General features: G+C 45.6%; 1 protein-coding gene across 2 annotated transcripts; it reads left to right on the top strand.

Annotated features, from left to right (window-relative positions):
- The first annotated feature begins 78,311 nt into the window (after positions 1-78,311).
- GLRA1 (glycine receptor alpha 1) lies at positions 78,312-138,744 on the top strand. Of its 2 annotated transcripts, none has more exons than XM_008152242.3 (9): positions 78,312-78,367; positions 108,098-108,225; positions 114,083-114,150; positions 125,481-125,704; positions 128,772-128,854; positions 130,026-130,163; positions 131,022-131,236; positions 135,002-135,148; positions 138,454-138,744. In XM_008152242.3, exons 1-9 carry the CDS (start codon positions 78,312-78,314, stop codon positions 138,742-138,744), a joined length of 1,350 nt encoding a protein of 449 aa, XP_008150464.1. The 2 variants fall into 2 exon arrangements, with proteins under 2 accessions (XP_008150464.1, XP_008150463.1); XM_008152241.3 differs by having other exon boundaries at positions 138,430-138,744.
- The last annotated feature ends 5,435 nt before the right edge of the window (positions 138,745-144,179 follow it).

The raw sequence follows: 144,179 nt of genomic DNA, 5'->3' as shown, positions 1-144,179 counted from the left end.
CATGCACTGTCCTTACTGTGAAGGGAGACGGATCGCTGTTGTTGAGTGGGCTGGAGCCACAGAGCCGGCTGGAAGTCAGGAGACCCGGGCTCCCATCCAGCTCAGACAGCCTCGGGTTAAAGGCACTTTCCGAAGCTGATCCTCAGTTTTATCATCCATCAAATGGGGATAATAAAAATACCAAACATGAGTACTTAATATATGCCAGGCACTGTGATTTGTATTATGTTATTTAAACGCTCCAAGTTATACTGGTAGGTACTGTTATATCTAATTTACACATGAGAAAACCAAAACCTGAAGTGGTTTAATACCATGGCAAGGCCCTAGAACAAGCGGGTCCTCTGGACTCCAAACTTGTGCTCACATTCCCAGCACTAGACCACCCCTGCGTGTCCTGTATCCCTCACAGAACTGCTGTAAGATTTGAAGACTCTTACGCAGATACCTGAGTTGCATACACGTTGCTGTGCTTGTTAAGCTAAATCAGTGAATGGCTGATTTAGGGGGTACATTTCAGGCGCCGGAGCCAGTGGGTCTATGCAGGGAGGACTTGGGGTCCTTAGAAAGTCCTGGACCTAACCGGCTCTGCACCCCACTCCACTTGGCCTGACTGTGATACCCATCTCCTTCCTTTCAGAGACACCACCACTCAAACAAGACAGCCTCCACGTGTCTACTGACCCCCCACCCTTTAGGAATTCCCTGGGTCACTCGGGGCTCACCCTACTCCACATTTTAACCTTTGGACTTGGTTCTTCTCACAGGTGGATACTAAGAGGTGGAAGGGAGGGGGAGCTGGAGTTTCCCCCTTTGTAGAGCGAGCTGCCTTTTAATCCAATTCTCCTGTCACCCATTCTTTCATTATAGTTATGGATTTGGGCAGCCTCTTGCCACGGTTACACAATCTTCTGATTAAATTCTGCCAGCCAGCCAGCTCCAGTTTCAGAAAGTGAATGAATAAATAAACTGCTGTTCTGAACTTGTGAGAAGACACAAGCCTTGGGTACAGGGAGAGTTCTCTGAAAGCTAAGACACTCAGGGCCATATTAAAAGAATTATAGAGGCCTGAATCAAGGAGGAAGGAGGAGAGGCTTTATTCTAGTTGGACTGCAATTAAAACATAAGCACCGATAAAAAGAGAATGTGCCTAGAAGTTGAAAGAAGAGCCGAGAGTAAGTGTGGGACTGGGTAAGTCCCTTCTCTTCTCTGAGACTCAGCTGTCTTAGCTGTCAAACAGCATAATCGTATTGACTTTCAATTGTTAGGCACTTACTGTGCCAGGCTCCGTGCCAAGCACTTCAATAGTTAATATGTCACACGCAGATTAGGTGAAAGAACTGAAAATGTCTAGCCCTAGGAAGGCAGCTTGGGAAGGAAAAGTAAACTGAACTTTAAATATACGCTATAATGTAAAAGTAATACTAACTATCTGTTTTCCTTTGGGCTTTTGAATAAAAAGAGTGTTTCATGTCAGACCTCAGGGTGGGTACTGGATCTGCCAGTGCCTCGCTCTTTGACATTGGAAGATTTACTGAGCCTCTCAGCCTCAGTTCTCTGGCCTGCAAAGTGGGAACAATGCCACCTATCTCATACATTCCAAGGAGGGTTTAAGTAATATAGGTAAGAGGTATAAAAATATATAATACACACTAAGGGCAATGTTAAGATATGTACACATATAATACCTTAATAAAAAAATTTGAAAAAAAAAATACACACTAAGAGCTCAATAAGTTTTTGTTCCTTCTTTATCCCATCAATCAGACTGTCAAACCTCAGAGGGAAGGTAGGGGAGGGTGAGGGTAAGGGGGAGCGATCAAGGACTTGTATGCATGCATATAAGCCTAGCCAATGGACACAGACAACAGGGGAGTGAGGGCATGAGTGCAGGGGGGGCAATGGAGCAATAAGGACACATGTATGTAATACCTTAATCAAAAAAAAAAGAAATAAATAAAGGACAATTACTCTGTGCCTTCACCATGACCCAAGAGACACCTGGACAGCTCAGGGGGTTCATCCCAATCCTTGAGTATATAACCTACATCCTGGCTCCAATCGCTGCATATCCACATGCATCTATGCAGAGGTGCATTTTGGACACACTCAAACTTAGTTAGCATGCCCTGGCCAGTTTAGCTCTGTGGATAGAGCATTTGCCCTCAGACTGAAGGGTCCCAGGTTCGATTCCAGTCAAGAGCACATACCTCAGTTGCAGGCTTGATCCCCAGCCCTGGTCGGGGCACATGCAGGAGGCAACCAATTGATGTGTCTCTCTCACATAGATATTTCTCTCTGTGTCTCTCCCCCTCCCTTCCACCCTCTCCAAAAGTCAGTGGGGAAATATCCTCAGGTGGTGATTAACAAAAAATAAATAAAATAAAATAAACAAACTCAATTATCAGTATTGGTTAACCTAGAAGGGTGTGAAGAAAAACCATTAATTCTGTCAAAATAAATAATAGAGCCTTCTTACTCCTCTACCCTGACAGCTCTTGAACTAGGAGTAAGCAGACTAATTTATAGCCCACAAGTTTCCTGCGGGCCTTCCCGCACTATTGTCTGTGTCCATGGGTTATGCAAATAGGCTTCTAAATTCTTTGGTTAATTTCTTCCCGCCCCCACCCCACCCTGCCTTCCCTCTGAGATTCGCCAATCTGTTCCCTGCTTCTATGTCTCTGGATCTATTTTGTTCATCAGTTTATTTTGTTCATTAGATCCCACATTTAAGTGAGATCTGACTGGCTTATTCTGAGACACTGATGGCCAGCTTCCTTGGGTTTCTGTGTTCTCCACGGCCTTTCTATCGGTTCTTTGACCTAATTTCTACCTTCTAATATCTGTATAGACCTCTTCTATCCTTGTGTTCCAGTAAGAACATTTTCCAGAGAATCAGCCCTAGAGAAAGATGCCTAAAAGACAGTGACTCACATGGGTAGATGAGGAGGAGGGTGGGGTGGTGACAGTATCTAACGCTAGTGACACATTTTTGCCAGGCACAGCACTCAGCACTAAGCATTGCCTCATTTAATCCTCACAAGTCTACTGATATAGGCGTTGCTAAAACTCTCACTTCACAAATGAAGAACTTGAGACCTAGACAAGTTAAAGTCACTTACCTAAGGTCATTAAGTGTATGGCTGGGATCCAAACCCATGTCTAAACCCAGACACCAGTCTTTTGCTTGCCATGCTACATTTTTGGAAGAGCCTCAGAGAATTTAGTTAGACCAACTCCCTCATTTTATAGAAATGATAACTGAGCCCCAGAAAATGGCCTATCATTCATTCATTCGCCCATCAAATACTTACTGAGCACCCCTCTATGCCAGGCACTACATAGGTGCCAGGGAAACAGCAAGTTGGAAAATGCAGTCCCTGCCCTAACCAAACTGGATAATGGCAAAACGCAGCACAACTGCAATTTCCCAGCACTGTTTTAGAAACTTTGCTTGGCAAGTATCAGTCAGGGCTCTGGGAGAGGGAAAGGGAGGGGGAGGGAGAGGGGGAGGGAAAAAGGGAGGGGGATTCACTTTAAGGAATTGGCTCTCACAATTGTTAAGGCTAGTGGGCCCTAAATCTGTACCGAAGATCAGCAAGCTGGAAACTCAGGCAGGAGTTGAGTTGCAGTCTTGAGGCAGAGTTTGTTCCTCTCCTGGAAACCTCAGTTTCTGCTCTTCAGGCCTTCGAGTGATTAGATGAGGCCCATCCACATTGTTGATGATAATCGCCTTTACTTAAAGTCAACTGATTGTAGATGTTAACTGCATCCACAAAATACCTTCATAGCAACACCTAAATTAGTATTTGACTAAATAACTGAGTATTTAGCCTAGCCAAGTAGACACAAAGCATTCACAGCAAATCAAGCCACCTTCCTTCCCATAATTAATTAGAGCTATACCCAGGCTACCCCCAAGATAGCTCCTCTTCTGTGGCCTGCTTCAGTTGCAAAATGAGAAAATTATTTATCAAGTTTCTTCTATTAAAGGTAAGCCTGATTTCTCTCCTTCTAATCTGCTGAAACCTAAAAATAGATAAACTAGAAATATTGCGACGTAAGTTTGCATACTTTAGGTTTCTCTCTTTTACGAGAGAACTATCATGTTTTAATGAATATCATGAAGAAAGGCAACATCTCAATCTCCACAGAACTCTGTGCTCCTAAATCTTATCCCCTGCTTTACAACATGAAGGGGGGAGGGGAGAATAAATATGGATCCTATCAAATGATACTGTTAGTATTGTAACTTTCAAATAATTAATCAATCTTTATATGTGTGTAGGCATGTATGCATGTGTGTATGTGTATGTATGTGTCTGCAAAAAGAAAGAGTAAGAAAGAATTAAGTGACTCCAATTATAACTTTAAAGATAAACTGGAATTAGATCCCAAGAAAATATACGAGTAAATGAAGTCTATATCTATTACAGATAAGTACAGAGAATCAACAAAGTTAATTGTAGGATGGTGAGATGATAACTTAATGCTTGATTAATGAAAATAAAAACAATGCTGTCAGACAAGGAGAAATATAATGCATGTTCTTGTCCTGGCTTGACTGCTACATAACCTTTCCTATCCCTGGTTTCCTCCCCTGAGGAACTAGGAGTGTAACTGGAAGATTAGGACCTTTCCAACTTCAGATGTCAGTCATTCTACATCCTGTGAGATAGGTAAAAAGAGGCACAAACTCTGCCAGTGGGCAGGCGGCAGAGAGAAACCTACCCAATCTCATTACTTTGCCAAAAGGCCAACTAATCTCCTTCAAGCAGGCAGCTGAGTACCTGCACCGAACAATACTTATCAAGGCTGGGTGGGTTGGTTGGTTGGCTGGTTGGTTGGTTGGTTGGTGGGTGGGTGGGTTGGTTGGATGAACCGTAAGTGTACAGAATTAGATCAATCATAATTCCTGGTCTCACAATTGGCCCTAGCATGACCTGCTTCTGTGCATTTGGTAATTTCTATGAAATAGACTCTTTTTTACGATTCCACTTATAGACAATACCACATAGTATTTGTCTTTCCTTGTCTGGTTTGTTACACTGAGCATAATACCCTCCAGGTTCCCTCACTCTATCACAAATGGCAGGATTTACACTTTTATGCCTGAATAATATTCCATTGAGTGTGTATAGTGTTTACTTCATCCATCAACAAACACTTAAGTTGTTTCCATATTGTAGCTATTGTGAATAATGCAATGGGCATGCAGACACATCTGCAAGATACTGGTATTATTTCCTCTGACTATAAACAGGAGTGGAACTGCTGGATCAAATAGCAGTTTTAATTTTTTTTTTTTTTTGAGGAGTCTCCATACTGTTTTCCACAGTGGCTGCACCAAGTTACACCCCCACCAACAACGCAGAAGGGTTTCCTTTTCTCCACATCCTCATCAACATGGGCTGTCTCTTGTCGTTTGGATAATGGCCATTCTAACAGGTGCAAGGGGCTATCTCATTCTGGTTTTGATTTGCATTTTCCTGATGATTACTGATGCTGAATAGTATCTGTTTGTATACCTATTGGTCATTGTACACCTTCTTTGGGAAAACTTCGACTCAGGAGTGGCGAGAAAATATTTGCAAACCATATACCTGGTAAGGGGTTAATATCCAAAATATATAAGGAACTATTAGAACTTAATAGTAAAATGACAACAATTTAATTTTTAAATGAACTGTACTTGGTTATTTTTAACAATGTATTTAGTATCCCCAAATCAAAAGATACAGCCTTAGCAATAACTTACATCTAATCATATAAGCACCCTTCTTATCCTGCCTGCTGTCTTCTTCTGAAATAAGCACCAACCTAAATCTTGTGTTCCTAAGTCTCTTGATATATCATATAGATACATCTATATGACTTCATTTAAATTAGTTTTATTATAGTTATTTTTATTTTATAAAGTGGTTACCTAGTTGGATGAAAATGTGAGCACTTGCTTTTCAGACCCTTTCTATTAAGTTGCTATGATTCGCCTACCTGGTTGCATGACTCTGCATTTCATTGCTTTGCCTACGTAGAAGATTAAACTGGGTGACTATTTATTCATACACATTACTTCAAATGGGCATTTGGGCCACTTCCAGGTTTTTGCCAACCTGAACAATATGGCTGTGAACATTGTTGAACAAATCTTTCTGCTCTTCTTCTACAGAAATGTCCTGGCCATTGTCATCCCTTCACTGTTTCATATAAACTTTAGAATTATCTTAATCAACTTCTGTGGGGAAGAAGGAAAAAACACGTTGTAATTTTCACTGGAAATCCATTTAATCTCCAGAACAAATTTAGGAGAATTGACTGTATGATACAATAGTGCCCCCCTGCACAGCCGGAATGGCTCAGTGGTTGAGCATCAACCTATGAACCAGGAGGTCACTGTTCGATTCCTTGTCAGGGCACATGCCCTGGTTGTGGGCTTGATCCCCAGTGGGGGGCATGCAGGAGACAGCCGATCAATGATTCTCTCATCTTTGATGTGTCTGTCTCTCTCTCCCTCTCCCTCTCCGAAATCAATAAAAAAAATTTTTTTAAAAAAACACAATAATGCGCTCCCCCCCCCCCCAATATGGGCTTTTGCTTTCCAGTTTCAGTAATTTGCATCGATTGCAGTCCAAAAATATTAAATAGAAAATTCCAGGAACAAAACAATCATACGTTTTAAATAGTGCACCGTTCTTAGTAGTACGATGAAATCTCAAGACCTCCCACTCCATCCCGCCTGGGAAAGTCATCACCCCTTTGTCCACATGTCCGCATTGGCATGCTCCCACCCACTGGTCACTTAGTAGCCCTCCTGCTTATCCGATTGGCTATAGGTAGTGGTATTGCAGTGCTGGTGTTCAAGTAACCCTTATTTAACTGAGTAATGGCCCTAAAGCACAAGAGTGAGGATGCTGACAATTCGGATATGCCAAAGAGAAGCTATAAAGTGCTTCCTGTAAGGTAAAGGTTCTCAACTATAAGGAAAGAAAAAGATCAAATGCTGAGGTTGTTAAGACCTACAGTAAAAACGAATCTTCTATCCGCAAAGTTGCAAAGGAGGAAAAAGAAATGTATACTAGTTTGCTGAGCAAGAGACCACATTCACATAACTTTTATTACAGTACTAGAGGCCCGATGCATGAAATTCATGCAAGAGTAGGCCTTCCTTTCCCCAGCCGGCACTGGCATCCCTCTGGCACCTGGGATCCGGGCTTCCCTCACAGCCCAGGCTTCGTCTGGAATGACGTCTGGTCTAATTAGCATATGATGCTTTTATTATTATAGATATTTTTATAATTGTTCCATTTTATTATTAGTTGTAATCTCTTACTGTGCCTAATTTATAAATTACACTTTATCATAGGTATGTATAGAAAAAAACATAATACATATAGAACTTGGTATTATATGAGGTTTCAGGTACCCACTAGGGGTCTTGGAACTTATCCCCTGCAAATAAGGGAGGACTAGTGTATTAAGAATCTATATCCATGAATGTGGTATATCTCTCCTAAATAAATATCTCATTTATGTAGGCATTCTTCAATTAATTTTATAGCTTCTTTTTATAAGCCTTACACATACAGAGTGGAGCAAAAGTAGGTTTATATTTGTTCATATAGAAAATAATACAATAATGAATAAATAATAATACAAGAATAAACTCTGTTTCATATACAACTGTAAACCTACTTTTGCCCCACCCTATATTTTGTTAGATTTCTAATCCCTTGATATTATCTAATACAATAATAGTTTCTTCTCTTTACCTATCAATTTATGTACCTTATAACTTTAAAAAATCTAAATTCATGCCAATTATAATGACTTTATAAATACAAAGCCTTCCTTATCTACAATAAGTAGGGAATGTTTTTAATTTTCAGGATTGGGTGGAAGGATTTTAAACTGAAACTGACTCAGAATGTAGATTTCATTTTTTATGATTTTGGCTCCAATCCTCACTCTGCCATTGTGGGCTCTGTGGTTTTGTGTTAAATCTTTGCCTTCTCTGGGCTTAATGTTACTTGTGGTAGATTGTCTCAAAATTAATATCTTCCCTCCATATACACAAGTTATTTCCCCACAGAGATGGAATCTATTCCTTCACCCCTTGAATCTGGATTTGTCTGTTGTTTCTTTTACAAATAGAAATGGTGAAATTGTTATTGTGTCATTTCCAAAGAGAGGGCATTGTAGCTTCTGTCTGAGTTTTTTGTAATGTTCACTCTTGGGAGGATCCAGCTACCATGTAATATGAGACCACCATGCTGTGGAGTAGCCCAATCTAGTCATATGGAGAAGCCAGGTTAAAAGAGAGATATTCATGCAGAGTATGTGGAGAAAAGGGAACCCTTGTGTACTATTGGTGGGGATGCATATTGGTGCAGCCACTAATTAAAAAGTAAAAATTAAGCTGCCTTATGTCCCAGCAATTCCACTTCTGGGAATATGTCTGAAGAAATCCAAAACACTAATTCAAAAAGATACATGCACACCTATGTTCACTGCAGCATTATTTACAATAGCCAAGATATGGAGGCCACCCAAGTGCCCAATAGTAGATGAGTGGATAGGAAAGCTGTGGTGCATATATACAACGGAATATTACTCAGCCATAAAAAAATAATGAAATCTTACCATTTGTAACAGCATGGATGGATCTAGATGGTATTATGCTAAGCAAAATAGGTCAGAGAAAGACAAATACCATGTGATTTCACTAATATGTAGAATCTAAAAAACAAAATAAACAAAACAGAAACAGATTCATAGATACAGAGAACAAACTGATAGTTGCCAGAGGATAGGAGGTTAAGGGTCTGGGTAAAGGAATTAAGAACTACCAATTGGTAGTTAAAAAACAGTCATCTGACCATATGTTTTGTATAACATTTCAGTGAGAGTGAGAATTCCCTTCTCCAACCTACAGAGATGATCTTTGAATACAGAATCTATTTATGCTTGTGTTTACAAACTATTTGTTGGGTTTGGGTTTTGTTACTTTCTTTTGTGTATCTTTTTGTTGTTGTTGGCATTTTTCAGGTCACTTTGCTTTAATAACAAAGGTGATTATTTTCAAATAATTTGTTTTTACCTTTTCCTGTATTTGTACATTGTGGTTCAGTAGTACAGAAAAGCGCATTGTGGGTCATATTTCCAATCTGTGTTGGTACTCATTTGAGAAAATAAAGTTTTCAAATATTTAAAAAAAACCAGTCATGGTGTTGTACAGTACAGCATAGGAAATATAGTCAATATATTGTAGTAACTATATATGGTGCCAGCTGGCTACTTGAAATATCATGGGAAATCACTTTGTAAAGTATATGATTGTCTAACCACTATGCTATTCACCTGAAACTAATATAAAGTAATATTGAGTGTCAAAAAAAGAGAGATACCCAATCAACCCTTAGCTCCTCCAGCCATCCCAGCTCAACCAGGAGATATGAGAGTGGAGAAGTTTCCCAGTGTCTAGCCCCAGATGCCATCTGAGTGCAACTTTATGAGAGACCTCAAAAAAGAACTACTCAGCTAAATCTAGTCAACATATAAAAACATGAGCGATAATAATCAACTGTTTTTCTGAAGCCACTCAAAATTAGATGGCTTACTACCAATCCAAAACAAAAAGCAATAGATAACTGAAAATAATGTTTTTCAAACTGTTTAGTAGAATTGTAAAATTTTCAGGAAAACCTCTGTTGGAAAATAGATTGGCTTAGAAGACTCTATGCGTTCCTCATAACCCCTTCAGCCAGAGGAGTTCTTATCTATATTTTAAAAGGCCAGCGGCCATAACACTGTAATGACCAAATGACCGGTCACCAGGAGGTGCATTAATGGATCTCGCAGCGCAGTGGGTCTGGGTCTCGCGTGATTTCACGTGCTAGGCCTCTAGTCTCTTATAAATGCAGTCCTACAAAGGAAAGGAAGATCAGAAAAGGAGTTCTAGTGCTATGTCTGATAAATCCCAGACCAGATGATCTTTAAGTATCCACCTATCATTATCTTTCTATGATAATATCACTAGATATTATCCAAAGAAAAAGCAATTAAGACCGTGTCAAGTGAGAAAATGTAGCGAGAATTAAGAATGTTTGACTAAGGCGGGGGGGGGGGGGGGGGGGGGAGGAAAAGCACAACTTAGATGCTCTTACAAGGACTGAACTTGTCTAATAATGAGGTGACCTATGTGGTAGGGAGGTGAGCTCCCACCCATCCACCCCACCTCACTCCCTGCTGAACATCTTCCTCCATTGTGTATGATTTTGATCTAGGTCATATTTCTGACAGTTAATGCAAGACCCACTTTTAAATTTCTGCCAGGACTATTGTTTTTTCAATACTTTCTTTACATTAGACTACTTTTTCATATAAATAAGTTTGGAGTTGATTTCCCCCAATATACTCCAAAATATATGCCCAATTATTAAAATGATATTCAACTGTAGACTAATCAAAATCACCACATTTGTCAAAACACTGACTAGATGACCCTTTCAACTATATGGTCAAATAGTCTTCAAAATATATTAGATTATTCAAAATTGCATTCATTCCAGAGGCCTTGGTCAGCTTTCCCCATTTACTTCAAGGTCTTCCTCAGGTCCTCTTCCTCATCCCTAAAACTTCCCTTTGCTTTCTAGATTAACAAATCCCCTTGGGTGAGACCGTCCTATCCCTTTACACACGTATATGGGCCCATACAAAAGCACTTTACATGAAGCCTAGCTATTAACTTTTTAAAAGGCAAAATATAAGGAAACACCAATTTAGCCTAGCTTTGTGGGCTTCTTTAGTTCCCATGTCTGGTTCCTTTTAGCTCTTGGTCATATCATTACAAAGGATGATAAATGAGATGCCTGGTTTGGAAAAATGTCAAGCCCATCTTGCCAAAAGCCAGCCACGTGGCAGCCTCAGAATAAGTAAAGGAAGAAAGGTTCCCAGCGTAGCTTTCCAGAGTGAAATTAATTGTGAGAATTCAACTCTTTCTAAGTCTCTGGGCACTCCTGCCTTTCCCCCTGAGAGTTAGTTATAAATGAGCTTGCACTTTCTGTGCTGAGTCATGTGGAGAGGAAGGAGAGCACTGAAATATGGCTCACCCTATCCCAGATCCCAGGGACTCTTTCAGCGCCACTGGGCTGGCTCCTCTTGCTCTAAAAACCATTGATATTCTCTGTGCCCATGATTTCTCAGCCTTGACCACGCATTGAGCTTAGCTTTGTTATTTTATGTGCCTGTACCACTGAGAAGCTGTTAAAATTTCCTATGCAAGCATCTTCTCAGCCAAACAGGCCTGAAATTTTAACCTGCTTAAGAGGCTCTTAAGCATTGTTTTTCCACATGGCAGTTAATAAAACATTCATTTTGAATTCATTAATTCAACAGACGTTTATCAATTCCTGTTGTTGCTGTACACTGTCTGAGACCGGCGATATACCAGTGCATAAAATACTCCAACTTCAATAAGCTGTAGTGTGTACAACCAAACAGTTAAACAGATGACAGGTCAGTGCCCGCTTCACCACCTCCCATCACTGAGATGGTAGGGTCCCGAGACAGAAATTGCTTTTTACGTATTATATTCCAATTGAGATAATAGAACATGAATACAATAGAATAATACATGGAAAATGAGGCTATAATAAATGAGAGCATACATACACATGGTAAGATTCAAAATGTGTAAAACAATGTATATGAATATAAAGATAATGGAAAAATACATACTCATTTTTCTGGGTTGTGGTTTTAAAATAATTATTTTTACTTAAAAAATCATTATGATGAAATATAGTAAAAACAAATTAGAGAACAAAAGTTACCTAAACTCCATAATTCCAATACATTTATTATTGTTAACATTAGATGAACCTCATTTATTTCTGTGGGTATATGACTTTGTGTGTGTATAATGTATATAATAATTAAAATAATTATAATGTAAATCTACCTTTAAAATTAAAAATAATAAGTATAATTATACTCAACTTTAACAGAGAAAATAAGCAATTAGAAGTGACTATTGGACTATAGAAAACAGGTTTTTTTTTACTCCAAGAAATGGTATCTCTTAAAATATTTCTCTTAAAAAAAAATATGGCCCTAGCTGGTTTGGCTCAATGGATAGAGCATCGGCCTGTGGAGTGAAGGGTCCTGGGTTCAATTCCAGTCCAGGGCATATGCCTGGGTTGCAGGCTCGATCCCCAGTAGGGGGCGTGCAGGAGGCAGCTGATCAATGATTCTCATCATTCATGTTCTATCTTTCTCTCCCTTTCTCTCTGAAATCAATAAAAATATATTTTAAAAAATATATGAAAGATAATTAAGAATCTGTAGTTACCCTAGCCAGTTTGGTTCAGTGGATAGTGTGTCGGACTGAAGGGTTCTGGGTTTGATTCTGCTCAAGGTCATGCACCTCTGCTGCAGGCTCAATCCCCTTGCCTGGTCGGACCTGTGTGCGAGGCAACCAGCTGATGTGTCTTCTCATATTGATGTTTCTCTCTCCCTGTCTCTCCCCCTCCCTTCCACTCTCTCTAAAAATCAATGGAAGAATATCCTCAGGTGAGGATTAACAACAACAAAAGCTGTGGTCTTTATTTTTTCTTTCCTACCATGTTTTAATTGTGGATCGTATCATCTGAGTCTCTGTGATAAAAAAAAACATCATAATTCACACTCTTATACTTTATTCTCCCCTCTCTACATTCAGGTTTTTTGTTAGTTTCACTATTTCACATTGTCACAGTGTGTAACATCTCATTCCAATTTGTAATTACAATTCCTAGTTACTTAGTGTTCCTTCTATATTTATGCTCATCACCTGTCCTTTAACTGGACCCTCTCTATAGCCAATATCCTTTATTTTGACTCATCACTTCATGGGCTAGATTTTTTGTCCAACAAGCACTGGAAAACCTTGATTTCTTTCATTCTTACATATTTGAGATAATGAGATGATTTGTATGTATACCCAGAGGACAACTCGATTGGGTACTCACTTGCTTTCATTGAGTTGTACTGCTGTGACCTTAAGCCTAAGTAGTCTTCTCCCCTCCCTAAGATTCCCATCCACAGCTAAACTTTTCCACCTATTAATTTCAGAATTTATCAAATGAGAATTTCGTTCTCTGGATTTCGCCTTGGGAGGGGGCCGTATTTTAGGTCCTGGGAATACAGTAGTAACTGAAATAGACACAGTCCCTTTGCTCACAGAGCACGCATGGTGAATGAGAAAATGAAAGGGACAAAAATAAAAAGGTCTGTGAGGAGGGTGCTGCATGGCTATGCCCTGAAGCAGGAATCGCGAGAGCTGGCTTCTAGCGTTAACTTACTGCTTGTTCATGAGGAACACTTACTCTCTCTGGGCCTTGGTTCATCCCTAAACTGAACATGTTAAACTAAGTTATACCTGAGATCATTCCACCTTCCCCCAAATCTCCTCCCATAACTTACTCACTTACAAACATAATAGTCATCAAATACTAAATATATTTTTAAGTTTAAAAGGTCCATATCTGATCCCTAGTCCCAACTATTTGTGGACTTTGAATTCCAGTTCCTTTCCCTATGGAATAAATAGAACTACAGATAATCTCTAACGCACATGGTTCAAACTTGCATGCCTAGGTTGTGGACATGGATGGAGTTTTATTGCAATGAAATCTTAAGTTATATTTTTTTCAACACAAATTTAATATTTGTTCTTCATTTCCACAAATAATGCATATTCTCCCATTTTTTCTGGAAAATTAAAGACCCTCCCAGTCCATCATTCATTTTCCCACTTTGATAAAGAAGTGTAAGTAAGAAATACAGTATTTTCTTTTTAACTCGACTACAAAAAACAAAGCACATGAACAATGATCCATGTCAATGTCACTCGGCCTTAACATTGGCAAGACCAAAATGAAGACCGAGGCCAACTGAGCCCCTCCCTAACCCACCAAAGGGCACCTGCTCCTTCCTGCCAGTGACGTGTTTTCTGGAAACATCTGTTTTTGCAGAGAAGCTCTATATCTGTACTTTTGTGTAGAATCGCCCCATTTTAAAACATTAGCAACTACTTACAATGTTTTAAAATACTATACATTGTATGAAGATGGTCAAAAGGTATAAACTTTCTATGACAAGTTAATTACTGGGAGTGTACTGTACAACACAATGACTGCAGTTAACAATGCTGTATGGCGTATTTGTAAGTTGCTAAGAGAGTGGATTCTCATCACAGTGAAAAAAAAACATGTAACAATGTGAAGTGATGGATGCCAACTAAACTTATTGTGGTAGTCAATTTCCACTGTATGCTGTACACCTTAACTTTATAGTGTTGCATATCAATTACATCTTAATAAAATAGGAAGAGAAAAATAAAGTAAAATGAAAATTTCTGATAAAAAATAAACTAAACTATAAAAATGTCTATAAATACATGGCCCACAAACTATAAGTCTGTAATTTCTTTTCTAAAACTCCTCCAACTCTGAGATGTAATGATTTCTTTACTCAGGGTAAAGACAGAGGATGGATGCAATACAGGGTTATTCTGCTATTGGCAGTGCTGAAATTTCTATTCTTACACAGCAATGTACTGTGCAGATGAGCCTCTTGGGTCCTTCACTGAAGAAATGTGCTGTGTGCAAAGCTCATCTGGATACAGGGGCGGGATTTAAAGATGATTTATGTGGGTTGCACCCTTCTCAGCAGATTGTGCCTTTTGGCTTTATTATGCAAGTAGAATGCACTTGGATTTCTGATTTTGATAATAGCATAACCCTAGTGGCTTATGGTAAACAAATCACTTGCATATCCCTTGTCTCACAGGATGCTCATATCAACTGAGAATTACAGAAGCTGAGATTAGTATTCCCATTGCATAAATAAGCAAGCAGTTTGGCAATGATAAGGTACTCACCTAAGGTCATAGAGCTGGTAAGTCGGAGAGTTGGGACTCAAAATCATGTCTTCTGGCTCACAATTCTTTGATTTGCTCTTTTCTAATATACCATACTGATTCACCCTAATTCAATCAATTGTACATATAGGCAGCTAGAATCAGGTTTACAGTCCACTTCCATGGAAAGAGAAAAGTAAATATGCCAGATGGGACTTCAATTCATAACCTTATTCACTTACACCTCATGCCCAAACCACCAAGTAAATTGGCTATTGATATTGCTGCTATAAATCTAAGATCTATGCTGTCACGTTCAACATCCTTGTGCCATCAGTAGGTCTTTGATCTGGAATTACTGCAACCCATTTTTGTTTTTTTGTTTTTAAGAAATCCTCTTTCTTAAGAGTCTGGTGCAGTGACAAGGTCCTAGACACCTTGACACTCACTCAAGATATAATTACTACTGATAGGAAAGTGGTACCAGTTGCTACTTTGATTCAATATGGAGTAACATCTCCTGGATTTACTTACCCTCCTGAACTAAAATACAGGACATTTTGCCTTAGGCAGTGAAGGAAACAATCCTCGAGAGATGGGAAACACACAAGATGAGCTCTACAATGATCCCTGCTTATTGCCTTGAAGAATTTCTAGGCCATGTCACAGGCCATGCAGACTGAGACCGGGGTACTCACTGACTGAGGAAACTTAGTAGAGAAATTGGGAAGACCAGAGTGGCTACAGTTCACAGGTCAGAGAACAAGAAAGGAGAGTGCTGAAGAGAGGGAACTTCAGAGATGGGCAGAGGGTCCTCAAGTATTCAGCAGAGTGCTGAGCAACACGTGAGTGTGATGAGACCATGGGAGGCCAGGGAAGCACCTGTAAAATTAAAGATGTACACCATAACCCCGAGAGCATCCTACCTAATAAAATAGTAATATGCAAATTGACCACACCTTCGCTATGCCCAAGCCACACCCACCAGCCAATCAGGGTGAGTATGCAAATTACCCAACAAATATGGTGGCTAATTTGCATACACTGAGAGAGGGAGGAATGAAGACTGAAGACAACTTAGAAGGAAGAGGGAGGAAAAGCGGAAAGCAAGGTGGCTGCCAGAGGGAAAGCCTGGGCGGGGCGGAGCGGGGTGGAACGGGGCGGAGCGGGGCGGGCAGCAGTGGCGAGCGGGTGCAGGCGCAGTGGCCGCAAAGGCGGCGGCAGCGCATGCGGCCGCAACAGCCGCTTGCAGGATTTTCCTGCAAATGGGCTACTAGTAACAAAATAAAGAGTTATGGCTTATAAACTAAGAAAGATTTCATAAAAAAAAATTAACCTAAAAGAAGGCAGAAAAAGAAAGAATAACCAGTGAAATAAATAAAAAAACAAATAGTAAGAAAGTAGATTTAAATCTAACCATATCAATAATCATATTAAGTATAAATAATTTAGATCCCCAATGAAAAGACAGAGATTGTTAGACTGAATAAAAAATAAAAATCCTATATAATAAAAGCCTAATATGCTAAGTATCTGGTCATCAGGTGACAGGTCGACTATTCAACCAATCAAAGCATAATATGCTAATGATATGCTAAGGCCGCTCAACCACTCACTATAACATGCACTGACCACCAGGGAGCAGTCAACCAATCAACCAGTCACCATGACATGCACTGACCACCAGGGGGCAGATGCTCCGACGGGTAGGTTAGCTTGCTGCTGTGGTCTGGCTGATCTGGACTGGGTGAGATGGGGCCGGACATGCCCTGGAGCCTTCCCGTGGTCCCTCCCCAGCCCTGATCGTGCACCGGTGAGGTCCCTCAGCCTGGCCTGCACCCTTTCGCAATCCAGGACCCCTCGAGGGATGTCGGAGAGCCAGTTTTGGCCCAATCCTGCAGGCCACTCTCCTCAGGAGGGCACCAGATGCAGGGCTCACAGCTGGTGAGTGCTGCTGTGGTGGCAAGAGTCTCTCCCGATCAGGGCTGATTGGGCACGAGCCCACATCAGGCACAGTGGGGCTGGGATGAGTGGGGACAGCAGGTAGGAGCCGCAGGTGGCATTGGACTGCGGGTTTCAGCCTGATCCCTGCAGGCCACCCCAAGGGACCTCACCATGCACAAATTTGTGCACCGGGCCTCTAGTTAAAAATAAAATAAAATAAAAAACAAGACCTGACTATATTCTGCCTACAAGAAATATTTTAAAATACAAAGATTTAAGGGGATTAAAAGTGAAAAAAATGGACCCTAGCTGGTTTGGCTCAGTAGATAGAGCGTCGGCCAGTGGACTAAAGGGTCCCAGGTTCGATTCTGGTCAAGGCACATGCCCAGGTTGTGGGCTCAATCCCCAGTAGGAGATATGCAGGTGGCAGCCAATCAATGATTCTCTCTCATCATTGATGTTTCTATCTCTCTCCCTCTCCCTTCCTCTCTGAAAGCCATAAAAATATATATTTTTAAAAAGAATGGATAAACATATATCATGCTAATATGAATCAAAAGAAATCTGGAGTTATTACTATCTGGTAATTACTATCATACATAATATATTCTAGGGCAAAGAATATTACCAGAGATAAAAACAAAAGTCACTTCAAGATGATTAGATTTTGAATGGATAGATTCTTTAAGAGAACAAAACAATCCTAACTGTCTATGTACTTAGTAGCAGAGCTTCAAAATGCACAAAGCAAAAACTGATAAAACTTCAAGGAGAAATAGATAAATGCACAATTATAGTCAGAGATCTCAGTACCCTTATTGAAATGACACAATAATTCATGGAACAAGTAGGCTAAAATCCTGTAAGGATATAGAAGACTTGAACAAAACTGTCAACCAATTTGACCTAATTGACATTTATAGAACATCCCACCCCAAACAGCAGAACACAGTCTATTCAGATGGACATGAAACATTTTTCAAGACAGAGCATATTCTGGGCCATAAAAAGGTCACAATAAATTTTAAAGGATTCAAGTCATATAATGAAATCAAATTATAAATCAATAACAGAAATATATCTGAAAAATACTTAGTGGTCTGGGAAATAATTAATATGCTTCTAACTAACTCATTGGTCAAAGGAAAAATCAAAATGGAAATTAGGTGTTACATATATAAAGTTGCCATGAATATTTGACCAGGATAAGGTTAAAAACATCAAAATGTATAGAATGCCACTGAAGCAATACTTAGAGGGAAATGGATTGCATTAAATAACTATTAAATGGAAAAAGAGAACATCAATGACCTATTCCATTAGATAAGAAATAATAAAATAGAAAACAAGAAAAAAAAACAGAAAATTAATAAAACCAAAAGCTGCTCCTTTTAAAAAGATCAATAAAATTGATAAACTTCTAGCCAGACTGATTGATCAACAGGTAAAGAGAGAACTCACAAATTACCAAAATTATGAGTGAGAGAAGTGAAACCATTATAGATTTATTCTACAGATATTAAAAAGAAAAGCAGGGAATTCTGTAACAGCATTGTGCCAATAAATTTGGTCATTTAGATGAAAGAGGCAAACTATGAAAGTTTATTCAAGAAGAAATAAATGACCTACACTGTCATATATCTATTAAACAAATTGAATTTATAATTAAAACCTTCCCCCCCACACACACACACACACACAAACAACCTCCAGCACAGATGACTTCACTGGTAAATTCTACCAAACATTTAAAAAATAATGACCATTCTACACAAACTCCTTCAGAAAACTGAAGAAGAGGGAATACTGTCTATTTTCTGTCAGCATTATCCAATACCAAAACCAGATAAAAACATAGCAGGAAAGAAAACAACCAACATCCCTTAAGAATATGAATGCCAAACTTCTTAAGACATTTTTAGCAAATGTAATCCAGTAATATATAAAAAGGATAACACATTATGAAATGTCCCAGAAATACAGTCATACATTTACATAAAGACTTGTACACAGCCCTTCCCTGTTTGGCTCAGTGGATATAGCATCAGCCCATGGACTGAAGAGTCTCAGGTTCAATTCCAGTGAAGGGCACAGACCTTGATTGTAGGTTTAATCCCTGGCCCCAGGTTGGGGTGCATGCAGGAGCCAACCAATAGATGTGTCTCTCTCACATCAATATTTCTCTCTGTGTGTCTCTCCCCTTCCTTTCCACTCTCTCTAAAAATCAACAGAAAAATATCCTCAGGGAAGAATTAACAACAGCAATAAAAGACTTGTGCACAATTATTCATGGCAGTTTTATGTGTGACAGCTAAACACTGAAATAATCCAAATGTCCACCAACAGGTGACTGAATAAACAAATTCTGTATAAGGGAATACTACACAGCAATAAAAAAGAATAAATTATTGATGCATACACCAGCGTGGATGAATCTCAAAACAATTATGCTGAAAGAAGCCAGGCCCAAAGATAAGAACACACTTTATAATTGTATTTACACAAAACTCTAGAAAATGCAAACTACTCCATAGTGACAGAAAGCACCCAAAGTGTGTGGCTGGGGGTGGGGAGAGAGCATAAGAATGGAGGGAACAGAAAGAAGATATTTAAAAAGGGCATGAGGAACCTGTTTGAGTGGCAGATAGATTCATTATCTTGACGGAGGTGATGGTTTTACAGATATGTATATGTATGCCAAAAAGTATCAAACTGTACTCTTTAAATATGTGCAGTTTATTATATGTCAGTTACACCTCAATGAAGAGATTGTAAACAATACATCCATTTATGACCACACTCCAGTAAGGGCCCATCTTAAATGGGATAAACTCTACATATCAGGATTATTAAAACACACACACACACACACACACACACACACACACACACACACAAGACCTGGAGGACCAGGTTGGTTTGATCATTAGTTGTTGCCAGTTCCCCCTGGTAACATCAAGGCTTCCCAAAGTAAGTTCTGAATAACACTAAGTCTACAGGGGTAAGTGTTATGCAAAAAAAAGGGGGGGGGAGCGGTTTGTGATCAAAAGGATGGGAAAGTCTAAACTCAATCTGTATTCTTTATTACAGGCCTTTGCCAGACTTTTCCCAGTCCGTTTCCCTAGACCTTTTCCCAGGAGCAGTGCCCCGTCTCGCATTTGAGGGCATCCTTTGAGAGCATTACCAGGCTCCCCCCTGTCCTCTGGCTCCTGGCTGGATAGTCTGAATGAAGGGAGATCAAAGGTAGACATCACACAAGAGGTGATCGCATGCATATAGAATGCTCACAATCGTTCAAGCAAAACATGAGAATTCTGGAGCCAAAAATAAACTGCTTTTGCCATTTCCATTGCTTCATTGTTTCAGGACACTACATGAAAGATTTCTTCTCAGCATGATGACACTCCTCTTCAGGAACACAGATAATCAATCAGTAGTTGGCTCTGCTCAAAACAGAGTGACAGACTCAGCAGAGGAACAAAGAATGCCCATCGGGAGAGAGCGAAAGGAGGGGCTTGGGAACCATCTCTGTTAGGAGAGGTGACCCCCACCACCAACAGCTCCATCTCCACAGGCCCCATTTATCACCATAACCTCCCACTTCAAACACGGAGTTCACAGTCTGGGTACCTCCATCCATCTTTCAGTTGAAAAACGGCATCATAAATCTTCCTTTCACCTCTCCAAAGGCCACAGCTGAGCTAGAAGACCCTCCCCCAGGCTCTCTCCGCCTCCTGCCTCTTCGACCTGGGCTCCATTCTTCTTGAGGAGTTCAACAAAACCAAGCTGTTCCACCCGCAGCCAAAGAGCCTGACCTTCTCCCAGAGGAGCTGGGGCCTCAGACCCAGGAGACAAGCCGGCTGGGAAGACTGCACAATGCAGGGGGGTGGGGGGGGGAGTGGCCAGGAGAAAGCACATGAATATTCAAGCATGTTCAGGGAGACTGAGTCACCCCAAAGGGAAGCGTGAGTACTCCCTCCCGCTACATAATGAGCTTAGGGAACCAGCCAGATAGCACCGAGCCCTTCAGATTTCCAGCATTAACCGGACAGACCTTCAGTGCTCAGAGGCTGCTCAGGTTCAGGAATGACTAGTGGGACATCCTCCACCCCAGTTCCTTCTCCCTGGGCCTCTCTGAAGGTGAGGGTGTGAACAGCCCTGGACACAGCATCTTGGGTCATCCCCCTGAGGCTGTCAATAGAAAGTTTCATGCACAGAGATGAGACTTCCCCAAAAGCACATCCTGGATAACCGGTAAAAACCAGGGCTAGGACCTAACCCCTAACTCCGCATTCATCATACATTCCCCTAGAATCCATATACAAGAGGCTTCTAACCTTAAGGCCAGGGACCTCTGCATCACTAGGTAAAACTCCAGAGATGTGTGCGTACTTCTCAGAAGAGGTTCCACAGTTTATAGTATCAACTCAGGGGAGTTCATAAAAATTAAGAATCACTGCCTGCAACTGGGACTAATTCCGTTCCCAGAGCAGAAGGAATGGCAGGGAAAAAGTTGGACTGAAATAGCAGGTGCGAGTATTAGAGACAGAAAGAGAAACAAATGCACAAAAGTGTTTGGGGCGGGGCACTGGCAGGGCCGCCCTAAGGGAACTGAAGGGGATGTCGGGTTACCGGCCCATCTCCTCTTTTAGCTCGCTATCCTGAATCTAGTCTTCCATCCCTTTCTTCACTCATCCCGGTGCCATAGCCCATGCCCGCAGGCTTCACATTCTTTTGAAAACCAGTTCATGCTAAAGTATTAATGGCTTCCTGAGGTTTTTCTTCACCTGAGTCCTCCTTGCCTTAAATAAGTGAGTAATGATGGGCTGTCAGGCACCGCTGCAGTCTGGCGTACGAGCCATTTGGGCAGCAGAGAAAGCCTTTTCAGGGATGCTCAAAGACGGAATTAACGTCTGAAGTCAGAGCAGAGTGAAAATAATGCCTGATCGGAATTATCTTTGAAAAGCCCACACGTCTCTCATGATTAAAATATAGTAAACATGACTTTGCCAACCTTTTGTTGGCATGACTTGTCAACCTGTATCCACACAGGATCGCATTATGTACAGACAGTAGCCATGCTCTACACAAACATTCAAATCTTCAAACGCTGCGCACCCAGTGTGGCAAGATGTTCACACTGAGAGAAGCCATGATATCCAGGGCAGCTGAACCCATGTCTTCCCCCATCTCCCAATTCTGGAGCATTCCATCCTGAAGGGAACGGCAGGCAGGGCTGCCTTTACTATTCAAATTGTCATTGTGTCTTGCATGCCCTCTTTGTTCTTGTTGCTATTATTCTAGTTGTTTTGTTTTGTTTAGGCAAGTTCCTTCGTCTGTAGGATGGGTCTCTAATGCAATTCCACATCCATAGTGTGGGTTGCAGGTTTCTGTTCACATAATGACCATAGGCCCAATGACTCGCCTATTTTTAAAATTCACCTTCAGCCCTGGCCTGGTGGCTCAATTGGTTGGAGTATCATCCTGTACATCAAAGGGTTGCAGGTTCAATCCCCAGTCAAGCCACTTACCAGAGACAACTGATCCATGTTTCTCTGTTCCTCTCTCTCTCTCTCCTCTCTCATCTCTCTTCTATCTAGCTCTCTCATCTCTCTTCCTTAAAAAAAATCAATAAAAACATATCCTTGGGTGAGGATTTTTTTTAAAAGTCACCTTCATAAGAGGTCTCCTATGGGTCCTTAGAGGAGAGAGATTTCAGTTCTCTTTTCCTCTCTAGGTTCTTGGAGAAAGAACCATGAGTAATGAAGTCACTGAATCTGCACTCACCTGGACACGGGGAGCCTAAGTAAGAGAAAGGGCATTGGCCTTGTTAGGAGACCTGACTTAGCATCCCAGTCTGCCAGTAGCTCACACGGAACTCCAGGGAAGCCTTGCCCTCTATATCTCAGCATCTTCAGCTACACACGGAGATCAATGCTGAGGAACCCTCCATTTCTTCCCAGTGCCGCTGGCCCAGCTCTGCCACTGGCTGGAAACCTTGGCCACAGCGTCCCTACCTGGACTCAAATTCTGGCTCTTCCATTTCTAGCTGTGTGACCTTGGACCCTACTTAACCTCTTTATGACTCAAATTCCCCACCTGACTGCACAGAACTCCATGAGGTAGTCCCCCTAAAGAATACAAACAGCACAAGCACATAGTGAGTGATAAATAAACAGCAGCCAGTTTGACAAGAAAGTAGGGGGTTCGGCCAGCTGACCCTTGAGTCTGCTTCAGCTCCACTCTTCCCTACGTCGGCTGCCCATGTTCTGGTCAATCATGTTTGTCGATTGCCGGTTAGCATCCAGTGTCATTGAGCTGACTGCACCAGGGCAGCATGGAAATATTTGCCCTGATCTAGAAAATCCTCCTGTAACTCAAAGAGCTTAGGATGACCATATCCGTCCTAACTGGAGGCTGGGCTTCTAATCACTGCCCATCACCAGGTGGGATGTGGGCAACTCACCCTGGCTCTGTGGGCTACAGGTCCAGACATCCCATGAAATGCCTCTGAGGGGCACAGGTGAGTCCCAAGTTGGGGAGATAGGAATTTCCCTGAGCCCAGGCCTCCCAGTAAGTCAGGCCACAGCTCTCTACGGGGAGCGGGCCTGGGATTTGCCGTGACTGTGCTATTACAGCAAATCTCTGTTTGCGATGAGCTTTGCTTGATCCTTGTGTCAACCCCGTGAGGGAAGCAGAGCAGCAGGCGTCCCCCTCACACACGGCCCCGGGATGTGACACGATTCACAGGTCACAGAGCAAATCAGTGCAGCGGCAAGAAGGCAAACCCCATCCTCCCAACTGCAAATTTAATTCTTGGGCACTTATTTTATTGTCCCAGCCACTGAACAGAAAGGATCCTCGTCCCCCTCCCTCACCCTTCAGTCCAAAATACCTCGGCGTCTCTATGGTGACTGGAAATTGCCCTAATAACTCAAGTCATAGAGGTCACCCACTCTGGACATCCTAGCTCTTACCTGACCTCTGACCTCTGCCTCATTCTGAATCATACCAGATCTCTGGGAAGGAAGCTCGGACACCCCCCACCCACCTCCTACCCCATAAAAGAAAATGGGTTGAATGTTTGCCCTTGCTGACCAGGCGCCTAGCTCCTGAAAGGTCTCCCACCCTCTCAGATCTGCCTTCCCCCGCCCCCGGGCTGAGAGCCCCGAGGACCGTGGGAGCTGCCTCTGCATTGCGGTGTCCTCTCGCCTTCTCCCAATCCAGGCATCGCGCGGAGAGCAGCGCCCAGGACTCTCTAATTCATGGACCCAGAGCTACAGGGCTGCCAGGCAAAGCTGGGGCTGGCGGATGGAAGCTGAGGGGCCTCGGCTCTCCATTCAGCCCCAACCCCAGCCCAGCAACCTCCATCTGACGCACCCCTGCGGCCACCCAACCCACGCATGCCCCCCGGCGCACATGCACGGCTGCCTGGGCTTGGAGATGGGGTTGGGGCGGCTCCTCTGCCCTCAAGGAGATGGACTGAGATGCAACCCCCTCCCCCTTCTCCGGGCGGAAACTGCACTCTTGGCAACGAGGCTGGATTGGAAATGTATCTGTGCTGCAGGAAACCCACGTTCGCCGAGAGAAATTGATTTGATGCCGAAAAGATGCGCATTCCATGAAGCCAGTGCCCAGTTAACACTGCGCAGGGCAGGTGTGACGTCAGCCACCTCAGCCTCCGCCTTCTCCGCAATCCATCATGCCTCTCCTCCCACCAGACGCGCTGTCTTCACATCGCCCTCCTCTCCCTTTGTCAAAGCCCGCCTCCACCAAAGGTAGCTCACGTCTGTCCTCTCCGGCCGAGCGAGAACCGCAGTTCCCGTGCTTTCGCTACTAAGAATATTTTCATGTCTAGTCCCCTCTCTCAGGGTGGATGGAGGGCGGTCCTTCTCTGGGGCCATGGGATGAGTTATGGATGAATGAAACTGGAGAAGGAAGCAGGGAGTCCTGGGTAACCTTGAGCAAGAGACTTCACTTCTCTGAGCCTCAAGTCGTGACCAGTGGGCATGACAAAATCAGACAGAGCTCTCTCGGGGGTGTTTCATCAGAGGAGAATTTGTTGACAAAATCCAGTAATTAGAAAGCTGGGCTTAAAGTCACTCGTACCTGAGTTAAATCCTAGCTCTAACTGTGTGGCCTAAAGCAAGTTACCTCCTCCCTCTAAGGCTCAGCTTGTCTGTCGATAACACAGGGCAATTAAATGTTAAGTATTCCACAGGGTTGAGAAAACTAAAAAAGACAATGGAGCCTGCATAATGTAGTGGATAAAGCAGGCCCTCTGTAGTCAGATTATATGGGTGTAAACCCAGCTCTACTATTTAATAGCTGTGTGACCTTGGAAAAGTCACTTAACTTCTCTGTGCCTCTGTGTTATTAGAGGATAATAACAGTACCCAAAACGATCGCTAGTTATGAGGATTGAGTGATTTAATATATATGTAAAATATTTACAACAGCATCTGGCACTAGCATATAATAAGTGTTAATAAGCACTGGACATTATTAGTGTTGGCTATTTAAGTAAAGCCCTTGGTACCAGTCCTGACAGAATAAGTACTAAATAAATGATGGCCATTACTATAATGTCATTATTATAATATAATGGTGTCATCCTTGTTATCTTTATAATGGTGACTGCTCCTGTTACCCCACCATGTGAGGATGACTTGGGCACTTAAAAATCAAAGTGACAGGGTGGGCATGGCAGCATACTTAGGATTTTCGGTGTTGCAGGGCAGTGCTGAAGTGTGCAGGGTGCTGGGGGTAGCGGAAGGAAGGGGTTGAAAAGAGAGAGAGCAAGAGAAGCAGCTTTGCTATCATACAGGGGTTCCGCAGGGGGTTGGCCCTCTGCTTGCATCCACTTAGCAGTGTAACAAAGCTCTCAACAGCCTGCCAAGTTGCTGACCAAAAACTCATTTCTGCACAATGACAGAAAATGCCTATCCATGTCACAGAGAATTTTGTGGATTCTCCATCCAATCTCCCTACTTACACATGATGCAATTGAGGACCAGAGAGGGAAAGGCTTTTGCCAGAGCTCACACACCTGATGAGTGGCAGTCGGGACTAGAGCCAGGATTTCTGAACCCAAGTCCAAGATCACATCCACAAGGGCAAGTACTTAGAAATGGAAATTATGGCCCAGGCAGTGACCCCCGTGTCCTTAAACAGGTCCTCTGAGAGGGAAATGCACAGGAAAGTGGAGTTTGGAATAAGCAGGTATGCTCTCTCCCCCACCCCAAATCAAGGTAAGAGAGGCTTATCTGCCCTTCACCCTCCCTGCTGTCTTTCCTCAGCTTCCGTGCCTGAGTGCTTTGCAGACATGCCCTAAAGATTGTCTAGCCCACTGAATTCTACAATGTCCCAATGCCATGCTTCCCTGAGGGGCTCCAGATGCACATGCCATTGGTATCCTTGCTGCAGGGCTCCCCGGGAAGCAAGGGAACTTCAGACACAGCCAAGAGAGAAGGAAAAGGTTATTCTTTGGCTATCTAAAGATGATCTAGCCCCATGTTTATGGTGAATGCCTTGGCTTCTTCTTATTGGCCAGATGGTCTTGGAGTTAATACGTGTCTAGCCAATAAAATACAAAAAAGGAAGCAGCTACAACTGCTGCTGATGCTGCTGGCCCTCATACGGGCTTTTTTGCAGATGATGTTGGGAAAGCAGCCTAAAATATTCTGCAGAGATGACGGTCAAAATGCCCATCTTAGATCCACAGGCAACACTGCCCAGGTTTTCTACAAACCCCATCTGTAGACCAAGTCACTCACCCTCACCTCAGCTACACTATAAATTCCAAAGAGAAATGTGGAAAGTCCTCTCTGGTCCTTATGTTATGAATGCAGATAAAGCCCAGCCAGTTGTGGCTCAGTGGTTGAACATCGACATATGAACCAAGAGGTTATGGGTTCTATTCCTGGTCAGGGTACAGTGGACTCGATCCCCAGTAGGGGGAATGCAGGAGGCAGCTGATACATGTTTCTCTCTCATCTATGTTTCTATCTCTCTCTCTCTCTCTCCCTCTCCCTTCTTCTCTCTCTAAAATCAATAAAAACATATTTTAAAAACGAATGCAGATAAACTCTAATCACTGAACAAGCAGTTGCCAAGCATCACTATGCACAGGACTCCATGAGGGTTACAAAGACAGATAAAATGTAGTTCCTTCTTTCAAGGAGCTGAGAGTTTGGTAGGAGAGACACAATATGTACTTAATAAAAATCAAACAACTCTAAGATGCATCTGCTTACTAGCCCTTGTCAACTCCCCACTAAAATATCCAGGAGACAGAGGAAACACACAGAAATTCATAATGAAAAACAAAAAGAACTCCGGCTGGTTTGGCTCAGGGGATGGAGTGTCAGCCTGCAGACCAAGGGGTCCCGGGCTTGATTCTGGTCAAGGGCATGTACCATGGTTGTAGGGTCCTCCCCAGCCCACAGGGCCCTGGTCGGGACAAGTGCAGGGGGCAATCAATCGATGTGCTTGTTTCACATCAATGTCTGTCTTTCCCTCTCTCTTCCATTTTCTCTAAAAATCAATGGAAAAAATATCCTTGGGTGAAGATTAACGAGAGAGAGAGAGAGAGAGAGAGAGAGAGAGAGAGAGAGAGAGAGAGAGAATCCAGTCAGAATGTTTACTAATAGTAAGGCAGTTGATGCTGCTAGAGCAAGCATGTCAAACTCAAAGGCTAACACAGGCCAAATAAACCAGGCATGTAGCCCGAGGGCCACGAGTTTGACATGCTTGTGCTAGAGAATTGTCTACCAAAGCCTTGCCTCAAGATAGCCAGGCTGCATCTCAGGCTACCCTGTGAAGGACCCTCCATTGTCTTCCCTATTTGGGACTCAGGCCAACCACCAAACAGCTGTCCCGCTATCACACGGACGCTGCTCTGGGAGGAGCTGGAGCACGGTGCCTGGGACATGGTGCTTGGTACTTGGTCAGTAACCAAATCTCTGCTAAATGGCCAACACCCCTCTGGTCACACTGCTGCTCCTAATGCCCTCACTCTCCATCCTTGGTGAGACAGCCACTCTGTGGGCAGGGAGCAGGGAGAGCTGGCAACGGTCAACTGCACCCTGGAACGTGTCCTTATATAGAAAGTCATTCAATCTGAAAAGAACAAAAGCATTGCTGGTAGCAATACAGGGGTGGGCAAAAGTCAGTTTACAGTTGTAATACAAATAAATAATACAAGAATTAATGAATAATACAAGAATAAACTGTTCTATGTACTCACAATTGTAAACTGACTTTTGCCCACCCCATATGTGCTAAAAATTGAATTTTACGTGTGTTCTGTTGCTTCAGAGTGTGAGAAAGAAAGGTGGAGAGACTAGGATGAAATGCCTTCTTAGCAGAACACAGTGTCATGGGTCAGAGTTGCTCAGTGTTGGCCCTATTAACCGTGGAGCCACATCCTCCTCTTTGTTTGGAGTATCTCATGCTGTAGGGTATTCAGCAGCATTCCTGGCCTCTCTCCACTAGATACCAGTGTCACACACACCCATTCCCACTCTGTACCAACTAAAAATGTCCCCAGTCATTCTTCAATGTCCCTTGGAGGACAAAACCACCCTCACTTGAGGTTTGTGAAAGATGAAGGTTTACAAAACTAGAAACCATAGAGGCAGCTACTCAGGTCGGATAGCCCCTGGTTGTGACCTTCACCCATCCCCACACAGATCCACCTGGATGAGAGCCAGGGAAGGCCACGCCCTCGGATATTGACAAACTGAAGGTCCTGAGATACTTAGAAGGATAACTAGTGGGAAAAAAAAAGTTACAGGCTTTAGGAGGGGGGAAAACAATGCAGAACAAAGGAAAAGGAAGGTTTTCCTAAAGACCCCAGAAATAATCTACTGCAAGATACAGAAGAAAATTTCAAAAAACTGTGTGTTGGTTTTTTTTTGGTTCTCAACAGAGATCTGGCATCCGTGAAATAAGCAGGAACCCAAGAGGCTGCTTGGCCAGAGAGGAGAGATAGCGAGTGCAATATGACCTGATGAGATAAAGGGTAGAGCAAAATAGAAATGGATGAGACTTTTTAAAAGATTTAACAGAAACTAAAAATATCATCACAGAATCAACATACACAGGAGAGGCGGTAAAAGAGTGGACTTGATAAAGCAGGAAATCACGACAGTAATGCGAGGTGCTCTCCCGACGGCACAGGAAAGGGAAAGATAAAAACCGTGAGGAAATTAGAAGACAGAAACTAAAAGGCTACTGTGTGGACAGCATTTCTGAACATGGCATTAGAACAAAAGAAATCGAGGCAATAATCAAAGATAAAATAGAAATTAAATGCGCTCAGATGGAACAGACTCCTGAATACAGAGCTTGAAAAGGTTCACCGGTTTCCAGATCAATTCAATTAGAAGCCACCCTCACATTAAAAAAACAAAACAGTATGATCATTTTAGAAATTATATGAATAGAGGGTTTAATGTTACATACATGCAGTGATTTTTTTAATGAAACTTCTATGAAGGAACAAGCATCAGACAGTTTTCATATTTCTACTCTGAGTGAATTATAACCCTCAGCCAATTTGTACTAGATAGGCAAGAGCTTAGAAAACCATGTTACCACCTTCCCTTCCTTAAAAAAAAATTAAAAATATACCCCAAAAAGAACAGAAAACAAGTAGGAAGATCTCCCTCAGAAATGGAGGACTAATGGTATAAAAAGATTGACAGTAAACACTGAAAGGTAACAAGAAATGAATCTCAATAATATAATTCTAGCTAAAATAATGTGAGAAGTATTGTTGTATGGTGTCATATGGGCACTAGACTTACCAGGGTGGTCACTCCGTAAGGTATATCAATGTCGAATCACGATGTTGTATACCTGAAATGAGTTTAATATTTTATGTCAACTGCAATTGAAAAGAAAATTATTACTGAAATAGAATATGAAAGTACTAATTTAGCATAAATAATCTAGACCTAAAGCCCAAGATCACATTAACAGAGAGTGAGATGTGCATGCAGGAGGTCAGAAGTTTACTGAAAGTAAACTAAATGGCCTTAACCGGTTTGGCTCAGTGGATAGAGCGTCAGCCCATGGGCTGAAGGGTCCCAGATATCATTCTGGTCAAGGGCACGGACCTCAGTTGCAGGCTTGATCCCCAGCCCTGGTTGAGGCGTGTGCAGGAGGTAACCAATCAGTGTGTCTCTCTCCCATAGATGTTTCTCTCTCTCTGTCTCTCCCCCTGCCTCCCACTCTAATAAATCAATGGAAAAATATCCTCAGGTGAGGATTTTTTTAAAAGTATACTAAATGTCTTAAAGTAAATGCAATTTTGCTCTTGACAAAATTAGGTAAAGATAGATAAAATAATACCCTCAAAACACTAAGAGTAGTCATAAATAGAATATAACTATTCAACATCACCAGGCAAAAAATAACAACATATACTTCATAAAACACAGAAAATAATAAAACAACAAGGAAGTAAAAAACAGCATAAAAGACTATGGAGTGGACATTAAAAAATAAATACAAATGTGTTCAATAACTGTCTTCCATGACAAAAACTCTCAACGAGAGCAAACCCGTCGGCCTAAAACTATTTATAACATTGTATGTCAACTGTACTAGTAATTGAAAAAAATTTCAAATCATCTTTATGAGTGAGGCTACATTTTGCAAAGCCCTTCCCTAAACAGCATCTTATTTTGGTAGTTGCCAGAGAAACCCAAGGCCTGGATCCCTGTCCCCTTTGATAGGTGAAGGTAAAAATAAGCCAGTCAGAGAAAGACAAATATCTCACTTATATGTGGAATCTAAGAAACAAAATAAACTGGCAGACAAGATAGAACTACAGACATGGAAGCATAAAACAGACCGACAGACCTCAGAGGAAGGTGGGAAGGAGGGCGGGAGGAGATGAACCAAAGAACATATAAGCATATATGCATAGCCCATGGACACAGACAATAGACAGGTGAAGGCCTGGAGTGGAAGGGAGACAGATGGAGGGGGGGCCAAGGGGGAAAAATGGGGGACATCTGTAATACTCTCAACAATAAAATATATTTCTTTTAAATCCCTGGTAGGATTGTTTAAGGGGTGAATAAAGTCCAATGATGAGGCACTTAGCGCAGACGTGGCACAAGAGAAAGGCTCCCTGAGGGGTGGTCAGGGTCAAGGTGGCTTTCGCCCTGGCAAACCCAATCTCCAGGAGTACATGGACTGTGCTCTGTCCAGAACACCATTAACTTTTACCTGCTCAACTACAGCAGCCCCTAACCAGTTGCCCTACCTTCAGACTTACCCCATGAATGCATTCTCCACACTAGCAATCTTTTTTAATATATATAATTGATTTCAGAGAGGAAAGAGAGATAGAAACATCAATGATGAGAGAGAATCGTTGATTGTCTGCCTCCTACACGCTCTCCACTGGAGAATGAGCCTGCAACCTGGGCATGTGCCCTGACCGGGAATCAAACTGTGAGCTCCTGGTTCATAGGTTGATGCTCAAGCACTGAGCCACGCTGGCCAGGCCACACTAGCAATCTTACCAATACTCAAGTCTGATCATGCCACTCCTCAGTTTAAAACCCTTCATTAGCTCCCCATTTGCCCAGGATCAAGTCCAAACAACTTAGAGCGGCTTATTGAGTCCTGCGTGGTGAGGGCACTGCCTCAGCCCAGCACCCCCACACCCATCTCTCCCAGCTCCCTGCATCACAGCCACTGCTGCTCTTCTCTCGGCTCCCCAACATGCTGTGCTTCCCCCTGCTTCTGGGCCTTTGCACGCGCTGTGTCCTGCCTGGAACTCTCCCACCACTCTGCCCCCGCTTCCCTCTCCTTCCTTCCCCTAACTGACCTCAAATTTTGACTCTTCCTCTAAATGTATTCATCCCTCAGCTCTCAACTGACATGTCACTTCCTCCAGGAGCTTTTCCTGACTCTAGACTGTCAGACACTCCCAGAGAGACGGCCCTTCCCACCAGAGCACAGGTCACCATTCGCTGCAGTTGCTTATCTGTGCGCTTCATTACGCAGGAAGCGCTGTGTGGAGATGGACAATACTGCACCCTGAGAACCTAACAAAAGAGAGGAAAGGAAGGAAGGACAGGAAAGCAGGCAGGAAGGAAGAAACCACCTCAGCTATCCAAGGTTTCCCTTCCTCGGGCCCTTGCTCTGTCGTTCCATTTGGGTGTCTTCTTCATCTGACCCCTAGGAGGAGAGGGAGCCCACCCCCAATGAACTGAAATACGGGAGCATTGGAAAGAGAAGTTGAAGCGTAACAATTTATTCTTTAAAAATCAATACCTGTACCTGAGACATTTTCCCATGGAAATTAAGAAGAATTCAGAATCAGGACTCAGAATGTCCTCAGCCAAGAGTTACCTCAGAGAAAGCTCCTTGGAACGGCCAATTCCTCATAGAAAGAGGAACAGAGGGGCCCAGAGCCCTGCCTGAGATATTAACAAATCATCTCAGGTACAAGGTACTGTCCCTCGGGCCTCCCCCACCCCCGCTTCTTCCTGTGTGTCATACTGGCTTCCTTCTGTACCTCAGGGCTTAATGTCCATCTCTGCCTGCTAGGCTGTGAGCAACTGCAGTCAGGACCCAGGCCTGAGCCATGTGTCCTCAGGACTCCATATACTGCCAGGCACCTAGTAGATGCTCAATAAATGGTTTCTGCATGAATGAATGAAGGACCTTTACTCATACTCCTCTTTGAGTAAGCTACCTATGGCACTCCTTGTTTGCATATTCACTGTGTGCCTCTTCAGGAAACAAGACAGACATGATTCTCACCTGCTGGAGTTTGCAATCTCTTGGGGAAGGTCAACAGATATTGAGCACATGATTCCAGGTGTGCCCAGTGCTAGGAAAGAGACATTCACTGTGACCTGGGCACCTGCAAGAGGAATAACTAAAGCTGAGAGATCTGAAGGCTGTCTGGGATTTAGCCAGGCAACGGGAGGGGGAGAGACAGTTCCAGGAAACAGGAAGAGTATATGAAAAGGTCGCAGATGGGAAGATGTGGTCACGGAGGCCGGCTCTGCCGGGAGATCAGACCCTCCCGGCCTGGAAGCTGGCACAGCGTGGTGCAGCCTTTACATGAGACCTGCAGGGGAGCCCTTCCTTCCAGCGAAGTTCTCTGTGGAATCTATTAACAGACACATGAAAGGAGAGGTGCTCTGGTGAGAGCGCTGCTGTGTTTGCCAAAGAAGGCAAATAATTTAGCCCAGAGCTCCTGAAATTTCAGCATGCATACAAATCACCTGGGGGGGCGCGGGGGTAATTAAAAGGCAGATTCTGCCCAGCAGCATAGCTCAGGGGTTGAGCATCGACCTATGAACCAGGGGGTCGAGGTTCGATTCCCAGTCAGGGCATTTGCCCAGGTTGTGGGCTCAATCTCCAGTTGAGGTGTGCAGAAGGCAACCAATCAATGATCCTCTCTCATCATTGATGTTTCTCGCTCTCCCCCTCCTTTCCTCTATGAAATCAATAAAAAATATTTTTTTTAGAGGCAGACTCTGACCCAGAGGCCTGGGGTGGTGCCCACCCTGCTGGTCCACCAAGATCCTAAGCACTTAGCAGGCAGTTGGCCAAGACCCAAGGGAGAGCAGGAGATGGCCAAATGGCCCCTGCAGATCTGAAGGCAGCGTGGGCAGGGTGTGGTCAGTGCAGGGGGTCTGTAGGTAAAGCGGAGACAGTGTGGTTTCAGGGCTGCACGGGTACTGAGATGAAGGTGGTTCATGTGCACACACCCATACCCGCTTCCATTTGAGTGTGTGTGTTCCTTGGAGCAGTGTGCATGTGTGCATGTGTGCATGTGTGCACACCTCAACAAATGCTCGAGACTAGAACAAGACTGACGGGCCCTAAGAATAGTTCCTGGGAGTTACAGCAACATAATCCGGATTTAGAAGAAAATACATTATTTGATCTGTCACTCTGATGTTAGCAGGTCACTTACACTCTACCCGACTCTTGCCCTGTTATTCCAGTACCACTGACAAAAGGAGGAAGAGATGCTCCGAGCAGGCCTTCAGCTTCTTGGAAAGGGATGAGAGCAAGGTGCTCACAAAAGGCTTGTCTCTCCACAAGGCTCGGTTCAAAGGTCTCCCTCTATTCTGTGGGCATCCCCAAATAGCACGGAATGGCAGGTGTCCACGCCTGGATAGCAGAGGGCTAGGACTGCCTCAGGGTTCCAGGACAGAGTGACCATCCCCCTGCCCAGAGCTATCACCCTCACCACCTGCTACAATGCCTGAACCCAAATTACTGGGATGTGGGCTTTTGTCATCTAAAGATCTCCAGCCTGCAGGGTCCTCAGCACCTAAATGGGATAATGCTTGAAGCTTTACGACTGCTGACATTTTATCATGTAATTCTTTAAGGAGTTTGAAGACCAGTAAGAGAAAAACTGGAAGGAGACCCTGGAGATGAGCCACTGTTTTTATAAAACCGCCCGAAGAGCAAATGTGATGTTTGGCTTTTTATACTAAAGAATAGAGGGTACAATTAAAAGAGATGAAGATCCCAAAGAATTACATGCACTCAGACACAGCAGCCAGAGTAATCTTAAAAGGCAAATCTTTGTCATGCTTCTCCACCACTTGAAGCCCGTTCATGGCTGGCCATTGCTCTTGGAAGACCCAAGTCCCTCAAATGACCTGTGAAGCCTGCACCACGCAGCCCTCATCACCACTCGAGCCCCATCCCTCCCTCTGCTCTCTCCCTCAGCACAGGAAAAGGGAAAGATCTAGAATGAGTAGCTTAAATCTCTCCCAGCCCAAAACTAGTCCCTATATCTGCTATGAAGTGAAGAAAAAAAATAAGGACATGTTTAAAGATGTTTGTATGTCTGCAAAGATGCCTTTCCTGAGAAAGATCTTCCTTTAATCTGAGACCGTGTTCTTCCTTCTTTAATAAAGTGGTGGTGGCAGTAGATGGTACTTGGTTCGGGTATTGTTTTAATATTCTTACAAGCAGAATGAAAGTTGACAGCAAAGTTAAAAACCTTGTATTAGAGTATCCCAAATTTGGGCAAGTTTTAGAAATCTATGAAATCTGGAAACTACAGACTTCTTTTTTTTTTTTTTTTAATACCTGAGGGACCAGAAGACCCTGAAAAAAAGTAAAATGTTTCCATGTTCTCATAGCTGATTACAAACCAAATCCAAAGCCTGAGCATACCTAAAACTATCCCCACTCAGCACAGAAGTTGCTGTGTGATCCTGAGCAAGTGGCTTAACTGTAGGCCTCGAATTCTCCATCTGGAAAATGGGCACAATAATCCCTGCCCTGACTTCCTCACCAGTAGCGAAGGTCAACATATGTGAAAATGTGTTGAATATAAACCTCATTATAATCAGTCCTGTGCCAACAGCTATGAACTCCTGTGCCTGCAGGGCAGGGGCAATGGAAACAAGGAAGCAGGCCAAGTGTGAGTGAATAGCTGACAGCTGCCCCTCAGTCTCAGTGCTGAGAATACATTGAGGCCTGGTGGGGAGTGGGGCGAATTAGCAAGTCTGGCATCTGAAGGGAGGAGAGTGGCTACCCTAGGCAATTTTTGCCAATTCAGTCATGTGAGCTTGGAGACACTGAGACTTAACATTTTTATTTGCTATCTTTCTATTTGTAAATGTTGACCACAAATTTGAAATTGAAAAATTGTGAGAGACAAGCAAAAGAATGCCACACGTGGGCTGCCTCTGTGTAGGCCTCCCTTTCCCAGCAGCCCATGGGCAGGTCAGTGCTGCGGTGCCCTTTATTGACTGATGACAAGAACACGGTTCAGACCAGTCTGAACAATGAAAAGGAGCAATAAAGAGCAGTCCCTGGGGATCTGTGCACACGTCTGAGTTGGGCAAAGGGTAGCGCTGGTTGACAAAGTGTTTCGTGACTTAGGATGGCTCTCCTCTGCATTGAACACCGTGAACCTGTTCTCTGAACTCTAACCAGTGGGAAGCACAATCTCCTCATCCCGAAAATGGGACCGCTCACACGTCAGACCTACGTTAATAGGCTACAGTATACAATGTGAAAAGAACAAAGGTGGCCGATACGTGGCAAGTGTATGCCCCTAATAGTGAGGAGGAGAAGGACGGTAACTAACAGGGTACCAGGCACTGTTGTATATTAGGTAGATTCATTCATTTAATCCTCCCAATCCAATGAACTAGATACTATTATCATTAGCATTTTATAAATATGAAAACCAATGCACAGAAAGGTTATAAGCAATTGCCCAATGCTACACGATCAAAGGGGATGGGGCTGAGGGCCAAGTGCATGCAGCCTTCCTTCCTACGGAGCCTCAGAACCCTTGTCCATAGCCGGTTCCAAGAAGCTCCTACAAACGGGTCAAGTTGGCAAGCAGATTGAAATCCATTTCCCCAACTTTGTCCTAATTCAATGCCTGGCACAAAAGAGGCCGATCCCATTATCTTTATTAAATATTAGCTCCCTTCCTCCAGTTTCACAATTTGTTATGAAGATCAAATCATAGGATGGGCCTGAGGCAGGACAACTGAACGTTGGCACTATTGACATTTTGGGTCAGAACATTCTTTGCTGCGGGAGCAGTTCTGTGCATTTTAGGATATTTAGCAGCATCCCTAGTCTCAAACCACAAGATGCCAATAGCTCACGGGTGCACACACATGCACGCGCACGCACGCACACACACACACACACACCCTATCCCAGTTGTGACAATCAAAAATGTCTTTGGACATTGCCAAATGTCCCTGGGGGAGGGGGAATAAATCTGTCCCTGGCTGAGATCCACTGGTTTAAGGTCTGATTAGCCAAATTCCTCCTCCTGGGCCACCATGATTGTTCCTACTCGGCTTCTCACAGCTGCCAAGCCCCACCTCCGCCCCTGACTCTGCACTCAAAGGCATCTCCCCAGGAACCACCTCCCTGCTGTCCTGAAACAGATCCCCAAAACCTTTCCATTTTAAAGGCTTCACTGTTAATTGATGAAATGGATGAGGTCTGGGGGCAATGATCCAGGAAGAAATGGGGAAATGACCGCAGTTCGGAGTTCTCCTAACAGTAGGCACATGATGCCTGCCGCAGAGGGCAGTTGGGAGGACTTGCACATGGGAGACACTGGGTAAATAACAACTATGAAGAGTAACAACCTTATTCTCCCTTCATGCAACAGATACTCTATCCCTTCTAGTCGCAGCGATGTTGTAGTAGCTTCACATGTATTTTCCTGTCCCTAATACTTATAAGGAAGAAACTACTGCCACGTGGGCAGTTATAGATGGTAGCACTAGGCTTCGGTGAAGTTAGAAACTTGCCAAGTGCAGGCTGGACGGTGGAGGAACGGGTTCAGCCTGCTGCCCCCACAGCAGTGAGACGCAGCTTGGACCAGGGAGAAGAGAGTCACACCCAGGAGCGTGCCATTTCCTCTGGGGGCCCGGAACGCATACCTCAGCCTCCCCCTGAGGCCCACATTCCTCATCTACAGGATGAGGGGCTGGACGAGGGTCCGTCCGACTCCAGAACTCCATGTCCTGCATCTATTATCCCTTCCCAAATGTTCCTCCAGGACAAGTGATGGTTTAGAATATTTTTTTTAAGAAGGAAAAGAGACCTAGCTGGTTTGGCTCAGTGGATAGAGCATCAGACTGTGGACTGAAGGGTCCCAGGTTCGATTCCGGTCAAGGGCACATGCCTGGATTGCGGGCTTAATCCCCAGTAGGGGGCATGCAGGAGTCAGTCAATCAATGCTTCTCTCTCATCAGTGATGTTTCTATCTCTCTCTCCCTCTCCCTTCCTTTCTGAAATCAATAAAAATATATTTAAAATAAAATAAAATAAAATGAAAAAAGAAGGAAAAGAGAAGATTAACTCTCAAACTGAGTGTTTCCCATTATAAAACTATTTTCTCACTAAACACAGGCTTGGTGTTGTTTAAATTGCGTTGCTGGAATGAGTGGCGGGGGGCGGGGGGGGGAGCAGTAATGAACTTCTTCGAAGCAGAAACGTTCATCAGTTGGGGAAGAAGATCTAAATTAATGAGGAAGAAACGCTAAAAACAATCACATCGGGCCAGCTTTCTCTAGAATTATATTATTAACAAAATGCAATGAAACAGCAATTGGTTCAAAGTGGAGAACAATGGAGGAGGAAAGCAGAGGCCTGTTTATTCCTTGGAGCTCAGAGATGTGGCGGGAAGGGACCCCTGGGGAGCACCAGCCACTGCGAGGGGCTTTGCATATATTATCTCATTTAATCCTCGCGATCTGGACAGATAAGCACGATGGCCATTGTGCTGCTACAAAAACGACATCTAGGGAGGCCGGCTTCCTGGCCCACACAGCTCGTAACTAAATGACAGCCAGGACGTGAACCAGATCTGACGCTAAATCTTGTTCTCACAAACCTCCAAACCACGCCACCTCCCTTGGCTGGCTTCCGGCTCAGTGTCTCTATTGCCAGGGTGCACATTACCCAGAAGGTGGCCCAGTGCCAGCGGAGAGGGCCCTTTGCTACAAGGCAGCTTCCTAAATTGAGCTGAATGTGCCTCCTTCTGATTCTGTGCTCCCCCCACCCCATCCCTGGGACCTCGGAGTCCCACAGAACCAAGCAGCTCCCTGTTCCTCCTGACAGCCCTCTGGAGACTTAAAGCCATTTATCGCCCCAACCCGTCTCTGCTCCAGGATCAAAATCTCTTTCTTTTTCTTGTTCCCCGTTTGGCAAGTTTTCTGGAACCTTCCTATCTCAATCACCTTCTCCAGGACCCACTCAGGTTTGACAATGGGACTCTTAGAGAACGGAACCCAGATGTCTCAGTGTATCCCAGCCGGAGGAGGGTGAAGAAGGGCATCGCCTCCCTCACTCTAGGCTTACTACCTCTGCTAATGCACTCCCAACAGCCCGTGCTCTTACCGGCAGCCAGGTCACATACTGGCTCATGATGAGCTGGCTCCCGAACAACTAAGACCTCTCTGCGTCTTTTCAAAGTGGCCTTTTCCAGCCAGTGCGTGACTCAGCTCCGCCGTTCAACCATTCCTTGGTTCATAGAATGCAACCGAACAGATCCCACCAGACAAAACCACCAAGGAAAGTCGCATGCTCCATCCCATTTAAAATCCTCTTTTCTTTTCTTTTTTTTAAATATATATTTTATTGAGTTCAGAGAGGAAGGGAGAGAGACAGATAGAATCATCAATGATGAGAATCATTGATCAGCTGCCTCCTACATGCACCCCACTGGGGGTTGAGCCCACAACCCAGGGCATGTGCCCTGACCAGAAATTGAACCATGACCTCCTGGTTCATAGGTCAACACTCAACCACTGAGCCACGCCAGTCAGGCAAAATCCTCTTTTCTTTTGACATGACTCACTGTTATCAGTTGGTCCAGCAGGAACAGACATCTTGTTAACCAATAAAATAATCACCACCTCTCATAAGCCCTTAGGTCTTTATTTTAGCAAACATGTTCATGTCAATAACAAAAACTCCCTTTTGAGCACCTACTAGAAGATAGGCACCGGCCAGGGGACCACCCTCACCCTGGTGACCATCCTGCGAGGCTGGCGTGATCATTTCCTTTTCCCAAATGAAGAAACCGAGGCCCAGAGGGGTGCATCACCTGCCCCAGGCCTCTCCGCTGCTTCACACTTTCTCTCCTGCAGGCACCAGGGCTGGGATCCCAGGCCAGGTCCACCGGCCCCAAAGTCCACACGGTTCCACCACAGCACGATGGCCTTAGAGCCAAAACGTCCCACACTGGCCCTGAGTCTCTGCCTACGTATCTAACCTCATGTGGTGGTCAGAAACATCCTAGGATCCTGGGACAAGAGAGACCAAAGGGACGTGTCCAAGGTCCCAAAGACTGGGCTTCCGAGTCCTCATCAGCTATTCTCTCCTCGTCCCGGATCCAGGCACAGAGGCCCTCCCACCCCCCGACCCCATCCTGCTGGGTTAATCCATGCCCTTGCTTCGGGCTGAGGCTCTCGGAGCTCAGAGGACAGAAGCTGGAGGGGGCCAAGTCACATCCCCTGCAGAGAAAACCAATCAATCTCCTGTCGACCCACCTGCTCTCAAAAAGAGCCGCAGATCAGCCAGAGCCGTGAGGAGGGGTGACTTAAAGGTCAGACGAAGGCGGGATGTCTCTCTGCCCTTCTTTCATGACACTTGTGTCTGATAGGTGAGCACAGGGAGATGGGTATGTTTTCAGATGGGATGCTTATCGGGGACACTGAATTCACCCGCCTGTGGCAGCTCCGTTTTATAAAATGCAGTGTCCATGAGTTATAAAAGGCAGAGCAATGGAGACATGTGGGCACCGGAAGGCAGCGAACCCAGTATGCACAGTGAGCAGAAGGGTCAGGTGCTGGGCCTTGGACCTTGTTGTTAAAACATCTTCAGTCGCCCTTTGCTTATCTTTAAAATGAGGAGTCCTGGCCGGTGGTTACAGCATCGGCCCCACACTGAAGGGTTGCAGGTTAAGGGCATGTACCTGGGTTGCAGGTTCGCTCCCCACAACCCCACTGGGGCAAGTGTGGGAGGCAAAGAGTCAATGTGTGTCTCATATCGATGTTTCTCTCTCTCCTGTTCTCTCTTCCTCTCTCCCTCCCTCCTTTCCATTCTCTCTGAAAAGCAATGGAAAAAATATCCTCAGGTGAGGATTAACAAAATAAATAAAACAAAGTGAGGAGATGGTGTGAGCCACTGCCGTGACGATGCTGTGATAAGAACATGGAACTGCCCCTTGGATTTCTCATCGCATTTCCTCCAGGGCTAGAGCTGCAGGAACCCTGAGAAAGCAAGCGGCAGGGCAGGGCAGGGTGGACCCTATTCTCAGCCGGAACCTTATGTAGAACCTCAACATGTCAAACGGAGCACATCTGAGCTGCTGCTCTGGTTGCCATAGTTGGAACAGGAAGCCCCCACCCTGACCCCAGCAATCACCAGCACCTTTGGAATCTGAGTGCACCAGCCAGCGAAGAGCCCATTTTACAAATGGGGAAACTGAGACGTGAAGTAACTCAAAGTCTCCAAGTGAACTTCAGGACAGAATCCAGACTAGCGCGCAGGGCTCACAAGGTCTGACTGAGTGACTTCCTACTACAGCATGCTGGCTGCCCATTCTTTCTCCTTCGTGGAACTGTATGTGGATGATATAAAATACAGTGTTCTGGAAAGCGGCTTTCCAACGATGCTCCTTAGAGTCTGACGGTTCAGCAGAGGTGGAGAGATGGGCCGAGTACAGGGCGAAGCAGGACTCTCCTCTGCTCCAATCAGGGTGAGGCTGCACTGAGCTCTACTGCCTGTTAATAGCATCATAATATTTCCTGCCAGACACTATGCTAAGCATTTTTAAGTGCATTATCTCATTTAATACCCCAATGAGCCTGCAAGGGAGATGTTAGTATTTTGGTTTTGTTTTTAATATATTTTTATTGATTTCAGAGGGAGAAAGGGAGAGGGAGAGAGAGAGAGAGAGAAACATCAATGATGAGATAGAATCATTGATTGGCTGCCTCTTGCACACCCCCTACTGGGGATCGAGCCTGCAACCCAGGCATGTGCCCTGACCAGGAATTGAATCTGCGACCTCCTGGTTCACAGGTTGATGCTCAACCACTGAGCCACACAGGCCGGGCGGGAGATGTTAGTTTTATTCCCATTTTAGATATGAGGAAACTGAGGGTTAGAAAGATTAAGTAACTTGCTCAAAGCCATACAGCCAGCAAGAAGTAGGGCCGGGGTCAAATCCACAGGGCCTGCCCCAACAGCCCCATGCTCTCCTGGCCAAGGGCAGTTTATTTTGAACAAAGGGACCCACAGCCCACCTACCATTTTTTCCCTCTTTGTTTGTTTGTTTCCGTTTGAAAGGCTCTGCTCTGAGATGGGGCGGCAGCAGCCAGCTTCTCCTCTCCAAGCTCCTTGCCTGTGTCTCAGGCATCAGCCAGCCAACACATCAGTCTTCCCCAGGAGGAAAGTGGGTGGCCTTCTGCCTGGCCACCAGGTAAGGGTCTCACCAAACTGTGCCCTCCACCGGCCTGACCCAGGCTAGTGACCAGACTGGCCTTCCACTGCCACCAAGGCACTGTCACCATGGCCACCACAGCGTCCAGTCTGGGCAGCTCAGAGCCCAAAGCAAGCGGCAGTTATTTCACCTCCTCCGTGTTTCCCTCTCCTCACCCATTTCACCAGTTCTGCAAGGTGGATGAGACAACTGGACCCTCGGCGTGCGACGCCTGCTCTGCAGTCACCCTGTCATTGCCAAGCCCAAACCCAACCCTCAGCTTGGGAACAACCTGTTTCCAAGAGCTGCAGAAACAACCTACTTTCCAGTTCCTGCAGCTCTTACTCGTCCCTGATCTCTTCTGCCTTGACCCCAAAAACGCCACACTGCACAAGGCTGCTGGGACAAAGGCTATATATATAAATGCCTGGGCCTGAGGTTCCTACTTCAGCAGTCGTCAATACATCCCTGCCTAAGTGTCCCCAAGCTTGCATGGGACCTGAGTGGCTGGGTCTCAGTGGAAAAGAAGATGCTAGGTAGACATCCTCTGACCTGGAATGCAGGTGAGCGGGCACAGCGGGGACTGCAGATCCCAATGCCAGCTCTCAGTGCCGCCCAGCTCCCCTAAAGGGACTCAGGTATCAGCCGAATCATTCTACAGCCATATAACGAATACAACCCCAAGAAGGATAGTGCAGGGGGATTATGGCAAAGAATGGCGTTCATAACTCAAGTGGGAAAAGCCTGTACAAAAAAGAAAATAGCACATTTCTTTTGATACTTTCAAAGCACATATATTTGTGCGTATACAAATAGACTACACATAATTCTTAAAACATGAAAGTGGGATGTTAGTGTATGCACTGTGTTCTATCCGTGTGTTGGTTGGTTTTGTTTTGTGTGGGTTTTTTTCACTTGAAGTACCATAACATTCTCCTGCATAGGCGCGTGTGTGCGTGATGCTAGGTTGCCAGTGATTTGCTCGTTCCTATTCCATAGTTAGGGGGCAGCTGTTGCTTTTGCATGCCTACTTCTCCTTGGGGAACAGCCATCCTGCCCAAACTGTTGTGTCAGGGCAGTCATAGTGCTCTTGTGCCCACTCCCATCGCCTCCACCCCCACAGACACTGTCACATGGCTCAGCCTAGCCTAGCCGAGTGCCCCTTCCCCTACAGACAATGGCTCATGCAGAAGCTCGTGGCCCAGTCTCAGCCTCTAAGACATATTATCTTAAAAGAGAGGGCCCTGATCTCCCCCTGGAGTTTCAAGCTGAAAAAGACCACAATAAGTCAATAATCGCTGGGAGGCTTGTTATGCCGCTTCTACTTAGAGAAATCCTGCCTTAGAATGAGGGCAAGACAGAGCAGGAAGTGGACTCAGGAAATGGAGAAAGAGCCCTAAGGACATCGTTTGAGCTCCTGGGTCCAGTCATGCCTGAAGCTGGAGTCAGCCCTGAAGCTCCTAGACACACGGTCTAATAGTTCCCTTCTTAAACTGCAGTGAATTGGATTTCTATAAAAGACCTAACACATGTTTTCTAATAAGCAACTATCTGGGTATGTATACTAGTTGTTATGAACAACAGTAAATAAACCCAATCATTTTCAAGCTACCAGTGTAGTCCTCATCGCTCGCTTCTCTCTCGTTAGCACCAATTTTGTACCCCATACTCCCACATATTGTTTATTAGTTCATTTCTCATATGTCAGGACCTCGCCAAATAAAAGGAAAGTTCATTGAAAGAAGGAGCTATGTCTACCTTATTCCATGATGCCCAATACCATGCACTGTTTAAAGTAGGAACTCAAGCCCTTTCCTGTTTGGCTCAATTGATTGAGCATCATCCCATGTACCCAGAGGCCACAGATTGGATTCCTGGTTAGGGCACATGCTTGGCTTGCAGGCTTGATCCCCAGTGTGGGGCATGCAGAAGGCAGCGGATCCATGTTTCTCTGTCCCGTTGATCTTTCTCTTTTTCTCTCTCTCCCTGTCCCTTCCTCTCTCTCTCTCCAAAATCAATAAAAGCGTTTTTTAAAATTAAAGCAGGAATTCAGAAAGCCCTGCTGAGTTCATCCCCACACACACCATCACCAGCAGACATTCATTTAGGTTAGATTTCTACTGGGGGCTACTGGTAAGTTGCCTCACAGCAGTCTCACTCCCTCGTTAGGTTCATGCAAAGAGCACTGCCTGGGATTTGGATCTGTGTGCGTGCACAGGGTTAAAACAGAACCACTGACTGTTAGCATGAGAAGCAGCTTCAGCCATCACCCAGTCCAGCGGTCTTCAAACTGACTCTACAAAGCTCTAGGGCTGTGTGGCTGTCAGGAGGCAGGCGCCCCAAAGTCCAATGGGAGAAGCAAGTGGTTATGCTGAGTGAGCTAACTTCATGCCCCTGTGACCACTTCAGCAGCCCCAAATCATCCATTTAAATATTGAGAGTGCAGAAGCAGTCTATTGCTTTGAAAAATTAAATCACAGATCCAACCAATCTCCTTGTTTTACACAAGGATGAGTGAGGCCTGGGGAGGAGAAGCTCTTGCCAGGATCCCTTGGGGGTCACCGACAGACCTAGGTTAGGACCTGGTATCCCAGTTCCTAGGTCAGTACATACTCCACAACCATCTCTGCTTTTCCAGATGCCTTCGAGTCCCCATCTCCAAAGGGTTTTGAGGGCCTATCATAATGACTCTCTAAGGTCCATGAGCCTCACACATCAAAATCACCTAGGACCGTGGTGGCGGCTCTTTAGCCCCTTGAGTGTGGCTCTTCCACAAAATACCATGGCCTGGGCGAGTCTATTTTGAAGAAGTGGCATTAGAAGAAGTTTAAGTTTAAAAAATTTGGTTCTCAAAAGAAATTTCAATCGTTGTACTGTTGATATTTGGCTCTGTTGACTAATGAGTTTGCCGACCACTGACCTAGGAGCTTGCTCAAAATGCTAACTCCTGGGCTCCATCCCTACAAAATCCCACTGACAAGGGTGGGGTTCTGGGATTTGCTCTTTAACAAGCTGACACTAAAGTTTAGGCAGCACTCCTCAAGTGTCTCTCCGGAAACTAAGCCCCTTGCCATTCTCATCTGCAAATGCTATCCGTCTCTCCCAGCTAACCCCTGCCCGCCTGGGGAGTGGTAATTGAATGTCACATGTTGAGCATAATCCTAGAAAATCCTCTGTCATCATGTGCAAGTCTCAACAGCTCAGAGTAATTAGACCTAGACCAGGGAGAGGCACAAAGGAATAATATATTAATGCAATTTAAAGTTTCTGAGGTTCATGCAATGAGGGAGATCAGGACCAGCAAAGGGGCATCATGGGGAAGCCACAAGATCCCTGGAACATCCCCAATTCATTCCAGCTTCTCTCACCCTGGCTGTCCCCAGTTGGGTATCCCATCAAACAAGGACATCTGTACATGGCTGCCAGTTTCATCCTTTGCTGTCTTAAGTGGTGATGGGTTTAAAACCTCCCCTTCCCTGGACTGGCTGCATTTTAGCAACTTCTTTTAAAAACTGAAAACAGCTCTAGCTGGTTTGGCTCAGTGGATAGAGCATCGGTCTGCAGACTGAAGGGTTCCAGGTTCGATTCTGGTCAAGGGCACATGCCTGGTTTGCTGGCTTGATCCCCACTAGCGGGCATGCAGGAGGCAGCCAATCAATGATTCCCTCTCATCATTGATGTTTCTATCTCTCTCTCTCTCCCTCCCTCTCTGAAATCAATAAAATATATTTTTTTAAAAACTGAAAACATTTCCTCACCTTCTGAGTGAGAAATCACAGGAGTAGAAAAACCCTGGCATCTGTATTGTTATAAAGATCCCCATTGATATTTACAAAACCAGCCCAACTCTGATCCATGAGCTACATTTGGGAACCCCTATGTGTGTTCACATTTGAAGATTGCTGGGTATTACCAAAAAAAGATCAGGGTAGGACAAGGAGACAAAAGAGGGCTTGGAAGGAAGGAAAGACTTAGAAGGCACCATTTGCAAGCACTAAGAGAAGGTGAATGTGAACGAGATGATCAGTGAATCCTAAACCCACAGGTGAAAGCTGATGGAGAGCTTTGCCAAGGTGGGACCGGGTTGACATCACAGGACCCAAGACAGCCTGACATAACATGCCTAAGACCTCGAAGAAAAGGAAGAACACACTCACTACAAGGTCACCTAGCCCCGTGGTCGGCAAACTGCGGCTCTTGAGCCACATGCGGCTCTTTGGCCCCTTGAGTGTGGCTCTTCCACAAAATACCATGGCCTGGGCGAGTCTACTTTGAAGAAGTGGCGTTAGAAGAAGTTTAAATTTTAAAAATTTGGCTCTCAAAAGAAATTTCAATCGTTGTACTGTTGATATTTGACTCTATTGACTAATGAATTTGCCGACCACTGACCTAGCCTAAACAATTGAGCCTGAAGATAATCACATTCTAGACTAATACCATTCTACAAAAGACACGGGGTCCGAAAGAACAATTTAAGCACCATCAGGAAGAAGTAATCACCTAAACCCATAATATGGGATGGTCTACAAAAGACCCAATTTCTCCAACAGGTCGATGGTATTAAAAACTGGAGAGAAGCGGACACTATTAGAAAATAAAAGAGACTTAGGACAGATAATTACCAAATGTGAGAATCGCGTTTAAATCCTAATTTCAACAAATCAACGATTCAAAAGCAATGTTTGAGATAATCTGGGGAATTTAAGTATGACTGGTTATAGATGATATTAAGGGATTATTATAAATGCCACAAGGCACAATAATTTTTGTCTTTATCAGGTAAATCTAGATATGAAATATTTGCAACTAAAATGGCATGATTCTAGTGTTTAAAATGCTTCAGTTTAAAAAAAAGTAGAGGGACAGTTAATATAAGATCAGCAAAACGTCAATAATTGCTAAAACTGGGTGATGAGCTTATTACACCATTCTCTATAAATTTTTTGTACCTTCTTTGTACTCTATTACAAAAAAAAATTTTGTACTATCTTTTTATTGATTTCATAGAGAAAGGGAAAGATAGAAACATCAATGATGAGAGAGAATCATTGATTGGATGCCTCATGCACGTACCCCCACAACCTGGACATGTGTCCTGACCAGGAATCAAACTGTGACCTCCTGGTTCATGGGTTGATGCTCAACCACTGAGCCATGCTGGCTATGCTCAAAAAAAAAAAATTAAGTCCTAACACCACTACTTGTCTTTAGTAGGAATTGAGTCAATGATTGGTGAGTGTGTGGGTAAGAGTGAAAAAATGAACAAGTAAACACAAACATAACTGATTGAAGCTCAGGAGGCCAACGGTTAACTAAGCTACTGCTGAGCATTGTCCAACATAAATACAAAAACATCTCTTTACTAGACATCCATTCATTTTTGCCTCATGCTGTGTTTTGGGCCTGGTATTATGTTGTGGGAGGTAAGAAGTACCATACGAAGATTAGAGTCTAATACGGCAATCAAAATTAAAGTCAAATATAATATACAGAATAATAATTAAGAAAAGCTAACTTGTTTGAGCTCTTACTCTAGAAATGGCCCACTTAGTATTATCTTATTTAATCCTCACAACACCTTAGAAGGCAGTGTCTATTATCCCTGTGCAGGTAGTACCTGGGGAGCCAGGCAGTCTGAGGGTCATCACAGGCAAAGGGAGAAAGTGGGCCCAGGAAGGTGGAATCATTCCTTGCTTGTTCTTCCATAGGAACAAGCTTAACCATGCAAAAGTCAATGTCCTCGTAGGGGGCATTTGGAAGGTTACATTGGTATCAGTTTCCTTTCCATCTTTGGAATAGAAAGGAAGCTTGAAATACTTAGGAAATTCCAACCTCTGAAGATGCCCAACCCAGGAGAAGCTTGCTTCCTGGGCCCTGCCTGGTCGTCAATGTCCAGCTCACTTCCCACCAGAATGAGCTGGGGCCTTGGGGGATCGAGGCCTTAGGGTCAAATAGATGTGGGGCTCAACCTCAGCCCCGACACCCACCAGCTGGTGACCTGGGGAGGGGGGGGGGACATCCTTAGACTCTCTCATCCTGGAGTCCATCTGTAAAGTGGGATGGTGGCTGTCCCACCCTCTCAAGGTGATAATGAGGTTTCCACATGCTGTGAGTGACGCCCAGCCAGTGATGAATAAGTATCAGTAACTATAAGGATGATGAAAATGTGCACCCTGCAGCGATGTCTCCTTCCTCCAGACCCCTGGAGCTCACTGACCAGTGAACTTCCACGCCAATAATCCAATAAACCACACACAGTAGGCAGTCAATAACACTTAATATGTGGGTTAACATGCTACCTGGTGATGTCTCTCCTGTAGGTTTACAACATTACAACTCTTGCACATGCTCCTCAAATAGAATGTAAGTACAGAAGGTCAGGACCTATCTTTCCATTCTGTGTCCCCCCATTTCATGCAGCATGAGATTAGAGGCTCAACAAACGCTTGCTGAGATCCCTGAATGAACAGCAAAGCACTGGCTGTGCCTGTGGGACAGTGGCCGGGACACCAGGCATGGCCACAGCACAGCCCCAGGTTGAATCCATTCCAACAAGAAACACTGCGAAATCTAAGGAGTCCCAGCGGGGGGAGGGGAGGTAACTCTAGCCCCAGGTCAATTTCTCCCGACTCTGCAACACCCACCTCTTCTCTCTGCTCTGCCAAGCCGGGCAGTGGACACGTCCCTCTCGGTGATTTGTGACGCCTGCATTAGGACGGAGGCAATGCAGCAGCAGCGACAATGTCTACGCTGGGACGCATGCAGCAGGCGAGCCCGCGGGGGAGATACAGGCTGGCCAAGGAGCCGGGGGTGGCTCCCCTGGGCACTGCGGGCTGCCGCGCTGACCACGCAATTCATCATGTTTAAAAACATGCGGGCGGGAGGGGCCCAGGACGGAGGCAGGGGAGCCGAAGCCGCAGGTTCTCGGGGAAATTCAGGCTTGTGGTCCTTTTTTTTTTTCTTTCTTTCTTTCTCAGCAAGCCTAAAAGGATGGTGAGAAGCATCCAATCCGCAGGATGCTGTGAACATGATCCAAAGAGGAACATTCTGGACTGAACTGTCCAAACAATCTAAGAAAAATCGACCTCACCTCTAAGACAAATTCCCCTTCTCCTGCCAGGTATCTCCTCCCATCCCAGCCCTGTCCTATCGTTTAGACATCACTCTTGGGGCAAGAGAAAGTGCTCAGATTTGAGAGCCCAACCACTGTGACCTTGGGCAGGTAACTTCCGACCTCTTGACCTCAGCTTCCTCAGCATTAAGAAGAAAAAGGTGAATCAGACCAGGGTGCACAAATGTAAATGGCGGGGGGGGGGGCAGTTTACATACATGCATATATACATACATAAAAGGGTAAGCAGATAGTACTAGCGCTAAGCTGCTTATACTGGCACCTGACTAAAATCCCAGAGGGGTAAACAAAAGATACAGCGAAACAAACACTCTGTTCACCTGTCTGTGACTCTCACTGAAGAGCCAGTGAGGATCTTTCCAATTCTATGGATCCCTTCTCCGTGTTTCAGTGGTGTCTACAGTTCTCTCCCAGGGCACCACCTCCTGGGCACCCTGCCAGCACTGGCAAGCAGGTGTGCTCATGGGAGCCAGCCCTGGAGCAGTCCCATGGACTGCCTTCCCCAAAGGGTGACGGGGAGAGGCGAGGATGAGGAAGGTGAAGATTAGGGTAGGGATAGAGAAAAGGAGATCTCTTCATTGTGCGAAAGCTGAGACTCAAGGAGGTTAAATAACTTAGCTCAAGGTCCCTCTGCCAGGGAGGAGCAGAGGATTCAAACCCAGATCTGTCTGAATGAGAAGCCCTTGCTCTCTTGCTCCTCCTCATGCCCCGCCCCAAACGGGGTCAGTGACAGCCTGACCCTGAGGGAGCAAAACAAACAAGCACCCCCACCCACTGGCCGGAAGAAAAGACACAATCAGCAATTTAGCATTTTACAGCTAGGTTTCCCGAAGGGCCTCTTTTCCATTTCGGGCCTTTGCCTTCATCCTTCCCTTTGCTTAGACTTTCCCAGGCTCCAAGGGCCAGGGAAAGCCTCCCTCCTCCAGGAAGTCCTGCTGATTCATCCCTCTCTGCCCAGACTTGAAATTCCCTCTCTACACAATTCAGAGCCCACACTAATGGTAATAAAAATATGAATACAGTCACAGCAATCACAGCTTTTATTGACTTCCAAGTCGGTGTCAGGCTCTGTTCTCATTGCTTAATAGACGTAAAAGGTCATCCTTACAACAGCCCTGTGGCAGGAGAGGAGGTCCGGGGGAACGAACGCTGACATCCCATTTGCGCCAGTGGAAGGAGTGGGCTGCCGTGCTCAGCCCAGGGAGCCACATTCCAGGTGTGTGTTTCTCTTTTCCGGGGACTGTATGATCTGGGAGAGCCAGGGACGCCATTGCCTTCTTAGAGAAAATGAAACCAAGGCCCAGGGAGAACAAGGTCTTGACCAAGACCACAGAGTAAATTAGCACAAAGAACCAAATGCAGGGCTCCTCCCTCTGGCCTTTCTTCATCAGACACGTCCTCCGAAGCACCCAGAAGGCCCAGATGGGGACCGTCACTCGCTGGACAGGCAGCCTGGGAAATCCCCGCCCTCTGGCCTCTGTCCCAGCGCGTCCCCAGCCTCTGCCCACAACCCCGCACGTGCAAGAGGGCTGGGTGCCACTGTCTGCACGGATCCCTAACAAGAGGTCCGTGGCTCCCTGGTGTCGTGGCCAGGCTGCCAGTCCCAGCAAGTGATCACCTCTGGCCTAACCTAACATAGTCCTTTAGCCCCTGTATGGCCCGAATAATCACCTTGGACTCCTCTCATCTGCTCTGTAATAAATAGCTTCCTTGGTCAGAGAAATACTTTTACAAAATCCTGGCAGCAGGAAAACATACAGAGAGAGAGAGAGAGAGAGACAGAGAGAGAGAGAGAGAGAGAGAGAGAGAGAGAGAGATATCCTGGAGTGTTTATTGATTTGGAAAGAAAAAAAACAATCCTATCTTGGTCTGCCTTTATACAACACTATATTCTTTTTTCTTTCTTTCTTTCTTTTCTTTTTTAATCTTCACCCAAGGATATTTTTCGATTGATTTTTAGAGAGAGTGGAAGAGAGAGGGAAAGCCAGAGAGAAATATCAATGTGAGAGAAACACATTGATTGGTTGCCTCCTGCACACGCCCTGACCAGGGTCTGGGATGAGGAGGAGCTTGCAACCAAGGTACCTGCCCTTGACTGGAATCGAACCCAGGACCCTTCAGTCCTCAGGCCGACGCTCTATGCACTAAGCCAAACCAGCTAGGGCGCAACACTATATTCTTAAATGCCCAGTCTCCTGGTGTGCCTTTGCTGTGGAGACTGGGGATGGTAACCCCACTTCGGGGACCGTTGATGCGATGTCAGTGGAGAATACGGAGGCCTTTGGGGAAGGCAGAGAAAGGTGAATCTCATTCACTGAAAGCCTGCTAACAATTAAGGTCCTTGGTCACTGGGGTGGGTTGGCTCCATAGGACAAAGAGTCAAAGGGATGCTGAATCCTTTGGGTAGAACCTTAGTCAGAGGCCTCGAAGGCCCTTCCAAATCTTGGGTTCTAGCCCCGTGATCTCTGGAGGGCAGCAGTGTAAGCAGCAGAGGTCTCAGAATCCGGATAACGCGGTTGAGTCCTGCTATTATGACCTTAGGTGATGTGTCCTGATGGGTAAAAGGGGCTGGCTCTCCCTCCACCCTCTGGATTGTGCTGGATGAGATGACAATGGGGGTGAACCCTGCACCCTGCAGGCACCAGGAGCTCAGTGAGCACCGGTTCCCTCTGTCCTTCGAAGGGAGCATGCAGAAGCCTAGGGTCCCCTGACCCTAAGACTGGTAAAACTGTTTAGGTCTGTGATTCCGATGCAAACAGGGCAAACCAAACATGGACACAGAAACCTCCTTCGCTGCCTCTCAGGAACACCAAGGCAATCTTCTCCCCAACCTTGGAGATAACGCCCGTGTTGGTTTTTATTTTCCAACTTGCAACTTGGCAACGTTCTCTTGGCTCTTCCCCCTCTTGCTTCAAGTGACAGGTTGAGCTGTTGCTTGAGCCAAAAACAAAACAAAACAAAAAACCCAGGCTGAAATCTGCACCCTTCCCTCCAGAAGATAAATTATGTTGGTTTGTGCAGTGAGTGAATTGGAGCAGGAGAGAGAGATTTCACTAGAATAAAATGTTCTGAGCTGAAGAGGTGACTTGAAGTAGGTCTGCTGTGGTTGCAGAGGTTCCCAGACCTCCTCGATTTCTGGGGCTGCAGCTCATCTCCCGGCTCCCGGCGTGGCCTGGCTTAGCCCCTGAGGCCTCGGAGTGGAGGTGGCTGTGGGCGGAAGGGCCCTGACCATTGGCAGCTCGCCCTCTGTCCCCCTGCCTCCCTCGGGAAGAGAGTTGTAAATGGAGACAGGAAGAAACAAACTGTCCTGTTTCTTTTCAGGAGGAAGATAGCTTTTAGCAGAATTGTCTAAGATATCACAAGAGGAGAGAGAAAGCCTGCTCCAGATTCAGCATTTTCCGATCAGCGTACCATTCCCTTTCCACGGACCAGGAGCCGGTTTGGGGTAGGATGGCGGACGCGACATTAAATCGCGCTGAGTCACTTAGTGAGGAAGTTATTTCCTTCGCTCTCTTTAAATTCTTCTCCTTACAAGAGAGCAAGCCTCGGCTTGGTACTAGCATGTCCTTAACACTGTGCGACCGCTTCTTAATCATCCTTTTCAACAGAGGAGCAGGTCCTTCCTTTCAGCAGGCGACAGCATCTGCTGGAATGTAATTACTTTTTATTTTTGTTTTATTTATTTTCACATCACCTACTTGCTAAAGCAAGTGGCAATGGCTTTCCCATTTATTGTAGTGTTATTAAAATTCTTTCAAAATAAATATACACATGTTTTTTAAGTGGTATGATTTTTTAAAATTAATAATATTCTAGCTGGTTCACAGATACAGCAACAATCATAAAGACAGACTACAAAGACGAAAATTGGAGAAACACTGCATTATTCGGAAAGAAATTTATAGCATGAAATATTTTTCTTACTTCTTCAAGTTAAATAACATGTCTCATGGCCCTGTTTCTCAGCTGAAGTGAAAACAGGCTCCCCCGATTCCTTGTCCCTTTCCCTCCCAGGATTGCCTGAGCAGAAGTCTGTGGCTGGCAGGAAGTATGACTATTCCTTTTCTTCCCCTTAGATTCTAGGACTAGGCGAATGCTTTGAGCTGTATAAGTGCTCCTTATGCTCATTTAGCCGTTCATCATCCATTTAGTAAACATTAGCGGGCGTCCACCCTGTGCCAGTTCTGCGCCAGGTGTCACAATGCAGCAATGAACAGGAAAGACCAGGTAGCCACCTTCCTCAGGCTTACAGGCCAGTCAGGGGGATGGAGGACTACAGGGGCAACTGCTGTGTAGTGTCACTAAGCCTGGGGGAGGAGGGACGGCACGCCACTGAGAGCACACGGGGAGTCGGGAAAGCCTGCCGGGCACAGGCAGCAGTCTGCCTGCTAAGCTAACCAGCTCTAGTGTAGCCAGACAGAAGATGATCCCAGCACCAGCCCTTTCCTGCAAGGAGACCAGGGCAAGTGACTTCAATCCTCTGTCCATTAAGTAGGCATCATAACTCTCTCTCCCTCGTGACAGTATTGAGAGGATTAAACAAGGCGATGAGGTAGCACCCATGGTGGTTTTTATTTTCAAACTAGAGGCCCAGTGCATGAATTCATGCACAGGTGGGGTCCAGCTGGATCCGGGCTGGGCCTGTTGGGAGGAGGAGATGGCGGGAGGTTGGCCAGCCGGCCTGCCCCGATCAGGCCGATCAGGGCCGGGCCACTGGGGGAAGTGGCCATGGGTGACTGGCTGGCGGGCTCCACCCCTGATTGGGGTTGGGGGGCTGATTGGGGGCTAATGGCCTGGGGGAGAGGCCATGGGTGGTTGGCCACCAGCCCGGCCTCTGATTGGGGTGGGAGGGGGTGCAAATCTGGGGTGGGGTTGGGTGGGAGGAGGGGCTGCAGAAGTTTAGCTGGCTGGCCCTGCCCCCTATTGGGGTAGAGGGGTGTAATCAGGGGTGGGACAACCAGGGGGAGGGGCTGCAGGCCTATTGTGGTGGGGTGGGCTGATCGGGGGCGGGGCTAGCTAGGGGGAAGGGAGGGGGCGTTTGGCCAGCAGCCCACTGTTGATCATGGTGGGAGAGTCTGATCAGGAGCAGGCTGGCATGGGGGAGGGGCCATGAGGTTGGCCGGCTGGCCCCACCCTCTGATCAGGCTGGTTCACTGGCCACAGTATGTGTCATAGCAACTGGTTGTTAGGGTCATTATGGCCATTATGGTTGCTGACTTTTTATATATAAAGATGCTTTAGTACAGTGCCAAGCATATAGTAAATGCTCAATAAATGCTAAATAATTTCTTTCAGCATCTTTCATTCAAGTACTATCACACACCTGCATGCACACGCGCACACACACACACACAAGTTCATCCAAATACCCCTGCCTGAGCAAATTCTGTTTGAAAAGGCAAAGAGAGGTTAAGTATGTTCTTCTTACAGCACTCAGCAGATCTAAGACAGCACTGAATAGAAATACTTTATTTCTGATCTGATATTTCCTTAAGTAAAATTTGGTCTGGAGGAGGAATTCTGGGTTGGGGTCCAGCTGATTACAATGGCCAAGAGGAAGAAGTTCAAAAGAAAAGGGGCGGGGGGAGGGAGTACTTTCTTAATTTCCAGTGAGGAAATAATGAAACAGTAGAATATAGCAAGACAATGAATATTAGAAGCAGAAAAAGGGAGCACATAATCTCTCCTTAGCTTAAAAATAGACCTCCAGATTCCACTGAAAACATGAGGAGCTTGAGCTGGTATTTATGAGTATGCACTGTGTTTATAAAGCATCTTTATAAACAAAAGTTATAACTACTGAGGGGAATAAAAATATCTCAAATTTGTATAATGCGTTCACATTTGTGAAGTGGATTCACACGTATCCAATCTCATAATAGCCCTATGAGGTAGGCACTATTATTAGCTTCACTTTATAAATGGAAAAACGGAAGCCTGAGATAGGACTTGATTCAACCAAGGTCACCCAGTGACTAAGTGGGAGTGGCCAGGGTCAACCCCAGGCCTCCTGACCCCAAGCCTGGCAACCCTCCAGAACAGGGATCAGCAAACGTTTTCTGCAAAGGCCAGACAGTCACCACTGCAGGCTCGTGGGCTGCGCAGTCTCTGCACGCTGCCACTGTGGCACGAAAGCAGCCGTAGACGACACAGGAACAGGAGTGGTTGGCGTGTTTACAAAAGAACTGAAATTTGAATTTCATGTAATTTTCACGTGTCATAAAATATTATTCCTTTACTTTTTTATAAACTTTGAAAAAAATGCAAGAACTCGGGGGAGGGGGGTATGGGGGGATAAGGACACATGTAATACCTTAATCAATAAAGAAAAAAAAATGTAAGAACTATTCCTAGCTTGTGGGACACTCAGAAACAGACAGTGGGCCAGATTTGGCCTCCAGGTGGAAGTTGGCCAACCCTGTGCTGGAATATCTCAGAGATGTACAAGGAGGAGTCCCGGCCCTCAGAGACTCGAGAGGAGAGGAGGCATAACCAATTCTGCTCTGAGAGAATTTTAGTTCAATTTCAGTCACTGTGTTACAACTTCCACGCACTTGCCCTAATTTTGGGAAACTTCTGCTATGATTTCATCCTTTTTTTCCCTACCAACTCACCTTTTTTAAAAATATGTTTTTATTGATTTCAGAGAGAGGAAGGGAGAGGGAGAGAGATAGAAACATCAATGATGAGAGAGACTCATCCATCCGCTGCCTCCTGCATGCTCCCTATGGGGGATAGAGCCTGCAACCCAGACATGTGCCCTGACCTGGAATAGAACCATTGACCTCCTCGTTCATGGATTAGCCCTCAACCACTGAGCCACACCAGCTGGGCCCAACTCACTTTTTTACTTAAGTTTCTTTTTTCATGTTATAATACCTTTATTAATGAAAAACCCATGTTACTTGCCAAAACAGAAGATGAACATAAATAAAAACAATACAATTCAATGGTTGCTATTAAGTTCCAGCTAATGCCTAAGACTCTGAGCCTGAGGTCTGCTCTGCCCTTTGCCTTTATTTGAAAAAAAAAAAGAAACTGACAAGTGACAAAAAGGCGTTGAAGTCACAGCGGTGGCAACATGAGACCTGCTCCTGGCTGTAGTCAGAAACACTGAAGAGGAAACAACTTTCTCACCACGTGCCTCAATTCCATGTCTTTGTCTTTGTCGATATAAAACCGCCTTCCCAGCCACCAGGCTCATGAAGCCCACATTCCGGGAACCGCACAAGCAAAGAGCCATAGGTGCGTACAAGCAGGAGAGAAGCATCTGGACTGAGTGGAGGAGAAGACTTCAGGGAGGGCGTGGCCTTTCAGCCGGGCTTTGGGTAGCATCTAGGGCTTCATTTGACATAAAACTCAGGAAGAACACTCCAGGCTGACTGAACAAAAGTGACTGGAGATGAGACTAAAAAGAGGTGTGGCTTCTAAATTGAGAGTGGCCCGGACTGCCATGAACAGGTTTGAGACACAACCTTTCTGCTTTCTCAAGTGTCCCCATGTCGGGGGGGGGGGGGGGGGGGGCTCAAGGTTATATTTCTAGGTTCTTCTATGTGAGGGAGAGCAGGAGATGTGGACCAGGGTCTCTAGAGAAGACCCAGGGAACAGACGGGATGACTAGGACTGGTGGCTCTTGTCTTGTGTACCATGAGGACCCATTTGCATTCCTGGCTTAAACATATTTCAAATACCAAACTGAAAGTTTAAGTCTTGATGACTGTCTTTCTGTTTCTTAACCAATGACAAGCATCCTCCCCAGTCACCACAAGAGACTGGCATTGACCATACTGAGTTGCTCTAATTTCAGGAGAGAATTGGGGTGGTCTCATTCGTGTGACTGTAGGGAGGAACCTTGGTTCCAAATCAAGTGCTCTCAACGCTAGGCCCCACTGCCCTGCTCTGGCCTCGCACACAGAATATAAATTCAGGGCCAGTTTTCCAGGGCCACCAACTATATTATCCTGCACAGAACTGGCAAAGGAATGGAAATGGAATGGCCTTGAAGGTAATTTTTTAAAAGAAAACAGAGCATCATATGCTCAACTGCTTGCTTTCGTCTTCATTTGGAAACCCATACATAAATATGGGATCTGTTCCTCCTTTATAGACTGCAATGAAATCACAGAGAAGCAAACGAAGTTTGCAGAGCTGCCTCCCACCTGCAATGCTCCCGGAGTGTTCGATAACTCGATAACTCGATAACCTCACGATTGGTCGGAGGAATAACAGTGTAAGGCAATGTGGCTGCAGAGCAGCTGCAGAAAATGCCCAGCAGGGCCACTCCAAGGAGCTCCACGGACCAGCAGGACAGCCACTGGCCCAATCAAATCATGGGAGAAACAAGGCCCATCCTTGCACCTCCTTAGCTGACCCCCACACCCATACCCCCGGGAACAGAGGGCTTTGAAGCTTGCAGAGGGCTCTCCTTATCTCATTCCATGCTCACAGTCTCCTGGGAGAGAAGTGGGACTAGACCACTGAGACCCAGTGTCTGATGTGAGATAACCCCACAACTCCCATTGCCTCAAATGACCTCTCCTGATCCTGCCCACCTGCTGAAATTCACAGCTTTTGCCTTTGGTGTGGAAGATTGTCTGCTAAAAAAAAAAAAAAAAATGTGACAAAGTCACCATTACTTTTCCATGTTCTGGTGCCCACTCTGAGTGTGTAAGCGCCCACATGCCCGAGTCTGTGTTAATCTCGACCTCGACTTTGCCCACCCTACTTCACCCCCTAACCTGCTCTACAGCACTCCCACAGTTCGGTCCTCACTTTTCTCCCCAGCTTCATTCCTCGTTGTTCGCCTCCATGCCCTCTTCTGAGACCCACAGGCTATATTTACTCCCTAGTATGCCTTCTCATTGATCTACCATTGACTCATATCCAAAGATTGAAGTCTGTCTCCACCAGGAGGCAAGGCCCTCTGAGTGTGCCTAGGGCCCCCACACTCCCCTCCCCATGGCATTCATCCTCCCATCCCCATGTTATAGGAGTCCGCTTCCCAGACGATGAATTCCTTATGGGCAGGGATTATGCCATCTTCCCCACTGCATTAAACCCAGCACCTACGCCAGTGGAGATTCTCAAAGAATGTCACCTGAATGGATAAACCACTCACTGAATAAGCAAGTGAGCCTGGGAGTCAGACATAACTGGCTTCAAGCCCTGGCCCTACTGGTGTGTAGTCTCTCAAGTGGCCCATGTGACCATGAGTGACTCAAACTTTCCAATCCTCAACTTCATGGTCTGTAGTGTATAAGAGAGCCCAAAGACTCTCCTCAGGGGTTGTTGGGAGGGTTAAATAACATCACGCATGCTCAACTCTTAGCAGGTGCCTAGAGCAAGAAAAGCATTTAATAGGTGGTCCCCATCGCTGTAGACCTAGAACCTCAACTTTATGCCAGGTACCTACCTAGGCACTGAGGATTTGGCCGTCATTAAGATACAGCCCCTGCTTTGTATTTGAATTACTGTATTTATGTAGGTCTTATCTGCCCTATTAATGGTGCTACCATTTATTTAGCATTTACTACAGTAATAAAAGGCTCACTACGTGCCAAAAGAGCACATGGCTTTTGCTAAACAGTTTATATCATTATCTCCTGTGATCTTCACAATAACACTACAAATTAGGCACATTTGGTGGGTTAGAAAACAAGGCTGAGTTACTTAACTTGCCTAAGGTCACAAGGCTGACAAGGGGCCAGACTCTTGCACACACAGGGTTCCAAAGACTGATCCCTTAGTCTCAAATCAAGCTCTCTTCTTGTCTCTATGAACTTGTCTTTGACCTTTTCCCACCCTTGGCTGACCTGTTACACTAGGGTCATTAGTCAACAGAGCCAAATATCAACAGTACAATGATTGAAATTTCTTTTGAGAGCCAAATTTTTAAACTTAAACTTCTTCTAATGCCATTTGTTCAAAATAGACTCGCTCAGGCCGTGGTATTTTGTGGAAGAGCCACACTCAAGGGTCCAAAGAGCCGCATGTGGCTCGTGAGCCACAGTTTGCAGACCACGGCACTAGGTTAACACTTTAAGTTATCCTAAAATCTATAAAACACAATTTGTTTATGAACTCTGAGGTCCCTGGGGGTAAGATGGGTACCAGTAAATGGGGCTGGGGAGAGAGCTAAGAAGTGGGGAAGTGAGGAGTAATGCAGGATAACTGGTTTTTCAGGCAAACTCTTCCCTAGGCAACCACCTGGCATGCAAGGTGTTGACTGAATGGATGACTGGGAAGAAGAGACACAAGGAGTCACCAGGTTGGAGAACTCAATGGTCAAAAGAAACAACAACTCAAGGAACTGGCAAGGTGAGCATGACCCAAAAAAAAAAAAAAGAAAGAAAGAAAGAAGTAGAGAAGAATCAAAGCTGAGCCTCATGTTAGTGAGAACGGTTGGCCCTACCTAACCTGTCTTGCTCATTGATCTCCTTGTTTGACGTTAGGCAAACCTCCTAGCTTCAGGCCAGTCATCATGAAAACAGAGTGCTGAATGCGCCTGCCAGGCTGGTTGGACCACTGAGAGACTCTGGGACGATTTCTTAAAGTGCTTTGAAAAAAAATTAAAGAAGGTATATTTTGAGGATGATTTTTAAAATGTATTTCTTGTAGGTCTACCACTGTGATGTGATAGAAAATGCATCACCCAGTTGTTCAAGAAGCAGGGTTTGCATCCCAGCTTTGCTTCCTTGGGCTAGTTTGCTCCCTTGGGCAAACTCCTTAACCTCCTCATCCGTACTTCCGACATATAAATCAGGGACGTGAACACTGACCTCTCAGGTGCTAAATGTGAAGACGTCCACATTAGCTCATCGTACATGTATGTCATCATGTCTGAGATTTCCACACTGTTTTGCTAATTTGTTAAATTTATTATCTATAAATAACAAATCTTCTCCTGTAGCCCTACTAACAGAAGACAGCATGATTTACCATAAATGCCCAGGCTTTGGGGTCAGATAGCTCTGCCTCAAGCCCCCACTCTCTCCTTTACTAGCTGAGCAGGGTGAGCTCCTGTGCCTCTCTCTTTATCTTTAAAGCAGAAGTGATCATACTTTTTCATTTATCTTCTTTTAAGTGGAGATGCTATTAAGCAGATAATACATTTTATTAATTACCTACCATGTGTAATAATTTCTTATCAAGGAGCTTATATAAAAGAAGAATTTATATAAGAGAGCCTTCGAGTCCATTTTGTTTCACCCTTATTAAATCTCCAACTTCGCAGGACAGATGACTGGGAGCAACAGTGCTCTCAGCCAAGGGGTGGGCTGAGCACTGGAGGTCTCCTCCTGCTGGTCCCTAAATGAAGGACAACCTGAGTTTTCTATCCGCAGGGCACATGTTTGGTTGAAGCACTAGTAACCCAGGCACTGGAAATTCAGGTCAGGGATTTGCGGGGAAACTGAAGAAAATGCTGTCAGCCTTTTGGGAACCCAATGTTAGACCATAAGCTTTTTTTTTTTAAATATATTTTATTGATTTTTTACAGAGAGGAAGGGAGAGGGATAGAGAGTTAGAAACGTCGATCAGCTGCCTCCTGACACCTCCTACTGGGGATGTGCCCGCAACCAAGGTACATGCCCTTGACTGGAATCGAACCTGGGACTCTTCAGTCCGCAGGCCGATGCTCTATCTACTGAGCCAAACCGGTCAGGGCTAGACCATAAGCTTTTAAAGCAAAGAAAGGACCCCTTGCTTCTGAAATTCAGAGGAAAACTGCCTTTAATGCATGCCCACAGCCAGGAGCCCAGAGGAGGCTGGAGAAACGATCCTGTTTTTCTCTTGCATTGTTGGCTTTGGAAGGTGGCAGTAGCCTCCAAGGGTTACCTCTGCAGTCTCACAGGCAGCTGTCACTCACCCACCACCTGCTCAGAGGCACAACCCGGGGCTCTCGGGGGCCTGCCCTGACCCTTCTGCCTGAGGCCTGAGATGCTGCCAGCAGGGAAGGATTGAGACAGCCCCAGGAAGAGGAAACACACACAGACTAGGGATCGTGGTGAGAGAAGGAAGTGGTGGGAACAACCACAATAACTGGGCGCTTTCTCTGCGCCAGGCTTTGGGCTCTGTGCTCTTTGTGGGTGACTACACAACATATCAACAACACAGGTGTTGTTATCATTATAGATAAGGAAATTGAGGTTCAGAGATGTTAAGTGACTTTGCCACGGCCACACACTAGTAAGTAGGGGAACCAGGATTTGAACCCCAGAGCCCACATTCTTAGTCACTGTGACCACTGCCTGTGTGTATAACAAATGAGTAAGGATTTTCCTCTTGCGTATAAGGTTTGCTCCCAAAAGCCAACTGCACCAGAGATCTCTTGGATACTACTGTGTGCGCAGGAAGGAACCGGAAGCCCAGCTCCTCCTAAGATGCCCGCCTCTCCTCTGCACCATCCTTGCCAAGTGATCACCCAATACTAGCCGCCTTCATACCTTCAACAACACAGGCCTTAACCATCTTATAAGACAGCCCCTTCACCTTTTAAGAGCTTTGGCTATAGGAAATCCTATACTGAGTTAAAATATTTCTCCCTTAAATGTCTATCCATTGGTTATTTCTGCCCTTTGGGATGACAAGAACAAATTCAAGCCTCCTTCCAACTAACAGTCCTCTTTGCAACTTTGGAAACAGTTATACCACCCTTCAGATATACCACCCTTACCTCCCCATACACCCTGCCCACACACACACACACACACACACACACACACACACACACAATTAAGGCATCTGTTTACTTGCTCACACTCTCAGTAAACACTGCCTCAATACTGCCCAACGACCAAACACTGTGCAATCTATGTGCCGACGGGTCTAGGGAGCTAAGTGCTAGGAGCGAAGACAAAAATACACACAAATGATTCGATTACCAGGTATCGCATTTTGAAACACACCTGAAAGACTGCAGTACGGGTGCCGAGGAGAGACCGTGCCCAGCCGGTCACAAGTGAGGACGACAAGAGGGACTCAAGCCTGGCCTTGAAGAAGAACTATCATGGACCATCTGCTGTGGCCAAGAAGTGGGTGGTGAGAGGGCCACGGGGTAGTCAATAGTTACTGCTGGACTTAGAATGGACATGCACACCTGTATCTAACCTTCCTCACCTGGGAACTAGAATGGTAACACCTGTCCTGACCATCCCCACGTTTCCATATGGGATCAGGGGCAGGGGCCTTGAAATAAGATGATAATGGGCAAAAAATGCCCTGGGTGTGCAAGGAATTCTTAAACCCCATTTCCTTCCTGAAGAGTACTCTGGGGCTTCCGCCATTTGCTGAAAGCTGGAGGAATCAGAATGTAACAGGACAACCAAGGGGTCCGGGCTGCCTGTCACTACTTGAGCCAACTAAGCAGAGACAGAGTTGAATCATATATGAGCGTTTATTCCAATATTGCTGGTAGCATGGGAGAGCAGCAGGTCATCCACAAAAATCTGCTCTGCCTCTCCCCGTAAGCCAGCTGCTTATATTGGGTAGGACAAAGATTACATGGGAACCCGGGGACCAGATTATAGGCAATAGGGACTGGGGGTTGTAAAGAGCAGGTGCCTCCAGGACTAGATTGTTTCAGCCACGAGGTTGTAAATCTTTCCATAATGCTAGGCAGTTCTCGGGACAGGAGGCTGGACTGCATTCCGATGTTGGCCCCATGTCCCAGGGCATACAGCTCCCAGCCAGGTTAGAATGTGCTTTCTTTCATCAGAACAAAATAATCATGTTTAACAGAGCATGACTGATATTTCTTATTTTATTTCTTATAATAGCTAGTCCCCAATATTGTGTTTCTGCCCCTAACAAGAAGACACACGCTTTGGCGAGAGCCCACTGAGGGGCTCCTGTCCCAGCACAAGCGGAGGGAGAAGAAAGAAAGCTGAAACGCCAGAGCAAAGCCACGTGGCCTAAGTGTGAGCCAAGGCAACCAAATAACTGCCTGGATTCCTCGGCACCGTCTCATTACAGAATAATCCTATAAGGCGTGATCAAAGAAAGGATCAACAGCTCAAACATGTTGTCAGCCACCGAAGCCTTTAGAGGAGAAGGCCTACTGAGAGATTAGGACACGTCTGAGAGCTTTTCCTGCAGTTAGAGCTTCATTAATTGATAGCTGAGCCTTGGCCGCCACTCCACCGGGCTCATGATTACCACCACCTGAGCGTGGAGCCCGCCCTCACCCTGTCCTGGGCCCCAAGCAGAGAGCTAGGGGTGGGGGACCGCGATGGAGTTTGCCACAAGGTCACACAAGAAGCCCTCTTGCCTCTATTCGGTCTATACAGATACATTCCTGAGCTGGGTACAAGTTCCATGCCCACATAGTCTGCCAACCATCAAGAGGCATTTGTGGAGCACCGTGTGAACGGCTCTCACAGGTGTAAAGGGAAGAGAGATCCAACTGGCCTAAGAACAAAACAAATTAATTGGCCCGTTTAACTAAAAAGGCCAGAGGAGATGGAGGTTTGAGGCTGGCTGGATGCAGCCAATGTCATGGGGAACCTGGCTCTCAGCTCTCTCCAGCTCTCATTCTGATGTCCTCAGTATTGGCTTCGTCCTTTTTCTTTCCTTCTGGTGGATGAGAGGGGAGAGTGTGTTCTTCCAGTTCCATCCTCGAAGCACTAAGTGATTGGATGGATTTGGGTTCTGTGCTTACTCCTGAGCAGGGCCCTAGTCCGGGGCTGGGTGGTTGATGAAGCAGCCCCTCAGTCAGGCCCTCCCATCTTTGGATCTTGGGCTCAGCCCTCCCAGACCACCTGGACTGACAGTGGGGGAGGTGAGGGGTATTCCCTGAGGAAACTTCATATGCTGTTACCAAAAGAATGACGAATGGATGCTGGTTGAGCAAAAACAACATATGTCTTATTCTCAAAATTCTTCTGGGGGAAATCCAAAGAAGAAATCTATAATAAGCTCATATTTTTGTTATCAAGGAGAATGTTCTTTAGTTGAGACAAAATTGCCACATGTAAAATTAATAAAAAAACCAAGTTGGTTGTAAGAAATAACCTAAAGTGTACACCACACAGCGTAAGCCTATAAAATGACATTAGGGGTTAAAGTGCAGGCATGGGGCTAGATCCCAGGACCACCGGTTACCTGCTCGAATGAACAAGACACTTGATCTCTCTGTGCCTTAAACATTATTCCTTTGCAGCATGGAGACAATAACAGACTCCCCTCCACAGGGTTATGGTGATAATTTAATGAGAGAGGATAGCAGAAGAATGAAGCATAGAGCATGTCACATAGTAAATACACCTGGTGGGATTTCACTCGTTCGTTTCAGGCTCACTACGTGCCAAGAACTGCTATAGACACTGGCAATACAGTGGAGAAGAAGAGTGTTCCTATTACTATGCTGCATGTATTCAGAAATTAAAACAGTGAATATGTAAATGAGCAAAATAATTTTAGATAAGGATAATTGCTATGAAGAAAAATAAAACGAAATGAATGGTAGTGATGGGGCAGAGGTACTTCAGAGAGGATGGTCGGGGGGGTAACATTGTAACTGAGATATGAAGGACAAGAGCTAATTGTAGGAAGATCTGAGCTCAAAGACAAGTGGAAAATCTGTAGTTCGATTACAAAAAAAGCAGAGTGGCATGGGGTATAGTCAGAGAGGGAGGTCGGGGCTGATCATATAAATCTGTGGTGAGGAATTGTGTTTTATTCTAGGTGTAAAGGGAATTCAATGCAAAGACTTGATATTTTAAAGATGGCTCTGGCTACTGTGCAAAGAATGGACTATGGGGAAGGTATAAAAGTAGCAGTAAGAGCTAGAGAAGGAAAAATGCTTGATGAAAGACACAAAGAAGAAAACTAGCAGCTGAACCCTGAGGAAAGCAGGTGAGACAGAGAGAAAGATAGGCCACAGTGAGCCAGCTGAGCAGAGCCCTGAGCACAGTGCAGAGTGATGGTGGGAACCCCGCAGTGGCTCCCCAGCGCCTCCTGCCTCTGAAGAAGTAATTTGTATCTGGCAAAGCTTCGTACTGAGAACAACTATAAAAACTGGATCAGAAATAAAATCAGGGGAGCAACCAAGGCAGCCGTGACTTGCAGGGCCAGAGGAAAGGAAGACATGGTGAAGTGGGTCTGAAACCTGTTTCCTCCATGAGGGGTATTTTCGGATTGTCATTGCAGAACAAAAAGTCAAGACAGAACGCAGTGGCCTAGAGCTTACAGCAGTTTCACCAGGCTAAGACAAATAGAAAAACAAAAATGTAAGTTATGAGCAGCCAGAAACTGAGGAGCCGATATCCAGGAGAAAAAAGAACCACAGACAAGTGAGATAGACATTCTGCATGCAATTGCTCCTCAGGGCATTGGCCAAATTCTCAGATGCACGTTTGTGGTGAGGGTCTGGGAAGCCAAGTAAACACTGACAACCTCCTGCAGGAGATGGAAGTTTCCTCTCCTTGAGTGAGAGCTGGACTTAATGACTCACTTCCAAAGAACAGAGGGTGCAATGGAGAACCCTGCCAGATACAACCATAACCAATGATCAAGGTCACATCCACCATGACAGATCACGGTGATATCATGTACCGGCGGATATCATGTGACAAGAAGGGCACTTCTCTGTTGTGGTATTCTCCCCAAAACTCATAACCTCCATTTAATCATGAGAAAAAATTCATACAAACTCAAGTTGAGTGATGTTTCTACAAAATATCTGACCAGGACTCTTCAAAACTGTTCAGTTCTTGACAAACAAGGAAAGACTGAGTATCTTTCAAGATTCAGAGACTAAAAATCTGATGCTAAATGTAATGTGGTCTCCTGGATTGGATCCTGCAACTGTAAGAGAACAATAAGGAAAAAACGGAAGAAATAAAAATAAAGTCTACAGTTTAGCTAAAGGTAATATACAAATATTCCTTCCTTAGTTTCAACAAATGTACCATGTTGTGAAAAATGTTAAATTAGGGAAAACTGAATGAAGGGTATATGGGAAGTTTTCTGTATTTCTGAAAATAATTTTAAAATAAACAACAGTAATGGGGGGCATTCTTCAGGGAGAATGATCAGGGAAGGCTTTATTACAAAAATAAAATAAAGCCCTAGCTGGTTTGTCTCAGTGGATAGAGCGTCGGCCTGGGGACTGAAGAGTCCCAGGTTCAATTCCAGTCAAGGGCACCATCTATAATACAAAGAAATAAATACATAAATAAAAAGATTATTTTTTTAAAAGCAGCTGCTAAGAATGAAACAGCTAAGCAATGATTTTAGTAGTCCCATAAGTTGGGAAACAAAAGTTGGAGTTCAGAGCCCACCACAGAAGAGGCACTGGCTTTCAGTTGAGACCCTGATGGGCTAGGCCCAAGGAGTAAGGCAAATCAGAAATAGCACCCCTCAAAGCCTGAAACACAGCTCAAATGATCACAGCCCATGATTGGATCAAGGTGATCTGTTCCGACTCTGCCAGCCACACAGAAATTTAATCCTTTCTAGAAGATAACATGATTCAGAGCCACTATAATTGTTTATATTCGATTTAAGGCATTCACTGCACAAATGCTAAGCATGCCAGTAATCAGACACAATGACCTAAATCCCATAAAATCAAATAGCATGCGATGGAAACATGCCGATAGATAACCCAGGTTCTAGAATTATCAGACAGGAACCATAAAATGATTATGATGAACACGTTCCAGAAAATAGATAAAAAGATGAAGAATTTCTTCAGAGAATCTTTTTTCCCCCATCACTATTTATCCCCTCTATGCCCTCCTCCACCTCCACGTCTCCCTCCCTCACATGCCCCTCCTCCAGTAATCACCACACTGTTGTCCATGTCTATGAGTTCTCTCTTTTTTTCTTTTTTGCTCAATACCCCATCCCCAAGATACCCACCCCCACCAGCCTGAAAATTAAATTAACTGAAATTAATCCAACAGGTAAGTGTAAAACCAGATTAAACACAGCCGAAGGGAAGATTAGACAAAAGAGAAGAAAAGATCCAGATTAGTGATGTGGGGAACACAATGAAAAGGCCTAATGTGAAACTGGGATTCTAGATGGAGAGGAAAGAGTGAAGAAGCAGTAATTAAGGAAATACTATTGATTAAATAAATCAAAACACAAATTCAAAAGGCTCTATGAGCTCCATGCAGGATATTCATAAAGAAAACCAAAGCTGGACTGAAGGGGATCAGCCCACATAAGGCAGCAGACAGGGCAGAGGACCTGGGCACGTGTTGACTTCAGGAAGATCGTGTGTTCCAGGAAGGAAAAGCCCACTGCCCTGTGAGAAGAAAGGAAACCAAAAGCTTTGAAATATATATATTTTTTTAATGTAGATCAGTGTTAGATGCCAGATCAAGGTTCAGAGGAAGAAAGGCATATTGATACCATTGTGTTGAAACCAAGATGAAAACAACACCGCATTTTCTCTCGTCATTAAAACAGAGAACCCAAATAGAAAACATAACTATGCTACCTGTGTGTGGCTGGGCCGGTTCCCCTCCATGGAACCTTGGAGAAAACGGGTGAGTTCTGGTTTGTAATGTGTATAAAGTAAATGATTCTCTTGCTCTCAATTATTTTTAGAAGAAAAACTTAATTGAACAATTTGGGGCAGGGAGCATAACAAATGTGTTTTGAGAATTATAAAGCACAAACAATGGAAAGATTATTCTTTTAAAATATGACTCTTCAACCAAATGGCACAATTTGTGGAACTTTTGTGAATATATTGTGAGAGCCACTGGTGGGACTGATATGGGCAATAGCATGCAGCCTGGTGAGGAAATGTCCATTGAGGAACTTGAGGGTAAAATTTTCTGCTATTCAATCTGTCCTACTTAATTCTAAAATAAATCGTGTTTGATTCCTTAGAGGGGAAAAAAAAAACCTGGTATATCATATAACAATGATGAAAAATAAAGACAGTTAAATATTAAAACCACCAGAATAAAAGATGCATTGCTGATATACCTGATAAGGGGTTAATCTCCAAAATATATAGGGAACTCATACAACTTAACAAAAGGAAGACAAACAATCCAATTAAAAAATGGACAAAGGACCTAAATAGACACTTCTCCAAAGTGGACATACAGAAAGCCAAGAGACACATGAAAACATGCTCAAAGTCACTAATCATCTGAGAGATGCAAATCAAAACAACAATGAGGTACCACTTCACATGAGTCAGAATGGCTATCATCAACAAATCAACCAACGACAAGTGCTGGTGAGGATGTGGAGAAAAGGGAACCCTAGTACACTGCTGATGGGAATGCAGACTGGTGCAACCATTATGGAAAACAGTATGGAGTTTACTCAAAAAATTTAAAATGGAACTCCCATTTGACCCAGTGATCCCATTTCTAGGAATATATCCTAAGAAACCTGAAACACTCATTAGAAAGAATATATGCACTCCTATGTTCATAGTAGCACAGTTTACAATAGCTAAGACCTGGAAACAGCCTAAGTGTCCATCAGCAGATAAGTGAATAAAAATACTATGGTACATTTACACAGTGGAATATTACGTGGCAATAAAAAAGAAAGAACTCTTACCATTTGCAACAGGATGGACCTGGAGAGAATTATGCTGAGTGAAATAAGCCAGTCAGAGAAAGGTAAGTGTCACGTGATCTCACTCATATGTGGAATCTAATGAACCAAATAAACTGATGATCAAAAACAGACCCAGAGTCATAGAAGCATGAACAGACTGTTGAACCTTAGAGGGAAGGCAGGCAAGGGTGGGTGGGAAGAGATCAGCCAATGAACTTGAATGTATATATGCATAACTCATGGACACAGACAATGGGGTGCTGAGGGCCTGGGGGAGGAGCAGGGGTGAACAGGAGCAGGCTGGAAGAGGTTAATGGGGGTAAAGGGAGGACCTATGTAATACTTTCAACAATAAATATTTTTTTAAAGGTGCATTGTCTTTAAAGTATCAAAAATAAGACTTAAAGCTGACCTTTCAAAGATATAAGGAAAAAACAATGGAGTGACACTTTTTTAAGCACCAAACTTTTTATTGTGTATAAATCTATATGCATTTTTTTACTTGCAAGATATATATATATATAAAGAATCAATAAACAACACTAAGAGTTGATAAATACATAAGAAAACATTATCTTGTATCTATCTCATAAAAATGAGGGTTACATTCTTAGTCACACAATCAAAACTGCGTTTCATAAATAGAACTATCTTGGTCTCAAAAAATTTATGCAGTTTTGAAAGAGGCTTAACTTATAATCAGGATTATTTTCTGCTTTGGAAGAATCTGTTTCAAAAATACAAAGCATCACAGATTGGCATGAAAGATAAGGTTAATTGAGACATTTCTGTGTAAACTGCTACTAGTTGGAGAACCTGAAACCTGAGTAATAATAGGTATTTACCTCAATATGTGTTATGATGTCCTTATATAAACAAAATCTAATCATCCTTCAGATCATTACAATATGTCACAATACATCACATATTCTTATACTTTCTGTTGAAAGTATAGCAGGAGACAGGGCATAAAATAGATAAATTTCAAATCCATTGTGTTTCTTAAAAATATATCCAGCCTGGCCAGCATGGCTCAATGGTTAAGCATCAACCTATGAACCAGGAAGTCACAGTTCAATTCCCAGTCAGGGCACATGCCTGGGGCAGCCAATCAATGATTCTCTCTCATCATTGATGTTTCTATCTCTCTCTCCCTCCCCCTTCCTCACTGAAATCAATAATATTTATCTATATGTATATATATATATGAAATAACTACAATCTTATGTAGACATTTCTAAAGAATAGAAAAGAGAAAATATTCACAACTTGTAGATGAAGCCACATCTTTCTATGAAAACCTGAAAGAGATTTTTAAAAAGGAAAGTTATAGGTCAGCCCCACTCATGAACAAAGATAATTTCACTTAGTCAAAAACAAGTAAAACAGAAGAAACAGACATTAAATAGTAGGTACCTTCGGCAGATAATGACATGAAGGGAATATGAGGCACATGTCTAGAGCGCTGGTAATGTTCTACATCGTGATATGGACAGCATCCATTTTAAAATTAATTGATCAAAATGTATGCACTTGATATATGTGCATTTCCATTTTAAATGGTTTTTATTATGCAGTACAGGAAACTCTTTTCATCACCTCCTCCCTCCACTCTCCTGTGCTTCGTGTGCTGTAGTTCCTAATACAGAGAAAGTACTTAATAAATATTTGTTCAAAACTGAACAAACAAATCTTTTGTTAGAGATGTAAAACCTCAGACCAGGGTCAGACTTGCATCCAGAATTTAATATATATGGACTTTTTAAACGAATGAATGAAAGCTCAGGGGGGGAAAAGTGAGTGCTCTACCAAACCTTCTTTTTTTTCATCTTTATTGTTGAAAGTATTACCTATGTCCCCTTTTCCCCCCATTGACCTCTCCCACCCTGCCCACCACTCCAAGGCCTTCACCACCCTATTGTCTGTGTCTATGGGTTATGCATATATGCATATGAGTTCAAGATCAGCCAAACCTTCTTTATGTCAAAAGTGCTTGTGAGGGAAGAAAATGAGAGACCTAGTAAGAGAAACTGACTGAATAAACATGAAATAAGAGGTAAGGACTGACAGGAAAGTAGGAGAAGGAGGTGGCGATGGTTTGGGGAAAAGATGGGGATAAAGCACAAGGAGATAAAAGTCTCACAGGGATGTTGAGCTGCTAGAGCCCAGAGGACAAGTATAAGACTTGGCTGTAAAAAATCAAGAGTCTCTGGGCAGAAAGTCAAGATCCAACCAGCTTAATATGGAGCTTTCTTTCCTCACTGATCCCACATCCTCATCTTTTATTTCAGGTCCCTGAGCAAAGGGTTGGGCCAATGACTTGAGAGACAGGAGTCCTGAGTTCTAGATTCAGCTTTGTGGTGATACCTTAAGCCAGTCATGCCACTTTCTTGGCCCCTGTGTAACTAATCAGTAAAATGGAAGGGAAGGTCAATCAGTATGTTATGCATCTACTTCTGATGAATGAAAAATCTCCTGGTGCCATTGAGATTTCTCAAATAGTTCTGAGGTCCCTTCTTTAAAGCACAAAGAACAGACTATTACTTTGCAGTAATAATTATTTTTATCCTCATTGGAGGATATTTTTTCCATTGATTTATTTTAGAGAGAGTGAAAGGAGGGAGAGAGAGAGAGAGGATCATCAATGTGAGAGACACATCAATTGGTTGCCTCCTGCACATTCCCCAACCAGGGCCAGGAATCTGCAACTGAGGTATGTGCCCTTGGCTGGGGATCAAACCCACGACCCTTCGGTCTGTGGGGCAACGCTCTAACCAATAAGCAAAACTGGCCAGGACTGAAATAATAATTTTTTTAAAAAAATATAGAAAGTGCATCTCTAAGTTGTGTTAGGAGAGGCTGGCAGTAAGCATCCAGCTCCCTGGAGGAAAGGCTATTCCATAGTCCCATTTTCAGACCCATATCTTATCTAATAAAAGAGTAATATGCAAATTGACCATCACTCCAACACACAAGATTGCTGCCCCCATGTGGTCAAAGATGGCTGCCCCATGTGGACACAAGATGGCCACCACAAGATGGCCAGCAGGAGAGGGCAGTTGGGAGGGACCAGGCCTGCAAGGGAGGGCAGTTGGGGGTGATCAAGCCTGCAGGGGAGGGCAGTTAGGGGTGACCAGGCTGGCAGAGGAGGGAAGTTGGGGGCAAACAGGCTAGCAGGGGAGCGGTTAGGCATCAATCAGGCTGGCAGGGGAGTGGTTAGGGGGTGATCAGGCTGGCAGGCAGAAGCAGTTAGGGGCAATCAGGCAGGCAGGCAGGCGAGCAGTTGGGAGCCAGCAGTCCTGGATTGTGAGAGGGATGTCCGACTGCCCGTTAAACAGGCAGTCGGACATCCCTCAAGGGGTCCCAGATTGGAGAGGGTGCAGGCTGGGCTGAGGGACACACACAACCCCGTGCACGAATTTCGTGCACCGGGACTCTAGTTCATCATAATACTTCAGCACAATTAGGCAAGCTACTCAGTTGCTCCAAATATCCATCTCTCTTTACAAAGTGTCATTGAAGCCTGTCAACGTAGTGTTGAAGCATCCAGCTCTCTCCTCTGTGAATGTCAGAGGCTTGGCATTGGGTTGATTTCATTAGCTGGCTGGGGACAACATAATCTCACTCGATTAACACTATTCCTTTCTCTTCTTTTCCTCTCCTCAGGCCCCTATGAATCTTTTTTCTTCTTTCACTTATTTGGCCATTCATCCTTGCAGGAAATATCTACTTGTGTACCTCCTATGTGCCAGGCCCTGTGCCATGTGCTAGATATATATCTGTAACAAACCAGGTAGAGTCCCTTCCCTCAGAGAGTTCCTTGACCTTCTCTTGCATGCCTTTCATCTGAGTTGAAGCAAAAAATAGTGCAAAGACTCCTTAGTTCTAATCAGGGTACCTGTATTCTTGTCCCAACACTGCTACTAGTCTAAGGGGTAAGTCACTTAATCTGTCTTGATATAATTTTCCTCTTCTGTAAATAAAGTGTTGAACAAGCCCGGCCAGTGTGGCTCAGTGGTTGAGCAAGAGCAGTCTCTAAGAATCTCTTGCATAGGTTTTTCCCAGTAGCTCCTAACTAATCTCCCTGCTTTCATTTTGCCCCTTCCCTCCCCCACTTTTTTAAAATATATTTTTATTGATCTGAGAGAGAGAGGAAGGGAGAGGCATAGAGAGATAGAGACATCGATGAGAGAGAAACATCGATTGGCTGTCTCCTGCATGTGGATCAAGCCCACAATACAGGCATGTGCCCTGACTGGGAACTGAACCAGTGACCTCTTGATTCATGGATTGACAGTCAACCACTGAGCCACAGTGGTAGGGCGCTCCCCACTTTTTTATTTTAAATACAGCAACCAGACTAATCTTGTTAAAATGTTAAGTCAGATCTTGTTACAAATCTGCTCACATCCCCGCAATGGGGTGCATTCAGAATAAAACCCAAAGTCCTTACTATGCCTTGGAGGTAATACATGATCTATCCCCAAACTACTTCTCTACCCTGGGACTCTTCCTTCATTCACTCCACCCAGGCACACTGGTCTCCTTGATGTGTCTTGCACACTCTCAGCACACCTCCCTCTCAGAGCCTTTGCATTTGCTTTTCCACAGCCTGGGGAGCTCACCCTCCCCTCCCTGAGGTTCACATGACTCATTCCCTGACTTCCTTCAGTCATGTGTTCAAACATCTCCTTTTCGGAAGCCATTCCCTGATCTGACCTCCCTATATAAAACTGCCCCTTCGTGTCACTCTCTGTGCTTCGTGTCCCTTTACTGTGCTTCTTTCTTTTCCATCTTTATGATTGCCTAATGCAGCATAATTTACTTGCTTATCTTATGTCTCCTGCCACTAGAAAATACACTCCATTAAAATAGGGATCTTTAACTTCTTTGGCCCACTGCCTAGAACAGTGCCTGACACAGTAAATGCTCAATAAATATCTGTTGAATTAATGAAAGATTGAATCTCCTCTAATAATAAAATAAGTCTCAGTGTGTATTGAAATTTATTCCTTCTTAGGAAGATTCAAATCTGGCTACTGGGACTATGAGGGACCAGTCCAGTATTGGAATTAAGCTACACAGAATACTTGCCAATAGAAATGGACCATCAGCAGAAAACAGTCCATTCCCTTCCATTTGGGTTTCTGTTTCATAGCATGGTAGTTTCACAATAAGATGAGACCTGCCAAGTGGCCCTGGGTCTGGGAGAGGCCAAGCGTCCCTGGGTCCGGGAGAGACCATGTGTCCCTGGATCTGGGTGAGGCCTCGTGCACCTAGGCCCGGGTGAGCCCAAGTGGCCCTGGGTCTGGGAGTGGCCAAACGTTCCTAGGTCTGGGTGAGACCATGTATCCCTGGATCCGGGTGAGGCCTCGTGAACCTAGGCCCGGGTGAGGCCACGTGCCCCTGGGTCTGGGAGAGGCTAAGCGTCCCTGGGTCCGGGTGAGACCATGTGTCCCTGGATCTGGGTGAGGCCTCGTGCACCTAGGCCCGGGTGAGCCCAAGTGGCCCTGGGTCTGGGAGTGGCCAAACGTTCCTGGGTCTGGGTGAGACCATGTGTCCCTGGATCCGGGTGAGGCCTCGTGAACCTAGGCCCGGGTGAGGCCACGTGCCCCTGGGTCTGGGAGAGGCCAAGCGTCCCTGGGTCCGGGTGAGACCATGTGTCCCTGGATCAGGATGAGGCCTCGTGCACCTAGGCCCGGGTGAGCCCAAGTGGCCCTGGGTCTGGGAGAGGCCAAGCGTCCCTGGGTCCGGGAGAGACCATGTGTCCCTGGATCCAGGTGAGGCCTTGTGCAACTAAGCCCGGGTGAGGCCACGTGCCCCTGGGTCTGGGAGAGGCCAAGCATCCCTGGGTACGGGTGAAGCCAGATCCTGGGTCCGGGTGAGGCCGTGCGCCCCTGGATCCATCCGGGTGAGGCTGGGTCCCAGGCCCGGGTGAGACCACGCGCCCCTTGGGTATGGGTGAGGCCACGTGCCCCTTAGTCTAGGTGACGCCGTGCCCCTGGGTTCGGCCGAGACCAAACCAGAGGGAGTCGGACCTCCGTTACCACCATTTGTCCACCATCCAGAGCTGAGGGGTCAGTGCTGACATGTACACTTAAGGAACTACTGGACATCGAAATTGGGTCTCAAAAGAAATGTTGGTCCAGGGGGAAGCTCGCTACAGATTGATTCATTTGCCTGTCAGCATAACTATTATTGCTCGTCTCACATTCAGTTCTTATTAGTATATATCTAGTGACATATGATCTCGTTCATCTAGAGGAAATGATGAACAACATAGACTGAGGAACAAGAACAGAACCAGAAGCAAGGAGGCATCGATCGGACTATCGGGCCTCAGAGGGAGGATAGGGGAGGGTAGGGGGAGGGTGGGGGGAGGGGGAGAGTTCAACCAAAGGACCTGTATGCATGCATATAAGCCTATCCAACGGTTAAGTTCAACAGGGGATTGGGGCATGCGTGGGGAGAGGGGTGGGATGGGAATGGGGGGATGAGGACAAATATGTGACACCTTAATCAATAAAGAAATTAAAAAAAAAAAAAAAAAAAAATAAGATGAGACCTGAACACCATTTCTTTTATGCAGCTTCATGTGATGCAAAGAGTAGGCATTACTGTCCTCATATGGCTTAGGCCCAGAAAGTTTGGTCATTTATCCCACATCATCCAGCCTTTTTGAGGCAGAGATACAATAAGAACTTAAGTCCCTGACCTCCAAGCCTACAGTTGTTTATTTTCAATAGTGACCTACACAAGACAGGAAGATCTGGGTGTACTCTTTACAGGCAAAAGAAATATGTGAGATATAGGGTAAAAAGTGTACATTCATAACCATGAGGAGCTTTTCCCACGGAACCTCTGAAGTGTTTGCATGTTTCAGGGGTTCAAAGTACTATTTCTCTTACATATTGTCATATCCTCGATGCTTGGTACATGCTCAATTCATGTGTACTGATTCCATAAAAGTAGCAGCCTACTAGATAATAATTATTCTAAGGTGATAATTACTCTCACCTCCTGCAGAGGCCACAGCCTCAGAGACATTCACATCCACAAAGAGCAACAACAGAGAGAGAGAGAGAGAGAGAGAGAGAGAGCGCAACCCTTGAAGGAGAAAAAAAGAAAAAGTAACTTCTACACACTGCATTCACACCTGCCTACACAGGTGCTTCCTAACCAGATGAGGAGCAAGGACAAAGTTGCCAGCTCACAGTTTGTTTTGGTACCTCAATGGGGTACAATGCCCCACAGTTGTGAGTATGTGAAACAGAGTTTATTCTGGTATTATTATTTATTAATTATTGTATTTTCCATACAAACAACTATTCACCTACTTTTGCCTCACCCCGTATGCTTCTGTGGACAGACACCCACTTACAAACACAAATGCACATATACACTTAACATTCACTTCAGAATTAGGCATTTTACAAATCACAAATCAATTTATATACACAGAAATATACATGCTTGTCTGGCCCAAGCATTCTCACAAATGTAAAAACACATTCACAAAGATAATGTTTACCTCAAGGTACGATTGTAAAAGTAAATGAGATTATGTGAAGTGCACAATAATACCTGGCACATAGAAGGCATGCTAATAAAGGTTAGTGATCAATAGATACATGATATAAATTTGTATCAGACTTACATGAATACCCACCTTCCAATCAAAATTTTCTTTCCAGTCACTACTCAGAACCTCATGGAAATTCTAAGTAGCTCATTACTTTCTGGTGTGTGGGAGCCAATAAAAAAGGGAGGGACGTGGGGTGTGCTATCACCCTAGGGGTGGGGAGGAGGCTGGTGAACAAAGCTTTCCTGATTGTGTTTGTTGTTTTTTTATGGGGAGAAGGCCTGGACTTGGAGGGAGCTGAACTGTTATGAATTATTCTAGAGAGAACCAGCCCCAAAAACTCAAAAGAAGGAGTTCCTAGAGCTACTGGATAGGAGGGAGGCTCGGTAGGCTAGGAGGGAGAGACCCCACAGTCCCAGCCCATTCAAATCAGTCAGAAAACCCTCAGAGGCCAGCAATCCATTAGAGCCCGGTAGCTTGGAGAAAATCTGATTAACTCCACCTCCCCAGCTGAGCTCTAGAGTGAAATGTATAGCTGGTTTCTGAGACTCTAATAAGGTGGGAAAACAGCAGCGGGAGGAAGGAAAAGCAAAGGGATGGGAGTGGTAAGCACTGTATGTACCGCTTGGCCCCACCATTACTTTGGAGGAAGCCACAGCTCTCTGTGGCTCTGGTTCCCCAGCTAGTAAGATGTAAATGAAACTGTCTCCTGTCTAGTTGGAAGACAGCATATCTTTCTTGTCTCCCAAAAGGGTGCAAGCAGTGAGGCCAGCTTCCTCTTAATCCTGGAAATTGCTCAAGGAATTTCCCCTATATTTTCCTGCTGCAGTGGCCCTGGGGGACGGAGGTGGGGGGTGCCTTCTTTTATCTACTAGGCTTCTTTTTGAAACCTCTCTGGTTTTTTTCTGGGGCCAAATGTTATAACTTCAGAGCCCTAGAGAAACTCAAGGACCTGGTTCAATTCTTCCCATTTAAGATGACAAAATGAGCCCAGACGCATGTCTGAACTGGGGCCCGTGGATTTTTTTTTATTCTCATACAACTACATTCTTTAAAAAACAAGACATTGTTTTGAGAGACCTGGAGAGATTAACTCCATAACCTCCTTTACCCCACCGCCCCCATGCAAAGGAGAGGGGAGATGGCATCTCTTCCAGCACTCTAAGCGTTAAACTCAACCCAGAGTCTAACACGCGATTGGCCAAACACTGGGAAAAGATCTGAATTTTGCAGCCGTTGGCCAATGAGCATCTCGAGTGGGAGGGTTTGAAGATACTAAGGAGTTTTCCCCCCTTTTTTTTCTCTCTCCACCCCCTCCTATCGCCATCGCCTGCCCCCCCCCTTTCCAATCCCCAACGCCGCCAGTTTGTTAAATTAATGCAGTAAGAAAGTCTGAAGATCTGAGGGAGTCCTGGCACAAGGAAGATGGGCGAGCTCAGAAAACCAAGATGCATCTGAAGCCTAAGGTTCCTGAGCCCCGCAGAGTCGCCATGGACCCTGGCAGCCCCCGAAACTTGCCCTGAGCTCCCTCACATCTGCAGCCCCGAGCAATGGGACACCTTTCCTGCAGTGATCATAACTTATTCGTCGGGGGCCAGAGAACAGGAATCGCAAGGCGACAGCAGACAGACACGCAGGCAGGGGAACGAGATTCCGGGACTCGGTCGCGATGCGCCAGCCTGGCACATTCTCTGGGATTTAACTGAAGGCAGCACCGTCAATCGCTTCCCCTCGCCCCTAACCCCCTCAGCATTAAGCCCTACTCTCTCTGCCCAAGATGCTTGCTCCATCTAATCGTCCGCGGCCAGCGCTCTGATCTCCACAGAAGGTGTGTTTTTTTTTTTCTTGCATGAAGCTGGCCATTTAAGCAGAAAAACGGGTAAAAAAGGAAATATACCCACCCCCAAACGTGCCTCCCCAGCGCCGCAGGGAGCCAACAGACACGCTGGAGTTTAACAAGCAGCAATACTCTTCGCGCTCTCAAAAATCAGGGCTGGACGCTCTCCGTGGTGCTGAAACGCTTCGCGGCGGCGGCGGCGGCGGCGGCTGTCCGTGGTACCTACAGCCCCCTCGCTCCAATTTCCCCTGGGGCTTTCCCTCCGCGCCCGTTTCCCACCTCCCCTCGGCATCCGGATTATTTTTTCAATAGCGCTCGCTGGTTTTGTAAGTACCAATTTGAAACATTTTTTGGCCCCATAACTCGTGGACTACAAAGCACAAGGACCTGAAAATGTACAGCTTCAATACTCTTCGACTCTACCTTTGGGAGACCATTGTATTCTTCAGGTATGCAATTTTCTACTGACCACGTCGCTCAGATGAAAATGGGGGGAAAGAGCACGGAGGCTGACTCTGTCCGTGATCCCCTTATTTGGGGGTGGGGAAGGGATGCCGTACCCCGCTGCACTCGGGTCCTTCCATCCACCGCTCCCCCCACCCCCCTCCCCGCCCGCAGGGTGTCTGGCTTGTGCGTGGAGGTCTGAGACAGCCGTTGCTCTGGCAGCTGTTTACCTGTTCCTTGTAATTTGTTTGTCCTGCCGCCTGCTACACCACCACCCCATCACTGGCCCCCCAGGCCCCCTGCATTTGGCTCTCACTCAGCTGGGGACTTTAAGGGGAAGCTTTAGGAGTTACTCAGTTTAATTAGGACTGCATTCTCTCTAACCGCAGTGCCGAAAATCTCAGCTCTCCTGTCTGGGGGAACCAAGTGACAACTAGTGGTGACGGGGGAGGTTGCACTCGAACTCACTGGACACAGAACATTTCATTTTCTCTCCTTTTTTTTGTTTCCGTTTTCTGCGGGGTGTGGGTGAATGTTACTAAGGCTTCGTGCTTGGAAAAAAATAGTGTTACAACCTCAGGTTGTAAAGCCCTAAACTTGGGTGTACAGTGGATTGATTTAGAATCAGATCCTGGGAAACATTTCCCTTTCGAAACTTTGTCTCCCTCCTCTCCCCCACTCACCTTTCCAAACTCTACTTTGTTAGCTGAAGATCCTGACCTGATTGGCAATTCCTGTCTGTGTTTTGTGTTTTTAATTAATGTCTACTTCTGACTAAATAGCTGAGTTCCCCTACCCGTAGTCGCCCAGGTTAAAATTTTTTGCCTACAGGCTTAGCATTCTTATGTTAATACAAGCAAAAGTGAAAAATCGCCTTTTCAGGAAGCTGTGAAATAGATAGTCCTTTTGAGAGTGGGTGAATCATGCCATCTTCGGAGATGGTTATGATAAATTCCATTTACATGAATTGAAAAAAATTATTCTTCTTCCATGACCTGCAGGGATCATTAATCTTCCTCATTTTAGATGCCTGCCTCTCATGTTTTACCATGGCATTAGGTTAACAGTAATTTGAAAAACCTACTCTAGTTTCCTTTTTAAAATAAGTAACCATCAAATATTATTCTCTCTTATCATAAATCAGCAAGTAATTCTTGGGGTTTTTTGTTTTGTTTTATTACATTTTAGAGAGCTCTGCATATGAATTATTGGTTTAACTAATCTGTCGGTTGGTTTATTATTTAATAAATTCATTTGAATGACACCTCCCCCTAGATTTTAAGGGTCTATATGTAAGCCTTTCTTCGTGTCTTTCTCTTGAGATGAAAAGAAGACCCTTCTCCTTCTCTGAGCTACCCAATGCTAAAGCTTCTAATCCCCGGTTCAAATCATTCTTTGATAGGCCACAGTCCTGCCCACAGCTCAGAATGCAAATAGTCAGAGAGTCAGATAGAATTTTAAAAGTGCAACAATCGAGGGCCCTGTGAAATGTAGCTACTTTATGGGGGAAAGGGCAGAAAGTATCCTCTTAATTTAACAATATCAAATCCCTTCTCCCCTGTATACATAGTAGAACTGTAAATGCTATGGAGGTGAAGTACTTGGTCACATTTGTATGCAAATTGATTCTCTGTTTTGCTTAAGAAGACAGAACTGAACCAGAGAGATTAAAGAGCAAATTAATAAAACCAAGCACATCACCCACCCCCGACTTTTTTCTTGGTGAACAGTATGTATGGTTGATTTTATTCTTCCAGGCATTGTCTTTCACAAAAGGAAAACACAGTTTAGAAGGTTTGCATTGTAATCGTTTTGATAAGGTTGTGAATGCACCATGTTAAGACTTTAAGTAAAGTGATGGTAGCCTATCAGGAAGCATCACTCTACATCTTCTTCCCTGCATGTGTCAAGACATACATGAGCTACCATGGGTATGGGATATGACTCCATGTGTTTATAAGCAAAGAGTCATGACTGAAGGGCTGGAAAGGGATTTGTACCATTGCACTTTCAAAATACAGAAATGGCTACATCATTTGAGGAGTCAATGTTGCTTCAGAAATGTCCTGAGACATAAAATAATAAAAATGAGAACTGAACTAAGAAAATTCCCCCAGCAATTTTTCAGAGAGGTGGGGGTGGGGGGGGGAGAAAGGTTACAAGGAGGCAAAGTATTATCTTTGTCTAATTGGCATTTTCATTTCTAACTCCCTCATTTTCTAAATTTTAAGTGAAAATAAGGAAGCATTAAAATCTGGGGGTTCGATAGAATGCATGTGGGGGTAAATGGAGACTGGCAGCTCCCTAGAAGGTTCCATGTGAATAATCCCTTCTCCCCAAAGAGACAGGCACTGTGTTGAAATAAGACAATCCAATAATCTCAGGCACACAGGTACTCCTTATATTGAATGATGCCAGCTGCTCACCTTGTTGGGAAATCTGGGGGCTAGAGAAGGAAAGACCCTGGATAATAGAAATGCTGCTGCATCAGCACATAACCAGCGAAATGGCAATAATGACAGCAAAACCAACAAAACAACAATCAGAGTGCGTGAGGCAGAAATCTCCTCCGGTGCCAACACAGAGAACAATCGAGGCCTTAGAAGGAGCTGAGGGGGAGAGAGACTAGGGTCCTGGGAGACAAGCAAGCAGCACTGCGGTGCTCATCGGCTGTGTCCCCATTACTAAAACGAGGTGATTTGGCTGAAGTTCCTGCTCTGATATTTGAAAAGCCTGTGGGTCTAAAATTCCAGAAGAGCAATTCTAGGATGCAATAACCAAAATTTTGTCTCTTTATTTTTATCAATGGGGATGGGGCTTTATATCCAGAAAGATGTGTTGTTTTATAGTAGAAATGCATTCCTTTTGAGTCAAAGGGAACTGGCTTTGACTCCCAGAGCCCTTACAGTGGCTTATGGGTGGGAAGGTACTGGGGCAACCCCACAATTTTCTCACCTACTCAAATAGACCCCACGGTAAATAACCATATCTCGCCGTCTCAGCACTGTTGGCATTTTGAACTGGATAATTCTTTGTTATGAGGGCTGTCTGGTGCGCTGTAAGATGTTTAGCAGCATCCTTAGCACCATAGCACCTCTTCCCCAGTCTTGACCATCAATAAGCTCTCCAGACACTGCCAAAAATCCAGGGGTGGGGACCAACTTGGCTGCAGTTGAAAACCACTGGTATACAGTGACAACTGTTTAATCTGTTGCTCTGACGTACTAATTAGAATAAGGAAGGAAGAAAATGCCCCTCATGAAACACTTAAAGCATTGCAGTGAAGCAAAGAGAACCCTAGCTTGTGCTTGAGAAGGGAATAAAGGCAGAGGAGGTAAACCAAATCTAAGCCATGGGTGGCTTCCCCAAATGATGACAGCTCTTCTCTATGTGCCAATTCCACCTGCCGTTCCCAGCAAATGCTTCCTTGCACAGGACTGAATACAGCGCTCATTTGCTAAGAAAGGTCACCGAAACCTTGAAGGGAAGATGTTTCTAGCACACTGGGGTCAAAAGAAACATGGCAAATAGATTTTTGCTCAGATCTCGGTGCTGGAAAACCACCCAGTTGAAAGATACATGAGCTTCCCATCAAAGTGGCCCCTCTGGCTTCCTGATCTCCGAGCTTGCCAAGGGGGCAGATGACCACCTGGATCTTTCCCTCCGGGTAGCACAACGGGAGCCTCCTGAAATCTCACCCGCGGCAGTTGAGGCACTGCAGAAAGTGCCTAGGAGCTCCTAAAATGGGTCAAGGACTTTTTCCTAAGGAGAGAAGCCCCTGGGGCAAGTTTGCAGTAGGGCCAATCAAAATGTCACTCTACCCCCTTTTGGGGGCTTAGGAACCATGAGAAAGAGAAAACATCATGTCTTAAGTCCCCGTGGGACTTGGCCTAGGACCCTAGACTGGTAAGTGGAGTTATGGATTGGCACACACACGCAATAGTGCACGTCCCCCCAGCTCGTTCATGTCTGTCATCTGTAAAGCCCGTGTGACCTTTCAGGGGGCATTCGGGGAATTCATTGTGGAGACCACCTTGTGAAGGAGGTTGCATCCATGGGGTACAATGGGAAGAGCATATAGGCTGTGATTTGAGAGCCCTCCTCCCACCCCCAGAGCCAGTTCTGTTCCCAGCCTGCAGCATGGCTTTGACAAGTCTCTTTCCCTTGTGGGGACTCCCGTTTTCTTACCAAATGACTGACTCTCAGTTCCCTGCAGCCTCGTCTCAGGTCTTTATGAGAGACAGAGGCCATGCCCACACAGGCTCAGGATGAATCTGCCTCACTGCTCACACTGCCTTCATTTCTTGACCAGGCACTTATTTATCATGTGCTCATGTGTCCAGTCTGAAATTAGGCACTCTGCAGGGGGACAGAGGTAGCAGATGCCACAGCCCTGTCCCTGCAGGAAGGGGAGATACTGCTCCTGTAAGGCTACATCAAAACCCTACCTCCTTCTCCAGAGGACCCGCAGAGCTCCCCTCGCACAGCCTGTGCACGTCCTGCGACAGCGCATTCATGTGGGCATCATTAACTTTATTTCCTTCATCAGCTGACAGAAGCCAGAATGATTTTTAAGATGGATGGCACTGTCTCCCGCCTGGCCATCTTGACGCTATCCTGCAGGTTTTCTGCTGCTTTGAGCAAAACGGCCTTGGCCCAAAGGGAGGAGATCTGGAATCCAGAATTCAGCTAGTGGCATGACCTTGAGAGGGTCCCATGACCTTTCCAGCCTCAGTTTCCCTAGCCACAAAAGAAAGGGAATCAAAAAATCACTCTAAAATACTTTTTAGCTGTGTCAGCCAAAAATTATATTCTCCCCATCTCGTCCATAATAGAACGGTTTGGGGTACAGTTATCAGCATATTTCAATTATTACAAGAAAGAGCAACACTGAATTCTATTCAGGCTCAAAGTTCTGAAAGAATTGAGGACCTAACAACTTCACTCTCTGGATAGTTATCTCAACCTGGAAACCATTATGGACAGGTCCCATAAATTGTCAGTTTCCCCAGAAAATGCTCCTTATGATGAGAAATCATGATGCCTGATCACTATCCTAAGAGATGACAAGTGTGGTCTAAGAAAAAGACCAAAGTGTTCTGAACTTTTATCAGTGATTCTGCTTGGTCTTTTCTCCCACATCAAGACTACATTTTAAACTTTTTGTTTACCAAGCCCCATTCATAATTAACTTATTGTCCTTGTCTTCATTAATCAAAGGCACCCATAACTGCCAGAAGTACAAGCATCATACAATAAGCAATGTCGCCACACTGAGTTGACCTAAGGAAAAACAAAATTTAAGGTACGAGATGTTTTTAGTTAGTCCATAGAGCCTTGTCAGAAGTAAATATGCAATCTGTTAGACTCTGAAATGTTTGAAATGGATTTTGAGTCCTCATTACTATTTCATGAACCCCCTATGTACTCAGGGACCCCATTTAGAAAACATTAGATTTGATTTATTCTATATTGCTTCAAGAGAAGAACTGGGGTAAATTGATAGATTAATTTTTTAATGCACATATGTACATTCTGAGTCAATGCAATTTCAAACTTTCTGGCAGATCCGTCACATGGTGAACGGGGCTGGCTTGGTGGTAGTGAGGGTCCCTGGCAGTGCAGGTTTGCAAGCAGAGACCGGATGTCCTCCTTCCAGGAGGGACGCAGAAGAAATGTAAACTGCTTCTGTGGGTTGAGATTTGTAATTTGCTCCAGAAAAGTAAATGAAATGCAGGTCAGAGGTAAATCTTCAATATACTTACGCTCCCTCCTTTCCTGATCCCCAAATTACCATCTGATCTTTGTAAGCTCTCTGAGTCATGCCTTAAACACACACCCATATCTTTTTCTTCTTTTTTAAAAAATATTTTTACTGATTTCAAAGAGGGAGGGAGAGAGATAGAAACATCAGTGATGAGAGAGAATCACCAATCGGCTGCCTTCTGCACCCCCCACCCCCCACCGCCCTTCGCACTAGGGATTGAGCCCGAAACCTGGGCATATGCCCTGACCAGGAATGGAACGATGACCTCTGAGGCTCAACCACTGAGGCACACCAGCTGGGCCCTATTTCTTCTTTATCATTAATTGTATAATGAATAAAGGGGGCAATGACCACGCACACACAATAGGACCGAGGGTTAACAACAGAAAATCACCTTCATTATGTAAGAGCCTGGTTTTACGCACTGAGAATTAGCTCAGAATAAGAGAATATCAGAGCCAGGACCACCAACAAATGCACTGGTCCACGGACAAGTCCCCAGGCACGGCTGGTGCTCACAGGACTGATGGTCTGTACGCTGAAGGCCGCTCAGCCCTGAACTCCTGCCATCTCTCCTGAACCACCTCCCTGGTAAGCCTGATACACAACTGAAAACACCATACGGCTGGCCAGCAAATTCATTCAGAAAGCACATTGGAAGGGAACAATGCCCAGAGATGCCGAGGAGAGGGGCTTATGCCTTTGCTTTGTAATGCAAGCCCTTATGAGGGGAGCTGAGGCCCCAACGCTTTTGAAACTCCTTAGAAAGGATCCCTTTGTGGTTTTCTGAAGTTGATATTGTCCAAGTTTCCCGAGGCTAATTCAGTGCAATTAGATTACCACTCTCTGCCTTTGAATTCGGCTGTTTTTCAGTGTCCGTTGCTAAATGAGTTTACCGTCTTAACAGGGAGCTGCCGACCGGCATTAATCCCAGCCGTGAAATGGACAGCGTTCTCTCCTGCCTCATATACTGGGCAGCCCACCGGCGCCTGGAAAACCAGGCTCTGCCCCCTTTCCCCCAAGGTCCGTCCTCAGTCTCCCACCCACTCACCCCAGAGAATCACACTTGCCCTCAGTGTCTTAAGTACCATCAGAATTGTGGAGGCGCAGCTCTCAAGTTAGCGGTAAGAGACTGTAGAATGCAGGTTCCCACCGACATTCTAGATGACCGAAACAGAAGCTCTCAGGGTCGGGACCCAGAAACAGTAATGTTAACAAGAGTCTCGAAGGCAGTGCTTTTCTAACTTCAGTGCGTGTGTGAATCACCTGGGGATGCCAAGAAGATGGTGAGTCAGACTCAGGAGTCTGGGTGGGGCCTGAGAGTCTGTACTTCTAACAGCTCCCCACTCACCCCCAACCCCGTGGTGCTAATGCTCCTGGCGACCAAAGGTTTGCAGAGCAAGGCTCCCAGTCACCTGACTGGGGGCCTCTGACATGGATCAACCCTCTTATTTTTGCAGATGAGGAGAGGAAAAATGACTTCCTCAAGGTTATAGAGGGAATGGCAGAGCTCCCAGAGCCCTTTGCAATAGTGCACGTCCCCCCAGCTCGTTCATGTCTGTCGTCTGTAAAGCCCGTGTGGCCTGGACTCTGCGACTGCACGTTCCTCCCTTCAACACACTGTCCTCCCTCAGAAGCACGAACACGCATGGTGACAAGGGCTCCTCAGGCAGCTGTTCCCACCCCTGAAGTCCTAGAGCCCCAAATGCTCCCATTCCCACAGCCTGGAATTCCCACTGTGCGCCCCCGGGTAGGAGAGGGGCACCTAGAGAACGGGCTTCGAATGCTGGGACCCAGCCACGAGAGTCTGTGAGGACGGATGGGAGAGGCAGATCAAGGTGACCAGGGGACAGTCTTCCTGTGCAGGCTGTACTATCAACCTTGCAGAACTACAGGCGTACTTAGCACTGCCAGGTGTGCAGAGCCTGCTGCCCATCTACCATCTGTCTGTCTGACCTCAGACCCATGTCCTTCCTTCTCCTCTACCTCTCTGACCGATAGGTAGAGGAAAAAGCACGTTAGTATCCTACACACCGAATAGAGTAGCTGCTGGCATCTCCGGCCTCTGAGAGCTGCGTGTTCATGGCTGTGCGCTCGGTTCTGCAAGGCTCCAGAGGAACGCGACAATCCTGACTGCCAGGCAGCCGTGCAGTCGCTCGTACAAGAGCACTTTACAGTCTATAGAGAGTTTCACATCCATGGCCCCAGGTGAGCTTCCCAATCACCTTTAAAAATAGATACAAAACAGTGGGTACTACTCCCATTTTGGAGCTCAGAAAACTGAGGCTTAGAGAAGAAAAGTGTCTTGCCTAAGACCATACTGTTGATCTCAGGGGACAGCCAGGATTCAAATACAGATCTCCTTCCTCCTAGCCGACCACACTGCCTCTTTCCCCTTAAGGGTGGAATACATACACGTTCCTAGCCCTACGTGCAGTATACCTATCCCTCTTCATAGATTCCTCCCAAAGCTGCAGCCCTGTGAGCTGGTGCAGACATCAGGCTCGCAGCCCTCACCCTCTGTGGGGCCGCAGGGGTGGGAAAAGCCTATGAGAGAAGAGCTGGGCTCTCCCATCAGGGCTTTCGTTTGACAGAGTCATTTTCTTCCGACTCTTAGCCAGATGGGTATTTCTTTCTCTGCTCTTGATCATGTTTAATTGTACAGTATATGCACACATTCTTTTATTGTTGTTGTTCTGAAACCAGGTATAAACCCCAAGTCCCCTTTGATAATGATCTCCAGGTCATCCCAGCTTTTATTGCTTTAAGGAGTGTCCTACTTGATCATTTTATCTTTATACACACATGGAATGATGGTATATGTGTTTCAGTAGTTATCCACACAGGTTGAAATCTATTAAAGTTTATTGAGCTACATATACTATCTATTGAAAAATGCATACACGACCATGTCATGGGATCAGATTACCCATATAATCCTGCAGTCTGTTTTATTCAGGGGTCAGCATGTCCTGGGAAGCCTCCGCGTGGAGGCACTGGCTCCAGCTCATTCATTTAACGACCGCAGGGCCTCGGTTATGGATCTCCCATTGTTTCCCAGCCACCCTGCTATTGATAGGCATTTACAGTTTTTCTAACTTTTCCACCACAATCAGTGTTGCAATGATCACAGGGCACCTAGATCTTTGTGAGCACGTGTGACTTTTTGCCAGGCAGATAACAAGAACAAGAGATGGACTTCCTGGGGCACAGAGCATGCGCACCTTCGATGTTAACAGATGCTGCAGGCAGACACTCCTTTCTTCCTGAACTGTCCCCTCCCTCCCTCCTAATGCTCCATCTCAGCCTTGAATGCAGCAACTCGCTAATGACAACCATTGCTATTTACTGAGTGTTTACTGAATGCTAGGTACTGTGCTAACAACCATAGGCCTCATCTCATCATCCCACAAAAGTCCTTAGACATAAATACTATTGTATTCCCATTTTACAGGTGACAAAAATGAAGCATAAAGAGGTTATGTCATTTGCCCAAGGCAAGACAACTAGTAAGAGGCAGAGCCAGGATTCAAAATAGAAAATGTTCTTTTAATCACTGCACTGCCACTGTTACTCCAAGAATGAACCAGAGAGAGGAGGGCAGGACTGACTGGAAGAGGGAGATGGAGGCAGAACTGGCCTCTCCAGATAATCAAGGCCTAGTCGTTTGCAGGTGGTTCTAGATCACCATAAAGTTAACGTACATCTGCAGATAGAGGTGAGTGTCCAGTCTCCATCCTGCACACAGGAGGAAGATGGCACTAATGTCCGCCCATCACAGAGGTCCATGGTTAGACCTCTGTCTAAGGGTAGAGACAGGTTACTGCAGCCCACCCTTTCTTCTCTGTCCCACCTGCCCTGGGACCAAAGTCACTCGATTGAAAAAGCTGTCAAGGATTATGGGAGAGAATTTCTGACTGAGTTGGGAGATCAGGAAGCAGGACAGCATAATCTCTGGCCTGTCTTAATTTTTTCTAATTGCTGGTCCCTAGTACTTAGACCAAAGACCTTTTCAAGCCTCATGCTCTAACCCCCAAACACATAGGACTGTGTGTACCCAGTGTCCCTTCATCTTCACTATGGGAGGTTGGAGAGGCCACCCAATCTGCAGCATGTGGGTGGGGGGGGGTTCCACCACAAACTCCAATCTGCCATGCCCAAGGCAGATCCACAGGGCTTCTCGGAACACCCCGAGGCCAGGAAGCCACACTCAGCCCAGAGCAAAGTGGGGAGAGGCAGTGAAGACTGGGATAGCTCACCTTTCCGACCATGAGTGTCACTTGGCCTGTGGGAAGCCCAAACAGGGCTGCCGCCACAGACACCTGTCTCCAACAGTTCTCCGAGTGACACCAGCGACAGCTCTGAATGTGTCCCCGCAGGCCTGTTGATAGTAGAAGAAAAAGCACAACACACATATATGTCTCCTAATATCAGCTCTTGAAATAAACTTGCTGGTTTGTTTGTTTACATAATAAACATTATACATGTTTGCTGTAAGATATTTAAACCACATAGGGAGATATGTTTAGAACTGAAATACAGTGAAATCTTACTCCCTGGGGTAAATCACTTATACAGTTGGATATTCGTCTTTTGCAAATGATTTTAATAACATAATAATGACAAAAACATAGGTGCTTACTCTGTGCCTGACATCTTTCTAAAAGTTGAATGTGTATTAAGCCATGCAATTCTCGGAACAATCCTATAAAGCAGATACTATTGCTCATCCATTGTATGGATGAGGTTGTGGATGAGGAAACGGAGAGCTGGAATAATTTTCCCAGGGCTGCCGCTTGGGAACAGCGTGAAGACTGAGACCCAAGCAGTCCGGCTTCAGGGAGCCTTCACCGGCTTTGCTACAATAGTAAGCTGTTTCTGTTTTGCAAAAACAGGATTATATTAAACACCATGTTCTGCAACTTCCCTCTTCTCACTCGTCAGTACCTTGCCATCATACATAAGCAGCCACCTCATTCATTTTTGCATTAGTGCTGCCTTCCGCCGAGAACACCAGGTTTCAGCATGACACAACCCTCAGCTTGCCACAATCCAGTCCCCCTCCCTTCCATTTCCAGCTCCTTGACCAAATTCCAGCCCGAAGTCACTGGTCTCTGTAACAGGCCCAGTATTCTCTACTCTGTGCTTTTCTCACACTGTTGTCTATCCCTTTGTAACTCTAGACAAGCCCCTCTCCTCATTTCTGCCCTCTGGATTCAAGCTCATTGAATTTTGAGTCTTGCCTCTGTCATTTCCACCATCTATTGTCTTGGCAGTTTGCTCAACCTTTCTAAGCTTCACATTCCTCCTCTTAAAAAATGGAAATAACAACCTCACTGATAGATAAAGTCACCTTTGGAGCCTCTCCCTCTCCCCACAGCTGAGGGCAAGCCCTTTACAAATGGTAGTTACCTCTCCACTTCTCTGTGATCCCAGCCTCAGGATCCACCCCTAGCATCACTTTCTCCATGAGGAATCCCCTGGATGGCCACCAGCCCTCCCCCAAACCGGGCGTGGACTCTCCTTCCTAAACCCCTTTGGAAATGCAGGCTTCACCCTTGGCACTTGGTTTGCTCTAAGTGGCCTTACATACATTTAGGTGCCCTTCTAACCTTCCTGTGGGATCACAACACCCTTCCATGGCTGGGAACTTAATGAATTTCTTGGTGCATGTGAAAGGCCAACAAGAGGACAAGGGGTGCTACCCAGAATCTTCCGTTTGTTCCACTTCCCCCTTGTGGGTAGTACCCTCCCTGTGGTTCGTGTATATTAGATATTCAGTGTTTGTTCCATGGAATGGCTTTGTCCCCACATGCCTGCTCCTGTCCTCCTCTCATTGGCTCTGCAGAAGCCCAGGATCAGAAGGCTTCCCACCAGCCAACCCCAAAGCACTGCTGTATCTCACCGTGACCCCCTTTTTGCTCCAAGAAATGAGTCACAGTGTGAGTGAGCTAGACATAGCAGCTCAGTGCTGGCTCGGTGGCCACTGCAGTGAGTTGTTCAGCCTTATCCTGCTGTCTGGCCGAGCTGTCCCAATTCTGGGCCTCTCAAACCACCTGAGCCACCTCAGACAAGGCTGCCTGCCACCACTGCCTGGCCTACAGAGAGGGTGGATCTCAGGGGACATAGTTTTCTTGGTGGGACCTAAACCATCTGGTAGAAAAGAAAAGCCCTTCACAGGAGCCAAGGAAAGATTGCATCATGCCTGGACAAAGGGGACTTAAAGGAATTTGTGGAATGTGCCTTAAAATATAAAAAGCTACACTTCTGAAAATCAGGGTGGCAAGATTTTCAGAACTGGGCAGCCTGGAGATTAGAGGGAGATTTCCTCCCCCGGACAAGCCCCACTCTGACTTTGTAACTGAATCACAGTCTTCCCATCCCTAAAATAAGATTGGACCATATAAAGACAATGGGTCTTCCCGGCTGTCATTGCATAATTCTTCAATTAAGCTGGCCCACAAAGGGCCCAGCAGTTAACAACTGCAGCTTGGGAATCAGCCAGATATGTTCTAGCATCCTGGTTATACAACTTGCTAGTTGAATGCCTTGGAGCAAGACTGTTTTTAAGATTCCTCAGCCTCAGTTTTCCTCATCTGTAAAATGGCAATGGTGATGATCCCTCCCTGACAGATCGTCCTAGGAATGAAATGGAAGAAGGCATGGAGAGTGTTTGCGCTGCATGTGGCACATAGCAATTGTGCAAAGCAGGAAAGCTGGAATCACTATTATTCAAGAGGGACAGGCGCAAAGCATTGTGGGAGGATGAAGAAGAGCCTGACTAACTCTGCCTGGAGGTGGGAGACAGTACAGAGTTGGAGCATTTCATAGAAGTCGGGACACTTCAACTGGGCCATAAAGAATGACTAATTCACCAGGTGGCAAAGAGTGCCAAGAGAGAATGATGCAGGCAGAGGGAAAGGGCTGGCAGAACAAGCAAGCCGGGCGAGGTAGAGCTCAAGGGCACTGGGTGGACCAGCTGTCCCACCATTACCCAAGCTCAGCCCTGTCCTGCTCTGCTCTGTTCTCCCCCAGAGGGTATTTCATCAACTGGAAGCCCAGCCGAGAGTGGATAATTTGTTCATGACCCAAAAAATATTACTATATGCCAGCAATTGTTCTAAGTTCTGGGGACAGACGAGTAAGGGGGTATAAACCAATGAATGACTTGGGAAAGTACAGAATTTCAGGCCACGGTCAGTGCTATAAACCAAATAAAACAGGATAATGGGGCAGAGAATGGTCCACTGGAGTGGGCCCAGGGCACCTACACTTTCACTTGGGCCTTAATCACAGGAGATGGCAGGTGGGAGGGGACTGTCTCTTTTTTACCGATGAGGAAACAGAAACCCTGAGAGGGGCAGTGATCCATCTAAAGTCTCACAGCCAATAAGTGCCAGGGGCAGATGGCCTCATTCCACGCAGAAGAGTCAAAATATCCGGGATGAGAGACTAACGGGGGGCGGGGGGGGGGGGGGGGGCGGGGGAGCAAGTAGCAAAACAGAATGTATAATAGGATCCTATTTTTATTTTTTAAATGTTTTATTGTTCTCATATTGGGGGAGGTGGGGGGGAGTCCAGGGAAATGGACCCAAAACTGTTTATAGTTGTTATTATCTCTTGAGACGGAGACTATGGGGGGCTTTTATTTCCTAAATTAACTATTTCAGTAATGCTTGAATGTTTTACAACAATGTACATATTACTTTTGAAAGCTGAAAATAGATTTTTTTTAAAGGATCAGAGAGCATGGGCACGCAATCAAACTCGGAGCCCACCTTAATTGCACAGGTAGAGAGAAAAACATTTGCAGCGATCGGAACCAGTGCCTGCTTGATTGGAACAAGTGGAAACAAGCCCAGAGGCTGAGGCTGGTGTGTTGGGAAGGATTCTGAGCAAATGGGAGTTGCTTTCCCACTGACATCATTGCACTGGAAGTGATATGTCACTCGCGATGGAAGGCCAGGTTATACTACAGACGGGGGTTTTTTAGAACAAGTAATGGATGGGACATATTTTCAAGAGAGAATAAGAAATAAAAAGGCAGAAAAACAAAGAGGGAGAGAAAGAGGGGCACGCAGAGAAATAAAGAGGCAGCTTGGGTCTTCACTGGTCTCTCTCTCTCTCTCTCTCTCTCGAGCAGCATTCTCACCTGTAAAAGGGGTGGGTGGGCTGTACTAGATGATTTTCAAGATCTCTGTTAGCGCCATTATTCTAGGATTAGAAGCAAATGAAAAAAAAAGGATGGAGGTAGAGGAGCAGAAGGGGAGAGAAACGCAGGTGGGCAGAAGCAAATGCTAAGGAGGAATGAGGAGAGGAGGAACCCAGGAGAGAAAGAAAAGTGGGCATTCCCCAGAACAGTTGGAGTCTGTTTATCTCGTTGAAAGTGCAGAAGGAAGGACTCTCACATCAAAAATTAACAACAATAAGAGATTCATCCTCAGGCAGCCAATTTCATGTGCCCGCTGGTGGGAGCCAGGGCTGATGCTGGGAGAAGCCGAGGCTAATGTCTGAAGAACAGAGGCCTGCGGGGAGGGAGGATGCTGCCCTGTTCTCCTCTAGGAAGGGGGACAGCTCCTCTCCTCCGGGCCTGAACATGGACAACAATGATTGGCATATTCCTGGCCCTGGGAGATGTCCTGGGGGAAAGACTAGAGAAATGTGCCCAAGGGAGCTACCCCTGCGACATTTCTGCACAGTGGCCAGTGCCTGGGAGGACTCAATCCTGGGACCCATCAGACAAAGAAAATCCCAGGACAGAAAGTCTTCCAAGGTCCTCTTCTCCAGCCTCCTTCCTGCCTCTAAGCATCCCTTCCCTAACCACCCGGTGCCAAAGGCCTTAGCACAGAATGACACTCAGTCCTCTTCTCCAATCTTTTCATAGTGTCTGAGCCATCCCAGGCCTCAAGGCCCTTGGCCACAAAGACAGTGCCTCCAATGCCTGGTTATACTTAATCCCCATGGCACAGTGCTGGGCACACAGTGCGCTCGCCAAACCCATCTGATCACTGGTCAATAGGGTGAACTGGCTCTAATCTCTCTCCCAATAATATCTATTCTGTTGCTTACCATTTCAGTGTAAACATCCTTTTGTTTATACTACACTGCCCCTCTTTCAAAGTCCTGCCTGAGGGGGCAGAACCTGGCAGTCACCTGCCTCTGCAGAAGGGAGGTGGACACCAACTCTACAGGTGACATCTCCAAATCTGTAATTGACCCCAATGAAGAAGGGAATAGACACTGCCACTCCACAAGTGACAAACACAGGTGCAAATGCAAGACCATAGGTAACTGTTCACTTAGCATATGGTGAGCCACTTCTGAATACCAGGTTCTTGGCTAAACAATGTATCTGAATGTTTTACCCTTCCCAACAATCCTAAAATTAGAACTAAGTATTCCTAGTTTGCAGGTGAAGAAACTGAGGCTAAGAGAGGATAAGCAACTTTCAAGGTCATACAAATAAGTAGTAAGGTCACCATCCTAGCCTCTTCCTCAGCTGGTTCATGTGTATAGCGCGCTACTGAGAGTCTAGTCTGTACAATGTATATGAATACTTCCAGTGACAAGAAACTCACCAACTCCAGAAGGCAGCCTCTTCTATTACTGAATAGATTGAATGGTCAAAATAGTCTATCCTCGCAAGCATTAGGCAGCTGCCTCCATCTTTGAAAGTCCCATCCACTGTCCCTGGTCACCTAGAAGGAATCAGTGAGCTGTAGAAGGCACCTAAACCATGGACTCAGAAAGAGCTGGTTCTATTCCTACCCTACCACCAACTAGCCATCTAACCTTCAGCCAAGTCACTTCTGCCATCCGTGCCTCGATCACCTTATCTGTACAATACGGATATAAATTGGTACCTCATAAAGCTTTTTGGAGAAAAAAATAAGTGGTATTTGCTAAGGGCTTAGCTCAGTGTCTGGCAAATGGTAAATACTCAAGAACATTATTTTATTCAATTGAATCCCTCTTCCCCAACAGGGATTTGTGAAAAAGAATCTCTCTGTCTTCTCTGAGCCAAACAGGGAGTCTTTCATTATTCCTTACAGGTCAATTTCAAGTTTGTTTACCAGCCCAGTTGTTCCTTTCTGGACCTGCTCCAGCCTGTTAATGTCCCTCTTAAAATGCAGGACCGAGGGTGGAACAGAAACAATTAGCCAAGATTTGAAGTACAGCCCATATGCAATGTTTCCTGCCATACCTGACTCTTTGAGTCTTTAGATTTTTCTAAGTTCTTCAGAATTACTGGGTGTGTAACCTAAACTGGCACAAAAATGTAGCGAAGAATATTTGAATCTGATGAACAGGAACTTGCATTTTTTTATTTGTAATAATGGCTAACATACGAAGTGGTCTCTATGTTCCTGGCATTGTATCAGCACTCGACACACATTTGCTCCATTCATCCCAACAATCCAAGGATCGCCGTTACTACCTTCGCTTTACGATACATAGGTTCAAAGAAGTTAAATGACTTGCATGTGGCAGAATTAGATTTGAGTCTTCCATACTACCCTACCTCTCATATATGGGATGTTTATAATATGTAAGGACTTTCAGAAATAAAAAGTTGAGTATGACACAAACAGAAGACATAGGCAGGGCAATGTAATAATAATAATAATAAAAAGAAACACAGTGCCCCATGTAGGACAATACGAACAATTCTTTTCCAGCCAGCCTCCGCCTCAGGAAGAATTAAGTTGCAGTGAGGAGCCGAGTCCTGGGTTGGGGAGCGCTCCTTTACACAGACAGAGCTTTTCTGCCTTAGAAATATTCATACCCTTTGACTCAGCAAAATTTTGCTCCGAGGACATGAGCAGAAATTTGTGACCAAGGGTCTTTTCACAGCATAATTTATAATAGCTAAAAATTGAAAATGATATAAATGCCCATCAAAGGAGAGACAGCTAAATGAATACTATTACAGCCTCACTCTGGCATAGGCAGTCGTTTATAATTGTGTTTCTAAAGGTTTAATAACAAGAGAAAAATGCTCATGTAGAATCTTCGGGAAAAAAGTGGAAGGAGACTGATTATAACCTTTAGAAGAAGAAAAAATTAGAAGAGATTTACTAACATGTTAACAGTAGGTATCAAGATAATGAAATTTCCAGGTGGGTGTTATATTTTTCCTTGAACCTGGTTGTATTTTTCCAATGTGCATTTATTGCTCTCATTGTCAGAGGGAAGTGCTATTTTTTTAAGGGTTGAAAGAATCTGAGGGCGGCCAGCCAGCTTGTGAAGCACAGACTTTGCCACTGGACCGTCTCCATCTGTGCAGCAGCAATTACTGCTCTGTCGCCATCAGATCACCTTAATCCTATTGATTGAAATGCCAAAGCAATGCTATTAATTTACTACTTACTCGGAGCACAGTGGGATGACTCCTCCAGGTGGGAGAGGGGGTGGTCCTTGAAGATTCTAGCACAAAGCACAGAGAAGCCTCTAAGAAGTTCATAGACTCAGCCCCCATCATGCAGCCTAGATCAACCAATTCTCTCTCAATCAATAAAAATCACATTGAACATTTACGATTTGCCAGGCACCAACGTAAGCACTGCAAAAGAATGGTTTATTCCTGACTGCAACCCCATGAGCCGCAGCTACCCTTGTCCCCATTTAACAGATGCAAAAACAAAGACGGGCAGGGTCAGTAACTTGTCCAAGGCCTCACAGCTGGTCAATGGCAGAGGCTGGATTTGATGGGAGTCCATGCCCCTGTTTCAGTCTAGAAATGTTTTTAATTGTGTAGTGTCTTATACTTTCTCCAACATGTTTCAAATAGTAATTTATAAGTTAGAACAGAGGTGTCTACACTCAATGGATGTAGAAACTGGTGCTTTAAGGATAGTAAAGGACTTGCTCAAGGTCACACAAGACAGGATCAGAACAGGCAGAAGTGGACTCCACACCTACAGGTTGTCCCGTGCCCTGGGCTGCGTCTCTCTGCCTCTGTGACATGCAACAAGAAGCAGAAGGCCATGGAATTTGGGGCCCCGCTTTGGTCCCCCTGTGAGCTACAAAGAGGTGGCCCTGCTGGAGAATCCTGAGGTGTGGGGGAGAAAGGAAAGAAACCACAGAAGGGAAAGAAAGACTGAGCAGTAACCCCTGTGGTCCTTTTGCCCCGCTTCATCCTGAAACCAGGAAGGGGCACTGGCCACAGCTCCTTATTCTTCCCTCACCATCCATCTACCTTCCTTTCATCTCATTAAGTCCCACGGGTTTCACTCACACGTCTTCTCCTACATTCTCCTCTGTAAATACTCCTTGCAGAAGCTTATACTAAACCACAGAGCAGCAGGAACTTAGAACAATGCATGTTTGAGTTCAGTGAGCTGTTCTAGCACATTTGAACAGCTGCTCCAAACCTTATGCCAAATTCTACCTCATTTAGATTCATGTATCCACTCCGCCACCCAAGCACCTTGATTAGGCATTTAACCTCTCCAGGCATCAGTTTCCTCATCTGAAAAATAGACAAAACAATGGTACCTACTTCATAGAGTTGTCAGGTAGATTAGTAAGCACGTGTGGAAAAGCTCAATGCATGGCACCTAGAGATCAATCGTTGGTAGCGATTGCTATTATTGCTAGTTCATCTCTAAGTCTATTTCCTCATCTATAAAATGAAGAGGATCATCCCCACTGACATTGCAATCATAATTCAGTCATTCATTTATAGCAGGTGCTCAATAAATGTCTTTTTTTTTTTAATGCACACGATGATCAGGTCCCATAATTCTAATACTCTTCTCCCTACTTCTTTCCCACGACTTTGGAACCTGCTGAGTGAGACAAAGGAGTTTCACCTCACTGAGCAGAGCTGCAGCTCTCTGTCTTGAGGACTCAGGGAATCAAAAGAGGGCCAGGCTATTTAGAGCTTGATTAGAGCCCCAAGCTTCCATAAATTCTGTATTTACATGCAAATACCCACTTCAGCTAAACCCTCTCAGCTCACAGTTAAGTGTTCTCTTTCTGAAGATTAGTCACTCCATTTACTTATTTTTTATGTTGATTTTAGAGAGAGGCAGGGAGGGAGACAGAGAGAGAGAGAAACACTGATGTGAGAGAGAAACGTCAGTAGGTGGCCTCCTGTATGCACCCCAACCAGAAATCAAACCTGCAACCTGGGTATGTGCCCTGACTGGGAATCAAACCCACAACCTTTGGTGTTTGATTCCCAGTGTACAGGATGATGCTCCCACCAACTGAGCTGCCCAACCAGGGCTAGTCAGTCAGTTTATTAAAGGCAGCTTCAGATTTTAATCCAAGTGGCTCTTTCTACAATCTAAAGCCATTTTCCTCAGTGCCCAGTGAGGATGATTTATTTTCTCAGCATTCTCCTTTGAATCAGTCTCTGGGATCCTTGAAGATCACATACATGCTCTTCACTTTATGAAAACATGTTTTCTCTGGGATAAACAGCCCATTTTGCTGATGCATTTCCTATGGGTTCATTGCAACCTGGCTTATTTTTCACTGTAGGTTTGAACTAGTATAGACTTGGGAGGGGAAAAGATATGTGTTTTTTAATAGGGTCTGGATTCAAGCACTTATTTGTCTTCACATAGGTTTTTCTCTATTAGTTTGGGAGCTCGTGGAAAGCAAGGGTTATGACATATTCTATTACTGATACAGTTAAGAGAGAAGTCTGTGGGGTCAGGGGTAACTAGATACATTACTTAACCTCTATGAATCTCAGTTTCTTCATCAGTAAAATGGGAATAATGATACCCAACCCATAGGATTACATTCAGGATTAACTATTGCAGATAAAGCTCTTAGTGTAATGCCTGGTACTGTGTAACCACTCAATGAGGGCTAGCTGGTTTTATTTTATCATTTATATTCTGTTCAATCACCTAATTTGATCTCTGACATATAGTAGGCACCCAGGATTATTCTGGATAAATAAGTAAATAAATGAAGTAATTCATGAATACTATCTCCAGTGAAATGAGGATTGTCTCAACATGCCTAGTGAATGGAAATAAACTCTTTTTCTGAGAATAAAAAGAGCTTATTTCCACAGCATCTGTAAAAGCACTATGAGCTTTTGCCATTCAAACAACACCTGCAAGGTGCTGGCCAGGTATCTCAATTGGTTAGAACAACATCCCAAAATGCCAAGGGTGTGGGTTATATCCCCAGTCAGGGCACATACAAGAATCAACCAAGGAATGAATAAATAAGTGGAACAAGAAATTGATGTTTCTCTCTTTAAAAAAAAAAAGGCCTACAATTGGTAAAGGCAGGTTGTATTTTAAAGATGAGTGAACTGAGATGGAGAAAAATAAAATGAAAGGCAAACTAACTGCAGAGAAATCCTGAGAGACGATTTAATAAATAATCAAGAAGGGTTCACTCTCCCCCTTCCAGTCATTTGGGAATGACTTGAAGATACTGTAGTCAAGCAGAAGATGCCCCAGAGCAGATCTGGAGACCTTGGTCACATTCTGGCCCTGCCATCCGAGACCCTGAGCAGGTCTCTTAACCTTTCAGGTGAGCCTCGGTGTCAGCACCTGCCCATGGAGATGCTGCCATGGGGATGGTATGAGGATCAAATGCAGTGATGGATTTGGAAGTGCCATATACACTGAAGGCGTCATCGGTGTGCACGTGATCATAGCATTGTTCTCCGCCCATAGCTTCCAGTTCCCGGAGCCCCTGAACTCTCACTTGCAGCTCTGAAGAGCCGTGTAAACGTTTCTATTGTGAACTAGTGCAGCTCCTCAGAGGGACTTTACAATCACTAGCACTTGGAAGAGTCAATAGAGCACAGTGGTTAATAGTGAGGGCTTTAGAAACCAGCTGCCCAGGGAGCTCTGCCATTCACAAGCTGTATGACCTCAGCTAAACCTCTAAAAACACTCGTGTCGCCGTCCTCACCTGTAATGTGGAGGCAACAATGTCATCTTCATAGGAATGTTGGGAAGATTAAATGCAGTGACATATCTAAAGTACCCAGCACACAGTTAGTATTAAGGGAATGGCAGCTATTGCTATCATTAGCTAATATCATGTCCGTATCTGTTTTCATCCTATTATTACTTCTCCTCAATATTTATACTCCCAAGTCTCTGCAACCTCAAATAACCAATCCCTGCTGATTAATGCAATCTTTTTTCCCCAAACTTTTTGTCCAGAAGCCCTGAGCTCCATTCTCTGTAAAGAGGTACTTTCCCAGTGAGATTTATCTGATTAAAAAGAAGGCGGCATTGAAGGTAATGAGAGCCATTTGCTCTCCTGTCCAGCTCGTGGGATGCATGCTGATGACGCAGGGCCTGCTGAGAGCTTTGACTCCAGCAGAGTAACCCCCACAGGCCTACTCTTCAGCATCCAAGCCTCTGAAGAATCCCGCTGGACTCCTCACATTGTAACTCAGGGGTGGAGAACATCCGGCCTATAAGGCCCGCTAAAATCATTTGGCCTGGCCCTGCCAAGGCATTAGGGGTGAGTTAATTAAATGTTTGGCCAAATACAGCAGGCTAATTTTTAAGTTGATAATTTTGTATGGCCCTCGAATGATGTCATAAATATCTAAATGGCCCTTGGCAGAAAAAAGATTCCCCACCCCTGTTCTCATCTGGGGCCTTCTTGATGTCCACAGGCTTAAGCCAAGAGAGTCAGAGACACCGAAAAATGTCCCCAAGTGAGACATATAGGGATGGCCAGGGCCAAGTGAGATTGTCATTATAGAATTATAACTAGCGACCTAGATGGGGAGAAGTGTAAGGTTTATGTGCAAACGTAGGTTTGACCCGGCCCGCTAGCCTGAGTCATTCTGTGAGAGGCTATGGATGCTCCTAAAAGAAAAGGGATGGCTTCATATCATGTGTTCCTGCCTTGGATTTTCCCAGAGGACATCAGGTATTTCCCCCAGGGACTGGCGAAAGGGGCAGAATGTGGGGCTCTTTACCCAAGTCAAATCACATCACCGATGCCAAGCCCCTGCATGGCTAAGTTCAACCTCCTCTGGAATACAAGGTGTATGTCACCCATTTAACAAATACTTATTGATCCCTGAGCATGTGCCAGGCTCCGTGCTTCATGAAAACCATATTTATTAAGAGCCTGGAAAGAAGCTTGCAAAAATCATTCTTTCGGGGTCTTGTCTACATGACACCTGATCGCCTCAATGCCAAGGGGAAGGAAGGTCAGAGAGCTGACTGCTGAGCCAAGGACTGCCACGATTCCAGCCTTGAAACACGCACACAGGGAAAGGAGACGTGATAAAAGAGAAAACATCGACATGACTTATCCAAAGCCATATGGTATGCCAGAGCTACCTCAAGACACGCACCTTCAGTCTCAATTTTATTGTAAAATGGGGACAGACATCCCTACCTCTCCTGCTGTTTGGCAGGACAAAGTGATAAGATATGTAATGGTGTTTTTTGCCACCAAACAAGAAAATAAAAGCGAAGCTTTTTGGAAATAACATGAGAGGCTGTGAGAAGTAGAAACTCCCTCTCCAGATGAACACATGGGATTATCTATAATAAATTCTACCCTCCATGACTGGGTTTGAGGGTCTATGACTTTGTAGCAGGACTGAGGTGAGGTAAGTGAACCAGGGCACAGCATTTAAGGTGGCATTCCTTCTCGGGGTCCTGCGAGTGCAGAGCTGCCACTTACACAACCCTGAGAGTGAGAGCCTCCTTAAATTTTGCTAGGCACCTCATTCTCCTCACCCTGCTGCTGGTCCTGCTTGGTGGGGAACAGTAACTAAGGCGGGAGAGTTAGGGGGTGGAAAGCTAGCCAGAGGGGCAACTGGAAGGAGTGATAAGGAGTGTGAGAGATCCCTGGAGAATCACACTTCCCTGGGGGCAAGGGAAGAACCAGATGCAAAGATCCAAGATTTTATTTTACCAAGCATGTGATTTTTACCCAGGTAAAAGTTCTTTAGAGGAGGCAGATAGAGCTGTGGGAGGTGGGAGGCGAGTGAGGAAGCGGGGAGGATGTCTTGGTCCCTGGGAGAATTGGGCTCAGAGTATGACAACTGTGACATTCCCAGGGGTGCTTAGCAGATCATGGAATGAGAGTAATAAAATGTCAGGCACTCCCACATCAGCCTAAGCCCCTTCCTGCAATCAGATAAAATCCAAATTGCACAGCTGGCCCAGGGAAGCCAGATGTTGACCTAAGGATGCAACTACTTCCAACCCTACAGGAAAAGCTGAGGGCACCCAGCAGGGATCGTGCTGCCCCAAACCCAAAAGTTGCTGGGTGTCAGAGCCAGGGACAGGACGCTGTTTCGGTCCATGAGTGCTAGCTTCACTCAGTCCCACCCACCCCGGGAGCCTAGGTCACTGAGCCTTCCTACCACCTTGCCCCAGGACAGCCCATGGGCAGAAGCAAGCTTTCTCTCTCAAATACACAACAGGAACATTGCCAAATGTTGGGTCTTTCTAAACATGCACAAAGATTTATTAATAAAACTCGGGAAAATTAGCTGATCTGTCCCCGCCTCCCTCCTCTGAACCACCATGGCAGTCCAATTATGCCCCTGAGGCTGGGTGGCAACTTCTTATAATTGTTTCTGTACCTCATCTATTCTACCTGCTGGACTATACACAATTAGAGGGCAGAGGCTATTCATCAACAAATGATGATTGATTGCCACTGCACGCCAGGCACAGAACAAGACAGACTCGAAACTCTGCCCACATGGAGGCAGAGACATACTTATCTGTGTCTCCCCCGTGGTGCCCCATGCGTGCAGTGGGTGCTTAATCCCTCAGAAGGATCAGAGGCTTTTTGAGCAAGAGGGCCCATAGAAATGAGACAAGCCTCCTCTCTGCAATGCAGTCCCTTGGCAGACAGTGGCGACCATCCTGCTACCCTTCCCTGCTGGGTTGGACCCCAGAACCCTTCTCTGGGCAGCCACTGCCAGAGTAGAGTGGGCACGCAAGGTAAAACTGTCCCCTGCGCCTGACCTAATCCTGAACTGCCATTTCACAGAAGAAGAAACTGAGGACCATCCGGGAAAAAGAATTAGCCCAAGACCATACAGAAAGCTAGTAATAGAGCCATGACTATTCCTGGGTTTCTCAGCCCCCACTTTAATGTGTTCTGCTCTATTCCACAGTGACCTTCATAATTGTGTATTGAGTAAAGGCCCATGGAAACACATGGCTGACCTTCAAATGACCTTGACTAGTTGACCAGGTCATTTCTGCACAAAATAAGCACCAGTTCATTGGACTACCTCTCTGCCAAAACACAGGAAACAGACATTCTAGCACAAGTCAGAGGGCAAGTTGCATGCAAGGTGTCTTTGGAGGTGTCTTTGGAGGGCCCATTTCCCAAGCTTGGCCAGACCACAATTCACTTTAACCAGAAACAACTAAGAAATTGGATGGATTATTTTTACTGCAAAGGGATTAAGGAGGTATAATCTTCCCTGAACTTTCAGACCCATGGTAAGCCAGAGAACTGGGTTCGAGCCCTACTACTTCCATCCCCACAGACTCAGCGTTCCATCCTCATCTCTTATTCTCTCTCTCTCTATCTCTCTCTCTCTCTCTCTGTCTCCCCCTCTCTCTCTCTCCCTACTTTCCTCTCTCATACACACACTAAAGTTTCCGTTCTCCAGGCCCTCTCTCACCTCTAGACTTTACACGTGCTGTGTTCCTTCTACCCAAAACACTCTTCCTCCCTATTTCTTCCAGGCCAACTTCATTCCCAACCTTTAAATTTTACTGTAAAAAGCCACTTTCTCCTCATGCCTCTTGGAAACCCCCACACTTCCACCAAGTGCAGTTGGGTGCCTGACCTCTGTACTCACCGCCATACCTCAAACACCTCCACTTTCTCACTTGCCTCTTCCTCTCCCCACCCCCATCTCCCTTCCCTTCTAAGTTGGCACCTCCAGCTTCCTCCCCAGCCCTACCTGTCCCTCCCTTGGTTACCCTCAGCCTCTTACACTCTGCCTTCTCCCTCGCCTTGCCTTTCCTCTCCTTTCCCACCCCTGAGCTCCTCACTTCTCTGCCCATGGTGAACTGCAGAGATGGAATCTGATGGAGGGACCCTCTCTGCTAACCCAGGTGGTTCTTGGGGGTATGGTGCCATGCAGGGTGTGATTGAAACTGTTTTTCCCCAGTACCATTGCTACCCCCAGCTCATTTGAAATTCAGATTGACAGCTCCATATTGATTCCCTATTTCCAACTGATGTTGCAACTGAAGAATGAGAATCTAAGCATTGATCTGGCCTTTCTTCCAACAAATCCCTGAAAAATGAGTTGGTCCACTGGGGAGAAATCTTGAGACTGGATGTGGAAGAACCAAGACACTAACATGCTTACATTCCCACAAAGGAGTTCTGACAAATTCAAATCCCAAGATCAGATGTGTAAAAAAGAAAGAATACTGTAGACTAATAAAATGATGACTTAGGGCCAGTAGGACTCTTAGAGATTATTCTAACCCCCTCATTTTATAGCTTGGGAAACTGAAAGCAAAAGGGGGAGTGACTCACAGGAGTTCACACAGGAGGTCCTTGCTGGGCTGGTGTGGCTCGGTTGGTTGAGCATCATTCCATGCACCAAAAGGTCACCAGTTCATTTCCAGGTCAGAGCACATGCCTGGTTCCGAGCTTGATCCCCAGTAGGGGGCGTGCAAGAGGCAGCTGATACATGTTTCTCTCTCTCATCAATAAAAACTTTTTTTAAAAAAAAAATCGGAGGTCCTTTAAGTACCTAAGCTCCTGGAGTGGTAAATCCCCTAACTGAATGGTGATAGATAGTTTACCTCCATCCAGTCAGCCACCATCATAAGCCTTCTCTGCAAGGGGCAGAACACTGGGTCCCAGAAGACCTCACTGTCTTTCTGGAAATTACTATTAATCAAATCTGTCTAAACTAAGTCTGATTCACTACATTGCATTGCAGTAATCCCTGAAACAATTTGCATCACTTCCAAATACTTGTACAGGGTCAGCAGATCCTAACAATCACATGTTTCATGGCTCAGCTCCATCCCCAGCTTCTCTGTCCAATAGCCGAGTCTGTCAGCAGATGTTTGCTTTCAGCACAGGTAGTGGTTCCAACTGTGCAGCAAGGGCCCGTTAATGCCTGTTTACTCTGCACAGGTGCACAGAGCACAGGTTTACTATAGGGGCCTTGACTAATTCTGTGCACAGTATCTAAATACAGACAAAAAGGTGCAATGATTGTCAAGTGGAGGGGTGTGGCTATTTTGACATTAAAATGGAGCCTTTGTAATTCACAAAGAATTGGGGACATTTTGGACGGGGCAGTAAGAGATGGAGAAGGATTTTAGGTGGTTCACACACAGTATCGGTGAATTATTACTGAACCAGTTCTCTTTCAGTTCTCCTCATCATCTCAAGGAGAAAGTCTCAGTTATGTGTTAATACATCTCTAACACCTCTCCAACACTCATGGTCTCCCTGTGGGACTTAGGGTAGTCCTGTTGGCAATCAACAGCGTTTACATCAAATTTTAAACTTCTCCTTTTGTTTTCATTGTATTCACTACCATGGTTATTTCTATTATGCCAAGTAATACTAGTTGTTCATTTGTGAGTGGTGTAATATAAAACCCCTTTTTTACAATGGTAGGTTTAAAAGAAACAGACAATTTAGAAACCACTGGTACATGATACATGGGAGGGTATGGACTAGAGAACCCCAAAGTTTCAAAGACTTCTGTCAATCACTTGGCAAAACAGTCTCATTTGGTAATTCACAGCAATTTCTCCTCCATTTTTAGGTGTGATAAATCCAGAGTTGTGTATATAGGGTTGCTGGAAGTCAGACACATGTTTTGATTTTCTTGGACGTAACAGAATATAACAAGCTTCAAAAACAAATAGTAATAATAATGGCTACCATGATTTATCCTCTTCACCATTTATAAAAGGCTTTCCCGTACACGTAGCATTGGGTGAGTCAACACTTGAAAATCTGTGCTCTAATTCCTTCTCTCATTAAAGTGCTGTGTGACCTGAGGCCAGTTACCTAACTTCTCAGAGTCTCTGTCCCCTCCAGTTCAGCTCGCCCCAGGGTTTTTAGTGAGTCAGTACCAGGTGACCAGGCTGCAAGTACCTTGCAGATACTCAAGCTCAGGTAACCAGAGGACTCTTCAGCGCTGGGGAGGATTCAGGTATTAAATGGCACATTTTGCTAATAGCAAATGGTGAGTGATAATTTGGGGTGGATTCATTCTCTCACTGTGCCACCTAATAGGATTCAGGCTTATGAAAGAGGCCTAAGGGCCACGAGATCGCCTGTGCTCTAGTAACTGCTGGGAGGGCGTACTATGTTCTCAAATCTTATTATCTGAGAGGAGGGACTATACAGAGAACAGGAGCTTATGAAAGCTTCATCACTGCCACTCCTGGAGAGGTTCTAGAAGTGAATTATAGCCGCAGAAAAGTCGTAAATCAACAGCTACCTGCTTGTGGTCCCCTTTGCTCACACCAGAACCACAGAGCGGCTGTCAGTCTGGTGAGACTGGTGCTGAATGGAGAAGAGGCTGGGAATGTGGTACTTCCTACCTGTGGGCCATGGAAGGTACCTGGCAGGACTTCCCAGCCACATGGGGTCAGTGGTGCAGCTGAAAGCAGTGGGACCCAAAGAAGTCCCCAGACTAGTTCTGAACTACTTCAAACACACACACACACAATCACACACACAGCAAGTCAAGAGCAAGACAATAAATATGCTGAATGTCTGCTCTGTTCCAAGAACTAGGTGCTGTTGTTTTTCCCCTGTGCTACCTCAGTTACTCCTTGTGTAAAACTAAAATGACATATGAGGCAATGGAAGTTCAGAGAGGTTAAGTAACTTCCCCAGGATCACCGCTAGTATGAGACATCATTGATTCCAAATCACCCGTGCTTTTCACTCTTTTTTGCACTATTCTATTTTACATCTCACAATGCATTTGAGAAGCACACACATGCAATATACACACCACATACATACATCCACAAAGGCATCTTATACATTCATCCTATACTCCATGTACACATGCCCACACTAAATGTCACACTTAACAGCATACATCACCATGATCCCAGGTATTCACATTTTTGCACATACAAATCTATGTAACAGGATCCACTATCCACCCACAAACACCCCCATGCACACTCTACTCCCCACACATCCATCCTCACCCACACAGCTGTACATATAATATGCATACACATCACACCTGAAAACCTATCCGCTTCACAAAAAGTCACAAACATCCATAGTCACACACATGAAAACAGTAAAACGCATTTGTCCTGTCAATCAAAACTAGCTCTTCAGTCTATGAATAAGGGACCTCCAGATTATTAAGCATGAGTGTCTACATCATTCTGGAATGCCTTCTGAATCTTCAAAGGAATACCAGGCATTGCTTTCAGTATTTTTTGATTAGTGGGTATAATAGTCTAATCATTTCAAAATTATTGATCCACGTATGCATATTTACGAATACACTACTCGCCAGGATATTTGATTAAAGTAGCAAATTATTCAGTCACTTATTTACTGTGCAATTACTGAGCACCAATTATGTTTTTGAAACATCCTCGTGGACACAGTAGGAGATTAAAAGAACAAACAAACAATAAATAAAAGCACCATGACTCGTGGTCTTAAGATATAAACACAAGTAACTATACTGCGAGGTAGCATGGCCAGGACCTGCTGAGCGAGGGGTGTGTAAGGAGAGGGGGCCAATGAGATAAGATGGCTGGGACACTTCCACGCCTAGAGGATGGGGAGATATTGGGGCCTCCAGGGACGCTGTGGTCTGGAGAAGCAAGTTTAGGAAGAAAGCTGTGGCATTCAGGGTGGGAAAGGAACCGGAGGCCCAAACAGGACATCTAGATGGACACGCCCTGCAGGTGTCTGCAGATAAGGAAAGGGGGCTCCAGCGAGAAGCTGGCATGGAGACATCGATGTGAGAGTCCTCTGTAAGAGGTGATCACTGAAACAGTTAGGATTGATGAGGTCAGAAAAGGGGCCAGGGTACGAACAAGAGGGGTGGAGAGCAAATCTTCAGGGAGCTGATGTCCTAGTTGGCAACACACAGGCGCACATCTCTACAACCTACACTGCCTCCAAGGTGTCAGCCCCTCGGCACACATGGCAGGGTGCCTAGCTCGGGGTCTCCTGGTGGCATTTCAGGACAAATGGTTATCCTCCAACCATTTTTGACTCCTCTAGAAATCTGCGCACCTTTGATTGAGAGCGGCAGGTGGGGGGCCACTGTCCTTAGACCTCAGTAACTCTTGCTACGGTATGAATGAGCCTAAAAGCACTTTGTTGAGTGGGAATGGGGGGTCGGTCACTTTCACCAGCTGTGCCTCCATTTTCCCAACAGACTTTCTAAGTGTGTGTTTCATGAGATACTAGTCCCATAAGTATAGCATCTAAGCTAGTTAAAGGCTCTGAGAAGACCTCGGGTAAAGATGCCTGGTTAAATTTGTGTTCCCAAATGCACTAGACTTGGGCAACTTTCCTTTTTGTTCAATTAGTGACCGATTCTGAAGAGAAACTTAGGGGAAATCTGGGACTACTTGATCTCTAAGATTCTTTCGCTGTTCCATGGACCCATGGGGCGGGGGGGCGGAAAGGAGCAGGGTGCAGGCACCCAAAACACAGGGCTGGGCCTAGTGGGAGATTAGCCCTTCAATCTCCTCTCCCCTCTCCCGGGGAGACCTGCAGCCAAGTGTTATTGCTCTAATCCCCAGGCCTGCAGCCTTAGAAGAGGCAGCAGCATCTCAGCAGCGGTCAGACACTCGGCTCTCTGCCAGGATCCCACGCCAGCTGATATTTGGGCTGGATAAACAATTTAGCCTGGGCCTTCCCTCATTAAGGACCCGGACCTGTATTACCTATTTCTCGGGTCTACAAGGGCTGGGCCAAGCTGGGATCTGACCGCGCATGAGAAAGTGCCATCGTTAACCCTCTGTTCTCCTCTCTCCTTTTTTAGCCTTGCTGCTTCTAAGGAGGCTGATGCCGCCCGCTCCGCGCCCAAGCCCATGTCTCCCTCGGACTTCCTGGATAAGCTCATGGGGAGAACCTCTGGATATGATGCCAGGATCAGGCCCAATTTTAAAGGTAGAGAAAACTTTCCTTCCAGATCCCCAGGCACCTGTTTTCCTAGATTCAGAAGCAAGCAGCATGGGATTGGATGGTACATACATGGCAGGAGCCCAGGCCTCCCCTCTGCCCTAGGCCGATGCTATTAATCAGTTCGGACTGCTCCCCCACCATGCCCACACAAACCACACTCAGACTTAACAGCCCTCTGGCTGCCAGGAGTCTGTGTATGAGTTGAAACCTACTTGCTACCTCTGGTATAATAGACAGATAGGTAAACGTGGCATGTAAAGAAACGGGGTCAAGTTTGGTTCAGGCACAAACTCATTCTCTGAACTCGTATAACTCTCTTCCTCTCTCTGGGCCTCAGTTTGCTCATCTCTGCAGTGATGAAGCTGTATATCTGTGGAAGCTCTGGGACTCCCACCATGTCCCCCCAAAGGGAGGAGCAGAGAGCACAATGACCAAGACCACTCTGCTTCTCCCCGAGTGGTCCACTTCTACTTGTTTTACATAAGAGGCTTCCAACTGAAATTCACCTCCTGGAAAGGTCCCAGGGATTTATAAATAATTTTTGAAACTTCCTAGTCTAAACCAGAGTCACAATTTCAAATGCCTACAGGAATTAGGTAGGTAATTTCAATGAGTGAGGGGAGCCAGAAGTAAGGCAATAGGGAGTGGTAGAGACTATGGAGAAATAGAGGTGCAGGCCATCTAAAGGGGACAGCCTCTCCTTAGCCCCAGCCCACAGTTACCCAACAGGAATGTGGGCCCCGTGTTGCCAGGTCACCCAGTATTCCGAGAAGAGCCAGAAATGAAGATTTATGCAAAGTTTCTTGATTCCTAAAATATGTACATTCAAACAGAACATATTTGTTGTGAGCCAAACATGCCTTGTGGATAGCCAGTTTACAAACCCTCCCACAGTGACCTGAGGGGTTTCTTTTAGCTCTCACAGTCCTGGGAGATCTCAACAAGAGGGAGTCAGTTCCTTTGGTGCCTTAGGAGGCTGTCTCCACCTCACACTGCCAGGAACCAATTCCAGCATGTAATAATTACAAGAGTTTCACCAAAAGGTTGGTGAAACTTGGGTGGCTCAACAAGGGTGAGCCACATATGTAATTTACCTGTTGGGAACGACTAAATGGCACTTCCCCCAAACCTGAATAGGATAATCACTTGCTGCCAGACAGTTCAGGGCATTTTATTGCCTCCTGTTGGCCAAACACCTGAACAGCTATAGGCTATTCCCCAAACTGACAATGCTTCTGTACCCTTTGAAACCTTACCCTTTGAAGTGTATATTTCCACCTTGCCTTAGGACAAATTGTGTTAAATAAATAGCACAGGATCCTTAGGCAAAAAGGAGTCTTTAGCTCCTTTTAGCTAAAGATCCTCTGACCCCCCAATGCTTTTCAAAATTATCTTTCGTCTTTGGACTCCTTCTTTGGACTCCCCGGCACTTTATTCTTGAATCTACACATCAGCCCCTTTCTCCAGATTGCTGAACCCTTTGTAAGGCTGGGAAAAGAACCCCAGCATCACACTGCTGAGCAGAACCCTGCAGGTGCAGTCCTAGGACCTCCCGGGAGCCTGTGCTCACGAACCTTCCTCCCAGCACCCCTGCAAAAATCTTATTTCAAGCACCCACTGTCAGCCTCCTCATCAATTTTGATTCCAGATGCCCTTCCTCACTACTCCTTTTAGCACAAGTCCAAAACCAAACAAGGGAGGTGACAGCTGGTACAGCTTCCTAGTATTTGCTCACTTTACCCCCATTCTCAGTACTCTGCAGGTAGAAAACTGTCTGAGAGACGCACTGAGGTTTGTTGGGGCCCACCTCCACCCTGCTTATCTCGAGGCTCCTCACTCCCCCGGCACTTTATTCCCAAGGCCACACCTTCCAGCACTGTTAGCATAACCTTGGTCCCCTCAAGGGCAGGTAAGTCAGGACCAAGGCTGCTGTCATACATAGCACTGGGTCAAGCCCTTCACCAAGGTCTCAATCTCAAACACCCAGAGGAACCAGACAGATACGGCACATGAGTGAGGCAGGAGGAACATGAGGAATGAAAACTAGAGAACACAGGGCTAGTCTCAGGGCACCTATTTCTCAGCTCTGGCAGTAACTGCCTAGTAGAAACACTGGCTCTGGGATGCTGGCCCTCCAAGACTTGAGTCTGGAGTTTTGTGAAATCTTTGAGGTTGGCAACTAAGTCACAAATTTTAGAAACGACGTTGTCCAAACCAAACACATTGAAGAACCGACCATCAGGTTGTGTCCAGTTTTCAGGAATTCCAGTCCACTATGCCCCCTAGTGGACACTCTCAGAACTCCATACTGAGTGCCGTGGTCTTGCTTTCCTGAGAAAGGAGGGACTCCTTTGTTGCATGTGCATGCATCCTGGGTTCAGGTATTAGCTATCCTTTGTGCATACCATTGTACCTGGCACATAAAAGGCCCTCAATAAACATTTTGTGAATGAATGAATGAATGAATGAATGAATGAATGAATGAACCAACCAACAAATGTGCTAAGGCTTAGAGCAGTTAAATGACTCCTGAGCCATGCTGTCAAGGCTGTAGGGACTTTAACCCAGCTAGCTACTCTGATTCAGTTCTTTATCTAATGCTAGTCATTTTTTCTTTTATTTACTAGCTTACTTACTTAGCAGTGAACATTTTTAAGAAATAAAATTTCACCCAGATTATAAAACCACTGAATCAGGGCCCATCCTCTCCCCACTCTGAAAGCCTTCCTCCAAAGACTTGGGCCCAAGAATCTACAGACCTAGATCATCTTCGTCTCCTGACCCTGTGTCATCTCTAGCCCCTTCAGGCCCCTCCGAGTAGGGCTCTGGGCAAGGTGTAGCTTCCCGGAACCCAGGCTGGAGCTGGAAACAAGGTTTCTCTCTCTCCCTGGTGTTGAGGGCTGAAACACTGGCATGAGGAGGGGACCTCCAGCCCCTGACCCCCATGGTCCCTTCACACTTCCACCCAGACACCAGTAAGATTCCCCAAAGCCCCACACAAACTACAGAGCTCCTGAGAAGGCCTCTGTGACCCCAACCATGAAGGGACCATGGGGGTCACACTAGGAAGAGGCCTGCATTGTTTGAAAACCCAGTCATTAACCACTCCGCAGTTTTCTTCAAGCACCAGAAATGTTGCCTGCTCCTGGCTCTCCTGAAGACAGGGAAGGCCGGGAACAGCAGGCTCGGTCTGCAGAACACAGTGGCAGTGCAAATTGTAATAGGAAGTAACAGCGGGAATATTGGGTTCTAGAACGCCCGCTACTTACCTGATGCATGTGACCCAGAGTGAGTCACTTGCCAGGCCTCTGTTTCCACATCTGTGAAATGATCCAGCAGCCGAGGCCCCTCTGGCTCTGATAGTCTGCATCTCCTCCAAGACTCTGTGTCAGACAATGTTTCCCAGGATCAGGGGCACAGACGATGCAAACACGTACACAAAAGCAAAATTAAACTTTAATATTTAATGAAATATATACATTATCCGGCTGCCAAAGACAGCCAGATTGTAATTTTCTTGAGGATAATTTCATTTCAGATGTATGTCAATGACTCTCACCTCCCCATGGGGTCCTCTTGGCAGGCGCCCTCTTGCACACATAAATCAGGACCTACTTTATAGGGGAATCACAGCACCAGGCACTGCATGGGGCTGGGTGGGAAGTCTGTGCACGTGATTCAAGGCACAGGCAGTAACTCTTTAGGGCATCTTAATGGTATGAGGCTAAATGAAAGAAAAACCTGGGTCTGAGTCTAAATGAGAAAGAAAAAAAATATCTAATGGGCCTTTGTTTAGGTGGAAGTGACAAGGAGGCAGATGTCTACTCAGCATAAGAGACATTTTTAAGCAGACAGAGCTATCACCACAGAATGGACCACTCAAGACAAAATGAGTTCCCACTACTGGAGGTGTTCAAGCACTGAGCTTTGAGAGGGTAGCTGGTATAGCAGGTTCCTAAACGTGGCTGTGCATGAGAGTCACCCAGGGAGCTCATTACAATATAGATTCTGGGCTGATCTCCAGAGATTTGGCTTTACTGGGCCTGGGGTTGGCTGAAGAATCTGCAGTTTAACTAGTTCTCCTGGTGATGCTACCTCCAACAGCCCTGCCTGCACGTCAGTTCGGGTGATCTTTAAGAAACCTCCCAGCCCTGAAATCTTATAACCTTGTAAGTTAAATGACTAGCTTCCATAGGGAATTCCAAACCACTGGAGCACAGAGTGACTACCCAGATAAGGAGCTACTCTCCCAGATTGATGGGAAACTACAACCCAGAACAAGAAAGGGGTGGGCCTGAGGTGAAACAGCCAATGAGCACTGGAGCTGTGTCCAAAACCCAGGGATCCTCACACTCCCCTGGAGGAAAAACCTGGATTCTCACCACAAGAATGAGTCCCACCCTCTACACCAAGACTTCTGAAAAGAGGGAAATCTTGGCTGAGCTTGGGTGAAATGCTTGGGCTACTTTTTCAAGGGTGACAGAGAGGACATGGTAACAGGACACAAGGATATCTGCTTCCTTCTTTCCACAATCAGAAACTTGGGTTCAAGTCTTGGCTCTACCACTTGCTGGCTAAATCAACCCAAGTGAGTTGCTAAGACTTTCTGTGCTCCACCTGAACAGCAGGGATCGTTAAGTTTGCCTTGCCTACCCCAGGCCCTCATGGGGAGCAACAAGAAAGTGGACCTGAAAATTTCACAAATTGCACATTGCAATCTAAGTCTTACCCACCTTCAAGGTCAGCTCAAGATCATCATCTTCATGAGTTCTTCCCTAATACCGCAGTCTCCAGAACTTCTCTTGTACCCGGGATCCTACTGCTTATGTCACTCTTACCCACCATTTCACATTTCTTTCTGGTTATTTAGGTTGGCCCTCTTGTCAGCTCATGTGGATGCCCAGTGCTTAAAATCCTGGATTCTGCCACTATATGACCTTGAGCATTCCACTTCCTTTTTCTAACCTCATTTTTACAAGAACTGCCTTTAAGACCATTCGCTTTGGAATTAGACAAATCTGAATTCAAACTCTGATTTGTCCATTTACTAACTATATGGCTCAGGACAAATAACCTCTCTGAGCCTCTGTTTACTCATCTGTAAAATGGAGGTAATAACCATGCCTCCTCGTGGAGTTACAGAGAGGATAGAAGGAGATCCATGTTAGTAAAACTCAGCCCAGTAGCAAAACCTGTAATGCTCAATAAATGCTAAGTGCTATAATTAATAGCATAAAATTAGCTTCAACTGGACAGAGGTCCCTCTAGCAATATGATTCCAAAAAGCAAATATTCCTCCACTTCTCTATCTTTTGCAACAGGATTCAAAAAGCCTGCCTAGAAAGTATTTAACAAAGACTTATGGACTTCCCTTGAGGTTCCCTCTGGATTCCTCAGCTGGTAATTCCCATCAACGCCCTTTCAGGCAATCATTCTTGGTTCATAAGTTCAAGGCAAGGAACTCACTGTTCCTTGTGATTCCCAAGATGGCCTCCAAATGTTGTAGCCATAAATACATTTCAGCCACAAATTAGCAGGCGGCCAGTGGGGTTTGGGGAAGGGATTTCAACCATATGGCAGGAAGGTGAATCATCCTGCGTTAATGAAAATACATCCCGGCTCAGACGATGGTGCTCTGCACCTGGTGCTCACTCGGGGACCAGAGAATCTGGCAGAGTGGTGTGGCTGGGAGTCCCAGATGCTCGGGGTGGGGTGGAGAACAAGCAATGGGCTCCTCACCAAGGGGTGTCCATCCCTGAGGTCAGTGTTTCAGGCATGGGTCCTGTCCTGTGGGTTTCTTCATGGCTATGGAGCTAAAGCAGGTATCTCTCTTGATTGGCAGGTCCCCCAGTGAATGTGAGCTGCAACATTTTCATCAACAGCTTTGGTTCCATTGCTGAGACAACTATGGTGAGTGAGTCAAAACACAAGTTGCTATTTCCTGTGGGGCATCTCTCTCTCCCTGAAATAGTTCCCCTCTGCATTGGGCTTCCCAAGGAGGTGGGGAATCGGGTGTGCTTGTGGGTTTCAAGTGGTATAGCGACTGAACATTTTTACTGCCCTATTCCATGTTTTAGGTGAGCACATATATCTGAAAATGGCCAAGGAGCCAGCAGGGCCTGCACATGCCAAACACCCAGGATTGCAAAAACAACATCATATCAATGGGCTAAAGTTTTAGACGAAAACATAAAGACCTACTTGTAAAGTTCAAGTGCAACTTGAATAGCAGAAGACTGGATATAGAAGCTGAAATGGATATGTTGGGTTGATTCTACTCTACTCTCTACTTTTGTATGTACTTAAAAAGTCCCATAGTAGAAAGTTTAAAATAAATTACACTAGAAAAAAAAGGCTAGAAGGAAAAATACTAAAATGTTAAAAGCAATTATCCCTGTATCATAGATTGATGGATAATTTTATTTTCTTCTTTAAGCATTTCTATATTTTTCAAATTTCTACAAGGAGTAAATATTACATTAGTAACTATAAATAGGTACAATAATACTTTAAATTTTTTTCTCCCTCCTTGAAAACAAAAATAATCCATTGTCCTTGTTTTGAAGGGAGTGATTTCACTTGTGAGAAAATAACAAAGGCCATTTATAGTCATCTTTTTATGCCCTGGCTGGTGGCTTAGTTGGTTGGAGTGTTGTCTCACATCAATGTTTCTTCTCTCTCTCTCTCTTCCTTCCTCTCTTTCTAAAATCAACAAATAGCCCTAGCCAGTTTGACTCAGTGTATAGAGCATCAACTCAAGGACTAAAGGGTGTCAGGTTTGATTCTGGTCAAGGGCATGTACCTGGGTTGCAGGCTCAATCCCAGCCCTGGTCGGGATGCATGCAGGAGGCAACCAATTGATGTGTCTCTCTCACGTCAATGCCATTCTCTCTCTCTCTCTCTCTCTCTCTCTCTCTCTCTCTCTCTCTCTCTGTGTGGTGTGTGTGTGTGTGTGTCTACCCCTCCTTTCCACTCTCTTTAAAAATCAATGGAAAAATAAAATCAATAAACACATCTTCTGGTGAGGATTAAAATAAAGTCACCTCTTTATGAGCAGAGTAAGAAAAGCCAATCACCAAGTACTATAGACAGTACTTCCATAAACTCCTCTAAAGCATCCATTTCTGGACATCCACCTGTGACTAAGCTACTTCAGGCTTCCAATGAGTCTTGTTCACATTACTGCAAAGAGTTCTCAACTTTCATAAGGGAGATAACTAACAAAGCCCCCAGGGGGGAGATCAATGATCTTAGACAGGAAATACAGGACTAGCAATGAAGTGCTTCCTTGGGAGAGGTCCCCAGGTGACAGGTTTCCCCTTACTTATTAAAGTTAATCCAAAGTAGGAAGGAGTTGCCATTCTCCAGCTTGCACATCCACAGTACTGCGATTTTCCCCACACTGGGTTCTTAATGATCTATATGTGTTTCATTTGCTTTGTAGATGATTTGGGGGGAGAAAAATATCTAAAAATCTCAGAACTAGCAAAAAAAACTTAAGAAACTGTCTAAATCAGTTCTTTGTTTTACAGAAAGGGAATCTGATGACTAGTGGTGACATCACTTGAGCAAGGTCACGAGGTCACAGAGCATGGAATGGGTACTTTCTGCAGCAGCCAAGGGTGACCCTCCCTTCAGCTCTTTCTCCCCCAGCTCCCACCAACCAAACCCATGTGGGCCACTTTCCCATTCGAACCTCTTTCCTTATCACTCAGAATACAACAGCAACAACCACATATTAAACACGGCTGTGTGGTAGGCAGTATGGGGAGTACTTATGCATATACCCTCTCCTTTAGACTCACAACAGCCCCCCTGAGGCAGGAAATGTTATTTCCATTTTACAGATAAGGAAACTGAGCATCAGGAAGGTTTGGTCATAGGGAGTTAGAGCTGAAAAGGAACTTTTTTTAAAATCCTCACCTGAGGATATTTTTCCACTGATTTTTAAAGAGAGTGAAAGGGAGGAGGAGAGACAGAGAGAGAGAAACATCGATGTGAGAGAGACACATCTATTGGTTGCCTCCTTCACGCGCCCCTACCAGGACCAGGGATCAAGCCTGCAACCAAGGTATGTGCCCTTGATGGGTATCTAACCAGGGACCCTCAGTCCATGGGCCGACGCTCTATCCATTAAACCAAACAGGCCAAGGCCGAAAGGAAACTTATTGAACAGACATGTTTAGGCCAGTTCCAGGCCAGGGCTCTGCCTCTCCAATCACGTGAAGAGCAGGTTGTGCACCCTGGATCCCCGGTAATGTGAACATATCCTGTGCCAGAAACTCCCCAGGTTGTGTCTGCTCTGCAGGAGCAGCAGGAGTGCCAGCAGCTCTGTAAACAGCTGGAGTCCCCGAGCTTGACTGTCTGTTTCCCAGGGCCTGGCCTTGTTCACCAGACCTGAGAGCAGAGACAGGCAGCCAGCAAAGCAGCAATGGTCTCAATTCATTCCAGACCAGCGGAGGGCTGAGGCTTCCTGTCCTTCACCTGACCTTTCCAGGGACTCTCTTTAAGTCTAAGCAGCAAGACAAAGGTAGAAGTTGGAAAAGGAGTGAATGAGGGAGAGGTGGGAAGGGGCTCCTGATCGAGAGTCTCCCTCCGGCAGTCTCCAAGAGCAAGATCTGGAGCTAGAACCTTCTGGGAACCACCAGCTTGTCTGGACATGCATACTATGAGTGTGCACTATAGCCTCTATGTGTCTGAGTAGTATGCATGCACATGAGTGTATTGTGGAGTTGTTTGTACAAATGTACACATAGGCATGTGCATATGTATATGCTAGTTTGTATGTATTTGCACATGTAACCTCAAAGGGAAATATGTATGGCCATGCATAGGAATAAGTATGTGTATTTCTGGTTATAAATGTACATGTGAATATGTATAAGTATGAATGTGCATGTATCTGTGTATGTATATATGTAAAAATATGAGAAAGTATTTAAGAGTGAGTGTTCATGAATGGTACTATTTTCATTTATGTAATTGTGTGTGGATATTTGCAAATATGTGAACACATAGTGAAGTATGCATCAGCATGAGGCATCATATTTATATGTGTGTCTATGCATGTGCATGTGAATATATGTACAAATACATGTGAAAGAGAATTTACATGTGAATCGGTATGTGAGTGTGAGTCTGTCTATACATGTGTGCAGGTGTGCATAGGAATGTGCACATATGGGGGCACGTATATCGCTCAATTCATATGGAACTATATGTAAACAAATGAGAGAGCGTGTATGTGTGTATTGGCGTCCTCTGGGCATGAATCCCAGTATTTCCATTATCAGGTCTTAAGCTGCAGCCTTTCTTACCAAGGGTCAGACTAGCTTGGCTCAGATCCAGGCACATTGGCCAGGACCCTGGGGATTAGTGACTGCCTATCCATAGTATGCTTATGGACAGCAAAACTCTGGCACATGGTTGTTGTTATTACAAGCTTTGTAATAAGTCCAATAAAAGAAAGAGAGAAGTAGGAATGCAGAGAAACAACCTAGTGTGCACCCGACTAGGTCCTCCCCTTGACTGTGCATACATTGTGGAGACACACATCTCTGTAGAAACAGGATGGCGCAGTAGTACAATTTGTGTTTTTACTTTCATCATGGCCTGGAATCTGTCCACATCACTACATGTTGGTATACCTCATTCCTAACTCTCCACACACCACCAAATTTGGGAATATAATAGGTAATTACTAGTATTATTATATTCAATATATGACAAAATGACTTTAATCTATGTTTCCAGACTTTATGGCCTACCTGTAAAATTCCATGGTCTGAACATCATTTCATGGTATTTAACCACCCTTCTCCTGATGGACCTTCAGGCTTATGTAACTTTTCATTATTACAAATGAATTTTCTTGTGTATAGCTCTTTGCCCATTTCCTTAGGATATATTCCAGAAGTGGAATTACTTGATCAAAAAAGCATGCACTTTGTTTTATTATTTTGACAGATATTATTGCCCAGCTAACTTCCAAATAAGTTTTAATAATTTACTGTCCTCCCAACAGTGTTCATTTCTCTTCACCCTTGCCAACCCAAGATATTACCATTTATTTTTTATTTTACCATATAAGCTTTTTGAATGGTACTTCATAGTCATTTTTAATTTTCACTTCAGATTCTTAGTGAATGTGAGCATCTTTGCATATGTTTATTGGGCAGTTTGAATAATATTATAGGTTATTTTTTAACATGTACTTCCCTAATCCATTTGGTTTAGTTTAGTTTTCTGTAAAGTATTTGGTGGTGGTTTACTTTTCTCTGATTAGATAGTAATATTTCCAATATCATTCTTAAGTAGCCATTATTCCTCCACTGATTTCAAATGCTCTCTTTTTCATAAAGTAAATCCCCATATAAAAATAAGGGAAGAAAGAAATCCCCATATATACCTAGTCTGTTTCTAGTCTCTGTTTATTGCCCCATTGCTCTGTTTGTCTGTTTCTGCACCAATGCCACACTACTTTCATTACTAGGCTTCACATTATATTTCTATGCCTGGTAGAGATAGTTCTCTGTTGTTCTTTTTTAAGGTTTTTCTTGACTTTTTCAGCCCATTTTCTCTCCCACATGAACTTTAGAATCCCCTGTCGAAGCCTATAAAAATTGCCTCCAATTTTTTAGATGGAGTTTATAGATTAATTTGGGAAGAAGTGACATCTTTAGTATATTTTATAAAAGTGGTGTGTCTCTCCATTTATGTAGGTATTCCCTTACTCTTTTCAGTAAAGTTGAAGAGTTGTTGTTTTTTAAATATATACATCTCACACATTGCTTGTTAGGTTTATTCCTGGATAGTCTGTGGGGTTGGTTGCTATTGTGGATGAGATCCCTTCTTATGGTTGCATTTTCCATGACACTCTCAGTCTTTCTACACAGCTAATGCTAGGTCACTTCTTATGCTCATGGGTTGGGGGAATCCAAGAAAAATTATATTAAATGTCATCCAGTTTGATATGGTTCAATACTCCGCAAAGCCTTGGTAAACTGGAGACTAAGAGAAGGCCACAGAGAGAGCTCTCAGAAATGCCACCAGCGTCTGTCACAGGCAGAAAGCGAAATCATAGGCAGACTTGGTAGCATCTGCAGGGTGACTCTCTCCCGACAGCACCAAGGGAGGCATCACCAGCATGCGTTTACGACAACCCAGAGGGCGATCCCTCAGATCAGATTCAGCAAGGTTGACTCATGACAGTCAAGCCCACAAAAGACTGAAGCGGGTAAGTAAGACTGCCAGGTCATTTTCATTTATGACGGATCTTTCCATTCTAATTAGAGGAATGCTCTCGTCCTCCATGAATGCACTCCCTGACCACTCTTCTGAATATTAGGGGAGCCAATCAAAAGTTGTTTTGATGTACCTGGAACTGGAGAAAAAAACAGTCTTGAAGGAATGCTCACCAGGCCGTTTTAGAGGTCTACTAAGACACCATCCTTGCCTCGCCACACATACACCCTCCTTCCGGTGACAATAAAGCTGGAGTGGTCCTATTCCCCAGGTGCTGCTGCCAGGTTCCTGCTCCTCCGCCTGCCCTTTCTTATACTACTTATCAATGTCTCCCACATGTTTGTAAAATAGTTCTCTAAACAAGACACGATCAAATCAATTAAGGTTCCACTTACTAAATCACAACACATGCCAGTCCTCAATCATGGAGACTGCACAGAGGTCCCTGTGATTGATGCTGAGCCTCGCCCAGCTCCTCTCCTGCACACTCATCTCTGCTATTAGTTTAACTCTCAGAGAGCAACCTTGTTTTCCACATTTCCACATTTGTTAGTGTCTCACTATGGTGCCTGGACTGCCAACACTGTCCTCTTTCCAGGTTAGCATCCGCCCTTCAATTTGCAACCTTTGTCAACCCCTTATGAATCCATCTCACTGCTTAACAGGCCAGTGCAAAGTTCCCCACCTAGCACTATCAGGATATGTATGAGCCAACTATCTCATGAGTTCAGTAGGACACAATGCACTATGTCTGTCTGCTACCCACTCCTGGATTCATATCTCTGCTCTAGCGCCTACTAGCTATGGAACTTTGAGCAAGATGCTTAACCTCTAACCTCTCTGAATTTCAGTTTCCTGCCCTGTAAAATGAGTGTAATAATACCCAGTGTGTTGGATTGATGAGAGGTTTAGGGCAGTGATGGGCAACCTTTTGAGCTTGGTGTGTCAAACTTTGCCAAAAAACTGAGCATAACTCGGGTAGTGTGTCACTTTGAGGAAAAAACTAACTCCAAGACTCAAGTCGCAAATGTTTCATCCTCAGGAACAGCAAATGTTTCATCCTCGGCATGCAGCTGCGTGTCATCAGAAATGGCTACGCGTGTCAGTGCTGACACGCGTGTCATAGGTTCGCCATCACTGGTTTAGGGATAGAATGTATATAAAGTCCCGGAAAGTGTTAGACGCCAAATAAAAGGAGCTGCTATCAGCATGTTCACGTAATTATTAAACTCACGCTGGGCTTTAGTGATCCCCTAGAGACAAACAAAGATGCTCAACTCCACTGGTCCAAACCATCTACAGTTCTTTACAACAAATGTAGCTCTGCTTGTGTGAGATCCAAATGAGAATGCACAGGCAGGGTGGTGACTTAGGAGAGTTCAGGGCACAGAGCAGGCATCCAGAGCCAAGGAGGCAATGAGTCAGGATCTGGGGAGTCGCCAGCACTGGACTCCAGTGTAGAGCAGACAATGGGTCAAATTGGAGGGCCAGCGAAGGAAAGAGTAGAAGTGCCAGTGAACTGCTGGATCTGGGACAGAGGCTTTTTGTCCTTCCTGCTGATTGTGGGTCTCTACAAACCCACAGGTACATAACAGCAGCCAGAGGCAGTATCCAAAAGCACTGAGGCATCATCAAACTGTTGCTCAGTGCAATTCTGGGAGATCCGGGGTAGTGTAGTCTAGTGGTTAAGTACTTGGGCTCTGACATTAACATCTTGGGTTCAAATCCCAGAGTCGACACTTATAGCTGTGTGATGTTAGAAATAGTTCTTTAGCCTCTGTATACCTTGATTTACCTCCTCACACATCACTGGCCTCCTTTCCAGCTGTAACCAGGTACTGGTCACATCTCAGAACAATACCAGATCTAGAGAAGCCAACTTCAGGAGGATGGAATAGACTGATAGGGTCCTTTCAAATGCCACCTTCTCTGCAAAAGCTCTTCCAGATTCACCCATCCTGGCTGAAAGTAATCTCCATGTCTTGAGAGCAATACCTAATAGCCATTTGTTAGGTATTGCTCTCAATGACCCTTATTACTTTCAGTTTTGCATGGTAGATGTTTGTGTCCACATCTTGCCTGGCCTGCTAGATACTTCAAGGTCAGTGAGGGTAGAAATCAAGACCATGTGCCTCCACCCTCACTGTTCTCCCTCAGGGCATAATGTCTATAGAGTTGAATTGAGTTACAGAAGAGACGTCCCTTTGAGGGCTGAAGTGCTTGCTGAGACTTAAGCAGGTATAAGAATCTTGTTCTTTGTCTACCTGTTGGGTGATATCTCTTGGTTCTGATGGCAATGGCTTCTCCAACCCCTTCCCACCAACACACTCATCAGGCTCTTAGCTCTTTCCTACTAAAATACCTCGTGCATGCTACTTCACGACAATGCTGAGTTTAGAGGAGTTTACTGGGAAAGGTTGGAATCTGAAATTAGATACAACGGGGTGGGGGGACACAAATCCAACCAAAATTAGACACAATGGAGAGAGGGTACACAGAAAGCCCTGAATGAATATTTGGTGAATGTCAGAATGAACTAGTTAATGCTTCACCTTGGTCTTACAAGCATGCCAATTGCCCAGTTTCCAGAAATCAGACCATCAGGGAATCTCAGAGGCAAGAAAGGTGAGCCAGTGCTAAAGACTGTTGAGCTAGAGCTCAGGAAATCAATCCCTCCCGCCTCAGACTTATATGAGAGTGTGAAACCTAGAAACCATTACTGGGGGTGTAGCTCAAGGTTCTCAGGTGGAGGATTCAAATGTTGCTCCCCGGCCCATGAACCTGAACATGGACTGCCCCCCGCCCCCACCATGTCGAACACCAACCCATGTGAGCACAGGGCTAAGTGAGCAAAACAGCATTTAGCTTTCAGGCTATTGCACCAATTACATTGATCTCTCCCAAACTGCATTTCCCACTGCTGTTCACCAATGAGGCAGGAGAAGTCAATGGCAGTTGCTGAGGGGAAGTGGGGCTGCCTGAGGACACCCAGATACCTTCTCCAGATCTCAGCTCATGCCTTTCATTCGTCATTTCATAATGAGACCCCATAGGGCTTTTTTTCTTCTTTTAGGTGGTATATATTTGTATTTTTACAATCAGCATGCATTACTTTTGGAATAAAAAAGAGTAAAATATTTTTTAAATATCAGTAATAACAAAATAGAGACTATTCCTGTCCATGAAAGAGTGTTATAAATATGTTTTGCATACATATACTTAGATTAAGGGAAATGCATGATGCATTTATAAAGTCTAGCAGCAAGCATCTGGCTTAGAATCCAGCCACTTATTTCCTTCATGAATTCACAAAAATTACTTAATTATTCTGAGCCTGAATGCCTTCAACTGTAAAATGGGAATAAGAACTGTAAAATGGAAATAAAAAGCTAGTTTTTAATGATATCATGAGTATTAAATGATGTGTAGTATGTTAAAGTATCCACTATATACCAGTTTAATAGATGTATACAATCAATAAATACAGACCTTTTCCTATTGAAAATAAAAATGAAATATCAGCAATAAAATGAAAACATAAATAATGTCCCTCTATAGTTAAAATTCGTCATTGCTTCATTGCTCCCAGGATGAAATCCAAAGTCCTCCGGACGGCTCCTGAGCCCTGCCTGCTTCCCCTCCCCCCTCATTCACTTGCTGTTCTTCCAGAGTACTCCACTCTTGCTTTGTCTCTAAATGCCCTTCCTCTTTGGCTCAACTATATCTGGTCTCGCCTTAAATACCATGTCTTCTTGGAGCCTTCCCTGCCCTCCACCCCCAAGTCCAGATGTGGGGGGAGGCTGTCTCCCCTCTCTCCCTAGCACCCTGTACTTAATCCCTACCAGAGCCCTTACCTCAGTGCGGTATAGACGTTACACTGTAGGCTCTGTGTCTGCATAAATATTTCTTTCTTGTTCTCGGTATATTCTCTAGTGCCTAGAACAGTGCCTGACATTTACTAGTTAAACGTTCTTAATTACACAAACAAAACTAATAACCATTAGCTATTAGATTTGAAAGGGTTGTTAAGAGCCCATATAGCCTAGCTCCTTTTTTTTTTTTTTTTTTTTAACAGTGAGACCCAGAGAAGCAATTCAGGTCTAATCCCTGGTCCTTTCCTGAATTGCTGTGTGATCTTAGAAAATGACTGGGTGAGTAGGTGGGCTGGTGCGGGAGAAATAGAAGCTCAAGTTCATCCCCTCAAATTGTTGCCAATCAAGGAGAGGAGATAAAACACATACAGTGAGGAAGTGCTAAATTAAACGTTTCTGGTGATTCCGTTTTGCTGGAGATCAGAAAAGGAAGCGATCAGGGAAGCCTGAGGGCAAGAAGGCCCCTGCTGGAGAGGCTAAGCTGTGTGGGCAGAATCCACTAGGCTGTGAGGATGGGAGGCGCATAGCCCGGCACAGAGCCGGCTCTCCACCCCGTGGGATGTGCGCATGGAGGGTCAGACGCTGCGGATGCTGAGCCCAGCTCTGCCACTTACTAGCCCTGGCCTGGGATGAGTTTCTCAGCCCTTCTAATCCTCAGCTTCCTTACCCGCCTCGCCATGGGAATCTGTATGTCTAACTTGCAGGAGTTTTTTGATGATTAAATGTGTGACAGTATCTAGAACAGCGCCTATGCCTAACAGATCATTTTAAGAAGTGCCACTTTCTTTTATTCCTTCCAGCCACGTAAACAGGCTTGACATGTCACTGGCAAGAACACCAAAAGCACACCTGGGGTTTGGGGGCTGAAGGCTTTTTCTGCCCAACCATTCACAGTATGTTTACTCTGATAGGACTTCTTTCTCTCTCTCTCTCTCTCTCTCTCTCTCTCTCTCTCTCTCTCTCTCTCTCTCTCTCTCTCTCTCCTGTTAAATCCAAGAGAGAAAGCTGTTTCTAACCCCTAGTCAGAGGGGGCCAGACCAGGAGCTGTCTCTGTCAACACCCAGGTCTGGCCTGAAGTTCTCTCTCCAACACGGGACATATAAGACATAAGATTATGAGACTAAATGTCATTTTCTATGGGACTGGAGGGAGAGGCTTCAATTAAATTATAGAACAATCCTGTAAAATACCTTGGAACATTTATAAAGCTATTGATATTTCTGTAGGCAAACGGAATGAGGCCTGTGCTGGGAAGAACTTGGTGGGGGAGGGGAGATGTTTGTTCTGGTTCACCCCTGCTGATGACAGATTGAGTGATCAGCATGTAGAAGCAGCACTGCAAAGGAAATGCAGCACATCTCATTTACCGGCACCTTCCAGGAAAGATCAGTAGCGGGTGCTCATGAGTGGAGCTCATGTCTTGAAGGAAAGCATGTAAAGTTGGATTTGACCTGAGGTTATTCATCTTGGAGGACTTTAAACTCTTGTGGGAATCCAATAGAGAGAACTATGGTCTTTTTCTTGGGAAAACTCAGATGTACCCTAAATTCTACTTGCAGTGTCATGATAGTGATGGGATCCAGGTTTATAATGCCTCACTAACAAAAATTTAAAACTTTTCTTTGCAACTATTTCATTTCATTACCCAGTTCCCAGCCTTGGAGACCTAACCCTACCACTAACTGCTTCTCAGGTTGTGAATGGGAACTAAGGACTTTAGTTCCAGGCATCAGCTTTTAGTCTTTCCTCTCGTCTTCTCGATCTGTCTAGACTAGCAGCTCTCGAACCAGAGTGCAAGTGAGAATTACTGCACTGACAGGTTGATAATAAAAGGGGGACTTCAACTTTATCTCTTATCTAACAGGATGAAAACAGGCACTTATTATATAAGCCTGAACTTTATATTTTTTTAACTTCATAAAAAAATAACATTTAAATAATCTCAGTTCAAGTTGAATATACTTGATGGGGCAGTTAGAGAACGTTCTGAGATGGTTTTTGCCTGATGCATGGACTTGTCTGACTCCCACTAAGCTGCCACCACACTCGAACCACATCCTCCAGAGGGTTTGGGGGACACGGGCTGGAGGCACCCAGGACCTAACCCTTGTCCCCCGGCTGCAGGACTACAGGGTCAACATCTTCCTGCGGCAGCAGTGGAACGACCCCCGGCTGGCCTACAACGAATACCCCGACGACTCCCTGGACCTGGACCCGTCCATGTTGGACTCCATCTGGAAACCGGACCTGTTCTTCGCCAACGAGAAGGGGGCCCACTTCCACGAGATCACCACGGACAACAAGCTGCTCCGGATCTCCCGCAGCGGGAACGTCCTCTACAGCATCAGGTGAGCCCAGGGCTCGTCGCCTCCCTCCTCAGCACCTGCCCTGCCCCATTGTCTTCTGGGAGCAGAGAGAAGAGGCGGGTCAAACAGGTGAAGAGGCCTTGGCAACCTGACATCTTTGCCAGATGGGCCGAGCCAGCCCATAACCTACACTCAGCAAGTGAGAATAAAATACCGGGCAAAGTCGTAGGGGCGAGTGGTTTATTCTAACCAGGGAGATCCAGGAAGCATCTGGGAGAAGTTAGGCCCCAACCCTTACCCAGAATTTCGATAAAGAAAAAGAGGATTCAAAGGCAACGATGGATAGCAGGAGCATGCAGCTACGCAGGATGCATAAGTTCTAGAGAACTGCTGGACACACGGTGCCATAGTTAACAATACTGTGTTGAATGCTTCAACACTTGTTAAGAGGGTTGATCTCGTGTTAAATGTTCTTACCAAAATTTTTAAAAATAGCAGGAGCAAAGGCACAAAACCTGAAAAATTCCAGCAACTTCACCGTAAATGGCCTGCCGGTGAGTGGCACTGCTCACAGGTACCAGTCAGGGCTGCTCCATCCCTTCTGGAAATGCTTCCCATCCTCCTTACCTTGTTCCGGGTCCAGGAAGCTGGGCCCCCTTCCCCAGCTTCCTGCAGATACTGGTCAGAGGCAAGCTTTCAGAGTCTCCTGCTACCCCTCCCCACCTAATTCCCAATCTTGTCCCCCAAGACATGAAGAAAATGACTAATGTCCATGTGATTCTTACAGATCACTATTCACTGAAATGTACTTACTAGGCTGGGTCCTTTACACAGATGATTTCTAGTCCTCCTCACAACCCAATGAAGTAGGTTTTATTGTGCCCATTTTGCAGATTAGACAAGTGAGGGCCTGAAAGTTGAGTACTTAGCAAAGTTCCCACAGCTAATCTGATGTCCACTCAGAACCTTAAAGAACAGGGGCGTGGCATTCAATGGGCACTCAAATATTTGCTGAATGAAGATGTTTTTATTTGAAAGGGCTTAAAGGGAGCACTGATCCTAAATGACTCCCCCTCCTCATCCTCCCATTTCTCAGGGGACTAAACCTTTCATTTCCATTAGAAGGTGAGCTTTTTTAAAAAAAAATTTTATTTGTATTGACTTCAGAGAGGAAGGGAGGTAGACGGATAGAAACATCAATGATGAGAGAGGATCATCTATCGGCTGCCTCCTGTACACCCCCTACTAGGGATCCAGCTCACAACCTGGGCATGTGCCCTGACTGGGAATTGAACCATGATCTCCTGGTTCCTAGGTCAATGCTCAACCACTGAGCTGGAAGGTGAACTTTAAATGTCCAGGCTCATAGGAGAGGCTGCACAGGTTCCAATCCTCGGATGTGGCTGAAAAGCAGACTGGCTGGGAGAGGGGACTTAGAAATCTCTGCAGGGAAAGTAGCACCACAGAGGGGCAGGCTGGGAGGAACCAGAGGCAGATGCCTTCCAAACCTGGGAGCCCACCCCACCCAGTGCCCATCCAGACTGGAAGGGTGGTGGGCTCAGGAAATGACACCAAGGCCGTGGCTGGCTGGCGGTCAGGGAGGGTCACCCTGCCTGGTTCTTGATGCTGCCAGGCTAGTTTCATGTCTCTGGGAACCTAGTCCCCAGTGCAGCATGACAGAGGAACAAATCAGCAGTAAGTGATATTCCCAAGGTCATTCAACTTCAGGAAATTAACCCAGTGTGACGGCTGCCCCACCTTGGAGGTTTTAGCTTCAGAAATCAACTGCATTCACTTTCCCCCTCCTCCTCTTCCCTTCTCTCTCTCATCTTCCCCCTCTCTTCCTCTCTCCTTTTCCCCCTCTTGCTTCTACTTTGTGCTTGAAGGGACCCACATGGGAGCTGTGGGTGTGAGCTGGAGGGCAGAGGTTCACACAGGGCCTAGTGCCTCACCACGTGCAGCCAGGGTGCCAGCACTGAGTGATCACCACCAACTCGGTGCCTTTCAGGACAGCAGTGCTGGGAAGCCAGCCAGACAGCTTCCACACTCAGCATCCCAAGGCTGGGAGACCTGGTTAAATCCTGCCTGAGCCATCGGCTTGCTGTGTGACCTTACACGAGTCCCTCCCTACCTACCCTCCTCTGCACCTCACCTGTCAAATGAGGGAGTTGGCCTGATGATCTAAGGCTCTTTCTTCTCCGTCCCCTGCAGCAGGTGCTCAGATGTTGGCAAAGCCATTCAAGCAGAAGCCTGTATCCCATCCGGAGCTGTAGACAGCGGGTTCTGTTAAGGTGGCTTCCTCTGGGTCTGAGGCTGCTGCCCTCTGCAAGGGTTGAATAACCCAGAATAAACAGCTAGCCCAGAAGCCAGGGATGCCCACCACTTCCCAGCTGACACCAGCAGGAGCCCACAGATGTGAGCCAGCTGTGTTTGGACACCAACTGTTTAGGGATCTTTTGAAATAACTTTTGATGAGCCTAAGGCAGTGGTCGGCAAACTCATTAGTCAACAGAGCCAAATATCAACAGTACAACGATTGAAATTTCTTTTGAGAGCCAAATTTTTTAAACTTAAACTTCTTCTAATGCCACTTCTTCAAAATAGACTCGCCCAGGCCGTGGTATTTTGTGGAAGAGCCACACTCAAGGGGCCAAAGAGCCGCATGTGGCTCACGAGTGGCTTTGCTGACCACGGGCCTAGGGTATGAAGGGAGGGAGTCAGGAACCACTAGCGGCACCTGCTGCCAGTGTACCTGGGAATGCCTGAGGCCTGTGCTGCTCAAAGGATCATTCAGGCCTTGTTCCTACCCGAGGCCTCTGCAGAAGTGCAGAGCTGGGGGAGCCCCCGGCCTCCAGGTCTTCGGGCACCTTGCTAAAGGCAGGCCCCTAGGAGCCACACAGACTCCAAAGAAACACAGAAGTTCTACTGACTCTCTGTGACCTTCATCCCTCTGCCCCATTTACATATCTGAAGTGTGGAAATGTACATATGTTGGTTCCCTGACCTCCTTGACCTCTCCAAGTTAAGTGGCTTCTGGTAGTAACTAGCATGGAGGCACAACTTCCCTGGTCTGTGGACCCAGCATCATTCAACTCACTTCTCTCCCCAGAATCACCCTGACGCTGGCCTGCCCCATGGACTTGAAGAATTTCCCCATGGACGTCCAGACATGTATCATGCAACTGGAAAGCTGTGAGTCCCTCACGTGAGGCCTCTAGGAAGAACCAGTCTCCCCTCTACCCACAGGACTGGCATAAATCCCCACACAGCTGCTCCCAACCGCTGGGCCCCAGGAGGTTACTGCAATAGCTCAAAAGGCCAGATGAGGGGCTTGGCTCTTAGAGAATGCTTCAGAAATATAACTCCCCTTATATTGTCAGAGGCCCAGCTCTGGAGCCAGCAGCATTCTCCAAAGAGGCATTGTCCCCTGTCCCTCGTGAACATGCTCCCCGGGAGTGATGGGGAAATAGCTGGAATAAGACATGGTCCTTGAACTTAAGGGAATGCTCCCTCCAGCAGGGAGACAGATGACTGGCTAACACAGGGCAGCAAATGGTAAGTGTTCTATTAGAAGAAGAAAAGAGGGTGGCCTCGTGGCTGAAAGCGGGCTTCCTTCTGATTGGGAAGGAGGGACGGTATTGGAAAAGGCTTTATGGAGATCAAGTGAACCAGGATTTTAATAGCTGGGGTAGGTAGCTGGATTCTTTGACTGTAAACCCAGAAAGCAATCAGACGCATTTTAAAAGTAGAATTAAATGGAAAGATATGGGGGTTCCTCGTGGACTTGTAGGAGAAACCAGAAGTACAGAAACTGGGGCAGAGCATTTAGGCATCAGGGACTAATGGGTCCTCCCCTCGGAGCAACACCTCTGGAGAGAATCAGCACCAGCCAAGCGCTGAGCCTCCTGTGACTTCACCCAAGGGTCAAAGTCGTGGGACAAAGGCCTAGTTGAGTCAGCATCTCACACTTTGCCCCCAAATGATAGTCCCACCACAAAAGCACCCCATAGAGTCATTCCCCTGAGGAAAGTCTGCTGTGAGCAAAAGAGGGCGCTTGCAAGGATGGTGTACAGGCAGGAATAGCAGATGTCAACTGAACTTGACCAGGAGGTAAGGGGGAGGGGCAACAGGACACACTAAGGTAGGGTGCTGGGAGTTGTAGGGAGAGAGGGAGAAGGGTTGTGGGGTAAATATAAACAATTAAACCAGTTTTAACATCCTATGTGGAGAGGGGAGGAAGCAACATGGTTTCATGAGTTCCCTCAAGTGCCTGGTGCCTCTTTCTCTAACCCTAAAGCCAGACACGCCTCAAATAAGTGCTTCTGGGTGGTGACTGCTTCTTCTTCTTCTGATCCCATCCCAGTTGGCTATACCATGAATGACCTCATCTTTGAGTGGCAGGAGCAGGGAGCTGTGCAGGTGGCAGATGGACTAACTCTGCCCCAGTTTATTCTGAAGGAGGAGAAGGACTTGAGATACTGCACCAAGCATTACAACACAGGTAGGTGTGAGGGGCCACCCTCCACAGGTCCCACCCCCCACCAGGGCCAGAGATCATCTCAAACATTCATTCAGTCATTGCTTCAACATGATGGACAGAGCTCTGTGTTTATTACTAGTGGTTGTATATTTATTAAAGTGGCTCCGACCCTTTCTTCCTGTGAGTCCTGGGGCAAGTAACTTAAACTTTAGGCCCCAGCTCATTACAAAGAAAGCTGGGAGATACAGGTAGTCTTTATTCCAGGCAGCAGGGTACCTAACTCAAAATGGACCCAATTCCTAAGGCAGAAGGAAGAGCTGGTATTGGGAGGACCTCTGTGTCAGAGGAACTGCTCAAGGCAAGGGAGAGAGTGTAGGTGGTCCCGATTAAGGTGAAGAAAGGAGGGACATGGGATGGAAAAGCAGGCAGAGCTCCATTGTGAAGGACAGACTAAAGAGTTTGAACTTTCCCTGCAGGTAATGGGGACCTTCTTGTATGAGGAGAGAAGGAAGGAAAGAAAGGTTTTACAAAGGGAGCTAACAGGATCAAGTCATGTTTTGGGAAGAAAACTGGCAGAAGGAAAGAGAATGGTCCACTTAGGCCCACTCTTTGCAACAAAATAGTGAGGATGAGGATGATCGCAACTGACATTCCCGAGCACTAATGATGTGTGAGGACTGTGCTAAGTTCTTTATAGGCACCATCTCATTCTCTCATCACAGTTACCATATGAGTAAACATGTGAGGTAGGTATTTTTTATTATTATTATTGTCATTTTCATCATCATCCCCAATTTTCCATAGACAAGATTGTTCTGACCTCAAAGTCTTGTTCCTATCCACTAGGCTACTTTGCCTTCTCATTATCATTTCTTGCAGGTAAATTCACCTGCATTGAGGCTCGGTTCCACCTGGAGCGACAGATGGGCTACTACCTGATCCAGATGTACATTCCCAGCCTGCTCATTGTCATCCTCTCCTGGATTTCCTTCTGGATCAACATGGATGCTGCACCAGCTCGTGTGGGCCTCGGCATCACCACCGTGCTCACCATGACCACCCAGAGCTCTGGCTCCCGAGCATCCCTGCCCAAGGTAAGTCCCACTGCCCAAGCGCACAGAGCACCTGGACAGGCAGGAGGACACTCATCTCCCTCCCCTGCCTGTAATAATGACAGCACGAGGAATTAGTCACTATTTCTTCATCTACCACACTTGTCAGGGTTCAGCACTCTGATTCACCAAAACCTTCCTCCAGATTTTGTTAAAAAAAAAAAAAAAAAAACAAAAAAGGAAGGAAGGAAGGAAGGAAGGAAGGAAGGAAGGAAGGAAGGAAGGAAGGAAGGAAGGAAGGAAACATTATGTTCAATACAATCCCGACACCTTTTACTCCATTCTCTACCAACATTAGACACACATTCTGCTTCATGTACTATTAACACTCAATTCCTCCATTCACTTTTAGTGCTGAGTACATTCCACCCCTTTCATCATTAATGTAGATACTCTGTGTTGGGGGTCTCCAAGACCACCCCCATGTTCAGAGACTTGATAGGACTCAAAGACTCAGCATATAGTTGTGCTCAAGGCTAAGACGTCTTACAGTGGTATATCCAGGATGCACAGATAGATGACAAGGAAAGTGACATGAGCAGAGTCTGGAGGAATCCATGGGCAGGCTTCCTTGCTCTCTCCTACCCCCCACGAGGGACCACAGAGAGCACCCTCTTACCCCAGCAACAAAAGGCAGCACAAGTGTGAAATGTTTCTGCCCAGAGAGACAGAAAGAGAAAGTGTTTAGAGATTCATTTAAGATTCATTATTGGGCCAGGCCAGTGTGGCTCAGTGGTTGAGCTTCGACCCATGAACCAGGAGATCACAGTTCAATTCCCAGTTGGGGCACATGCCCAGGTTGTGGGCTCAATTCTCAGTAGGAGGCGTGCAGGAGGCAGCTTATCAATGATTCTCTCTCCTCATTGATGTTTCTCTCTCTTCCTCTCCCTTCCTCTCCCTAAAATCAATAAAAAACTTATTTTTCTTTAAAGATTCATTATTGAAGGTTTTTACTGGGTGCTGGGTGCCTAGCACATAACAAAATTCCAGACCCCCAGAAGGAAAACAGATGTTCAGCATAAACCATGTTGTTTGCACAAGCAGTCCAAGCACCCTTATCAGTTAGGAAAAGTGGGAACAACCCCCAAATCCAAGTTCCCAGATGTCCTCCGAGGGCCAGCCTTGCAAGCAGGTCCTTTGTTAGGTAGCAGCCTCATATGTTATGCCTGATATGTTAACCCTCCTCTACACATACCTTAATCTGATACTTATATTTCTAATGTTAAACACCACTTTCTAGTACATTCACTATTAACTCTTAAATAGTATGCTGTTCCATTCACTATTAACCCTAGACCACAGATTTCACTCCGTTTACTAGTAATGCCAGGTAGGCATTCTGCTTCATTCATTCTAGGCCAGACACAACATTCTGCTCCATTCTTCCAAGGCCAGGCACAGCATTCTGCTTCATTCATTACTGACAGCAGACACTAACTCTCCTCCAGTCGCCCTCACTGTAAATGCACCATTCTGTTCCCTTCGCTGTTAACACTAGAGCTCACATTCCGCTTAATTCACTAGTAACATCAGACATAATGTTCTGCTTCATTTACTATTAGTGCCAAATACCACATACTCCTCCGTTCCCCTGTGCTTGAGATCCGAGGTTCTGCTCCCTTCGCTGTGAATGCCGGGTGCCCCATTCTGCTGTGCTCTCTTCTAACACTAGGCACTGCCTCCGCCTACATTCCTGCTGTCATTGGAGACACATTCTGCTTTATCCATCCAACACTAGATGCAACATCCTGCACTGCTCCCAATGCCAGACACTACCTTCTGCTCCCTCAGCCTCATGCTAAATGCAATGTGCTGCATAATGTCCAATTAATGCCACACTTGACATTCTGTTTTGATACAGAAACACTGAAATAACACACAATGAGCACATAACACCCTTTACCTGCATTGCAATTGTCAGCATTTTGCCTCATTGCCTTCATCTCTGTCCCTCTATATATAGATAGGTGATGGGCAAGGGAAGTATGTAGAGAGATGCAGTTTTTGCTCAAGTATTTGAAAGCTACCCACATTATGACAATAAAGAAAAGGGATCACAATGATATTATGACATCTAAAAAATTAACATTAATTGAATAATTATTATGGAATTAGGAATAAGCCCCCTAGGGACATCTCACCCCTAGCTTTTCTGTTTAAGCTTTTTGATCAACCTATTGTTTGCCTCAATGGTTATCTGATGCTTAACAGTTGTCACTGTTTTCATCAAGTGCCCCCAGGGAAAGGCTGTTCACACTGGGCCAGCAATTTTCAGTGAGCTCCCCCCCCCCCCCCCCAGTTAGGTCCAATAATGACAGTCCTCTGGAGATGGAACTTTGCACAAGCTCCAACTCTGTTCTGCCCCATCAGTAGCTGCCAGGACATTGGTTTTTAAGGCTGGCATGGAGCTGAGGGAAGGGGATAGAAGTGGGGCAATTTAAAACTCCACAAAGCCCCAAGGGAATTTAAAACATATGTCCACACAAAAATTTGTATACAGATGTTTGTAGCAGCATTATTCATAATAGTCAAAAGGTAGAAACAACCCAAATGCCCATCAACTGATGAATGGATCAACAAAATGTGGTATATTCATACAATGGAATATTATTTGGCCATTAAAAATGAAATACTGCCCGGCCGGCATGACTTAGTGGTTGAGCGTCGACCTTTGAACCAGGGGATCATGGTTCAATTCCCACTCAGGGCACATGGCCAGGTTCCAGGCTTGATCCCCAGTGTGGGGCATGCAGGAGACAGATGATCAATGATTCTCTCTCATCATTAATGTTTTTCTCTCTCTCCCTCTCCCTTCCTCTCTGAAATCAATATATATATATATTTTAATGAAATACTAATACATGTTACAATATAGATAAACCTTGAAAATGTTATACTAAGTGAAAGAAATTAGTCATAAAAGGTCACATATTATTCTATTCATATGAAATGTCCAGAACAGGGAAAACTATAGAGACAGAGAATGGATTACTAGTTGCTTAGGACTTGGGGTAGGGGAGTTGGGGCAATAGGGAGATGACAGCTAAAAGTTATTAGGTTTTTGGTTTTGTTTTTTTTGAGGTGATAAATTCTGAAATGGACTGTGCTGATGGTTGCACATTATCTGTGAATGTATAAAAAATCATGGAATTGAACACTTTAAATGTGTGTATTGTGCAGTATGTGAATTATATCTCAACGAAGCTGCTTTTTAAAATACTATAAAGCTTGCTGTTCTCACTGAGATTCAGTTGCCTTCCTTAAATAAATTCTCACAGGATTGCTGTTGGTCTAATGGCTAATAACCAAGAGTTCTGAAAAAAAGTTTTTTGTGACCATTTTTGCTGGTTCTCTTGTTGCTTTGATGGAGGAGCGAGTTTTTAAAGCTCTTATTGCACAATTTGCTGGCATTCTCCACTTTGACATTAGGTGTGGCATCCCGTTTCTTGTCTCCCTGAGACTAAACACAGCATTCTGTTCCACTGAATAATAATGCTGGGCCCACCGTCCTCCTCTCGCCAGTACTCTTCCAGGCACTGTGTTCTGTTGTGCCCAATGTTCTGCCCAGTCTTCTTGATGCGTTTTTCTTTTTCTCTTCTGTAACCTCCACCCTAATATCCCAGCTGAGGAGAGGACAGCAGTGGGGGATGAGAGGAGTTACTGAGCAGCAGAAAACATTCCACCACACTCAATATCCCACCCTCCTCTGCCCTCACTCCCTTGTGTTCTTCCCCCACCCTGCCTCAGGTGTCCTATGTGAAAGCCATTGACATTTGGATGGCGGTGTGCCTGCTCTTCGTGTTCTCCGCCTTGCTTGAGTATGCTGCTGTCAACTTCGTGTCTCGGCAGCACAAAGAGCTGCTCCGGTTCAGGAGGAAGCGAAGACACCACAAGGTAGGCCTTTGGGTCACTGCCTGAGGGAGGAGGGACAGCTGGTGGCAGCCTTGTCTTGTGATACTTGTGTTGCTGGACCATCCTTCTCAGTGGGAAAGGCCCTGATTGGGTCTACAGGCAGTCATTCTTCCAACCATGATAACACTGCAGAAATTATCAGGTTGCACCCGAAGACAGAACTGATGGAGCAAATGCTGATGGCACCAAGATAATGACTAGCTAAAAACCCAAAGCATGGCAGGCTGCGAGATGCTAATTGGTGTTTCCTGCAGGGCTGCACTATTTCAGTTGGCGTGGTTCCAGAGGGGAACTGTACCACAGAAGGTGAGATCTTAGAGTAGAATGTCCACATCCCAGGCTTCTGCTTCCTACCTCCAAGAAAGGGCCATCAGGAAAGATCCTCCCATGAGCGGATTCTCTCACTAAGGGACTGAATAAAGGAATATTTGGCAGGCCATCTCTGAAAAGTCAGCCACCAAATGCCACTGGGGAGTGTGCAGCCTGTGGGAGCAAACTGGCCCCACACCTGGTCCATAGCTACTTCCCCAGGTGGATCAGAGAACCCTCTCTTGTCTCCAGCCTCATCTTCACAATTGATTGCTGTTGGTGTCACTGGGAGGATTTGACCTCCAGGCCAATTGGCTGTGAGGACCAGCTGTGACTACAGTGGGAGAGCTGCTGTGCAGGAGACACCCCTATGGAGCAGGATTGCTTCAGTGGGGCTTTGGTGCTCACTGAGTCTGCCCCTTGAGTGTCGCTTGTGGGTGTGTAGAGTTGTAATCTGCTATGGTCTGAAGCTGTCTACCAGGTGCACTGGCTCTGGGGCCTCCCAGGAGGTGCAAAGTCAGCCACTGCCTGAGGCTACCCGGCAGGAGCTACAGAGAGATCTGCAGATTCCTCCTATTTGTATCAGGTTTGGAAGTGCCCAGGTGAGGCCTAACTGTGAAGCAAAGCAGGCTGGTGCTGGTGCCCGATCTTGGGCCTTTTATTGATGTTTGGGGCATGCCGACACCAAATGCAGCTTGTTTGAGAGATATTAGCAAAGTCTGAAGCCTGAGCCAAGATAAGCCATTCATATGGAAAAGTTGCTGCTTATAGCTTGGGTGGGGCTGCAAATTGGATGGAGCGGGGGTCTCAGGAATCAGCAGGGCAGAGCAAACAGTGTGTTCCAGGTTGATGGGGACTCAGATTTGGTTGCCAGTTAGCCCTGGGGCAGAGGAAGTCTCAGCACAGGAACAATGACCCCTGTGATCTGCCCCCAAGTTCCTGCCCCAATGCCAGACAATCCAGTTCCTCCCTGTATGTGTCTAGATCTCCCAACGCCTCCTGGTGCTGGAGCTCAGAGGAAGTGAGTTGAGTAAGTTCACGCCTCGCCCTTTAAGAGAAACACCTAGGTCTCGGGAAACCTCCATGTCCCTCAGCCACAATCCCTGCTGGTTTTTACAGCCTGAAGTTACAGGGACTTTTCTTCCCAGCTCTGGGACCCTCGGTGGGGGGGTCTGGTGTGGGACTGGGACTCCTTGCTTCTCACAGTGGCCTCTGCGGGGACGATCTCCCTCTGGGTTTAAAAAAAAAAAAATGGTACACGTGGATGCTGGACCAGCCCATTCCATGCCTCTGCCCCTCCTACCAGTCTCAACATGCTTTCTTTTTTACTTTTCTAGTTGTAGGACTTCCATTCAGCCAGCTTTCAGGTGGTTCTGAATGATGGTTGTTCTGTAATTTAGTTGTAATTTTGATGTGGTTGTGGGAGGTGGCGAGTACCGACCTTTACCTACGCTGACATCTTCTCATTTATTATTTATGCACTTTCTCTGTTGCCCCTGTGCATCCCCAACTCCCTGCCTTAGGCTCACTACCAACATGCCTGCTGCCCTTATCCTTCTCGTCTCTCCATTTCTGAGCTAAGTGATCATCCCCTGTTTGTATGTTCATTCAGTGTTGAGGGGTCAATGAATGTGATAGACTTTACTCTGAGTTCACGGAGCTTACAGTCTAATGAGAGAGGTAGCCATCAATCAAGGAATACAACATGTTAAGAGCTTCAAGGAGGGGGGAGAGGCAGTGTACAGGGACCTTATGGAGAACATGCAGGGACTCCTAACCTATTTCTGGGCTCAGGGAAGGCTTCTGAGTAAGAATTAATTCAGTGGAAGAGAAGGAGTTGGAAGCAGGACTGGAGGTGGGAGTGTGCCCCAGGCAGAGAGGACAGATGGAGAAGGACCGGAGTTAGAGAGTAAGCGTGGCATTTCCGACCCCATGGAAATGTTTCAGGGTGAGTGGAGCACAGGACACCGGAGAGACAACGGCACAGATGAGACTGGAGAGGCAGACAGGTCCTCCCTCAGAGCTCACATGGAAAGGACACAAAGCTACACGCGATGAGAGCAGACAATGGGACTCCATGATTCTGATCCAGGCAAGATGACTTAGCTCAGGAAGGGAGAGATGAAAAGGACAGGGCAGCAGGCGTGTTGGTGAGAGCCTAAGGGAGGTGGGGTGCACAGGGATGACTCAGGAAGTGCCACAATGCTGGCAGGTGTGCACAGGGAGAGAAAAGCCTGTAAAGGTAAGTGGGATTCAAATAATGAAGGGCCTTGAATGAAAACCTGATACAGGCCCAGAGCTATGTCTGAGGCCACAACTGCCAGGGATATGGGGACATGGAAATAGGAAGAAGCTGTGGCTTCCCGGCTTAAGAAACGCATGTGAGGCCCACAGGCTTGCTCCCTCCTGGAGAATTCGCCCCCTTGCCCCGACCCACACACAAGAAGATATTAACTGGGGATGGGAATGGGGGAGGAGGGCAAAGAGGCAACAGAAGCAAAGCAGGGGATCTCTCCAAATTGTCCCCTGGATTTCCAATAAAGTAGCATCCAGAGTGTGTGCTCATCTCTGACCTCTGATGGGCAAAAGAAACTTTGAGGTAGTGAGATGACTCTTAACCCCACTTGTAGGTAAAAATGCAATAAAATAAACCCTGAGACTCACAGAAGAAAGTGACTTGCCAAAGGTCCTACAGTTAGAAGGTAACAGAGCTGACAGGTGAACTCGGGTCTCAAGACCCTATGCCTCCTTTCTATCCCCTGGTTTGCATCTGTTTAAGGCACGTGAGCGGCGCCCCTCTATAAGGCTTAACTCCCAGCCAGCCAGAAAGCCTCAGAATCCTGGAGTGGTGCAGGGAGGCGAGGGACGGGGTGGGTGGGGGGCAGATGGTGTGGCCTGGCCCCAGGGGAGTGCCTTGCAGGGAGGGTGCCCAGCCCCTGTCTTATTTTAAGTAGAGCCCCATGTTGAATCTATTCCAGGAGGATGAGGCCGGAGAGGGCCGCTTCAACTTCTCTGCCTATGGGATGGGCCCAGCCTGTCTACAGGCCAAGGATGGCATCTCGGTCAAGGGTGCCAACAACAACAACACCACCAACCCCGCTCCTGCGCCGTCCAAGTCCCCGGAGGAGATGCGAAAACTCTTCATCCAGAGGGCCAAGAAGATTGACAAAATATCGCGCATCGGCTTCCCCATGGCCTTCCTCATCTTCAACATGTTCTACTGGATCATCTACAAGATCGTCCGCAGGGAGGACGTCCACAACCAGTGACGGGTCTGGGACGGGGGAGGCTGGGAGCGGGCGGTGGGACCAGCACAGGCATCTGAGAGGCGAGGAAGAGGCGGGAGAGGGCGGGGCACGCACACACGACTCCCACTCTCTCTCTGCACCGTGTGCAATAGCAAGAGGCAGTGATGCATGAGTCTTAGAATGTGGCACTCTCTATTTAACCACGGGGAGCTGGGGGGAGGGGGTTCCTAACATAGGAACTGAGGGGTGGGGAGGAAGGGAAGGGTTAAGAGGGGCGGGGGGGAGGGCCGTCCACGGGCTGTGCAGTTTTGCTGTTTGGAAGGAGAGTGCAGCCTGCCCCAGAGCAGAAGGAAAGCAATGTAATATATGATATATATTCATGCTTACTATTAATGCAAAACCACAAGAACAAACGATGTTTCTTAACCTATCAGCCTAGTAACTGCTTAAATTGTTAAAGTCACGGAAGTGATGGACAATTTTTCCCAGAGTGGAAACAGTCACAAATAAGCTTGCTCTGGTGTGTGGCCACGTCACACCCCTCCAAACGCCATGCCTGTCTTCACGCCCACCCGGGTGGACACATGCCAAAGCTTCCGCCTCTGCTTCCACAGGGCTGTGCGGCCAGGGCGTGGGCAGTGGACGTGGGCAGAGGTGGAGCGCAGAAGGGAGTGACTAAAGAGGTGGGACACGTCAGAGGCGCAAGGATGGAGAATCCAGATAACCCTGCGCAGTCCTCAGTCTCAGGCTAAGGGTCGCGCCCGCCCCTCTCTGCGCCCTCTCGCTTCTGTGCTCCAGCATCCGCCCCCTTACTGTCCACCGCCGCCCAGAAATGCCACCATGGTCTTCTCATTATATTGCCAATATGCAATCTTTTTTATGGTTAAAAAAAAAAGTAATAATCTCAAGAAATAATGTGCGTAGACTTGAGTGTAAACAGATGCACTTTTTCAAATGTCTATTTTTTTGGAAAGTCTCTTTGGAATTGCAAATGGCTGTATATTTGGGAAGGTGGGGTTGGTGGAATGAATGAATTTATTACAGGTGGTTCTGCAGAGTGAAGTTTTAAGAGGGAGAGGCGGGTACTGAAGCTGCTACAGCTTAGATATATACGGGTGGGAAGAAATGGGAATGTGTAGAAAGTCTGTTCATTATATTTTGACATTTCATGTACCGCAAATAATGTGGGAGCTTGGGGGGATGACCCCATTATATTTTTATAAGTCTTTCTTTTTTCTTTTTCGGTGCTTTGTTTAGCTTTAACATTTAGGAAAGTTGGACAATTATTTCTCTTTCCTTCTAACTCTGACATGCCAGACCTATCCCCGGATAGGTAGGGCACCCCAGAAAGAAAGGAGAGAGACTAGAACATGGATTGTAAGGGGAGGGAGATCCAGCGGAAGGGCCCAGCTGCCCCCAGACGGCAGCCTGCGAGGGGGAGGGAGGTGCTGCAGGGGAAAGAGGGGCTGTCTCCGGCAGCCTCCGCCCCTCTCTGCCAACCCCACCAGGCCTGAAGCACTGGCACCATGGCCTTGGCCTTCTCCCCACTCGGGTCAGTAACAAGGATACCGGGTTCCACTTCTTTCTTTGCACTTTAGTGTCTTGGCTTTGGCTCAAAATCAGTCGATGGTGAGCTGACAATCAGTTTGTACTGTGGCTTGGGGTTTCACTTGTGTCTTTAGAGTGTGCCCAACCCGGGGCAGGACCCAGATGAGACGCTGGGAGCCTAACCCCTCCCTAAAGCACCTTCCTGTAGGGACTCTTCTCCTGTTCCCTGAGGCACAATCGCTGATGCCTGCAGAGGCCAAGACAAGGATCTAGAAGGACTTAGGTAAAGGAGATGCACTATGCAGCCAAAAAGGGATTTGGCTCTGGGGCTTGAGGACAGAGCTGTTTACAGGGGCTTCCAAGGCCAGTGAGTCATGCTCCCCTTCTGGGGCTGAACTGTGTTCCAGCCCCGGGTGATGTGGGCAAAACCTGGAATCCTTTTCTTAGAAGCACTGACAGAGGGGAGCCACGTGGGGGGAGTCTCTCATCCAAGACCATCCTTTCCCACCACAAACTTGTGTCTATGGAGGAAAAGTTAAATAGAGGGATTGAAACCACCACCAGTTCAAGACCAGAATATCCGCCTCTGAACTGCTATTAGCACCTTTCATTAGCACGATATTCACTTTATTTAAGGGAGGGGGGAAAGCTCCATTCATGAGTCTTTGAAGATGCTATTAGCTCCTTTCACTTAGCACTTTATTTAAAATAAACATTATTTTTTAATGAAAAAAATTAAAGAGGCCCTTCTCCCTACCTTACTCATTGCTGGTCTGAATTCGGAAAGCCTGAAGTCTGGGTGAGTCAGGCAACGAAGGCGCCAGGCCCTGTCGGGGACTAGAGACAGTGCCAATTGTTGAGACATTCTGCCTCCACCCAAACAGCAAAACCCACAGATTTCAAACCGGGCTCCCTGAATGAAGTGTCTGGAATCTCTCTGAGACAGAAATCACCAGGCCATTTGCCCAGCCTCGGCGGGGTCCTTGACCTTCTGCCCATATTCAACTTGCGGGCCCACTGGGAGCTGCCGGGTCTAGCAGACAGTATCCAACAGACAACAGAATGATCTCCTTAGGACACAGAGTGGGGATGTCACTGGAATCTTCTCTCGGATTATTCCAAACATGGCATCCCTCATGGAAAACAAATGTGAGTGGATGCCTTGTAGCAGTGAAAGGAACCTGAACTCTAAGCCTGCCTCTAACCTGCTGGATGACTTGGGGTAAATGACTTAGCTTTACTTTCTCTAAATGCACGTGGGAGAGTGGTGTAGGTGGCCTCTAACTCCCTCCTCGCTCTAACTGTGCTTGAGCTGGTCTTCGGGACATTCACACAGCAAACAGTTTAATGTCACCTGATTTCTGAACCTCCCCAGTGGACGCACACATGTATGTGCACACATATGTGGACCCACGCAATTCTTGTTGCCCTCCTTTGAAAAATTGGCAGATTCATTTTTCCTCTTGCTCTGCTTTGTCAAAGGGGAACCATGGTGGGGTAAACATCAACCATTATAAAAGTCAAAACTAGCATCATGAACTAGGCAGGGCGCATGCTCAAGAAGACGTTCTCATTAGTGTATAATGTCGCTAAGGATTTAGCAATAAACTACATGGACTTCATCATTATAGAAAATCAAACTAGATAATTTAGGCCAAATACTTTTTAGGTGGCTCCATCAAATAGGACAATACTTTCTGAATTTATGGTTTAGAGGATACCATGGCTTAGCACTACACCTGCCAAGTGCCACTGTGAGGGGGAAACTGACTTAGGTGTAATGAGTGGTTCACTGGTTTTCAAACCCTTTACATGTATAGACCAGCATTTATGCAGGAAGGGAGAATTTATACTGGCACAGAGGAGTTGATTTCACCCACCCCCAACACTGCAGCTATTCCTAGGAGCCAAATTTAGGCGATAGCAATTAAGCAGACAGATTAATACCAGTAACTTCCCACCTATTAGTTTATAATGTATCTCATTTGTTTCAAGAGCAGCCAAAATAAATGGCTCAGCTCTGCCACCCTCTGGTCCTTTTAAACATTCAAAAGTCCGCTCTTAGCTAAAGCTATTGGGAAGGACCAAGGACAGCTGTGAATAGAAAGGAAATTGAGTGTGCATGCTCATGAGAAATACCTTGACTATAGTTCTATTTTTAGTTCAAGTCTAGAAAGAAAAAAGGTCATTTGATCCAAATTATTTCTTCTTTTAAGCTTTTGATAAATAAGAAATGTTTCCCTCTACAAAGCTCACCAGTATTTTTCATAGGCTTTTTTTTATACTGGGGAGAAAGTAAATATGGCAGGAGATGGTTTCTTTCATTCAAAGTACCCATTTTCATGAGCATCATTAAAAAGAGGTGGCTTTGTGAGGCTCTGTAATATTAGGTTGCCAAGTAGATTGGTGCCCCAGCCAAGGTGATACGATCACTGATAAGTCAGTCTTTTGTGAAAATTAGATTCCTTACTTAATTGCAACACACTGACCCTGAAGGGAGGTGTCATTGTGTCTGCAGGAACTGCCTCCTTGGTAGGAACAGCTGGCAAGCAGAGGGCTCGGTAGTGGTGCAATCGTGCCAGCTTCAGGACTGGGTTGAAATCCGGGATTTGCCGCCATTCCCCAGTCCAGCTGGAAGCCAGGCCTGGACAATGAGCACCACTCGGGAAGCTATCTGATTTATTCAACCAGCACCTGCTGCACACTCTACCCCCACTCCGCAAGGCGGTGGGAAGATGGAGTTTTCTCTCTGGGCTCCGTTTCTCGGGTTAACCAGAAAGCTTCTCTGAGGGGCTGGTGAGGTCTGTTGAGAAGGGGTGAATGGCTTTCTACCCATGATATAAAGCATCGTTAATTCATGAACCAACCAGACCAAAAATTCTCTAAACAGACAAGCAGGAAAGAGGTTTTTAAGATACAGTTTAGCTCTTTTCGCTCCACTAAGCCCCTTCTCTTGGAAACCCACTCTAGAAGTTTGAATTAAGGACCCCCTCTTTTCCTGCAGCTCCATGAAGCTAGAAACAGGAGCTTATCCTGGCCAAAGGGAGGAATAAAAGACTAGGCCTTGCTTGGTTGAGCTGGCTTACTTTTAGCAACTTGTATCAGTGTAAGAAAGAGCGTACGTTGGAAAGGTGTTGGTCTCACAGTATCCTGAAATTCCAACGGGTAGAACACCTTGGATAGGTTGAAATCCCTGTGGATTTAAACTTTTAAAGCCCTAGCCGGTTTGTCTCAGTGGATAGAGAGTTGGCCTGTGGACTGAAGGGTATTCAGGGAGTGTGCAGAAGGCAAACAATCAATGTGTTTCTCTTACATCGATATTTCTCTGTTCTTCCCTCTCTCTTATTTTAGTTCAAGTCTAGAAATCACCTTTAAATCACTTTTAAAAATCCTGAAATGCTACCTCCCCACCCTAGCCCAATAGCAAGAGAATGAAAGCACTGACTTTTTTCTGACTGTCCACGCTGAAGATCTGAGGATACCAAGGTGTTCAAGGATGCCCTGCAAGCATCCCTCCCAGGCCCAAGTGGCCTAGAATCATGAGAGCCCAGGCTAGATGATGCTTCTATCAACTTTTCATCCTGTTGCTTCCTTAAGGATTTCTCAAGCTGTAAAGACAGCAATGGCAGGAGATGGGTCTGTTCATACGTGGGTGCTATTTTATGCTGTTTTGATGGAGCTGTGTGGTTATTTAAAGCGATAATTAAGGTACTTTATCATTCTTTGGAACAGCAAAATGAATTCCAAAGTAGAAATTATTGTCCAATAATTTTTAGGATCATTAAGGCTTTTTCATCTAGCATCCAAACCATTACTTCTTTCTCGGTTGCTCCCCTCCTCCCACCGCCTCCCTCTGTCTGCATCTCCTCTGTCTCATCAGTCTGCACATCTCATTTTGAGACTAGCCT

Source organism: Eptesicus fuscus, chromosome 6, assembly GCF_027574615.1.
Source record: "Eptesicus fuscus isolate TK198812 chromosome 6, DD_ASM_mEF_20220401, whole genome shotgun sequence".
NCBI lineage: Eukaryota > Metazoa > Chordata > Mammalia > Chiroptera > Vespertilionidae > Eptesicus > Eptesicus fuscus.
The sequence above is the reverse complement of the archived record's forward strand: the minus strand, read 5'-3'. Positions and strand labels throughout refer to the sequence as shown.

Coding starts and splice junctions, on each gene's coding strand:
- GLRA1 (XM_008152241.3), top strand. CDS start 78,312: ATGTACAGCTTCAATACTCTTCGACTCTACCTTTGGGAGACCATTGTA. Junction 108,226..114,082: donor GATCAGGCCCAATTTTAAAG/GTAGAGAAAACT, acceptor CTTGATTGGCAG/GTCCCCCAGTGAATGTGAGC. Junction 135,149..138,429: donor GGAAGCGAAGACACCACAAG/GTAGGCCTTTGG, acceptor TATTTTAAGTAG/AGCCCCATGTTGAATCTATT.